Here is a 144,179-nt window from a genome sequence, read left to right on the forward strand (position 1 = left end):
CCCATATAGGTGATGCCGGCTGTCCCCTGAAGTGGTGGCTCCTCACACCTGTACGGAACCCACAGAACAGGCATGAAGAAGAATACAATCGTGCCCATACCCGTACCCGCCTTGTCATTGAGCAGACTTTTGGACTTCTGAAGTCACGGTTTAGGTGCATAAGCAGGTCTGGTGGCGCACTCCTATATGGCCATGAGAAGGTGGCAAAGATCACCACGGCATGTGTCATGCTGCACAATATGTGTATGAGACGGAATCTGCCACTGCCCCCTGAGGTTGAAATGGAGGCACCTGATGAGGATGATGATGGGGATGAGGATGGAGGTGAAGGGGATGCAGGTCATGCAAGAGGGGATGGCCAGGAGGGACGCGCTGTGAGACAGCATTTGATCAACCAATTGTTCTGAGTTACATGTAGTCATACTGTCACCTGTATATGGCTGGTGGGGCACTGGTGTCGGTTTGTTAGCTCACAATGGACCTTGGCGTCAATAAATTGATCATACACAATGAAGGAGTCCAGGCCTGTGTTTTGCTCAAACAACTGTGTATTAATGAACAGAAACAGAAAAATGTGCAAATCCCCATCCATCCCGCCACCCTTACAACTGTCCCATCACACCCTTCCCCCCACCCCCCACAACTGTCCCTCATAAGTCTTCAACAATGCATGTGTTCTGGCATGCACCGAGGACAATGGACGTTCACGCCCTATTGTTCATTACCGGGGCCAGCATTTGGGGGCTGGCTGGAGGTGCGCCTGGTGGTGCGTGAAGACCGTCTCAGTGGACTCGTCTGCCGTGAACTGCAGGTTGAAGAGGTGGCAGACTGTCCTTGTGTAAATTGGCGCTCCATTGCATCTGCGATGCGGGTCAGCACCTCCCGGACGCGTGTTAGCTCGCCACACAGCCTGTCCGTGCAGGTCCACCTACTGTAAACAATTTCCAGGGACCATGAACATGGGCCTACTAGCACTTGTAACTGAGCGTTCAGAAACGGACTGACTCTGCTCCACCTTTGGGGAACATGCTCTGAATCAGGCAAGGAATCTGGCAAGTAAAGTTTCTGCAAGTGACAAATAGGGGTTTCCGCCTGTCATCAATACTTTAACTGCACAACAGATCAGGAACACTCTAAGCCTGCTGCATATAACAATGCCAGTCAGACATAGTACTATTATTTATTTTATTTATTGTGCATTTATTAGGCACTTATACAACAAGGGAATTGTGTTTCAAAGCGCGCACATGGCAAAAGGAAGGGAACATGGGATTGAAAAACAATATATAACCTGTAGGATAAAGGCAAATAGAGAGTGGTGTGAGGAGTGGTTAACCGTGATGTCTCACTGCTGGAGAAAGTCTGATTTCCATTGCTGCTTTGGAGGAGGAGTCCTGCTTTGTGCCTGCATGGATATTTGTATTTAACTTCACTTGCTCCGTGGAGTGTGGCTCAGAGAGTGATGCGAGGAGTGTGTTACTGTGGTGTGTCACTGCTAGAGAAATTCTGCCCTCCATTGCTGCTGCTTTGGAGGAGGAGCCCTGCTGTGTGCCTGCCCGGATTGTCGTATTTAACTTGATATGATGCGCGCAGTGCAGTGCAGACAGTGGTGTGAAGAGTGGTTAACCGTGGTGTCTCACTGGGGACAAAGTCTGCTTTCCATTGCTGCTGCTTTGGAAGAGGAGCCCTACTATGTGACTGTCTGGATCTTTGTATTTAACTTCACTTCCCATGTGGAGCACAGCATGGAGAGTGGTGCGAGGAGTGGTTAACCGTGGTTGACCGAGGCTGACTGTGCTTGACTTTGCCTCAACTAGCAACCGGAAGATCGGGTGAGTACTTTACCCTAACTGCCTCATTTCTGACTGTTGAATCACACTCTGCCATGAAGCCGACACTTGCACAGCTCGGTTGTATGCGCAGGGAATCGTGGACCCATCCCCCCACTGGTAACACCAAAGCAGCATATGTAGTGAAACCAACTTTAAACACCCCCCAGAAAATAAAATGATTGACTATTATGGGATGCAAGCCCCCATCATGTTCGAGGACATTAGTTTGCCTGTGCTAGCCACATCAATACCAAGTGACATGGAAATGCGTCCTACATTTACGGAGGAAGACCAGGCATTGTCTCCAAGTATCAACAACAATCATTCCCTCTTTAACTTATGCCTTGGAAACTCATTGGGACAAGCAAAGGGAACTCTCAATTCCTCTGCAAACCTTAATAACACTACTGAAGTCCCACTTTAAAATTTCCTTCTGAAAGGAATTTTACCTTTCCTCACCTTACCCCAGAGACTCAATGTTACCCGGGCTTTTTTCTCTCTAGGCTTGACTATTGCAATTTCCTCATCCTTAATCTACATTTGTCCACTCTGCGACCCCTCTGGCTAATCCAGAATAGAGCAGCAAGACGTATCCTTGGCCTCCAACCCAGGGACTGCATCTCTCCTGCCCTACAGAGTCTTCACTGGCTCCCGCTTGCAGCATGGATTCACTTCAAATCCCCCTGCATCATCCACTAGTCTGTCTGGGGCCAGTGACCACTCTACCTGCAACTCTTTCTGACTAAATATTCCCCCTCTAGACACCTGCATTCCTCTGCACCAACTCCTTGTGTGTAAAGCGGTTTGCAGATGGTCAATTGCTTTCCTCAGCGGGCTACCTTATTTGGAACAGCCTCCCCGTCTATCTTTGCCTTGAGCAGGACCTCCTTAAGTTCTGGAAAAGCCTCAAGACCTTCCTCTTTACCTCTTCCTTCCCTTTCCCTTGCAAAGAAGTGTGATCAGTGTGCAGGGTCCTTATTCATCCTCGGGGCCCTGACCTCCCACGTCTTATCATCCCAGCTGCTGTCTATCCTCTGCACTTGCCTCGGCTCATTCTCCACCACTGGAGGTTGCACTTACCTTTCCTCATAGCACTTCACCTGCTGCTCGCCATGAGCACCACAGCACCTATCCCATACCCCTCTTCCCTCTCCACTTGCACGTTCTGAACACTCACAAGGCATAGTAGGTTTGTCTCCCCCTCCCCGTTGTCTCTTCTTATGTTGTTGTATTTAACTGTTAAACATTGTTGTAATTACTTTATCACCCCCTTTCGCCTCCCTGTTGCCCTGTGGGTGCTTTGAAACAGTATTTGCTGTTACCCCGGATTTGGATCAATTGCTATCATATTCCAGCTTGGATGGTCCCTTATTCAGTGATAGTGATGACAAATCTGATGAAGAAACCACTGTGTCTGAGAGCTCAACTCCACAGAGTAATTCCAGGGAGGCAAACCCTCCCCGCCTCACACTGAATGCGAGATTGGCCTCTATTTGGGCACTTATTGAACTTTGCCCAACTATGGCAGCAGAGCAACAGGAGCTTAAACATATCATGGGAGAGTTGTGAATGCCATCATACATACCCATGAGGAAAATAATAAATTGACAGAGAATTCACAGAGGGGCTTGTCCCCTACTCAGTCCACAATTAAATAAATGCTGGTCCTCTTGATATATTGCCGACTATCGATCTTATAATGCACCCGTTGGCTATGGACCAGATTGACGAAGAATCCAGAGCTGCCATTGGTGTTAGCCTAACTGCCTCCCATAACATGTCACTTGCAATTGCTAACGATATGGAAATAATGATGGCGCATAACCAACACACAAACCCAACGACTGCAGGCCACAAAACACTGCGAAAGGGTGGACACTGCATGTCGCTGGGAAAATGCTACAATCTAACAGGAAACCAACTGAAGTCTTCGCCCCCACACCCACCAGTTGTGGCTACCAACCTGCCTGAGCAATCATCTATTCCTGGCACAGTACCATCGTGTTTCACCATTGTTTGGGTTTTGAGCGTGACAACGGGGCTGACCATGACCACATGTACTCAAGAGGATGGCACATCTAGAGAGGTCAATTTACACAGCTCTCTAGATAGATAGTTGCAAAATAATGGCCCTGAAAAAATGTCAACATTGGCGCCACAACATAATGTGACAAATGGGTCTGCTAAATGCGTTGCGTTTGACCCCTGCTCCATGGTTAACCCAAGTAACGGAGCAACAACACTTGATGCCAATGTGTTTATTGGGCAACATGGCCACATAACCTGGTGGGAAAATTCATGTGTGCCAAACACTACTGTAAAAGCATGCAAGACGGCACCTATGAATAGCATGAACAATATGAATACTTACATTGGGCCTCATTACACGGTAGGCGGTAGGGATTTAACGTTACCGGTAACGTAATACCGGTAACGTTAAATCCCCATGCCAATCACGACCTGGCTCACCGCTATTAGCGGCACCGCAAAGTACGGTGCCACTAATAGCGGGCAGGCCGCGTGCGCGCGACCCTCCATCCCGTAAATAACGCCATGCCGCTAATAGCACACCATCACAAGGCGAGCGGACATGGTAATAGCGGCATGGTAAAGGCCCCCAAACCCCTTACCGCCATGATGGTAATACCGGCATCGCGAACCATCCGTTAATAGAACTGAGCATTGTTCCCACCTGCCACAGGTGGACACAATCAGCACAGGTGGAGGCAATGGACACTGTGGCAGCTCAAAAGGAGCACACCACAACCCTTCCCACACCCCTTCCCACACCAAGATGGTTCCAATACTGGCAGCATTACATGGCCTAGAGGACCTCATTGCAGTGCTGCTGCTACAACAACAGGCTGCACAAAGGAGACGCAGGAGGAGGAGGAGGGCCAGACAGGCACAGCAAGCACCACCACGCCACCTATTCATACCACAGAGGCAGCCACCAATTCCCAGGATCAGAGCCAGTCCATTCAACCTAACACCTGAGCAGATACACACCCTGTACCGTCTGGACCGGGACACCATCACCAGCATCGTGGACATGATACACAACGACATTGTGAGCCTCATAGACATCAGACTGCCATCCCCCCCTCTACTGAAGGTAGTGTCAGTGCTCCACTTCCTGGCCACAGGAACCTACCAGCATACAGTGGGGCAGATGCATGGCATCTCCCAACCAGTATTCTCACGCACACTGAACCAGGTACTCGATGCCCTCCTGAAGCATGCACCCGAACACATATCCATGCCACGGACTGCCCAGGAGATTGCAAACACCAAAGTTGGCTTCTATACACTGGCAGGCATTCCAAGTTGCATTGGGGCCATCGACTGTACCCATGTGGAATTGGTTGTACCACATCACAATGAATTAGTGTACCGAAACAGGAAGCAGTTCCACTCAATCAATGTCCAAATGGTATTTGACGCAAACAATATAATCACACATTGCTGTGCCAGATTTCCCGGATCTACCCATGATTCCATGGTCCTGCGGAACTCAACTTTCCCCCTCTACATGGAACGACAAATGGCACAACGTTCGTGGCTACTTGGTGAGTAGCAGGGCAAGCACATAGCAGTGTGATTGGGGGGGTAGAGAGATCCTCCAACTGGGTGTGGCCTGTAGTCCGTTGCACAAATGCACATACAGATGTACGCTAATGGGCATCTGTGAGGGCAGCAACGTACTTGGAATGAACGGACATGCAAGTATATGGCACACGACACAGCTGCCAATCCAAACCCATTGACATTAAAGATCAATCCTCATCCACATTGCACGACACTCCACGCCATGGAATGCACATATGTCATCCATGACATCAACATAGTCATGCAGCATTCCTACAGCACAACATCAACAATGCATTGTGCCCTTGGATGCATGCATTGGGACCCCCCCTAGCCATGGCAATGCACCACGAACACATGGCACCACTGAGGCGTTGCCTCTCAGCATGGCAAGATCAATGTCGGAAGCACTGCACACCACTAGTGTGGTACCAAATCTGCCTGGCCACAGGGACACCAATTACCTGGCCTCACCCAGGACATGGGAATTACTGTAGGAGGCATCAATGGGGCATGTCTACTTGCATGCTTGCGCTCACCTTTGCACAAAGCAGTCACACAGACCATATTCATTGATGCAGTTGAATGTGCACATGATTCTCAATGATAGGTCAAAGTATGTGACATGAACAGGCCACACATGTGCCAAAAAGTAACCCCCATATAGGTGATGCCGGCTGTCCCCTGAAGTGGTGGCTCCTCACACCTGTACGGAACCCACAGAACAGGCATGAAGAAGAATACAATCGTGCCCATACCCGTACCCGCCTTGTCATTGAGCAGACTTTTGGACTTCTGAAGTCACGGTTTAGGTGCATAAGCAGGTCTGGTGGCGCACTCCTATATGGCCATGAGAAGGTGGCAAAGATCACCACGGCATGTGTCATGCTGCACAATATGTGTATGAGACGGAATCTGCCACTGCCCCCTGAGGTTGAAATGGAGGCACCTGATGAGGATGATGATGGGGATGAGGATGGAGGTGAAGGGGATGCAGGTCATGCAAGAGGGGATGGCCAGGAGGGACGCGCTGTGAGACAGCATTTGATCAACCAATTGTTCTGAGTTACATGTAGTCATACTGTCACCTGTATATGGCTGGTGGGGCACTGGTGTCGGTTTGTTAGCTCACAATGGACCTTGGCGTCAATAAATTGATCATACACAATGAAGGAGTCCAGGCCTGTGTTTTGCTCAAACAACTGTGTATTAATGAACAGAAACAGAAAAATGTGCAACTCCCCATCCATCCCGCCACCCTTACAACTGTCCCATCACACCCTTCCCCCCACCCCCCACAACTGTCCCTCATAAGTCTTCAACAATTCATTTGTTCTGGCATGCACCGAGGACAATGGACGTTCACGCCCTATTGTTCATTACCGGGGCCAGCATTTGGGGGCTGGCTGGAGGTGCGCCTGGTGGTGCGTGAAGACCGTCTCAGTGGACTCGTCTGCCGTGAACTGCAGGTTGAAGAGGTGGCAGACTGTCCTTGTGTAAATTGGCGCTCCATTGCATCTGCGATGCGGGTCAGCACCTCCCGGACGCGTGTTAGCTCGCCACACAGCCTGTCCGTGCAGGACTCCATCCCCTCCCTGGAGTGCCTGGATGTCTCAGCGAGGTCAGCCCTGAGACGGGCAACCTCCTCCACATGTTGACCGACAAGCACTGTTAGAGCCTGCTGGTGCTGGATGACGGTGGCCAGGTCAAGGGCGGCCTGTGGTGGTGTGTCTGCTGCACATCCGGATTCCTGCCGGTCTGCAGATGCCGCCTCTGGGGGGCTACTGAAGGCCTCTAATGGCTCGTCAGCAGTGATGTGTGAGCCAGGTGCCAGTTGTGGGGGCGGGGGATTGCTCTGGGGATACAGGAGGGGTTGGGGTGTGCATGGGCAGATCTAGATACGTGGGCTCATCCACGTCGGACAATGGGCCAATTGCTGCAGCCTCCCCTGCCGAACTGGCTGCAGCTGAGGGTGGACCCTCGGTGGCGGGGATTTGGGGGGGGAGTGGACCTCTGGAGCCGGGGCAGTAGGGTGTTGCTTGGCACTGGCAGTGGCGCGCAGGTCTTGTTGTGGAGGCTGCAATCGGGGCCTTGGCCCTTTTCCCCTGGATGTCATTGGGGCATCCTCGCAGGGCTGTGGCCTTCGCTTCTTTTGCACAGGGGGTGCCTGGGTAGCTCCCTCGCTGTCTGAATGCGACCCTGTCGGGGACAAGAAGGGGGATGTCATTGGTTATGGTCGCATTTACTCAATGCAGGCTACATTATGATTACATTTGGGCCCATTTCAAAATCATTGTGGAGGATGCAGGTGAGGTGTCATTTCAGTGCCTCATCCATGCAGTGTTGTGTGTGGCACTTGGCACTGTTGATGTATGCATGTGTGGGTGCTGGGCCAAACATGCAGTGATCCCGGGCTGACATTTCTGGGGACCTGTACATTCACATTGCATGCTTGCATCAGTGCACTTACCTCCATCAGATGTGTCTTGCACGCCGTGCTCCATCCTTCCGACACCCTCAATGCATTCTACCCCGATGAGGTTTGCACAAGTCTCTTCCCACTCCTTCAACTTGATGGGAGACCCTGATCCTCCAGCAGTGGCAGTTTTGTGATTCTCGGACAGGATCATCCTGCCCCGGAGTCTCAGGTCGTCCCATCTTTTTCGGCAGTCGCGTACGGTGCGCGTGCTGCTGCCAACGGCACTCACTCTGGTTGACACTTCCTCCCAGATGGCCTTCTTCTTTAGGAGGGTCTCCCTCCGCATGTCATTAGCAAAGACCACTCCTGCATTGTCTGCTAATGTCTGAGTTAGCATGACTAACTCCTCAGTGGAGAACTTCTCCTTTCGCTGCCTGTCTGTGGATTTCTTCAGTGCCTTGGGCATGGTAAGGGTGTGACGATGGTTTCCAGGCAGCAGGGTAACACGTACAGGTCCAGGGGGCAGAGGATGGCAATGGATTGTGTGCCGCGCTCTTTCCCGTTCCTGTGCGATGACGCTATTTCCGGTTCCGCTTTTTAGCGGTCACCGCTAATAGCGGTCACCGCTAATAGCGGACACCGATATTTGCATGCTGCGCGAGGGCGGAGGTGCTATCTGCACCTTCGGGGAGGCCGGTAAGGGTCTTTTTGGTCACTTTAGTGGCATGGCGGTAGGGTCATTAACGGCATGGCGCAATGCTCGTGTCCGCGTACTCGTTATGTTACGCTATTAGCGGCCTCTTGCGAGGGCGGACACGTTAATTGCGCCATGCCGCTAATTTACGATTTTTAGCGCACAACGTGTACTGAGGCCCATTGACTCCCAATCGATAGCAGGCTACAAAGGATTGAACATCTGTCCTGTCAGCAATATGACTCACGACATTGAGAGGTCAGTAATTGATTCCGATACACATCATCAGACAGAAGTACCACCTAGGAGGCTCCAAAGGAACCGAAAAGACTACGCTGACTTACTTTAGAGCAAATGGATAAAACTGGAAGAAACAAAATCCCAGAACGTCCTGTCCATTTATGAACCGTGGCTTTATCATAAACTTCTTTCAGAACATCCCCACCCTCAGAAACATCCAAAGTGAAGACATTGCACACGTGGAACTTCCGAAAAAAGTAGACATCCCCAGCAACTGGGCTGTAATGGAACTTGCCTCACTGGCTGTGACAACCTTGCTGAGCACTTACCACTCAGCTCTGAGAAAAATGGGCTTCCAGCTAACGGTATGCCTAAAGCAATCAATATAGGCAGACAAAGAGGAAGTGGCACCAGAATCTCTTACTGGTGCCCCATCACCAAAACCCCAGGGTCCTCATGCCAATGAAAGGTATAGTTTATTGGCTACCTTGTCTACTTAACACCCAACGCCACCATATATAGGCCCTCATTACAACACTGGCGCTAAACCATGGCGCTATTAGCACCATGGTTGGTGCCGGTGTTGCAACGAGTCCGACATGATGAAATGGGGAAATACCGCCCCATTCCAAGGTTGGCGGGGCGGTATTTCCCCATTTCCCAATGGCCCTTCCCCATTCCCATTTTTGCCCCATAGGGCTCAATGGGAATGGGGAAGGCAGTAATTACGGTACCACAAATTGCGGTACCGTAATTACCCACGAGGTCCCTTTGCGGGTCCCTACTTTAACGGCTGGTCAAGACCAGCCGTTAAGGTCGGGTCCCGCGAAGCGACCTCGTAGTAAGGCGCTAAGGGGTTAACGGCGCCATAGCCTTTTACGGCGCCGTTAACCCCTTAGTGCCAGGGTCGTAATGACCCCCATAGTGTTGTTAACAAATGGATCCCTGATATGCTCTTGTGACCTGCCACACATACGTGTGGCAACTGGAGATTGTATAATACTCGTAGATTCAATTCCTTCCTGTCCAACCCAGCTGGCTTTTCATTGTTGCTGACTAGTGATGTATTTTCTGTTGCAGGAAACTTGGGTGTTTAGACAATTTTGTCATTGACGAATATAGTATCTAATGTAAACCTGTTATAGGTGGCCTTAGAGGGGGCCCGAAGAGAGGTCTGGTCATTGGTGCTAAATCTATCTATACATTAACCCCTTTTATTACAGGCATTGACTCTCCCTACCTACTACCGGCCATCTTTCAGGCTTCAGATTGTGAGACTTTTAAAATACTCATCATGATGTCTATGATCCACTGGGGGCTGAAGCTACACAATCCCTGAGGAGGAAAGTGGATACCATCCTATAACAGTGGTTTGAACTGTATCCCACTAGACATGTTATGTTTGCTGGGGATTTTAATTAGACCATTGAGTTTGAATTACACAATGAGGAACAGATAGATCATGAAATACGCATGGTTATACAGAATAAACCGTGCCCCCTAACCAGACATAAACCATCAGGTTGCATCGACTGTTTGAAACTCCACAACCTAATTTGTCTTAACACTAAGGGGGGAGGTGCTGCACCATTACAAACAACCTGGTCAAATGTTAAATTGCACTTTGATTGGATTACTTATTTATAAATCATGGACGTTGGTATATCTGTAGTGAAATCTCCTACGTCTCTAAAACACTCGGCGATCACAAGCTCTTGAGTTGGACATACAGCACTGGAGCAAGATGCCAGCCCAGAGGGATGTGTAAATGCTCGAGAATCCATGTAAATAGTCAAGACAATAGACTCACATGTTCCAATGTAAACATGCTGACATTAGATGCATATGCGCTACTGGGGCATGAATGGATGGTGAATTTGCTGGGATATTACAACTAGGATATAAATAAAGCCATGGCACTGCTCTTAGCTTCACAAAAATTATGATGCAGGACAACCTCCAGGAATTGCTCAGCACGGGGTCCATTTGATATGGCTATCCATGATAGAAAAAAACAACATCTTTATTTGATTTTTCTTTCATTGTTTTTTATAACTCTCCTAATACCGTACCTGAGTTTGGTTTCTAAGCGCGGATCTGGGATTCAAACTTCTGTTGCTCTGCATGGTCTTGATTCTAAGACCAGTGCGTTGCCCCTGTGCTCTTATCATAAAGATCGGGCGGCTATAAAAAGAACCATTGATATGGCTCTTGCAGAGGGGAAAGCCGCGACCACTCTGCTGACCACCAAATATAAAAATTGGGTACCCCCCCACAAGAACTCCCTGCTGAGCGCCAACTGGAATGTTATGTTCAAGCTCCTACACACCAATGATAGCGGGGCATTTTAGGCACACTACTGAGAACGTATGTCTGGACCCACAGCTAAAGAACTAAACCCAATTCCTGAATCAGCACAGCTGACCTACATTACAACCCTCTACTATGATGACAAAGTGCAGAGTGGGCAGCAGGTTAAGCCTTTGGATGTCAAACTAAAATTGTATTTTGATACATTGGACATTAGGGGAATTACCATGCAACTGCATTCTTCAAGGGCTCCGGGCCCCGACGCAGTCCCCAACATCATATATAAATTGAATCCAGATTATTGGTCTCAGGTTTTGGAGTGCTGGTTCAGAAGCATTATACATACTGTCTCACTACCAAGCAGCTGGACTAAATCTGTATCGATCCCTGTCCATAGGAATGGTGATCCCCAAAACCCAAACAACTTCAGGCTACTGGCCATGCTGGATTCTTTCTCTAAGATTTTTGCTTCTTTGCTTCTGAGGAGTCTGAATACTTGGGCTGAATCAACCGGCCGACTAAATAAATTCCAAACTGCTTTAGAAAGTCCCTTAGCACAGTACTTTTGTTCTACAATACCTTGCTGCATAAATATCTGTTAGCAAAAGGAAACTGCACCTGTGCTATCTGGACTTTTCTAAGGCATTTGATTCAATCTCTCTGCCTCTGCTCTGAAAAGAACGGTATGGTGGAGCACGGACCTCTCTCTCTTGTGGTTCATCATAGCTTCATACCAGTACACTAGGGTTACCATTTGCCAAAATGAGGAGGGTGACATCTCATCCTGGCTCAAAGCAAATGTCAGGCTCAAGCAGTGGTGTGTATTGGCCCCCTGCTATATAATTTATATGTCTCTGATTTAGATGAAACTCTGAGAGAGATCTGTAACTTTCCACCTGGGATCGGCACTATGCCCTCCCCATGGCTGATGTAGTCCGAAGACACAGTCCTTATGTACTGTACTGTGATTGGACTCCAGCGTTCAACTGACACCCTCCATTGCTACGCCATCACCAATGAACTTGTCATCAGTGCCACTAAAACTAAGATAATAATATATCGGCAAAGAAATAGCAGAAAAAGCCTGTTTTTCTGGAAACTTGGAGATCCTAAACTGGAGGTGGTTGAGAAATATATATACTTGGGCTTTACTATATATACAGTCCCAACACAAATGACCTACAAGGAAAACATCCAGTGGACAATCATAAGAAAATGGTCAGCTATTAGAGGCTATGTTGCTGTACATGGCGGGAACAACATCAAAGGATTGCTGGCTGTAAATACCTCCAGCATAATTCTTGAACTGACCTATGGTTTGGAATTGCTCCTGGAACAGCACGTCGGATGGCTGGACAAACTGGAAGCGAAGATCCTCAGAACAATCTTAAGGGTCCCCAGCTCAGTCTCAATGGAGGCCCTACATTTAGAATTGGGATTGCAGTCATTAAGAGCTAGCTGGTGTGTGAAACGCTGCAGATTGCATTTTAACCTTGCTACTGCCCTTAACTACGGTCAAACACTTGCAGGACTTTTCTACAAAAGGTTTCAAACTTCCTGTTCCAACTCATTCCTGTTGGTGCTAAAGACAAAAGCACATGAGCATTTTAGTAACAGCAACTTAGAGGTGGACACCAGCTCGGCCATGACTGTCAGCATGATCGTCCCTGATGTGCCTAACAAGCTGAGAACGAAATCACAAGTTTGGGATAAAGCATGTACCATCGCTCACCTTAGTGGGCTAAAAAAGATATGCAGAATATAGCAGACAGGGCTTTCTGCATAATTAACCCTCTACTTATGTAACTAAGACTTGTAGTAGAGACCTCATTCATGAGTTATCTGCGTTTTAACATAGTACCAACATATGAATATAGGGACATAAAGAAAGGTCCCCTTTGATAAGGTGCTGCAGATTATGTAAGACAGCGATTGAGACAACCAGACATTTACTGACATAGTACCCCAACCAAACTGAGCAATACCATAAGGCCTACCATGCTTTAGTACAGCAAACAGACCATGTACAGGGAGAGCAATTTTGGGGTACACTGATTAGGGCCACCTCACTGGTGATCGGCAGTGCTGCATACCATGTATGGAAGGAGCTATTAACAAAATACGGGCGAGGCAATGATTATTTTCCCTGACTAAGTTTCCCATGGAAATTAGGAAACAGGACAGGGCCTCTTCTTTGTGCTCTTCACTACTTCCTTTTCTCCTTCGTTTCTAAGATATTATAAACGTGTATTAATTTAAGAACTCTGTTTTTTGCAGTGTTATGTGTTTTAACTGTTTTTATTGCATGCACATTTTTTATTAAGGGTATTTGTGCTTAAGGTTGTAATGCACAATAAAAAATAAAATAAATAAATAAAGACAATCCTCCTATGCCTTGTGAGTATTCAGAACATGCAAGTGCAGAGAGAGAAGAAGGGGAAGAGGGAGTGGGGGAAGGTGCTGGAGTGTCCGTTCTCATGGGTGATCAGCAGATGTAAGTGCCAAGTAAAGTAATTGCTATGGAACTTTGAGGTGCAAAAAGCGGGTAAGTGCAGGTCTACAATGGCGTAGGCCAGTGGGTGCTAAGGCAAGTGTTGTGTGTAAGCAGAAGCTGAGGTGACACATAAGGGCCCTGGTCACCAATCAAAGCGACTGTGAGGTTAGCAGAGGAGGGAAGAAGGGAAGGAGGACATTAAAAAGAATGTCTTGAAGAACTTCTGGAATTTGAGGAGGACCAGCTCAAGATGAAGAGGATGGGGGAGGTTGTTTTACAAGAGGGAGCCATCAGAAGAAAGAGTTGGTTCCATAGGAACATTGAGGTCTAGGGGGAGACTATTTAGTAATAGCAAGTTTCAGATAGCGTGGTCCCCAGCCCCAGACAGCCTTGTAGATGATGCAGAGGGATTTTAATTTAAACTGTGCAGCAACCGGGAGCCAGTGAAGAGTTTTTAGGGCAGGAGAGATGCCGTCCCTGGGTTTGAGGCCAAGGAGAAGTCTTGCTACCCTATTCTGGATAAACTGGAGGGGTCGTAGAGCTGAAGAGGGTAGATTCAATAGAGGGCTGTTCCAATAGTCAAGCCTGGAGAGAACCAGAGCTCTGGTAACATTTAGCTTCAGGGGGAAAGTGAGAAAAGGGCGAATTCCTTTTTAGAAGGAAGAATTGAAAGTTGGACTTCTTGGCAATGTACCGGATGTGAGGGAGGAAGGATAGAGAGGAGTCGAAGATGACTCCAAGGTTTCTGGCTTCAGACGAAGGAGAATGGAGAGCCCATAGCGGATTACCAGAGTGAGGGGAAGAAGAGGGAACAGGGGTCCCTATAGGAAGGATCTCAGTATTGCTGGCAATGAGTCAGAGATCATTGGAAGTGCACCAGGAGTGGATGGCAGACAGGCCTCTGCGATGATGAAAGAAGCAAGAGAGTCAGCAGGAAGTTTGAGGAAGAGTTGAGTTTTGTCTGTGAAGTACTGGAAATTGGGTGAGAAGGGGGAAATGATGTGTGCCAATGGAGCAAGGTAATTGTTAAAGAGCCAGCGGGAAATGTTGGAGCCCTGGAGGACCCCACAAGTGGAGAAGGAGGTGGGTGAGGAGAAGGTGCCTAGAATAACCTGGGACTGACAATCAGTTAGGAAAGAGGTTAGCCATTCCAGTGCCTGCTCTGAGATACCCAGGATATCATGGAATCATTTTATGAGGATAGAGTGGTTGACCCTGTCACAGACAGATGAGAGATCAAGTAGAATGAGGACAGCTGGAGATTTGGAATCAAGGAACACAAGCAGTTCTTTACGGTTGTTCAGAAGAGCAGTTTCTGTGCCTCTGGATGCTCGGAATCCAGATTGATGGTCGTGGAGACCGCCAATATGTTCAGTGTGTGAGGTAAGTTGGAGAGGCCAGCTTCTCCAGGACTTTCCCAAGGAAGAGGGTGATAGAAATAGGGTGGTAGTTAGCTGGTCAAGTTGAATCTGCTAATTGTTACAGAAGGTTACTAACATCATAGCTTGATCTGCTACACGAGTACCCGTCTTCATACCTAGGATGTACTTGTATGAATGATAGAAAAGAACTGAAGAAAATGTACACTGTGAAGGTGTCATCCTATAATCAATCCACAGACCCAACAAGACACAGGGATGACCATAGCAACTGTTGCTGACCCTTGGGTCCAGTGTTCAACAGTCAGTGAATCTAGTTTATATTCATAAGTCTGATAAAACAGAACTGGGGGTAACTGCACAAAGACGTTATCCAATTAAAACAATGGCGGACTCAATGAGATACAGGGAGGACCATTTAACTGCAATTTCGCTTAACCCAATAAAGAAGGCAAATCTGTGACACAGGCCACTCAGAACTCCAGGACGGTTGGAGGTGATGTCCCCGGGCTTGGACATCCATTTACCATGTGGGTGTACCATTCCCACGTACAGCAGCAGCTACAGGCAGCCCTGGCAGGGTCCCCTTCCCTCCCCCGAGGGAAATTCTGTGACGCAACCCAGCCAGCGCTCCAGGATGGTTGGGGTGATGTCCCTGGCCTTGGGTGGCTCTCTCTCATGTGGTTTGACCATCCCCAAGCCCAGTAGCGGGTCCAGGGAGAGTCAGCAGGGTCCCCCCCCTTTCCCAGAGGGAGAAGCTGTAACGCAAACCAGCCAGAGCTCCTGGGTTGTAGAGGGTCATATCCCTGTACTTGGGCGGTTGACTCCCATGTGGGTTGAACGTCCCCAAACCCAGTGTTGGTTCCAGGGAGGTCCAGGATATTCCTCATCCTTTCCTGGAGGGAGAAACTGTAACGCAGGCCAGCCAGAGCTCCAGGAAACTCTGGGGTAATGTCCCTGGCCTTGGGCACCCGTCTCCATTGTGGGTTTTTTCTAGGTCTTGTGGTTAATAAATTCTGGGGCGATTCACGCAAGTCAGACATCTGTGGATTCCCACGGGTGTCTTCTTTTACAGAAATGCATGGGGTTCCCTGTTTTCCTTGGTGGCTGCGACACCCCAGGCCCAAATCTGTAGGTTGGCTCCCTAAACCGTTTGGGGTATAGCAGTGGTCTAGCCTTTTCCCTTTGCACCCAGGTAGGTGCACCCACACATGTGAGGTACTGTCTTTGTTGGAACACCTGTGGGAACGCAGGAAGTTAGGACATGTGTTGTTGGCAGTGTGTTTCGGTGGGTGGGCAGAGGGAAATGTCTGAAATTTGAGGTTTTTCACCAAATTTCGGAATTCGCCAGGGATTGTGGGTAATACATTCTGGGGCGATTCATGCAAGTCAGACCTCTGTGGATTCCCATGGGTGTCTTCTTTTTGGAAATGCATGGGGTTCCCTGTTTTGCTTGGTGGCTTCGACACCCTAGGCCCAAATCTCTAGGTTGTCCACATGAGCAAAATCCTGCAAAATCTGCTCTGTCGAAAGACTTGAGGTTACCAGTGGTTTAGCCTTTTCCCTTTGCGCTCGGGTAGTTGCACCCACTCACGTGAGGTACCGTTGTCATCGGGACACCTGTGGGAATGCGGGAAGGTAGGACATTTGTTGTGTTTGCTTGGGTTTCATAACCTTTCAACACATTTGCACTGCACTTTGTCACACAACCCTTTCATTTCCCAAATGTGACCTATATTTAGTCGCTACTTTAGGCACTATACACTTTTGTAACCTGCACGTGTCACCTACCCTTCCAAAGGTCTGCCTGTGCTCTTTCAGAAAATGTATGCTTTCCCTTCCTCACCACATTTGTTTTCCTTATTTACACATGCTAAGTACATCTGTTTAGGCCGTAAGAATAAGAATCCTGTGTACCATGGCACAGGTTTTGGGTTGTGGTATTGCTTGTTTTGTGAAACATTACAAAAAATGTGTGATTTCCTACCTGGAAGAGTTGGGGGAATGTAGCGGAGCATTGCTTTTCTCAAAATTCACACAAGCCATTACCTTACGGGGCCAACCATGTCCACCACATACCTTTTTTTTCTGTCATTTTCCCAATTGTCCCCCAAACTATGAAGTTTTTCGTTGCATAGTTGCTGCCTGACCTGCTCAAATCACCCCTTCCTGAACTTGGAATTTTCTCTACTTTTCAGAAATGTATGTCTTTCTGTCTTCCCATTCAGCTTTCCTACCCTTCTCTTCCATTTCGTCCACGCATTCCATATTGGGAAAAAACGGCCAAACTCTCCTACTTCTCACAAAACGGCTTGTGACCATATCAAAATATGTTTTGCTGGTATCCACTCAACCTGTTCTTGAAAGCCTCGAAAATGGCTGAATTCAGCACAGCAAACCATTTGTTCCTATCTTTTACGAGGAAAAAAAACCGCAGGCTTCTAAGTACATCATTTTATTGGCATTTTCTGAAAAACACATTTCCCCCCTTTTTGGTTATTTTCTCTTACCCCCCTACAGCAAACTAGAATTGGTTGGTGGCATTAGGACCGCCTACATGTGGGGAAAAAAGGGGCCAAAAGTTATAAGGGATTGAATGGCGACATACCAAAATCACCAGAAAAGGCCTTGGCACTGGGGGGAAAAACCCTTGGCAGTTAAGGGGTTCAAAAGATTCCTGTGGCCCAAGAACGTTGACTTCTGCACTCCTGCTAAAATATCTATAAAGAGTGTTCGGGGCAAGTCACAGTCCAAATGCACACTTGCATTTATTTAGTCAGAAATCTAGCGTCCTTCTTCGTTGTCATCGATCGAGTCTGCACTTGCTGAAGTGGTTCTTGTCTGGCTTCTGAATCAACAGATGGGAATGTATTGTTCTCACCAACATATGACTTCACGTTGCCCAAATGAATCCAGGCACGCCTTTCTTGAACTTTTACTGCTGAGGGAGTGATATTTTAATGATAAATGGTCCACTATAACAGGACTCGTGCAACTTCCTTGTGAAGTTGCGTACTAAAACGGGGTCTCCAATAAATTGCATTGGAACAGATAGTTTCACACATCCAGTTGCTGAATGGTCTTCATCTGTGTCCTGAGACGGACACCCTTTACACCTGTGTTGATCTGAAATGACAGATACTAGCGGTCATGCTTGTTAAAAATGCACATAGCTAATTTCCTAACAAATCTGCATTCGTCTGGTCATCACTTTTTCCTCCTTGAAGGAGGTTACAGGGGAATTATCATTTGCCATATCATTACTAACTCATGGGGTGTGAAGTAGTGGTCTGACCCAGGCTGATTCCTTAAAGCATATAATGCAAGGGGCAGGCAATACAGCCATCCCCTCTTCAGTGTCAATTTGAGTTTAGCAATTCTTTCTTTGCAAAGACTGTTGAGTCTCTCACATGCCTCGTTCGCTTGCGGGTGGTAAGCGGAAGAAAACTTGTGTTTTCTACTAAGCAGTAAGCTGATCTGTTTGTACAGTTCATTAACAAAATGGGGCCTATTGTCAAATCTCAGCACCTCACATAGTTCCCATCTAGGAGAGACTTCTTGTACTAAAAGCTTCACAGCGCAAGTGGCATCAGGGTGTGTACATGGACCAGCTTCAATCCATATAAAAAAGGGGCACACCACCACTATAATATACCTATATTCACTACATACTTGCAGCATATCGACATAATCGATATGTAAATGCTGAAAAGGACTGTTTGATCGAGGAAATACTCCTCTGACGGTTTGCAGTGTGTGCCAAGTGGTAAACTTTTGACATACGATACAATTTACTACATAAAAGGTAACGTGTTCTTACAGGTTCGGTAGGAACCAGTCCTCCATAATGGCTGCAGCGAGGCTTTCCCTAGTTACATGCGCAGGGTAGTGCAGCTGTTCAAGCGCTACCCTTAATAAGGCTACATAGATCACAGGTTTAAAAGTGCTTTCCTGTCACCACAATGCTTCAGAGTGGGATAAAGAACACCCCCTCCGTTTCCACAATTCTTGCTCTTCCTGAGGAGCACTGCCTTGAACTTCCATCAACTGCGTTCTGGATCCTTCATTTACAATCATAAATACTTCACATCTGGAGTATCAAAACTAGATATATCTGGAGAATATGCAACCCTTTTGGCCTCTTTGTCTGTGGCTTTGTTCCCACGTGAAATAAAATCAGTTCTCTTAGTATGTGTTACGCTCAACTGATATCCCCGGGGGCGTCTGGAGGCTCTGAGATCTGGAACCCTGGATGCGCAGTTGCCCAGTGCTGAATAATGAATCTGCAATTACAGAAGGGGGATTTGTTATAACTGTCTGAAATGGGTGAATCTCCCACCTCCCTCTGACCGACTCCCTTCCCACTGGGTTCTTTTCTCACCTTAGTTATTTGTAGGGTGAGCTATCCGTCTTGCGTTTCTGGTGCAGGGGCGCTTGACGTTTGTTGGTGAGCTGCCCGAGTTGCTTCACTGGTGCAGTATGCCTTCCTTGGGCCCAGGCCTGCTGTGACCCCGAATCTGCTGGTAGGCAGAAAGGTTTGTTAATTGTAAGTCTTTGTTCTGTTTATGGTGGGAATTTGTTAATGTCTTTATCTCCTTCTTTTCAAGTGCAAAGGTCTTGATGCTGGCGTGCCGGATGGAGAGGCACGTTTTCTAGGTAAGAGAAAGCGTGAAGCGCTGCGCCTTTAATGTCTTTTAAAGCTAACCTGTGTTTTCTTCTTCTTCTCCTCACATGCTACTGTGGTGCTGCGAGTGGATGAGAGTGCAATGAAAAATAGGCCCCCGGAATCTGTTAAGGTAAGTACAGCGCTGTGCGGTTGTTTAATATTGAAAGCGAACCTGAATATGTCTCTTTTCCTTTGCAGATGTTGCTCTGGTGCTCCGGATGGAAGCGTAGCATAGCACGATGGAATTCAGGTAAGACAGATGGAATTCGATGTTTTGGAAGCGTGCATTCTAATGTTGTTTTTCCCTCTCTAGTTATTGCAGGTTGCAATGTTCGAACAGCAGCTATGGTAGTGGTTTGCTGGAAGTCCTTAAGGCAGTACTCACAGGTGAGTGATGTTTCTTCTTCTCTCGGTTTCCACAGATTGCAGCCCAGTTGAGATGCTGAGTGCTGGATGGTGTTTTCTTAGGTAAGACAGAATAATCTTGTTCTTGTTCTTGCAGGATTACAGGAAGATGCTGAAGACCAGGAGCTGGACACAGTAAGCGTCACGCTGCTGGGTGCAGAATAACACAAAACGTGTTCTACAGTCAGGGTGTGTTTTATATAGCCCAAGTAAAGTAGTACCAGGAAAAGTAGTTCCAGGCCTGCCACACCCAAAACACTAGACCGCATGGCTTGGTTCTTAGAACTAGACTGTGTGGGGGCTTCCATGTTGGGTTTAAAGGCCCATGTACATAAATGGGACCTAGTTTGAACAGCCCTTCCTTCCTACATGCGAGCCTGGTGCCAAAGGCGCCAGGACTGGCTCCAGGAGCCCTTTTGCAGTGGTTTTAAGGCCCTTAGGGTTCTGGTGGGAGCCTTCTTGTGGCACAACTTGTGCCGCCTCACAGTGGTCATGACAGTACTCCCCCCAAGGCCCCTCTCATAGCATCCTTCCTGTCGGGTCTGGGTTTGGTGGGGTTATCCAGGTGAAACCTCTTAATCAGGCGTGGTGCGTGAATATGTTCACTTGGTTCCCAAGTTCTGTCTTGAGACCCGTACCCTTGCCAGTCCACTAAATAGTATAGCTTAGATCTGGTACGTTTCGAATCCAGGATGTTTTTAACTTCAAATTCAGGCTCTCCATCAACTAGCACAGGTTTTGGTGGTGTTAAGACTCAGGTTCCTGGTTGTACAGGTTTTACAAGTGACACATGGAACACCAGATGACTTTGCATGCTTGGTGGTAAGGCTAACTTGACGGCCAACAGATTTATCACTGATTCGATGGTATAGGGTCCTAGATATCTTGGACAAAAGGTCCGGGTACCTTTTATGGGCACATGTTTTGATGCCAACCAGACTTCATCTCCAACTTGGCAATCCGGAGCTTTCTTTCAATGCCGGTCCGAGAATTATTTTTGTCTGTCTTTCGCTTGCAGTAAATGTTCATTTACCCTTTTGAACTTTTGAAGGCTTGGGTTATGCTTGTGTCTAGAGTCTTTACCACTGGCATTTCCAAGGTCATGGGGGAATGTAGTTCAGAGGTACGTGGATGTCTTCCGTATATTGAGTAGAATGGGCTTTGTCCCGTGCTGGTGTGTATGGAGTTATTGTATGCATATTCCGCTATCCATAACAATTCTTTCCAATTCTCTTCCACTTGATGCAGCATGCAACATAGATCCTAGTCTAATGTCTGGTTTGTTCTTTCTGTTTGTCCATCCGTTTGGGGATGATGGCTAGTGGATAATCGAACATCGATTTGTGCCATGGTACAGCATTTCCTCCAGAAGTTGGATACAAATTGGCTTCCACGATCTGAGATTGGAACTGAGGGGAAACCATGCAGTTTTATAATCTGTTCAAGAAATGCTTTTGCCAGACCGGTAGCATTAGGAAGTCCTCTGAATGGAATGAAATGTGCCATTTTAGAGAACAGGTCTACACCACCAGAATGGTATTAAAACCTTGACAGGGAGATAAGTCCGTAATAAAATCAAGAGAAAGAGTATGCCAGGGAGCCGGTGGAATATCCAGTGGTTGTAGGAGGCCAGCTGATTTCTGTTTTTGTGATTTATTCTGTGCACATATCCCACAGGATACAACAAATCGAGCAATGTCCTTACGCCAGGTTGGCCACCAATAATTCCGTTTAACCTTGGCTAGAGTCTTAGCAATTCCAGAATGGCCTACGATCAGGGAATCGTGAAAACCAGACATGACCAATTCTTGCAGATCTTTACTTGGTAGATATAGTCATTCCCTGAAGTAGGGTAATCCATCCAGTACCGTGTGATGTTCATTTTGGGAATTCCATTTCTGCAAGATCTCGGGGTTCATTATGGTTCGAATCTTATCTTGAAGTTCACTCAGAGTCAATGTGGTGGTGAGTCCCAGTAGTTTATCACTTGGGATGTTGGCAACAGGGTCCAGAGTACTGTTCGTTTTCTCTTCAACACCCATACGAGACAAGGCATCGGCCTTCCCATTCCGAACTCCCGGTCTGTATGTTATTACGTAGTCGTATTCTGCAAAGAATAGAGCCCACTGCAACTGTCGTGATGATTGGGCTTTTGCTGACTTTATGTATTGAAGGTTTCGCTGATCTGTGATTACTGTGATGGTATGTCTGGCACCTAATAGCTACTGCCAGTAGGCTTTGAAGGCTGATTTTATTGCCAACAATTATTTTTCTGTAATTGCATAGTTAAGTTCTGGTGGTGAGAATTTACGTGACCAAAAGGCCACGGGTGTAATTGGCCTGTCTCTGGATCTCTTTGAGAGAGAACTGCTCCCATAGCTACGCTGGAAGCATCAGTTTCCACTACATAGGGGAGATCTGGGCGAGGATGTCGTAAAATTGGCGTGGAGGTGAATCTTTTCTTGAGTTCTTGAAAGGCCTGTTCCGCCTCTTCAGTCCATTGGAATTTTTTGTTGTTTTTTCTCAGTAATGATGTGATTGGGTGGACTATCCACGAGAAATCTGGAATAAATCAGCGAAAAAAATGTGCAAAGCCGAGCATGCTGTGGGTTCCTTTAAGTGAAGAAGGTGATGGCCAATAAAGGATGGCGTCTACTTTGTGTAAATCCATCTTGACTCCCTTTGGCGAGAGGACAAAGCCGAGGAACTCAACTTCGGTGACATGGAAGGAGCATTTCTCGAATTTAGCATACAGTTTGTGCTGGCAAAGTTTTGCAAGGATTGAGCGAACATGTTCCACATGATCTCTTTCAGAGGGGAAGTACACCAGAATGTCCTCAATATAGACCTGGGCACAGACATCGATTAATTCCCGTAATACATCATTCATGGAGTATTGGAACGCTGTGGGAGCGTTGCACAGCCTGAAAGGCATTACCTGATATTCGTACAGGCCATACTTGTTGCGGAACGCAGTTTTCCATTCATCCCCTTTCTTAACACGTACAAGGTGGTATGCTCCTCTGAAGTCTAGTTTGGTGTAGATTCGGGCATCCTTGACTTGGTCCAACAGTTTCGGGATAAGGGACAAAGGGTACGTTTTTTTACTGTGATTTGATTAAGTGCGCCATAATCGATGCAAGTCCTCAAATCACCTTCCTTCTTGGGTACGAAGAATAAGGGAGAGTCTGCCGGTGAATTCACGGGCGGATAAACCCATTAGCCAGGTATTGATCCAGAAAGGACTTCAGGTATCAGGTCGATCTGACAATCATAGGGCCTATGTGGCGGTAATGTGTTAGTCTGTTCCTTCTGAAAAACATCTTGATAATCCTGATATTCTTTTGGTAAGGTGTCCATTGGTTCCGTGATCTCTGATGCTATTCTTTGAATAGATTTCAGGTTTGGCTGTGGTATAGATTTTGGGTAGCAAGCGTGGGTGCATTCGTCGGAAAAGGTCAGTCTCTTTGCACACCAGTCTATATGGGGATTGTGAGTTACTAACCATGGCATCACTAAGAGCAACCGGAACTGAGGAGATTTGATGAGGTCAAACGTGATTGCTTCTTGATGTCCATCCTGACACAGAAGGGATAATTCTGTTGTGCTTTGGGTTACTGGTCCCGAAGCAATTTCTGTACCGTCAACAATAGTTACCTTTTCAGTTGTTGGTTTTGTGCATAAGGGAAGTCCCATTTCTGTTGCCAGATCTCGATCTATGTAATTACCAACTGCTGCGCTGTCTATATATGCCTCTATGGCATGCATCCATGACGGTCGTTGGTGATTGATCAAGGTTATGGTAGGGCAAAATGTGAGGTCTGTGACTCATTGTTCTCGCTCGACAAGCAGACCTCTATGCTTGCCGGGTCTGGTAGTTTTCCGATTCCTTTCCATCATCTTCTTTCTCTTAGCGCCTACCACCTTCCTTGGAGGTTTCACTCGGCATTCTTTGAGGTAGTGTTAGGGAGAATTCCCTGTTTAGGCTGAATTTCCTAACCTAGTGAGTCCCCCAGCAGCTTTGCTGGATTTCTGGAGTTTGTTTTTTTCATCCTGCCAAGTGTGAGACTCTTTTTCTCCCACTCTTGGACATGAAGGTGTGTAATTCCTTTGAATGTTAATGTGTTCTATGGGCTATGGGGTCTTTTACTCCATAGGGTCTCATATGTTTTTCTATGTGTGTTACACCGCACCCTAAGTGCCGTAACACTGGGACGTCCTAGCGGGCCTCCGTCATAGAATCCATACCCGGGGACTGACTACTGTCTCCCCGGGCATGTAAAGTCACCATTGGCTTTACTAGACCTAAATTTACTAACAGAACTAGTACAAACCATCCTATTGTGGACGTACTAGTAGGGGTAATTCGATTACTCTTGGATCTGTTATTCGAGGGGGCACTGTCCCGTCCCCCCTCGTCGAGTTTTGGCTGGTGGCAGTGGAAACTACTTGTTATGTTCGACCCCGAATATAACCCTATGGGATTCTTCCCATTGTTAGAGATTGATACTGTTTCTCATTAATCTCTAACATACCTCCGGTCTACTTATCTTAAATAAGTCTATCGGATGGTATTTTCTGCCAGAACTCGGCTTTTTAAAATGGCGTTTGTGTTCGTCTCTGTGACTCCTAAACCAAAGGTCGAGCCCTTTGTTCCACTTTTGGCGGGCTTCTGTACAGAGACCCTCCAAAGTGGTGCCATTCTGTCTGGGTTACCACAGGGGTGTGGGAGGGGGTTTAGTGCCGTGACAACTCCGGTCGCACTCTGGTGTGATTGGCCCAAGTGGTGAGCCTCCCCGCTCACCACTTAGCATGTGTTGATTGACAGCTAGGCTGAATGAATGGGGGTTTTCTGCATAAAAGCAGGGCTTTTGGGACTGGATCTTCAGAAGTCGCCACAGGACCTAAGAATCCGACGAGGGTAAAGCTGAGCCGACCTGCAACAACGACACCTCCGGTGGAGCCCTGCTGAACCGACTCACCACTTCCCGACGACAGAGGAGATCTCCCTGCCGGAGAGTCTCTTCCCCTGACTGGTGGGAACAACCAGTCCCCTTTGCTTTTTCTTCGCCTCAGGACGCAGTGGTCGAATTGCCCGTGCGGAGCACCTCGGCAACCGGATAGCCACTAACCCTGTACCGCGACCAAAAGGTGGTGCCTTGTGACGGAGCACTCCGCGGCTGGTCTCCTCCCTGGTGGTGCACCGGACTTCACTTTTTCTTCGACGACGAGATCTTCTCTACTCTTGGCAAAGACCTGACGTGCATCCACCACCAGGAACAACTGCCCCCGCCGGAGCTGTCTCTCCACAATCAAGGTACTGTGTCCGCCTGGCCTCCCTTGTGCCGGATAGAGTGAGGTGTCTTAATCCTCGCCTCTCCATAAGGTCGCCTCCAAGCTTTCTCTAGCGTGTTGTTCTGAACTGGTTCAATCTGCCGATAACAATTTGCTACAAGGACTCAAACACATTTCCACTAAGATACTTTTGGGACATATCGACCCTCCCCTATTCGAGTGGGCCTGGCCTCTGAACTTTATGATCTACTGTGGTTCTTGTCTTCTTTCCTTGCATTTTTTTCCGTGAAGCATTGAACTGTGTTGATTTCGTAACCTACTTATTTTTCTCTTCCGTCCTAACGAATACTAGAGTGCCATCTAGGTTGAGGCATACACCTCTGTCTGCAAATAAGTGATGCTGGTATAACCTAGACTTGTCGAACTATTGTTAGGGGGATTGAATTGCTTTCTTCGTAGAGTAATTGTAATTGAATTGTTTGCCGTAATAGTGCCAGAGTGTGGCATCCATAGATGTGTCGTCATAAATAAATGCCTTTATATCTTTACACTGAAGCCTTGTATGTGTTTGCTTGTCTTACTGTGAAAAATTGCCCTATGTTGTATACTCCACATACTGCCTAACTCTTCTTGAGGGAAGTCTGACTGCTCAGCCACAGCTACCAAGTGAATCTGTGTGGTACAGACTGCTACCAAGTGGGTTTACTGCCAAACACCTGTAGTCCTAAATCTTTTGCAGTGGTCCCAGAGGGAACTGCACAGGTTTCCGCCTAACACTGGTGTACAGCGGTGGGATTTGTATCAAGTATACAGTTTAGAGTGCTTTTCGACACTTTAGGATAACTAACCACAAATCTTAGCACTAAAAAGCAACTTTCAAAAAACATGTCTACTATGGAAACTTACAGTCAAGAATCCTTGTCAGGTAAAAATACTTAGAGTTTGCGAGCTCTCTATAGGCAAGAAAATCTTTCTGTAAGAGGCAAGAAATTAGAACTAATAGAGAGATTGCTGGCGAACCAAAGTCTGGGTACTGGTTCAAAGGAACCAATTTCTCCAGCAAATGTAGATAACAGTGATGGTGTTGATCTAAATCGTAATTCTGATGATAGCGATGAAGAGGCTGAAGAGGAAGGAGAGGCTAACAAAACTGTCTCCCCTGCTCCTCTACCCGCCTTACCAGCTGTTCCTACGGGGCCCATACCAGGTCCCACAAGTAACCCTGCTTATTTTGAACTCGAAAAAATGAAGCTCGAATTAGAATACAAACCGTTCTTGGCTCAATCTGAACGAAACCAAGAGCTCGAGTTCAGACGGATGAATGCCCAGGCTGAGCAGAAGCAAGCTGAGTTAAGACTCAGGGAAATAGAACTTAATCACGAGTTAGAGATGAAAAAGTTGTCTATAGAAAATGCTTCTCTCTCCTCTGGTTCCTCTAGGAGCTCCAGTCCCAGAAGACCCCGGATGCCGAAGGAATTAGTGGGTATGTATGAACCGAGATTGGATGTGTTGGATTGGTTAAAACTGTTTGAGTACAATCATGGGCTCCAGGACATCACCGGGAACGATTTACTTCCCTGGTTGTTCTCTAGGCTCCCTCCTGTTGCGACTGATGTGGTAATGGAATTGGGGGAGGCGGATAAATCGGATTACGAAAGTGTGAAACTAGCTTTAATAGCTAGATTCGGGAAGACCCCTTCCCAGTATCTTAAGAGGTTTAGAACCCTCAAAAAGCATGATGGTACCCCTTGGGCTACCTGGGAGAGTGAAGGGTTGAAAAACTTAGAGGGATGGATTAAGGGTTACAAAGTGAACTGTTATGAGGGTATGAAGAATCTTTTTATGTTGGAGTCTATTTATGATGCCTGTTCTCCTGAGCTCAGACAGCACTTGGCTGATTCGAAGGAATTAGATTCCCGGACGCTAGCTCGGGCTGCTGACTTGTGGGTTGCCAACAGGGCTACTCATAAGGATTCTCGGGCAACTCAGAAAAAGGATGAGGGAAAACAGCCTAAAAAAGACTCAAAGGAGAATTCTAATAACTCAAATTCCAAAGAGGGCCCCAAACCAAACCAGAAGGGTAAGCCACAAGGAAAACCGCAGCAGAATAGTGTTTCTTCTGGTGTAAAACCGGAGGGAGGCCAGAACAAGCCACCATTCCAGAAAGCATTCGATAAATGCTTTGTTTGTGGCTCGACTGACCACGTGAAAGGAGATCCCAGGTGTAAGGGTAAACCTTCGGGGGTCCAGCTTGTCTCCTTAGCCTTCGCTCCAGAGGAGGAAGTCCAAATGGCAAGTGGAAACTTTCTACTGCTAGCTGACGAACCCATTGGAGTCTCAGCCAGCGTTTCTTTAGTATCTCTGGGGTTGTGGGAACAGCAGAATTTAGATGTCTATAATTCTATCCCCGATAATACTAAAGAGTATTATAAGGACAGTGTCCAAGTGAATGGTCAGGAGACCCCTGCCATTAGGGACACTGGGGCCAGCATAACTGTGGTGGATAAATCGTTCTTTCAGGCTGAGGATGTTGCTAAGGCACCCAAACGCCTCACCAAGTTAGCTGGAGGGCCTGTGCAGATGCTTCCCCAATTACCAGTTCTCATCCAGTGTAACGACATGACTGTGAAGATACCTGTCAGCATACAGAGTGAGGTACCAGGACGCGTACTGTTGGGTAATGATTTGAAAACTCTCGGAGTTGTATTGCATACTCCCAGACCTCCTAGTAAATGGTTACAGGAGCTAACCAGACCCGCAAGAGAGAGGACCATGCGCGGTACTCTCCAGGAGATGATGAAGAAAGAAATCACTCCTGCTCCACTGGAATTATCGGCCGCTGTCTCAAAGTAAACAGAAGCGAAAGGGAAACCTAAGACTTCTGCCCCGAAACCAGCAGCCGGCATTTCAGTGCAGCCAACACGGACTTCCCCGCGGTTGTCCAAAAGTTACACCCGTAACTCCACCTCCAACTGATGCTGAGAGGGAGGTACAACCCTGTGTGGTAGAATTAGACTCTGAGGAAGAGCTAATGGAAGGCCAGGAACTCATTGGAGATCTGGATCCTGTTGTCCATCCTGAGCTGCAGTCTTTACTGGCAGAAGGTGGACCTAGCAGGGCAGACTTCAGTAAGGGACAGAGAGAATGTCCAACTCTGGAAGGTCTTCGCCACCAGGCAGAAGCTCAGGTTGAAGGGCAAGAGCCTGGGAAATACAGGTTGCACTGGGAAGATGGCCTCTTCTACAGTGAACCGACCGAGTCTGCACCTGGAGACTACAAACGACTTGTAGTACCCCAAGAGAACAGACCACAGTTCTTGCAGTTAGCCCACGAGATTCCTTTGGCTGGTCACTTGAGTTTCAAGAAGACTAAGGAAAGGCTCTCTCTCTACTTCTATTGGCCGAAGATGGGGGCCGAAGTGGAAAAACACTGCAGGAGCTGCCACACCTGCCAGACCTCTGGTAAGGTTAGCTCCAAGAATGTGGCACCTTTAGTGCCTCTCCCCGTTGTGGGAGTCCTATTTGAGAGAGTAGAGATTGACATTGTTGGTCCCCTTGATCCTCCAACCTCCTCAGGCAACAGGTTTATACTTGTTGTAGTAGACCATGCTACTAGGTATCCTGAGGCAATTCCTATGAGGACTGTTACAGCTCCGGCTGTGGCTAAGGCCCTCCTTGGTATTTTTATTAGGGTCGGGTTTCCTAAGGAAGTAATATCTGACAGGGGGTCACACTTTATGTCCCACTACATGAAAGCCATGTGGAAAACCTGTCGAGTTACTTACAAGTTCTCAACAGCTTACCACCCACAAACCAATGGGTTTGTAGAACGGTTCAACCGAACCATGAAGAGCATGATAGGTGCTTTAGAAGAACCCCTTAAGCGTAAGTGGGACCTTCTACTGCCATGCCTTCTCTTTGCTTATAGAGAAGTCCCTCAGGAGGGAGTAGGTTACTCTCCCTTCGAGCTTCTCTATGGTCATCCCGTCAGAGGTCCATTGTCCCTGGTTAAGGAGGGGTTGGAGAGTGCTCCTTCCCCCAAGCCAGTCAGAGTGACTGACTACGTGATAGGTCTCCGGAGGAGAATGTCGCACATGATGACGGAAGCAAGCGATAACTTGAAAGCTGGACAAGCATTGGTCAAGCATTGGCACGATCAAAAGGCTAACATGGTTGAGTTCGCTCAAGACCAGCTCGTTCTCTTTATGATCCCAACAAGGCAGAGGGCCTTGCAAGACAAGTGGATGGGACTCGTCAGAGTTGTGGGTAAACTCGGGGAGGTCAACTATCTGGTGGACTTGGGCAATCCCAAGGAGGCTCTGACAGTCTTTCACACCAACCGACTCAAGGCGTATGTCACAAGACCTGATGTAGGAGCGCTGCTTCTAGCATCATCCGAGGAAGAAGAAGAGAGTGAAGCTCTTCCGGATCTCCTCAGAGGCTTACCTTTGGAAGAACAAATTGAAGGAGTAAATCTCTCCTCCAATCTGACACCCGAGCAACAAGAAGAGTGTAAATCTATGTTGAATCAGTTTGCCTCTCTGTTCTCGCTTTCGCCAGGCTTCACCCCTTGGGGCCAGCACAACATACTCACTGGTGACTGTCTGCCGGTCAAAAGCAGAGGATACAGAATGTCAGAAAACGTACGAACCGACATCAAAGGTGAGGTCAGCAAGATGCTCAATCTCGGGGTAATAGAGCCCTCTACTAGTCCATGGTCTAGCCCAGTTGTGTTAGTACCAAAGGCTGGATCTAAAGAGCTTAGATTCTGCGTGGATTATAGAGCTCTTAATGCAGTCACCAAGACTGATGCCCACCCTTTGCCAAGAACAGATGAGTTGGTGGATAAACTTGGCGCCGCCAAGTTCCTCAGCACATTTGACTTGACGTTAGGCTATTGGCAAATAGCCCTGACAGACCATGCCAAGGAGAAAACTGCATTTTCTACCCCCGTTGGCTTATACCAGTTTAAGGTAATGCCTTTCGGATTGAAGAATGCACCTGCTACGTTTCAACGGATGGTAAACCAGGTTCTGAATGGGATGGAGGACTTCTGCATGGCATACTTGGATGACATTGCAGTGTTCAGCAATTCCTGGGAAGAACATGTATCCCACCTGAGAGATGTTTTGCAGGCTCTTGGACGAGCCAATCTGACCATAAAGGTGAGTAAATGCCAAATTGGACAGAGTAAGGTAGTCTATCTTGGACATGAGGTAGGAGGTGGAGAAATAAGGCCTTTGCTCAGTAAGATTGAAGCTGTGCAAAATTGGACAACACCTACTACTCAAACCCAAGTGAGAGCCTTCCTAGGCCTCACTGGGTACTAGAGGAATTTCATAGAGAACTATGGGACCATAGCTTCTCCACTGAATGTCATCTCCTCGCCCAAAATCCCTAAAAAGGTTAGATGGAACGAGGAGTGCAATCAGGCTTTTGAAAACCTGAAAAAGGCTCTTTGCCAAGCCCCAGTACTCAGAGCTCCTGATTACCGCCAACACTTCATTGTGCAGACAGATGCGTCAAATGTAGGAATAGGTGCCGTACTCAGTCAACTGGATGGGAAAGGTAGGGAGCACCCCGTTTGCTTCATCAGCCGCAAGCTGAAGGATCCTGAAACAAGGTGGGCAACAATCGAAAGAGAGTGCTTTGCTATCGTGTGGGCTATGAAGAAGTTTAGGCCGTACTTGTATGGTTCTACTTTTGTCATTCAGACTGACCACCAACCCTTGAGATGGTTAATGCAAATGAAAGGGGAAAACCCAAAACTATTGAGATGGTCGATCTGCCTGCAAGGGTTTGATTTCACCATTGAGCACAGGTCAGGGTGTCACCACCAAAATGCTGATGGTCTCTCTAGGATGTATGTCATCGACTAGAGGTATGAGATTCATCCAGGAGTGTATTAAATCCTCCTGTCCCTTAGTCTGGGGGGGCTGAGTGTTAGGGAGAATTCTCTGTTTAGGCTGAATTTCCTAACCTAGTGAGTCCCCCAGCAGCTTTGCTGGATTTCTGGAGTTTGTTTTTTTCATCCTGCCAAGAGTGAGACTCTTTTTCTCCCACTCTTGGACATGAAGGTGTGTAATTCCTTTGAATGTTAATGTGTTCTATGGGCTATGGGGTCTTTTACTCCGTAGGGTCTCATATGTTTTTCTATGTGTGTTACACCGCACCCTACGTGCCGTAACACTGGGGCGTCCTAGCGGGCCTCCGTCATAGACTCCATACCCGGGGACTGACTACTGTCTCTCCGGGCATGTAAAGTCACCATTGGCTTTACTAGACCTAAATTTACTAACAGAACTAGTACAAACCATCCTATTGTGGACGTACTAGTAGGGGTAATTCGATTACTCCTGGATCTGTTATTCGAGGGGGCACTGTCCCGTCCCCCCTCGTCGAGTTTTGGCTGGTGGCAGTGGAAACTACTTGTTATGTTCGACCCCGAATATAACCCTATGGGATTCTTCCCATTGTTAGAGATTGATACTGTTTCTCATTAATCTCTAACATACCTCCGGTCTACTTATCTTAAATAAGTCTATCGGATGGTATTTTCTGCCAGAACTCGGCTTTTTAAAATGGCGTTTGTGTTCGTCTCTGTGACTCCTAAACCAAAGGTCGAGCCCTTTGTTCCACTTTTGGCGGGCTTCTGTACAGAGACCCTCCAAAGTGGTGCAATTCTGTCTGGGTTACCACAGGGGTGTGGGAGGGGGTTTAGGCACCCTGGACCGAGTTGCTGTGACAACTCCGGTCGCACTCTGGTGTGATTGGCCCAAGTGGTGAGCCTCCCCGCTCACCACTTAGCATGTGTTGATTGACAGCTAGGCTGAATGAATGGGGGTTTTCTGCATAAAAGCAGGGCTTTTGGGGCTGGATCTTCAGAAGTCGCCACAGGACCTAAGAATCCGACGAGGGTAAAGCTGAGCCGACCTGCAACAATGACACCTCTGGTGGAGCCCTGCTGAACCGACTCACCACTTCCCGACGACAGAGGAGATCTCCCTGCCAGAGAGTCTCTTACCCTGACTGGTGGGAACTACCAGTCCCCTTTGCTTTTTCTTCGCCTCAGGACGCAGTGGTCGAATTGCCCGTGCAGAGCACCTCGGCAACCGGATAGCCACTAAACCTGTACCGCGACCAAAAGGTGGTGCCTTGTGACGGAGCACTCCGCGGCTGGTCTCCTCCCTGGTGGTGCACCGGACTTCACTTTTTCTTCGACGACGAGATCTTCTCTACTCTTGGCAAAGACCCGACGTGCATCCACCACCAGGAACAACTGCCCCCGCCGGAGCTGTCTCTCCACAATCAAGGTACTGTGTCCGCCTGGCCTCCCTTGTGCCAGATAGAGTGAGGTGTCTTAATCCTCGCCTCTCCATAAGGTCGCCTCCAAGCTTTCTCTAGCGTGTTGTTCTGAACTGGTTCAATCTGCCGATAACAATTTGCTACAAGGACTCAAACACATTTCCACTAAGATACTTTTGGGACATATCGACCCTCCCCTATTCGAGTGGGCCTGGCCTCTGAACTTTATGATCTACCGTGGTTCTTGTCTTCTTTCCTTGCATTTTTTTCCGTGAAGCATTGAACTGTGTTGATTTCGTAACCTACTTATTTTTCTCTTCCGTCCTAACGAATACTAGAGTGCCATCTAGGTTGAGGCATACACCTCTGTCTGCAAATAAGTGATGCTGGTATAACCTAGACTTGTCGAACTATTGTTAGGGGGATTGAATTGCTTTCTTCGTAGAGTAATTGTAATTGAATTGTTTGCCGTAATAGTGCCAGAGTGTTTTCCATAGATGTGTCGTCATAAATAAATGCCTTTATATCTTTACACTGAAGCCTTGTATGTGTTTGCTTGTCTTACTGTGAAAAATTGCCCTATGTTGTATACTCCACATACTGCCTAACTCTTCTTGAGGGAAGTCTGACTGCTCAGCCACAGCTACCAAGTGAATCTGTGTGGTACAGACTGCTACCAAGTGGGTTTACTGCCAAACACCTGTAGTCCTAAATCTTTTGCAGTGGTCCCAGAGGGAACTGCACAGGTTTCCGCCTAACACTGGTGTACAGCGGTGGGATTTGTATCAAGTATACAGTTTAGAGTGCTTTTCGACACTTTAGGATAACTAACCACAAATCTTAGCACTAAAAAGCAACTTTCAAAAAACATGTCTACTATGGAAACTTACAGTCAAGAATCCTTGTCAGGTAAAAATACTTAGAGTTTGCGAGCTCTCTGTAGGCAAGAAAATCTTTCTGTAAGAGGCAAGAAATTAGAACTAATAGAGAGATTGCTGGCGAACCAAAGTCTGGGTACTGGTTCAAAGGAACCAATTTCTCCAGCAAATGTAGATAACAGTGATGGTGTTGATCTAAATCGTAATTCTGATGATAGCGATGAAGAGGCTGAAGAGGAAGGAGAGGCTAACAAAACTGTCTCCCCTGCTCCTCTACCCGCCTTACCAGCTGTTCCTACGGGGCCCATACCAGGTCCCACAAGTAACCCTGCTTATTTTGAACTCGAAAAAATGAAGCTCGAATTAGAATACAAACCGTTCTTGGCTCAATCTGAACGAAACCAAGAGCTCGAGTTCAGACGGATGAATGCCCAGGCTGAGCAGAAGCAAGCTGAGTTAAGACTCAGGGAAATAGAACTTAATCACGAGTTAGAGATGAAAAAGTTGTCTATAGAAAATGCTTCTCTCTCCTCTGGTTCCTCTAGGAGCTCCAGTCCCAGAAGACCCCGGATGCCGAAGGAATTAGTGGGTATGTATGAACCGAGATTGGATGTGTTGGATTGGTTAAAACTGTTTGAGTACAATCATGGGCTCCAGGACATCACCGGGAACGATTTACTTCCCTGGTTGTTCTCTAGGCTCCCTCCTGTTGCGACTGATGTGGTAATGGAATTGGGGGAGGCGGATAAATCGGATTACGAAAGTGTGAAACTAGCTTTAATAGCTAGATTCGGGAAGACCCCTTCCCAGTATCTTAAGAGGTTTAGAACCCTCAAAAAGCATGATGGTACCCCTTGGGCTACCTGGGTGAGTGAAGGGTTGAAAAACTTAGAGGGATGGATTAAGGGTTACAAAGTGAACTGTTATGAGGGTATGAAGAATCTTTTTATGTTGGAGTCTATTTATGATGCCTGTTCTCCTGAGCTCAGACAGCACTTGGCTGATTCGAAGGAATTAGATTCCCGGACGCTAGCTCGGGCTGCTGACTTGTGGGTTGCCAACAGGGCTACTCATAAGGATTCTCGGGCAACTCAGAAAAAGGATGAGGGAAAACAGCCTAAAAAAGACTCAAAGGAGAATTCTAATAACTCAAATTCCAAAGAGGGCCCCAAACCAAACCAGAAGGGTAAGCCACAAGGAAAACCGCAGCAGAATAGTGTTTCTTCTGGTGTAAAACCGGAGGGAGGCCAGAACAAGCCACCATTCCAGAAAGCATTCGATAAATGCTTTGTTTGTGGCTCGACTGACCACGTGAAAGGAGATCCCAGGTGTAAGGGTAAACCTTCGGGGGTCCAGCTTGTCTCCTTAGCCTTCGCTCCAGAGGAGGAAGTCCAAATGGCAAGTGGAAACTTTCTACTGCTAGCTGACGAACCCATTGGAGTCTCAGCCAGCGTTTCTTTAGTATCTCTGGGGTTGTGGGAACAGCAGAATTTAGATGTCTATAATTCTATCCCCGATAATACTAAAGAGTATTATAAGGACAGTGTCCAAGTGAATGGTCAGGAGACCCCTGCCATTAGGGACACTGGGGCCAGCATAACTGTGGTGGATAAATCGTTCTTTCAGGCTGAGGATGTTGCTAAGGCACCCAAACGCCTCACCAAGTTAGCTGGAGGGCCTGTGCAGATGCTTCCCCAATTACCAGTTCTCATCCAGTGTAACGACATGACTGTGAAGATACCTGTCAGCATACAGAGTGAGGTACCAGGACGCGTACTGTTGGGTAATGATTTGAAAACTCTCGGAGTTGTATTGCATACTCCCAGACCTCCTAGTAAATGGTTACAGGAGCTAACCAGACCCGCAAGAGAGAGGACCATGCGCGGCACTCTCCAGGAGATGATGAAGAAAGAAATCACTCCTGCTCCACTGGAATTATCGGCCGCTGTCTCAAAGTAAACAGAAGCGAAAGGGAAACCTAAGACTTCTGCCCCGAAACCAGCAGCCGGCATTTCAGTGCAGCCAACACGGACTTCCCCGCGGTTGTCCAAAAGTTACACCCGTAACTCCACCTCCAACTGATGCTGAGAGGGAGGTACAACCCTGTGTGGTAGAATTAGACTCTGAGGAAGAGCTAATGGAAGGCCAGGAACTCATTGGAGATCTGGATCCTGTTGTCCATCCTGAGCTGCAGTCTTTACTGGCAGAAGGTGGACCTAGCAGGGCAGACTTCAGTAAGGGACAGAGAGAATGTCCAACTCTGGAAGGTCTTCGCCACCAGGCAGAAGCTCAGGTTGAAGGGCAAGAGCCTGGGAAATACAGGTTGCACTGGGAAGATGGCCTCTTCTACAGTGAACCGACCGAGTCTGCACCTGGAGACTACAAACGACTTGTAGTACCCCAAGAGAACAGACCACAGTTCTTGCAGTTAGCCCACGAGATTCCTTTGGCTGGTCACTTGAGTTTCAAGAAGACTAAGGAAAGGCTCTCTCTCTACTTCTATTGGCCGAAGATGGGGGCCGAAGTGGAAAAACACTGCAGGAGCTGCCACACCTGCCAGACCTCTGGTAAGGTTGGCTCCAAGAATGTGGCACCTTTAGTGCCTCTCCCCGTTGTGGGAGTCCTATTTGAGAGAGTAGAGATTGACATTGTTGGTCCCCTTGATCCTCCAACCTCCTCAGGCAACAGGTTTATACTTGTTGTAGTAGACCATGCTACTAGGTATCCTGAGGCAATTCCTATGAGGACTGTTACAGCTCCGGCTGTGGCTAAGGCCCTCCTTGGTATTTTTATTAGGGTCGGGTTTCCTAAGGAAGTAATCTCTGACAGGGGGTCACACTTTATGTCTCACTACATGAAAGCCATGTGGAAAACCTGTCGAGTTACTTACAAGTTCTCAACAGCTTACCACCCACAAACCAATGGGTTTGTAGAACGGTTCAACCGAACCATGAAGAGCATGATAGGTGCTTTAGAAGAACCCCTTAAGCGTAAGTGGGACCTTCTACTGCCATGTCTTCTCTTTGCTTATAGAGAAGTCCCTCAGGAGGGAGTAGGTTACTCTCCCTTCGAGCTTCTCTATGGTCATCCCGTCAGAGGTCCATTGGCCCTGGTTAAGGAGGGGTTGGAGAGTGCTCCTTCCCCCAAGCCAGTCAGAGTGACTGACTACGTGATAGGTCTCCGGAGGAGAATGTCGCACATGATGACGGAAGCAAGCGATAACTTGAAAGCTGGACAAGCATTGGTCAAGCACTGGCACGATCAAAAGGCTAACATGGTTGAGTTCGCTCAAGACCAGCTCGTTCTCGTTATGATCCCAACAAGGCAGAGGGCCTTGCAAGACAAGTGGATGGGACCCGTCAGAGTTGTGGGTAAACTCGGGGAGGTCAACTATCTGGTGGACTTGGGCAATCCCAAGGAGGCTCTGACAGTCTTTCACACCAACCGACTCAAGGCGTATGTCACAAGACCTGATGTAGGAGCGCTGCTTCTAGCATCATCCGAGGAAGAAGAAGAGAGTGAAGCTCTTCCGGATCTCCTCAGAGGCTTACCTTTGGAAGAACAAATTGAAGGAGTAAATCTCTCCTCCAATCTGACACCCGAGCAACAAGAAGAGTGTAAATCTATGTTGAATCAGTTTGCCTCTCTGTTCTCGCTTTCGCCAGGCTTCACCCCTTGGGGCCAGCACAACATACTCACTGGTGACTGTCTGCCGGTCAAAAGCAGAGGATACAGAATGTCAGAAAACGTACGAACCGACATCAAAGGTGAGGTCAGCAAGATGCTCAATCTCGGGGTAATAGAGCCCTCTACTAGTCCATGGTCTAGCCCAGTTGTGTTAGTACCAAAGGCTGGATCTAAAGAGCTTAGATTCTGCGTGGATTATAGAGCTCTTAATGCAGTCACCAAGACTGATGCCCACCCTTTGCCAAGAACAGATGAGTTGGTGGATAAACTTGGCGCCGCCAAGTTCCTCAGCACATTTGACTTGACGTTAGGCTATTGGCAAATAGCCCTGACAGACCATGCCAAGGAGAAAACTGCATTTTCTACCCCCGTTGGCTTATACCAGTTTAAGGTAATGCCTTTCGGATTGAAGAATGCACCTGCTACGTTTCAACGGATGGTAAACCAGGTTCTGAATGGGATGGAGGACTTCTGCATGGCATACTTGGATGACATTGCAGTGTTCAGCAATTCCTGGGAAGAACATGTAACCCACCTGAGAGATGTTTTGCAGGCTCTTGGACGAGCCAATCTGACCATAAAGGTGAGTAAATGCCAAATTGGACAGAGTAAGGTAGTCTATCTTGGACATGAGGTAGGAGGTGGAGAAATAAGGCCTTTGCTCAGTAAGATTGAAGCTGTGCAAAATTGGACAACACCTACTACTCAAACCCAAGTGAGAGCCTTCCTAGGCCTCACTGGGTACTAGAGGAATTTCATAGAGAACTATGGGACCATAGCTTCTCCACTGAATGTCATCTCCTCGCCCAAAATCCCTAAAAAGGTTAGATGGAACGAGGAGTGCAATCAGGCTTTTGAAAACCTGAAAAAGGCTCTTTGCCAAGCCCCAGTACTCAGAGCTCCTGATTACCGCCAACACTTCATTGTGCAGACAGATGCGTCAAATGTAGGAATAGGTGCCGTACTCAGTCAACTGGATGGGAAAGGTAGGGAGCACCCCGTTTGCTTCATCAGCCGCAAGCTGAAGGATCCTGAAACAAGGTGGGCAACAATCGAAAGAGAGTGCTTTGCTATCGTGTGGGCTATGAAGAAGTTTAGGCCGTACTTGTATGGTTCTACTTTTGTCATTCAGACTGACCACCAACCCTTGAGATGGTTAATGCAAATGAAAGGGGAAAACCCAAAACTATTGAGATGGTCGATCTGCCTGCAAGGGTTTGATTTCACCATTGAGCACAGGTCAGGGTGTCACCACCAAAATGCTGATGGTCTCTCTAGGATGTATGTCATCGACTAGAGGTATGAGATTCATCCAGGAGTGTATTAAATCCTCCTGTCCCTTAGTCTGGGGGGGCCGAGTGTTAGGGAGAATTCTCTGTTTAGGCTGAATTTCCTAACCTAGTGAGTCCCCCAGCAGCTTTGCTGGATTTCTGGAGTTTGTTTTTTTCATCCTGCCAAGAGTGAGACTCTTTTTCTCCCACTCTTGGACATGAAGGTGTGTAATTCCTTTGAATGTTAATGTGTTCTATGGGCTATGGGGTCTTTTACTCCGTAGGGTCTCATATGTTTTTCTATGTGTGTTACACCGCACCCTACGTGCCGTAACACTGGGGCGTCCTAGCGGGCCTCCGTCATAGACTCCATACCCGGGGACTGACTACTGTCTCTCCAGGCATGTAAAGTCACCATTGGCTTTACTAGACCTAAATTTACTAACAGAACTAGTACAAACCATCCTATTGTGGACGTACTAGTAGGGGTAATTCGATTACTCCTGGATCTGTTATTCGAGGGGGCACTGTCCCGTCCCCCCTCGTCGAGTTTTGGCTGGTGGCAGTGGAAACTACTTGTTATGTTCGACCCCGAATATAACCCTATGGGATTCTTCCCATTGTTAGAGATTGATACTGTTTCTCATTAATCTCTAACATACCTCCGGTCTACTTATCTTAAATAAGTCTATCGGATGGTATTTTCTGCCAGAACTCGGCTTTTTAAAATGGCGTTTGTGTTCGTCTCTGTGACTCCTAAACCAAAGGTCGAGCCCTTTGTTCCACTTTTGGCGGGCTTCTGTACAGAGACCCCCCAAAGTGGTGCCATTCTGTCTGGGTTACCACAGGGGTGTGGGAGGGGGTTTAGGCACCCTGGACCGAGTTGCTGTGACAACTCCGGTCGCACTCTGGTGTGATTGGCCCAAGTGGTGAGCCTCCCCGCTCACCACTTAGCATGTGTTGATTGACAGCTAGGCTGAATGAATGGGGGTTTTCTGCATAAAAGCAGGGCTTTTGGGACTGGATCTTCAGAAGTCGCCACAGGACCTAAGAATCCGACGAGGGTAAAGCTGAGCCGACCTGCAACAATGACACCTCTGGTGGAGCCCTGCTGAACCGACTCACCACTTCCCGACGACAGAGGAGATCTCCCTGCCAGAGAGTCTCTTACCCTGACTGGTGGGAACTACCAGTCCCCTTTGCTTTTTCTTCGCCTCAGGACGCAGTGGTCGAATTGCCTGTGCAGAGCACCTCGGCAACCGGATAGCCACTAACCCTGTACCGCGACCAAAAGGTGGTGCCTTGTGACGGAGCACTCCGCGGCTGGTCTCCTCCCTGGTGGTGCACCGGACTTCACTTTTTCTTCGACGACGAGATCTTCTCTACTCTTGGCAAAGACCCGACGTGCATCCACCACCAGGAACAACTGCCCCCGCCGGAGCTGTCTCTCCACAATCAAGGTACTGTGTCCGCCTGGCCTCCCTTGTGCCAGATAGAGTGAGGTGTCTTAATCCTTGCCTCTCCATAGGGTCGCCTCCAAGCCTTCTCTAGTGTGTTGTTCTGAACTGGTTCAATCTGCCAATAACAATTTGCTACAAGGACTCAAACACATTTCCACTAAGATACTTTTGGGACATATCGCCCCTCCCCTCTTCGAGTGGGCCTGGCCTCTGAACTTTATGATCTACCGTGGTTCTTGACTTCTTGCCTTGCATTTTTTTCCGTGAAGCATTGAACTGTGTTGATTTCGTAACCTACTTATTTTTCTCTTCCGTCCTAACGAATACTAGAGTGCCATCTAGGTTGAGGCATACACCTCTGTCTGCAAATAAGTGATGCTGGTATGACCTAGACTTGTCGAACTATTGTTAGGGGGATTGAATTGCTTTCTTCGTAGAGTAATTGTAATTGAATTGTTTGCCGTAATAGTGCCAGAGTGTTTTCCATAGATGTGTCGTCATAAATACATGTCTTTATATCTTTACACTGAAGCCTTGTATGTGTTTGCTTGTCTTACTGTGAAAAAATGCCCTATGTTGTATACTCCACATACTGCCTAACTCTTCTTGAGGGAAGTCTGACTGCTCAGCCACAGCTACCAAGTGAATCTGTGTGGTACAGACTGCTACCAAGTGGGTTTACTGCCAAACACCTGTAGTCCTAAATCTTTTGCAGTGGTCCCAGAGGGAACTGCACAGGTTTCCGCCTAACAGGTAGTGACCCGATTTACCGCAGTATAGGCATAACTGTAGCTGTCTCCTCTTGTCTCTTTTACCCTTGGTTAAAGAGGGTCGGACTCTTGCAATCTGCATGAGTTCTATGGTATTTTCTGATGGACGTTGAACATTATCTTTTGAATGTACGTACATAGCATGATTTCTGAGTCTACTTCGGTCTGTTCTTCGATCCTGTAATCTGTGGTCCAACTGAACTACCAGGTTGATAAACTCTGCACAGTCTTTAGGTGGGTCTGCCACTTGAGCAAGGAAATCCTTCACGTCTCCTCGTAGGCCCCGATGAAAGAACGTGGTTCTTTTATCTTCTGGCCACCCCGCTTCTACAACCAGTCTATTAAAGGTGACAATATAAGTCCACAAATCTTGATTCCCTTGGCGGAGGGACAGGAGTTTGTTATTAAGAGCTTGTCCATGCAAGTGTTGAGCAAATAGCTTTTCCATCTCCTGTTGAAAACCCCTGAAGTTCTGCAGTAAAGGGTCATCCCGGCTCACTAAAGGTATCAACCAGTCTGCGCAACTTCCACTCAAATATGACAACACGAAGGCCACCCTCGCCTGGTAGTTTGGGAAAGAACCAGGCCTACAAAGAAATTGGAGGCGGCACTGGTTCATGAATGTTGCGTACCTTCTGGGGTCTCCATTAAACTGTTCTGGTGGTGCCAGGGGTACTGCTCCCGGCAATGTTATCTGTACTGGATTGACTAATGATGGTGTAGCAATGGATGGGGCGAATCCGGGCAATGAAGCCTGCCCCACCTGTGTTTGTAGTAGCTGTTTGCTTAGTTCATCAGTAAGGTCTTTTGTGACTATTAACTCTCGTCTTAAGGCATTGGTTTCCTGCCGGGCTGCCTGTACCTCGGTGCCTAATTGTCCCAAATGCTGTACCTAACTGATCAGTTTCAGATGTCTCCATGACGCCCAGGTAGATAAGGTTTTGGCGGCTTCGTGTTCTGTTACGCTCACCTGATATCCCCGGGGGCGTCTGGAGACTCTGAGATCTGGAACCCTGGATGCGTAGTTGCCCAGTGCTGAGTAATGAATCTGCAATTACAGAAGGGAGGATTTGTGATAACAACTGTCTCTAATGGGTGCATCTCCCACCTCCCTCTGACCGATTCCCTTCCCACTGGGTTCTTTTCTCACCTTAGTTAATTGTAGGGTGAGCTATCCGTCCTGCGTTTCTTGTGCAGGGGCGCTTGACATTTGTTGGCGAGCTGCCCGAGTTGTTTCACTGGTGCAGTATGCCTTCCTTGGGCCCAGGCCTGCTGTGACCCAGAATCTGCTGGTAGGCAGATAGGTTTGTTAATTGTAAGTCTTTGTTCTGTTTATGGTGGGAATTCATTAATGTCTTTATCTCCTTCTTATCAGGTGCAAAGGTCTTGATGCTGGTGTGCCGGATGGAGAGGCGCGTTTTCTATGTAAGAGAAAGTGCGAAGCGCGACATCTTTATTGTGTTTTAAAGCTAACCTGTGTTTTCTTCTGCTAATCACAGGCCGTTGTGGTGCTGCGAGTGGATCAGAGCGCGATGAAAAACAGGCCCCCGGAATCCGTTAAGGTAAGTACATCGCTGTACGGTTGTTTAATATTGAGAGCAAACCTGAATATGTCTCTTTTCCTTTGCAGATGTTCGTCTGTGACATCAGTCATTCTATACCTTTCCCCAATGGCAATTACCGTTCTCGATGGCCTGCCATTATCATCGGTTCCTTCGAGCATGGCCCATGCCCCTCACACTATGGCTGCCTGCAACTCTAGGGGAATAGTCTGTCCCCCCTCTTCGTCCATAGGTGGCTGTGGCCTGAACAAGAACTCATCAGGTATCCTCATAATGTTGCCCACCAAGCAGGGTAGCCATGTCAATAAAATGCATACCCATAAAGAAAGACTTCTGGCTCTAATGGGATTCCTTGCAGAGCCATTTGCCCTGTAATGCCATTATAACTTGCCCATGTTTAAATAATATATCCTTGGAGTTGAACACACTATGCCTTCATCAGTAAAGGAATTGTAATATTTAACTTTGTCATTATATCCCGGCCCAGAATATTAACCAGTGTCTACCTTGAGAACAATAATGGAACAGACATGTCACATTCTCCTATCGAGACTGATAATTCATCAGTAAAATGAACCATACTTGTCGCTCCAGAGAAGCCCTGAGAATTCATGGCATTTCCCGATAACGGATATTTTCCTTCTCGTATACATGTGCGAGTTTCCCCAGTATCTACTAAAAAAGGAAAAGATGTACCTCCTATGGTGACATCACCCCTTGGTTCCTCTTGAGGGAGCGGTGTCACTGATAGTACTGAACACATCTAGTCACCATGTGAGCTGTCCTATTGCGGGTAAATGCTTGTTCCTGTACCTGTAAAAGGACTTACTCCCACGACAATTACACTCCTTTCTCTAGATGTCAACAACTGTCCCGTATTTGCACTCTGCTGTATCTACATGGGTGTTTGCTGTGACTGGCCTTGTGGCGGAATCCATGGTGCTTGCTGTGGTTGCAAAGCCTGTTGCGTTTGTTGCGCTTGTGCGTGATACACTGTCTGAACTTGGGCAAACCCATCCCTATTTTGTGAACTATATGCTAGAGAATAAGCTGACCCCCCTCTTGAGAATTGCCCATTCTGTGCATACCTGTGGCTCCCACATATTTGTGAGATGTGCCCTGTCATGCTACATGTCCAACATATAGGAGGGGCTCATTACACCAGCCCCCCTTCATTAAAACCTTCTTGCACATTTCGATTATCATTTTGCACATTCTGAAACCCACCTTGGTTACTTTGAAACCCACCCTGATTATTCAGGAAACCACCTCTTCCTCTGATACCCTTTCCTCTGCCTTGCAGCATAAACCCATTCCCTCCTTGATCTGGTTGGCATTGACTATTTGCCTGTGATGTGCCCACTGCTTGCTGCATTTCCAGCCCTTCTCCGCTTGTCAGTACCGCCCCTTCTATGGCATACTTTGACAATTCTTTCTCGACTAACTAAGCTTCTGCGATTTTTCTAGAATCTTCCTTGCTCTTATTTTTCTCTTGCAACAATCGTCAGTGATGCCTGATAGTCAACTGTATCTCTGCCCATGGCTTCGCTGCCATTCCCACTAGTTTCTTGACCTGTCTCCGTACCTGCTCTGGCAATCCCTGACACAAAATGTGTTAAAATACTGGCATTGATTCCCCCCTGCTCCCTCGTTTCCAATGTCCACAATTCCTGAATACTTTCAATGTAAGCAAGCAGATCATCATCTTTCATTTTACCTGCCATAATTGCACCCATATCTGATGTATCAGGATACTGTACCCTGAGTGCTCTCCAAACGTCTGCCCTGCAATTATTAAATGATGCTCCATTGTGAACCGTGTTCTGTGCTGTGACATTTGAGTAACCTGCTCTCGTCCAAATGTAATCAGCCCTTTCCCCAAAAATAGCTGCTAGGAGACCCTTAATGTCCCCTCTGGCTAGAGTGTTTCCTCTTGTCATTTCTTTTAGCTCATAAATACATTTTCCCGCACCCGCCGTTACACTAGGGAGTTTACATCTTAAATTATTCTTGTCCATTTGGGGCCAGGGGATATACTGTGGTCTGGCCCCTCCTTTCTTCAATAAGGGAAACTGCGTGAACCGAATTCCGCAATCGGATCCCATTGTCTGCCTATCCATAGTGGAGACAATGGTTCCTGATGGCCTTTTACCTGGTAATGACCTCAGCCTGTTCACATGTGGTGAAGATTCCCCCCTCTCATTACATGATCGTCCTTTAGGTCACTCTGGTTATGCCATGGGATTTGGCATCCTATCTTTAGGTTGCTCTATATCCGACCATCTCACTTCTTTGTCTCTCTGCAAACATCCCTTGGGGCTGCATGCACTTTCCTCCACATGGAAGGTTTCTCTGTCTTCGTCTGACATATCTAGTCCCCAACTAGTATGGCTTTCATCTTTTTCATCCCTATTTAAAGTCAGCCCGTCTTAAAACAAGGCTCTATGCCCGAGACTGAACAGGCTTCCTTCTTTGCCTTGTGAGTGGGCAAATATAGATCAATCTCCTTTTCCTCTGCTTTCCTATTCACCTTTTGTCCTCATCTCCTGATAAGCTTTATTAATCCTATCTCTGATGCTTCCTATTTTGAAATTCTCATCTAGGTTTATCCTAGATGGTCCTGACATTGCTCCTTGCGATGGGAGAAACTCCTCCATGCCGCCCCGTGATATTATTGGACTCAGATATATCAGCTCTTTCTCAATGCGATAAATATCGGGTGCCCTCTGTCTCCTTCTTTGTCCAATTCCCTTTGTTTCTTTGCTTCCCATCTAACCCTTTCCTCTTCTTGTCTTTTTTCTTCCCTTCTTTCGTTTGCTCTATGCACTTCCTCTTCCCTCCACCTTTGCATTCTTTTATCCCGTAATCTCTTTCTTCTTTTCTAGCCTGTCTCGCTCTTCGATTACTCTCTGCCTGTTGTCATACTTCCTTTGCTCCTCTGCTATTCTTCCTTTCTTATCTGTTCCTCCTGATGAATCTGTTCTCGTCTTTGTCTACTCTTTTTTTTCTGCTCATCTTCTTTCAATCATTTCTCTTGTTCCTTGTCTTTTCTATCCTGTTTGTCTTGATCTTCCCCTAGCCTTACTTTCTCAATACTTTTCCCATCCAGCTGGAGCAATATCTGTCCACCCATCCATTTGTTCTGTGTGAGCGTAACCTCGTCAGCTCTATCCTTTTCTCCGTTCCATCTCTTAATCTCCCATTCTATATCTAGGGTCACATTTGGTTGTTCACTTTTCTCCTCTTTCTCTTGTAAGACCTTAAAGGTCTTTAGCCTTTTCTAAGCTATCATCACTGCTCTAAGCAGGCGGTGCATGTATCGGATTACTATATCCTGTTGCTGCCTTTAATTCCCTTAATGGATACAATCCTTCACCTTTTGTACTATCGTCATTTACTTCAGGTGAGGTAAGGGGAGCAGAAGGCTCAACATCTTTCTCCCTACACTGATTAAGGATCCAGTCCTCAGAAGGTGGATCTTCTCGTTCCTTCTGGTACATTTTCCAGAGCTCAAAACTAGCTAGCCTTTTCTCCAATTTCTTCCCCATGTATGCAGTGTGCAAGTATGTGGTCATGTGTTGTAAAACAGCTTTTGTCAGCGATCCCCCTTGCGGCCATTGCATGAACATTTTATCTGATGTACCCTTAACGCATTCTGCACTATACTGTTTGAGCTTGGGTGCGTGTTTTGGCAATTTCTTGCAAAGATGCATCAGTGGAGTAACATCCCCCATTGCGTCAAGTCTCAATTGACTGTCGATACTTACCATTGATTCACACAAAATACGTTTCAGAAATGTAACAAATATGAGCGGGCACCACTCTCACCGCTCAAAGCCTCTACTTTTCAGTTTACTCCAATCTACCTGTTCAGTTGGCGCCGAAAATGACTAAAGATATAGATAACAACTTTTTCCTATTTAACCTCACAATTTTACTTTTGTCGTTCCTCAACACCTTTATTTAACTTCAAAATAAACAAACAAACACACTAGTCGACTTTTACATATATCTTGTCATGACACTCCTTTTCTCTCAGCCACTAAAATACTCAGACTGGAGTTTGAATCCTTTCCTCTCATAGATATGTCTATATGCCGCCTAATTACCCCTTGGGTTTAGAATTCACTCCTTCTAAAAGCTCATTGAGCTTAGGGCTCTGGGCTTCTTCTGATGCTCCTTGTCATATATCTCTGACACTCCTCGTCATATATTAACCAACCCCCGTTACCTTATAATTTTACCACAATCTGCATTCCCTTAGTTTGCCAGCCATCTCATTCTACTCACCATTTGCCTTTTTAGCTCCTGACCCTCGGAATCGTCTCCTCCTCCATCCAGCCAATGTCGCCTTCGGGCCCCTCAGCGGCTGTGGAAACCTGGAGCGATTTTGTGAAAAAGGGACTGTCCCACCTGTGTCGTCTTTTTCTTGCAAGAGTTTGATATCGCCCGCTCTCCACAGGAAGCCTCGCGATCGTTTAGCTGTAAGGCGGAGGACGCCTAATGTTCCGAACTTCTAAAAGCCTACTGTGTCGATGGGTCTTTAACCATCGTCTCCTTCTACCAAGTGAACCCGGAGGTCCTTTAAGACAAGGTAACAGTATCTGAGATGGGTGGGGATGCAGATCTTCCTCATGCATCAATAATCAGACCGACTCAGGACATTTGGCAAAATCACAACTGTTTTATTTGCAAGTTAAAACAGGGAGTACAATGGGCATCAACGGACACCGTACAGCATTCTCACTCAAGAGTTCCTCCAAACATTTCATGAAAAAACACAACTTTGTACTGAAAGTTCCTCATGAGTGATGTCATAGTACGTGGCAAAATAAGAAAACCTACTAGGGGATGTGATAGGCTTAAAGGGAACATCTAAATATACTTTCTATAAGGGTGGGGATTGTGATTGGGTCTCTAAGGTCAGGTGGACAACTAAACCCATCCCAAGTTCAAGTCATCTTCCGTGTTATGAAAATACGCTGTGTTCTATTGGCTTCTCAATCTATAGGGCTCCTTGTTACGTGGCTCTCTACAATTAGTTGGCATGCGTGTACCCTTCTGGAATATTCCACTCGCTAGCAGCATGCAAGCTGGTACCCCAGGTGCTGGGGGGTTGGCCTGGTAATGCCTCCCCACCCAGTTAGCCCAACAGCCATCATCACTCCTGTGGTCTGCCATTCAATTAGTGCATTTGAACTCAGCCTTGCGAAGGCTCATTGTGCCTGAGAATAAAAGGGTGTAGCTTGCCCCAAAGTCTATTTTCATCTGACCATGTGACTAGAGACCACGTTTTGAGCTCCTTCATTGTATTTAATGTGTTTAGATGAAGAAAACCTGTCACTTCTAGTGTTTTTCCATTACACCTTAAACAGGAGCTCAGCTCGCTGCTCACGTTTATTATATCTTCTCAAGCAGGTAACCAGGCTCTTGGTGGCCCCTGACACTTGACACTGGGCCAGGCAAGCCTGCTCAAATCTTCCTTCACCGTTAACCATTGTATTCTGCTGCATCAGACTTTCAGCCCTTCATTCACGAGGTCGCAGTTTGCTAAAATGCGTTGCGGAACATCCAGATTCTATACACACTTATATATGTTGGCCGCACCACCTGCAGTCTATTCACTACGTAGCCAGCCTCATGATTACTTAGTCTACTTACGTTACTGCATCTATACATTTGTAAAATGGCTTTGCATTTTCTTCAGTGCTTTTTCGCACATACAATCGTCATTCAGCACATAAAACGTTGCTCAACTCTTTACTTCGCCATCAGATTCTACACAGTCTATATTCTTTGTTCATTGGCATTTATTCTGGGTGTGTCATCTCTGCTTAATGTGACGTCACCAGTCTTTTTTCTCATTCATCTTCATACTTCTCACAGAACTTCCTTCCTACATATAGGGTTTTCTCAATGGATACTTTGTTTCAAGGACTCTTTGAATATAGGTACCATTATTGGGGTTGTGCATGTCGCAATTCCCGGATGCCAACAAATAGGCAGAATGGGGGTGGGACTTCCGGTAGAGGTACTTGGCTCCTCCTCTACAGAAGTCAATCCAATGGCTCCCTGTCAGATGCACAATTGATTTCTAGACCCTTTGTCTTGTCTTCAAATTCCTGCATGCACTAGCTCCAAATGATCTAGAAAAAAGTTCAACAGTACAGAAGTGTCTGCTCTCTACAGTCAGCTGATTTAAATCTGCTGAAAAGATTAAAACAGGAATATAAACGTGAATGCATCAAATGTAACAAAAGGGAAAATTCCAAAATCTTATTTCAAAGTGAGAGGTTAATGTATGTTCTATGTGGTTCCTCCGCAATTATGGGATTCTCTCCCTGTCAATCTGCAATATCTTAATGCTCTTAAAATGTTTTTTTTTTCTGTTTAGACAGGCCCTGTTTTTATCCCCTCGTACTAGTGATGAGTGTTCCTGTGCCTTGTCAATAGTTAAGTCGGCATATGAGTACCCTACAGTTGAGTGGTACTGTTTATCAACTAAATTTGTGGTTATAGTCACCCTAGTAGCTGTCAGAAGGGTAGACCATTAGTAGGTAAAACCATTAATAGGTGACCTCTGAAAATTGTGAATTATTAACATTCTGAAGTGCTACCAACCATAGTGTTGCTATACACTGGGTATATGATGTTGTTTATGACAAATTGTATTTTGTAGATCTGTATGGCCATGTTGCCACGAGCATCGAAGTGTACATGGTACACCATGGCAGATGTTTTTTTTTGTTTTTTTAGACTAATTTTGAACATTTATAATGGTTTTGTATTGTATGTTTTAGAAAAAGTGAACTAGGTTTCACACGTTTTTTAATGTGATGTTTGTTTTATTGATGGTATTAAACATTGTGTGTTTTTTTTAATAAATTATATTTTGACATTGTAAAAAAACCTAAGACTCAGAACCTATTTGGTCCATGGACCGGGATTTGTCAGAAAGGACTTAGCTTACAGAGGAGAAAGACGATTGGCCCTCTTTTGTCTTTTATTGTCTGGAAGGCTTCAGTGGAGCTAGGACCAGGCGTTGTTAAAGTGCTCCTCTAGTCTCCCTTGGTTAGTTGTTGTAAGTTTTAATGCTTCATCACACATCACTGGTAGTTGTATTGTTAAGTGGGTGCCTCATGTCCGGGATCTCTCCTGTTTTTTAACCTCTGTGCCTCCAGCCCATATCAGTTTGTCATCATTTAATTTTCATACCTTCTCCTTGACAGCCCCCAGAAATCTTCCACTCTTAACCTACCCTGCTCACTTCCAATTCCTTTCTACATCCTCAAACTTATCTCATTCAACCTCCTTCCTCCTTTCCATGTCTTTCTGCACAAGTAAATGTGTGCCAGCCTTCTTCTACCTGACAGTTAGAAAGTGTTCTACCTGTCTTACTCTATCCTCTGACTTTTCCAGATGTTAATCCTCTTTCGCACTGTCTCTGTTCTCTATCTCTCTCCTCCTTTCACATCAATACACTTCTCCAAACCCTCTTCGTGTCCTGTTGTCCCTACTTTTTCCCCCACCCCCATTCTGTTTCACTGCTTTCCTCCCATCCTCAACCCCATTAGATATTATTGGTTTCATGCCATACTCTGCCCCTTTCTCTCCCTTTTATCCATCGTCCACTGTGGATCTCACCATTCTTTGTTCCTCCTTCTCTCCTCTCCACCTCTTACTCTCCAAGTCTTTCCAATCTCCTCATCACAGGTTCTTTCCTCCTCCTTCCACTATTGCTCCTCTGCTCTTCCTCCACTTCTGATCACACTTTCTCTCTCACACTTTCCCTTCTTCCTGCTCCTGAACACCACCTCTTTCTTCCACAAGCACTGTCACTTATCGTACACTTCTGAGCATATCTGTACCAGTGCCTATTTTCCCTGGGTCTCATGAACACGCACTCTTCACTGCAGCTCAGTGAATTGGTTCTCCAAGTTCAAATACATCCCACAGCAGCCCCCGGTTGGTCTTTGTGACTGTGTGCAGGGCAGTGAACCAAATACTCATAAGCACCATCTGCCACCATGTTTGCGAGATGTCTGCTGCTCCCATTACTTTTTCGCCATACAGCCAAAGCCAATGTGTTCTTCAATGTTCTTCAATGTTTCCTCTATGCTCACAGTCACTCCAAGTTCGCGGTCCCTCACGGGGAAGTGGGTAATTGTCCTTTCAGTATTTTACAACTCAAACTATTGTTGAATGTTTGCTTATCAAGGGCACCCCATATTCTTTTGGCGTATTCAAGTCCTGTTGCCATTGTATGCAGTTTCTGGTTCTGGCCTGTACTTGACATGCAGTTCCTCGAGCCAAGTCTATAAAGTAGAGCTGTTAATTGACAAATGGCACTTTTCCTAGCTGAATGACACTGTTCAATCTGTGTCAGATGACATGCATGCCTTTTAGGGACAAGTGGGTCATGGGGCTGGTTTGGGCATTGGGGTTTTGGAGAGTGGGACGCCAAGATGGGGTTGCAGAGGTTCATGGACAGCCCTACCAAAGGACCAGAAAGATTTTTGGTAGCCAGGGTAACCTAATTTCCTTGTAGAGGTTATGGGGCTCATGATGGTAAGAAGTTCATGGAGGTGTCTTTCACCTCTCTCACTCCCAGGCAATATGTGTATTCTTTTCAACCCCATCATGGGGGGTTTATTCTGCTGGGCTATTGGTCAGCATGGTGTGACTATTCATCCCCATGAGGTCTCCATGCCTTGCAGCGTCCAATCTTCCCCTGTCGCTGGAACTTTTCACAGTCTAGATTGTACAAAGAATTGGTGGATCCTGAAAAATCCGGATATTTGTGGAAATCATTGCTGAGGGCGGCAAATAAAACTGAATGCCAAAGACGATAGTCTTTACAAATATACATACATTAAACATAGATGGACCATTAAGTGTTACGTATAATGTATTGGCAGCCATGGCTCAGACGTGCCATTGCCATAAGTGAGCTCAAAGTCAGTTCGTTGCTGTGTGCACTACTTCAAATGGTGGTTATTATGCATATGGGTGGTATTACTAATTTATGAAGTGTAACATACTGTATGCGAAACGTGGCACCATGGCACTGAAGAAGGAGCAAGACTGTAGGCTATTAGAACATGACTGACTGTGACGTCTTCTATGACGCAGATGGAAATGAGGCAACATTGCGTGAAAAGTAAGAAGAAAACGGCACACTGAGGTAATTTGTCGAGAATCACATGAAATGTTCTAGGTGCTAGGCGGCCACTTAGCTCGTATGCCCTGGCCTCCCGGAAATGTCTGGTAGCTTTCCTTGTAGGGGCAACAGCTGACAGCAGGAAACACTTGCTTTAACTCTCACTACTGGCTGCTGTTTTTGTCTGAACTTTTTTTTCTTTTGTGATATTTGCCCCACCCCCGAAATCCATACGAAACCTTTCCTGGCCCAACTCTGTAGCTTTAACTATTTAGATTCGATTGTCTCATACTCCTTTGGTGAAGTTGTCATTATCTGTATTGCGGGCCTTGTTTTACTTTATTTTTGTTTCAGCAGTTGAGGAAAGACGTCAACAATTGAAACCTTGCCCCCAAAGCTCTCACTCTGGCTTGGTATTCCACGACTACGTATGAATGGGTTATTTGGGGTGCACGAGAGCAAGCAGAGAAGCCCCTCACCATGCTGTAGTGTTTTAGCATCAGGACAGGGTTTACCTGTACCCTTTTGCCATTGTAAAGGTCAGTGTTGCTGGGAATCAAGCTTGTGTTTTCTAGTCCCAGAGATCACAATGTGGGCAGCAGATCAGAGGGTCTCTGTGCTACCTCACAGGCCCCGAGAGCACAAATGTGTATGTACGTGTTATGGGAAATCAAATGATACAAGGCAAAAGAAACACAAGCCAAGTGCACAAATGTATTAAAATGTCCACACATCAAAAAGGTGATGAACTGTGAAAACGCGAAAGCAACGTAACCTCTTCTTTATAGAGCATGCTCTTAAGTTAGATTCTGAAAAAAACTGTGAAGTTCAGCTTGGCATATTTACAGCTGACTTATGTCACAGTATGAATCTGTTCGAGCAGATTCTCACCTTTGAGAACCGAGCAACATCGGAGTGGGAGGAGTGGGCAGGAAAGAGGCAAATGTAGTCACAAGGGACCATCAGGATGGCACAGCATAAGGCCATGTTCAGTTTTGGTGACTTTGCCACTCCTTCACCAGATTCTGGTAATGGGTAACATCTAAGAGCACATGGTAAAACCGTTTTACTATCATGTCTGGTAATTTAATCAAGAGCTCATATGATAACTTGCATCTGTTTCGTGGAGGTGTCTGCACTTGGCAATCCCTTACTGTGTTGTGTAAGTAAACCTCCATTGGTGGCCAGAGAAGGCTGAAGCTTTCAGTTCCCTCGGATACTTCACTGAAGCTTTCCCTGACTGGTCTGGTATTCTTTTCAGAACTGACCAACATTTAACACAACCCTATAACCAGGGCTGGAATGCCCCACTGGGACTTTCCCCAATTTGCCTCGGGCATAGGACTTCTTTGGCATAGCAGAAGGATACAAAATTAGAAAACTGAACAAGTACAATCACGTCACAAACTTCCAGTTAGCCTGGGTGGTTTGCATTGAATTGGCTGCCCAGGCACACTGCACATTTCTTTTCTTCCACCAGGGATGGCCTGACGCTGACCAGGCTCATGTCTACACATGATAAGGGACACCAGTCGGGTAACCACATGCGCCCTGCCTGCTGGCTGCAGCCGGTGGTGTGTGCTCTCAGTCGAGTCTGTGCACACATAGTGCAAATGCAATGATGAGTGGCGTTCAGGTGAGATTAGAATTGACGGAGCTTGGTGGCGGTTCGGGAACGGGGCGTGAAAAAATGCATTTATCATACATCGATTATCGACATATTATAAATGAATTTTTTTCAACACTATTCACATTCACACGTTGGAAGAATTGGGAAATAGATTGCTTGGTTGTTCCAGTGGGTGGGGGTTGGTGTACAGTATACTGTTTGTTGTTGGCTTGGCTGGCTGGGCTGGAGGGAGAAGCCAGGCTGCCCAGGCAGCTCCGAGCTGCTCGCTCAGGCTCAGACTGGCTGCGGTCACAATGAGGACGGTCCTGCGATGGGCTACTGCCCGCCCCTCAGTGCTGGCGCTACATGTGTAATAAAAATGTCTTAACCAGGTCTGCCTTCAGCCACTCGATTCACAAGCACTATTCTTGTCCTTCACGGAAGTCCTGTTAAAGACAAGCATTGGCATAACCAACAGTTTAAGCTTGTGGATCAATATTAGGCATTCACCAGGCAGTGCTACTATTTGCCCAGGTACTCTCACCATTTTGCAGCTACTACCATCAATGGAAAGTTAATACCACTACGGTAGTGTCCGGCAACTGCCTTTCCCATGCCTACACAAAAGCCAAAACTGTTGGGCTTGCCAATGCTAGTTGAATAATGCCTTTTATCTGTGCGCCTTCCCCAGCACGGGAATAGGATGAAATGGATATAGATGCATGTTGCCTGGGCACCGTCAATACAGGATGAATTTGTTTTTCTCATCTGCAAAATGGGTAAAGTGCCAGGTCCCTCTATCATCCAAGATCTACTTTGAGAGATCATGAACTTATTTAAAACATGACTTTTTAATCCATAAATGTTTAAAACATGCTGTAAATGCACTCTTTTTTACTATTTTTAATTCAAAATGTCCTTGGGGGGATACTCCCACCACCCTCATGGAAGGGTTGGGTTCACGCGCTGTGCTCGCTCGTTCAGCGAAATATGGGGCCACTCTGAAAACATCTTCCAGTGCAACTTTTGGTTCCCCATCCGGCTCTGCCCATAACTAACACTGTAACAGTACATGTGTTTTCGTTGTTTTCTACCATCGTAATCTGGCATTATTAAACATTATTTATTTTAAAACAATTGTTGCGAAAGATTGAAAGAACCGATTCACATTCAGATGTTGCGGTAACAGTACATGGCACAGGGTAATACACTAAAATAAAAGTAGTTATACAAATAAAAAACTGTTCCAAGATACTTGTCAGTACAAACTACTGTTTGTGGCTACTTTATGTTGTGCTACAGGATGTTGTGCTCTCTGCTGGTGTAGGAGAATTCTTTCTTGTGGGGTTAATGTCGATTAGAAAGCATTTATTTGGCAGAGGTAATGTACAGGTCAACGTCTGCTCCAATCCTATCTACGCTATGTGATTGGCTCGTGCTTTGTCTTCTGTATTGGTAAGACACGCGACGTTATCTTAAAGGCGCACACTGCTATTTCAGGAAAGTAACAGATGATTGCGTTCTTATCTGCTTTAGATTAAAATGCAGTAACGTATTGATTTGTTTAAACCATAATAACTGTGGGAAGTGATTACATATGTCATTTAATGAGTGTTTAAGCATTTCCTTCTCATCTGAAGCACCAATCCTTGGCTTCCATAATGAGATAGAGGAGACAAACTATGTAATTTAGCCATATGGTAATTTCTTTTGTAACTCTGCATTATACAGAGAAGCTTGAGGGTTGGAGACAACACTGCACAAGTTTCAGCGGGCTCGGGAGATTACTCATGCAGCAATGAGACAGAATGGCGACTGAGCTATTGAAACAGAGGACTGCACAGGGCGCGGCCATTGTGTGAAGTGTGCTTCTTTGCACGTGGAAACAGCAATGAAATGGGTTGCTCGTTCTGCGTTCTACTTGCAGGTTCTATTGGCTTCAGAACGAGTGTTTAGCCTCGGGAGGATAGCACATGGGCAACGTGCTCGCCGTAGACGGAAGCAAGACGACACAGAGAAACACAGGTTCAATCCCCAGGTCTGCGCTTAGAAACCTCTGGGTATTAAGCGCGTTATAAATATCCTATCATATCCGTCCTAAATTAAGGAGACTTTCTGTATATGAACAGTGTTAGACAGGTTTTGCAAGATGGCATGCCATTCTGCAACAAGCATTGGCAAAACATGTTTGATTGTCACGTGTGAGGTGCAGCTTCAAAAGCCCAAATGATGCCATCATGATATGATATGATAGGTTATTTATAATGCATTTAATACCCATTGGACCTTGGGATCGAACCTGTGGTGCGCCGTGTCATTGCGCCCTGTCATCTTGCTTCCAAGGCAAGCACGTTGCCCCTGAGCTATCCGCCTGAGACTCATATTACCTGCAGAGTCTCCAAATGTGCGAGATACCCTCAAAGTGGCTAAGGTCAAAGACATACAAAAGCCACCCAAAATGTGTTGGCATAAAGTCTCTTCATCTATAAAGTCCACGCTATAGATGCATTCTTTAAAGGGCAGAGTCCGTAGTGTGATTAAAGCAGGGCATTTCATTACCAGGTGTTTCACATTTCTTTTTAATTTCCACATAATCGACAATAAAACATGTAATTTTGAAGCAAATTACAACTAGTTCACTTTACCCGTAGGTAACAAATTAAACCTGAATCTCATCAAATCTGCTCAAATACAATTATTTGCAAATCTCCGAACATAGGGTACAAGCACCCCCAGTTTTATATCATCATTCCTTAGTTGGGCGTAATGCACCTAAGTGCGAGTTGTATCACACGTTTCAATCCAGTCCTTAGGATAGATGGCTAATTTAACACTACAGGGATTCTGTAGCATCCTTCACTCGAAATATCAGCTTTTACCATCACATTTCGACAGAGCGTGGAAAAATTGGACATGGAATTCACACTGGAGAACTTGATGAAGTGTCCAGGTCTAAAGACAAAGAATTCTTGGGTGGATCTAAAATGTTACTATAAAACAACAAACAGTTCCAAATAATTCTAGCCCTCAATGATGTAAGGCCAAGCTCAAATCTGATCCCAGAAGCTGGTACACAATCAGGGAGGTTTAATACTTTACATCAGCTCATCACCTCAAGACTATCCATTTTTTCCATAACCCACGGTTACAAGATCTCAATGCCGTAAGTTAGTGTCGGGACAACCTTTCTTACATAGAATGTTATCATAGGTCATACTGAAAACCTTCCATATTTCGCATTTATTCTACACATCTGGCCCACCATGGCAATGGCCTTATGAGGTAAAATCCCCTAATGTGTATCTTATTAGGTTTGAAAGTAATAGGAAACTGTAAATAAGTAAGGGTATCTATCATTTCCATTTTCACATTAATTAAAAACCACGCAGATCCTGATGATTTCTTACTAACACGTAATTGTAAAATGTTGTTTTTTAATGGATTCCTCTTGAGGCAATTAACCCTGCTCTACATGTTAAATGCTTGATTCATCTGTGAAACCCTAGCTTTGTGAGATCAAAAAGTAAAAAGTCATCGGTATACCACAGTTATGAGAGTTTAAAATCATCAATTTTCATTAGCAGCTGGGAAGCTCCCAGAGCTATATTCACAATGGTATGCTCACATTCAGAACACTTTCATTAAGTGTCAGGCACTTCTCTTCCCCCTTCCCACTCACCTTAGCACCCATGTAGTTTCCTACATGGGTGCTAATGGTGTTTTGTTTTCACCTTAAAAAAGAAACATACCTTTCTTGCACGGCACCGGGCCCGCAATGTTGTTTTCATGTTGATGACGTTACAGTCATCAAAATGAAAATGAACTGTGGCTTTCAGTAGCACTCTGTGGACTGGTCGAGGGCCGCGCAAAGGTACGTTTCTTTTTTTAAAATTATTTAATTTAAAAAATGTTCTTTAGAACCCATCTAGAAAACTACGTGGGTGCTAATAGCAATAGTGGTGGGCCGACCCTTTCTGGAACGGTAGTGCTGCCCTCGTTAAGGTACCCTCGCTGCGCTCGGTCCTTTAACTTGGGCAGCAGCCATTACCTACAGGGTTGGCCCACCGTCTCGGGGCATAGTGCCAGGCGATCAGATGGCTAGGAATGCGTGCTTGAACTGCTGGTACAAGCCTGCGTCCAAGCCGCCTAACGGCCGGCTCCCCCACCACCATCTTCCCCCCATCCTCAGTCGCCTTTTTATTTGATATTTTTCTCACCTCAACTCCCTACTTACCTTATTTCGGCAATGGCGAGTGCCCCGCCCCATCTGGTCCTACCCTTTGCCTCCCTCAGGACACCATGGAAAGGGAAGAGGGGCTCTGTACAGAGCCCCACCTTCCCTTTCGTTCCTGGACATCTTGGAAAAGGATTTTCTTTCCCATTGGGGAACGCAGCGCATGTCCTGTTGTAGGATAGTAATGAAAATCCTTTTTTTTAGCACCCCGGTTTACCACTTTGGCAACCCGGGGTGCTAACGGCCTTCATCCCCTGTTCCAGGGGCTGGAACGGGGATAACGCCCCGGAGCTCTCATAATCCAGGCTCAGGGCCTCGTTATTGGGCTGCCGGACTGTAATACCCCGTTCCAGCCCCTGGCACGGGGGATGAACGATACAGTGAAATACAAGCAGCTTAAACTAAATATTTGTTAATGTTGGAGACATATAAGGAAGACAGACAGGGTGCCATGATGCAACCCTGCCACAAACTAGAGCTGGTAGGAATCTTTCTCAAAAGATGGCCAAGATGATTAAGTCTCACTTGAACGTTGGAGTCTCTATAGAGATAGATTATGATATTCAATAATACAGCAGGGCGTCCAAGACGATTTCGACCATCCACACTGTGTGTGTACGCTCACCTGGGCTTTTTTGAAATATTATTAGATTATAGATCATAGATCATATGAAAGATTATAGATCATCCTCTAGAAAATGTGCTAATTTGCACACATTTTAAATGCTCACCGCACAACGAACACATAGATCTGTGTGCTCTGTGTGGACACAGCCTACAGGTGCAGTCCCCCTGTCAAATTTAGTTGGAATGTGACACCCAGGAGTAAATCAACGCATCTCAAAAGGGGGAGGGCAAAGTTTTCCTCCTGCCATGATGAGCCTAATTAAATAACAAAGACTCTGTTGATCCACCCTATCCTTTGTTGGCCGTGCTTTTGGCAGTGACACATACTGATGCAAGTTAATTTAAGCAGGCACATGAGAGGCCTGGTCCCAAGGCTAACAAAAGACAGGAAGCCCCAAGAACCTTTATATGCACTGTGTCAACCTGAAGCCAGCTCCCACCCCTCACTATCAAGGGCAGTGAAGTGTCATGTCTGGTACATGTGTTTACAGTCCGCAACTCCACAGGGGGACCCCATTCAGAGGGCAAGAGTGTTAAGGATTTCAATTAGGCAATACAGCCGGGTCTCACCTAGCATGTAATGCACAGATGACATACTTATTCATTGTGTCTATAGGTTCAATATTATGAGTGATATACCACTCATATCACACCGGTCTCAAAATACCCCCCAGGTAAAAGTGGACCAGGAATCAGGCTGTTTGGTAAAGGTCAATATTTATTTATTTATTTAAATCAAACACAAATTTTAATATATATATATATGGGGCAGCAATCACCAATGTGGTGACAAAACAATTCAGAAAGTAAGTAAAGCAATTGAATTCACTTATAGTAATACAGAATAGAAAACACAGGAAAATAACAGTTTTGGTTTGTGAGAAGAAAGGGCTTAGGTTAAAGTTTCCCCCTGTCAAGTTCTTAATTCACAAATGAGAAATTCTACACAAATGTAAGTAAGCAGCAGGTATTTAGGAATGAATAACATGGTATAGGGTTTCAATGCAGTCTTCCCTCTGCAAACAAGAGAGAAAAGCATTTTGCGAAGTTTTACACATTTGAAAATGACAGTTGAAAATGGCTTAGAAAAACAATACAAAGTGTGCAAAAATCCTTAAATTGATAGAAATGCTTATGAGAGCAACACTAAACAGGTCCTAACAAACATGAGCTACAAGATGAGCAACAGAACACACTTTAAACCAGAATGGAAGTTAAGAAACACTTCGAATGGCAAAAGACATGTGTAAAACATTTGCAAAAATGCTAATTCGCGCCTAATTTTCACTATGCGATTTTTAATAAAAACGGGTCAAATACATTGTTTCACACAATTTTTAGTTGTGGGTGTAGCTACGGGTCTTAGGTTTAACTGAGAGTTGAAATTTAGGGGCCGATTCATGGAACAAACGTGCGCCGAAAATCTTCGCGCAAGCAGGCGCAAGCAGGCGCAAGCGGAAAAAAACAGGCGCACGCGCACGCGCACGCGTGCGATTCATGGAAGTCCCTTCGCATGTTTACCTCGGGATGTGCGCCAAACCCGTGCATGGCGCACACGTCACTGCAACATCCCGAAAGACGTGCGCGACGCGCACTGTGAAAACGCACAACCTCTGCGCATACACTAGAAAGTGGGCGGAACACGGGGCGTAACGCGCGGAATGGGGAACAACTCGCGAAAACAAGGGCGTAACTGGGGATGTACTGCAGGGAAGCAGACGGAACGCCCACACGCACCCGAACCACACGTATTCATGGAATCGAATAGAGCAAAGCCACGCACAGCGAAAGACACGCACAAGCCGAAACACGTCCGCCACACGAAGGCAGGCGGTAGCGTCCCTGCGCATTACAAAAGTGGCAACATACAGCAATCGTGCGAGCGGGGCACGTGTATTTCGGGGTTGCGCGGGAAGTCACACACGCGATTGAGCGGGGTACGTGTATTCTGGGGTTTCGCGGGAAGTCACACACGCGATCTGGCCTGGGGGAGCGGGCTACGTGTATATCGGGGGTTCGCGTGAAGTTATGCACGCGATCAGGCCTGGAGGAGCGGGCTACGTGTATTTCAGGGGTTCGCGTGAACTTTTTCACGCGATCGGGCCTGGGGGTGCGGGGCATGTGTATTTCAGGGGTTCGCGTGAACTTTTTCACGCGATCGGGCCTGGGGGAGCGAGGCACGTGTATTTCAGGGGTTCGCGTGAACTTTTTCACGCGATCGGGCCTGGGGGAGCGGGCTACGTGTATTTCAGGGGTTCGCATGAAGTTTTTCACGCGATCGGGCCTGGGGGAGCGGGCTACGTGTATTTCAGGGGTTTGCGTAAATTTTTTCACGCGATCGGGCCTGGGGGAGCGGGCTACGTGTATTTCAGGGGTTTGCGTGAACTTTTTCACGCGATCGGGCCTGGGGGAGCGGGCTACGTGTATTTCAGGGGTTCGCGTGAAGTTTCTCACGCGATCGGGCCTGGGGGAGCGGGCTACGTGTATTTCAGGGGTTCGCCTGAACTTTTTCACGTGATCGGGCCTGGGGGAGCGGGGTACCACTCACCGTCTGCCTTGCGTGTAGAAGAACGCGTAGCCAACACCCGCTGTGAAGTAATAGCGTGTGAACCCCAACGGATGGAAAACACACGCACCGCACGAAAAGCACGTACAGAACATAAAGGCACGCGGGATCTCCAAGCCCTGCCAGGGCAACGCCCGTGCGCAAAACGTCACAGACGCGCTTACGCTGTAAGGGCCTTTGGTCCAATGAAATCGCGTACGCGTGCTGACGCGCTTACGCGCTAAGGGCCTTTCCTCGATTTTCACGCTGACGTGCAGGATTTTCACGTGCCAAATCACTCCGTATCAAGCTGGCCACGCGAAAACACACGGAAGACCACGCTCCTGCCCAGAAGGCCGAATTACTGCCCCCCAGTGCCCCGAGCAGCCTCCCACGTGCCATCTGCTGCTGCCTGCCTGCCTGCCTGCTGCCACCGTGCCCTGCCATTTGGTGCCTGCACATCAGCCATCTGCAGGTGTCCAGTTGCTGTGTCCACCCCTGCTGGAACAGAAGACTCCCGACTCGGATCACATCGCTCCACAGCTTAGCCCCAGGACCCAGTTGCCCACCCACTCCTGCCCCTGGGGTTGCCATGTCGGGCACATCCACATCTGGCACCAGTGGCAACCCCCGGCCAGAGGGGCAGAGGGGCACCAGCTTCACTGCCACCGAAGTTGGTGTCCTGGTGGAGCAAGTCCTGGGGCAGTATGATGCCCTCTTCGGATCGTCCTGCGCCAACAAGGAAGGACGGGAGAGGATCTGGGCCGACTGTGTGGTTGCCATCAACGTGGAGGGGGTGGCAACCCGCACCATCCAGAAGGTCAAGAAGCGCTGGGAAGACTTGAGGTCCAGGACCCTCATAAAGGCCCGGCGCCTCGTGGAGGGGGGCCGGGGCCGCATGAGTTCCATCCAGATGAGGGTCCTGGAACGCATACACCCAGCGCTCCACGCCCAGGTCCTTGAGAGGGAGACCCGTCTGGAGTTGAGCGGTAAGTGGCCAAGCATTGCTGTGTGAGACAGGGCATGTTGCAGTGTGCTGGTTGTCTGATACTTGCCTGTATGTGTGACATAGGCCATGTACGCATGTATGTGTGCAGGGACATCATGGTAATGCATGTGCGATCAGCAATGTGTGAACCGCACGGTCGTTGCATGTGTTTAAATGCGACATGGGGAGCCCTATGCAGATTGTACACATGAGAGCATGGCAGTCTCTGTTCCTGGACATGGGTGGGGGTGAGGGATGGGTGCTGATGCCAGGTACATATATGGTATCCATGTCTGTGTGCCTGACCTGCGTGTCTGTGACTTGTGAATGCCATGGATGCATGACACATGTCTGTGACAATGTACAGATCCACTGATGCAGCCTAGTCATCCTTGTATCCACTGTGATTGGGGTGTACGGGGCCAGATGGATGTGACTGAGGTGAAGTGTGTGCATGTGATAGGCATGACCCATGATGCATGTGAGTAGCATTACATTGTATGTTTCGAGAGTCCATTGGACATGTATGGAAATGTCCATGGCATGCACCATGACTGTCACTGTGTGTGTTTTGCCTGGACTGACACATGTGTTGTCGGGGGACATGATGGAAGTGTACTTTGACAGTGGCACTCATCTGCTATTTCTTCCTGTCTAGGGGACCATTGTACAGTACCCTGATGCTTGTGTTCTATGTCTCCCTCTACGCAGCGGCTAGTGAAGAAGAGGGCGGAGACGGCGCTGTGGAGCAAGGCAGCGGGGATGCCCCCACGGCTGCAGCGGAAGGGGTGGGTGAGCCCCCACAGGGGCCTGCTATGGCGGAAGACGGTGAGGAGCCATCCAGGTTGGTGGTTTCCACAGAGGAGGAGGAGGCCGCCACTGAGGCGCACATGGGGCCTGGTGGGGGCATCCCTGCTGGTGCAAGTGGTGCAGTCCAGGGGCAGGGGCAGGAGGCAGCAAAGGTCACCGTGGAGGGGCCTGTGCATGTCGCTGTCCCTGACCCTGTGGGTGCACCCACAGGGTCAGGGACAGCGACATGCACAGCAGGGATGCCCCGTCCCAGGCCCGTCCGCAGGTAGAGGGGATGTCCATGTCATCTGACTCCCCACCACCTGCGGACGAGGGGACCCCTGGCCGTATGGAGAAGGTCCTGATTGGGGTCGCGATGCGCACGGCTGTGATTCGTGATGCCGTGCGTGCTTCCCAGGAGGAGCACGCACGTCATCACGAAGAGCACCGTGCCGATGTGGCCCAATTGGGATCGTCCATGTTCGGGGGTTTCCTGCATGTGTCGGCCAATCTGGCGGCCCTCTCCTCCTCTGTGGAGACTATACGCCAGTCGTTCTCCTTGCCGTCTTCCGGCCCAGATGCCACCAGGGCCCCCTGTGGACCTGCCCTGACCAATGCAGCCAGCTCGGTGGGGATCCCATCCCTGCCACAGTCGGGAGTCAGAGGTCCAGCAGGGGTGGACACACCGGCAACTGGACCCCAGCAGATGGAGGATGTGACGGCATCATCGGGCAGGGCACGTGCACGACGGCGTCGGTGGTTTCCATCAGCCTGGATGCCGTCGTGCTGGCACAGGCAGTTGCGTCGGAGGCAGCAGCAGGCTCAACGTGGGAGGCATCATGGCTCGGGGCCATCAACATAAGGGGTGCAGGCATCGGCCGGAGGGCAGGAGAACCCTGGAATGGGAGTGGCTTCCGTGTGGGAGCGTTTGTGCCAGCAGATAGGTGCGGAGCGGCAGCGGGCAGAGGAGGAACGGCTCACAATGGTCAGGGCGGAGGACCCCATGCGGAGGGCGCTGAGGCGGGCTGAGTGCCTCGAGGGTCTTCGCAGGGAGTTGGAGCTGGACACTGCATTATCCCTGTGGGACCTCGGGGCCAGGGAACATGCCCGCCTCCAAGCCATTGAACGGGAGTTCGATGATGCCCTGGCCCATGACAACAACCAGTGAGCCGTCGGACTAGCCCGCTGCCTTTGTATATAGTTATATAGTTAGTGGTAGGTTTCCTTTAAATTGTTATTTTTTTATTTGGTTGCGATTGGACAATGCGCCACTTTTTTGTATATAGTTCAGTTTTTAGTTAGTTGACATAGTTAGGTTTCGTTTGGTTGGGCTCATGGACCCGGGATTGTCTTGTAAATAGTTCTTCTATGGATTTTTTGATTTTTTGGATTTTTTTCATGGACATTCATCTTCTTTTTGTTGTTTTGCTTTGTGGTTTTTCTCATTTCATTTCCATTCTAGTTGATTTACAATACATTTTTATTTTCATCCTTCAATTTGTCGTATCATCTCATTACTTTCATGCATGTCATGTTGGGTGTTTTAACATTCACTTGCAGCCATTGTGTGTGACAGACATGTGTTCATTTGCATTATTTACATTGGGTGTGTAACATGTAATTGCCTTTGATATGTGGGTGGATGTGATAGTTGGTTGGGCCTTTTGGCAGGGGAGGATGGCCATTACGGACATGATTGGGGATTGTTGGGACCCAGGTGCAGGGGGGCATGGATGGGACATGGGCGAGGGCCTGGTGGAGGGTGCCCCGCAATGCTGGGGATGTGGGGGTGCAAGGGGACATGAGTTGGACATGGGTGGGGGCCTGCTGGCAGGTGCCCCACAGTGCTGGGGGGTGGGGGTGCAAGGGGAAATGAGTTGGACATGGTTGGGGGCCTGCTGGCAGGTGCCCCACAGTGCTGGGGGGTGGGGGTGGTGGGGGACATGAGTTGGACATGGGTGGGGGCCTGCTGGCAGGTGCCCCACAGTGCTGGGGGGTGGGGGTGGTGGGGGACATGAGTTGGACATGGGTGGGGGCCTGCTGGCAGGTGCCCCACAGTGCTGGGGGGTGGGGGTGGTGGGGGACATGAGTTGGACATGGGTGGGGGCCTGCTGGCAGGTGCCCCACAGTGCTGGGGGGTGGGGGTGCAAGGGGACATGAGTTGGTGTTCATTAGTTCAAGGAGACATGTGCCTTTGCTGGGGGGCATGCCCATGTTGTGTGGGCTGCCTGCGGGACATGACCAGGGATGCAGGGTAGTCCCCTGTGGTGTGGGCTGCCTGCAGGGGCCGTGGAGCGTGTACAGGGAACACCTGGGAGAACCCACACTGTCAAATCACATGTAGGACTCCCCGGCACCCCTGAAATACACGTACCCTGCTGAAATCGTGTGTAAAACTTTCCGCGCACCCCTGGTATACACGCGCCCAGGCCAATCGCGTGTGGAACTTCCCACGCACCCCTGAAATACACGCGCCCAGGCCATTCGCGTGTGGAACTTCCCGCGCACCCCTGAAATACACGTACCCTGCTGATATCGCGTGTGGAACTTCACGCGCACCCCGAAATACACGTACCTTGCTGATATCGCGTGTGGAACTTCACGCGCACCCCGAAATACACGTACCCTTATGGAATCGCGTGTGGAACTTCCCGCGCACCCCTGAAATACACGCGCCCAGGCCATTCGCGTGTGGAACTTCCCGCGCACCCCTGAAATACACGTACCCTGCTGATATCGCGTGTGGAACTTCACGCGCACCCCGAAATACACGTACCCTGCTGATATCGCGTGTGGAACTTCACGCGCACCCCGAAATACACGTACCCTGCTGATATCGCGTGTGGAACTTCACGCGCACCCCGAAATACACGTACCCTGCTGATATCGCGTGTGGAACTTCACGCGCACCCCGAAATACACGTACCCTGATGGAATCGCGTGTGGAACTTCCCGCGCACCCCTGAAATACACGCGCCCAGGCCAATCGCGTGTGGAACTTCCCGCGCACCCCTGAAATACACGCGCCCAGGCCAATCGCGTGTGGAACTTCCCGCGCACCCCTGGTATACACGCGCCCAGGCCAATCACGTGTGGAACTTCCCGCGCACCCCAGAAATACACGCGCCCAGGCCAATCGCGTGTGGAACTTCCGGCGCACCCCTGAAATACACGCGCACAGGCCAATCGCGTGTGGAACTTCCCGCGCACCCCTGAAATACACGCGCCCAGGCCATTCGCGTGTGGAACTTCCCGCGCACCCCTGAAATACACGTACCCTGCTGATATCGCGTGTGGAACTTCACGCGCACCCCGAAATACACGTACCCTGCTGATATCGCGTGTGGAACTTCACGCGCACCCCGAAATACACGTACCCTGCTGATATCGCGTGTGGAACTTCACGCGCACCCCGAAATACACGTACCCTGATGGAATCACGTGTGGAACTTCCCGCGCACCCCTGAAATACACGCGTCCAGGTCAATCGCGTGTGGAACTTCCCGCGCACCCCTGAAATACAGGCGCCCAGGCCAATCGCGTGTGGAACTTCCCGCGCACCCCTGAAATACACGCGCCCAGGCCAATCGCGTGTGGAACTTCCCGCGCACCCCTGGTATACACGCGCCCAGGCCAATCGCGTGTGGAACTTCCCTCGCACCCCTGAAATACACGCGCCCAGGCCAATCGCGTGTGGAACTTCCCGCGCACCCCTGAAATACACGCGCCCAGGCCAATCGCGTGTGGAACTTCCCGCGCACCCCTGGTATACACGCGCCCAGGCCAATCGCGTGTGGAACTTCCCGCACACCCCTGAAATACACGCGCCCAGGCCAATCGCGTGTGGAACTTCCCGCGCACCCCTGAAATACACGCGCCCAGGCCAATCGCGTGTGGAACTTCCCGCGCACCCCTGAAATACACGCGCCCAGGCTATTCGCGTGTGGAACTTCCCGCGCACCCCTGAAATACACGCGCCCAGGCCAATCGCGTGTGGAACTTCCCGCACACCCCTGGTATACACGCGCCCAGGCCAATCGCGTGTGGAACTTCCCGCGCACCCCTGAAATACACGTGCCCAGGCCAATCGCGTGTGGAACTTCCCGCGCACCCCTGAAATACACGCGCCCAGGCCGATCGCGTGTGGAACTTCCCGCGCACCCCTGAAATACACGCGCCCAGGCCATTCGCGTGTGGAACTTCCCACGCACCCCTGAAATACACGTACCCTGCTGATATCGCGTGTGGAACTTCACGCGCACCCCGAAATACACGTACCCTGCTGATATCGCGTGTGGAACTTCACGCGCACTCCGAAATACACGTACCCTGATGGAATCGCGTGTGGAACTTCCGGCGCACCCCTGAAATACACGCGCCCAGGCCAATCGCGTGTGGAACTTAACGCGCACCCCGAAATACACGTACCCTGCTGATGTCGCATGAGGTACTTCCTGCGCACCCCAGTGATACACGTAGCCCGCTTGCTGTGCTGTTACAGGGTTAGCGCAGCCCTTTGCGCTGGATTGGGTATGTTGATGGCTTTTCCCTGCGTGGGAGGCGTTCTTGGGGGCGTAACTGGCGCTGCTGCAGGGTCGCTGCGCCACTGTGCGCCACGGCTGGTTTTGGTGGCTGGAATCCATGAATACGCTGTGCGCGGAAATGGATTTCAGCGCACGCGGCTGGCGCAGGGATTCGCACACGCACACTGTGCGCCCGCCGCGTGCGCCACTTGTGCGCTGAATTCTATGAATTACCCCCTTAGTCTCTAGCTATAAAATTGAAGGTTTATGAAAAAAATAGAACAGAGAAAAGCAGAAATTTGTTTTTTTTAAATGACAGATTGGTCTCATTTAAACTATATTAATGACTAACAGAAAGAGAATGCCACCCGTGAATCTCCAGAGTTACGCACGGCCACTTGTAACTCTTCACGTGGTGGATACTACGTTTTCTGTATGGGAATTATTTTATTTAATCCAAATCACTAATGGCTTATGGTCTAATGAAACAAATGAGAAAAAAATCAGCGCAAACACTAGGGATTACAACAGGGTTGCAAGAATCGGTCTGACAATATTAGAGGTTCTTGAGTTAAGTATGGGATAGGTTGAGAGATGGTTTTGGACAAGGCACATATAAGATGGGTCACTAGGATTCCTATTGATACTTACAGTCCACTGTAAAATAAGCACCTCTGGCGGAATTGGATCAGCTGGGCGGTTCTGGTCAATTGAACTGGTACATCAGCGGTATGGCGAGTTCAGCAGGCAAGCAGGAATGGTAGCAAGCCAAACTGGATCAGCATTATTTTCCTGAATCTCTTTTTTGGTATGGTTTCAGGATTTGGGCCTAGCTAAAAAGAGTTCAGCAAATGCTGGGCCTTGGTTGGTAAAGAAATCTGGAACAGGAACAAGATGAAGAGTTCTGGAACAGGATGAAGAAGTCAGGAGCAGGGCGTCAGGCGGAAATCAGGATGTAGTCTGGAATCAGTGTGTCTGTGTGTGGTGAAGTTCCTATATTTATCATGCCAATTGACGCCACAATGATTTGGACCACAATTTAACGTTTGCACAAATACACATTTCTATAATTATGCCCTCTAATAAAATCGGACACATTACATATTTTGTAAATTATCCTGACATCTAACTCCCATCTCAGTGAGAGCTGTCTTAGTTGTTCTGTGGAATTTCGTCAATTTTAATCATAATGGTGTGGCCTAACAATTCCTAATTCAGTACATATCTGGGCAATTACCCCTAACACACGGGTATACCATATTATATTTGCATTATATTTGCAGCATCAATAGTTTTGCCACCATTATACTTTTTGTGTAACTTTGGTCCTTATGTAGTACAGGGTTCACTCACGTCTTCACAGAAAGAGCATACAGATAGATTTACAACTACCAATTTGTAGATTTGTCATCCTTCATGTTGCAAAGTTAAAGGTTTTTAAAACTTAATCACAAATAGGCTTTTTAAACAACAAATATCTTTTAGCTGTTTTTCTTCTCTCCTTTCAACAGCTGTCACATTCCTTTGATAAGAGTGGGGGTCAAGAGGGAAGTTTCCTGCCCTTCCCCTAAATGGATCAGTGCTTAGCCTGCCATTGTCCTTGCTGGGCCAGAGACAAAAGTCTGATGAGTTCATTGTTCTCAATATGTGAGAAATTCCAGCATCAATTAAGCCTTCCTGCTAACAGGGGAGTGTCAACCTGAAGTGTCATCTTTCCCAGGCTGGGCACTGTCAAGTCAGAATTAATTATTTCATTAACTCCAGACTTGGTTTTGACTTCAAGATTCACCTAAATCTTTCATTTAAAACATATAAAAATGAACACAGTTCATAGGGGATTTTGGCATTTAAAGAATTAGATATTTCACCAAAACATGCTTTTAAACAGGCAAATTTGCATTTCTTCATCGAAAAAACACTGAACTAAACTGAATCGTTTACATCAGAGTTTCCTCTGCACAGCTGAAATAGTTACATGTTTTGCTATTTTTAGCTGCATTTTTCCTGTGGAACTGAAATAAATGTTGCTGAGCTGCCTTTTTCATGAGATACATTTCTTAGCTGCTGTCAGTCAATGAGGCCCGGCTTCTCTGGCCACACTGGATGATCTGTACCCCTTTTAATTTCAATGATTCACTGAAAATGAACGGATCTAGAGCCAAAACAGAACTTTGAAAGTTGCAAAGTTGCATTTTAAAAGGCGTTTTCATTTTTAGCCCAATTCTGTGGCCTGGCTTCATGTTGAGTGCAACAGCACCCACTGGCATTCTCATGTAGTGAGAATTCTGTTTTCACCCCCACTTTGACTGTGTGTGGCAGGGGTGTGAAGCCTTCTGTGATTGGGACCCACGCGCAGTTTTGCAGATTTTTGCGTGCACAGGGGTTAGCGCCTCCATTTTTGGCTGTTTTTTCCCCATTTGTAAAGGGGTGCAGAGGGGCACATCGGCATGAGTACAAATTATCCACATAAGCACCCCCCCGACTTCAGCTTGACTTCCAGTCATGGGGAAGTAGGGCACGTGGGATTTTTCTTTTTGTCCATGTGAAGAAATCCAGTCAGCGAATGATGCGACACGCTCTCCTCGCCGGCTCTGGTTGGAATGGGAAGATACTCCCATCTTCTCTCATGCTTTCTTCTCCAGTGTGGAGCGACACTGCGGATCTCTTGGGTTTTTCCTCCCGGGTCCCCGAGGAGGTACTCCTTGGTGATAAGGTGTACTTGGTGCAATGCTAGAAAACAGAACATAACCCGGTTATGAACATTTTCCCACTACTGTTCCCAGGGGGATTTCAGCAGTGTGATAGAAACATGCATTTAATGACAATTTACAATATTCCCCGCATGTATTGAATAACAATCAAACTATTTTCTAGGTGTCCGGATTTTCCCCTTTTGGGATTCTGGTAGGCTCTTCCATTTGCCACAAAGTGTGCCTGTAATGGCAACTCTTTCGCTGGTTTATGTGGACCCACTTGTCTTCCCCTTCTGTCAAATTTCCCTTGGGGATGCGGATTCTGTAGGCGACTGGTGAGATTGTGTCCACAATTTCAAAAGATCCCCGCCAGCTGAGCAAAAATATGCGCTCCTTGGTTTGGTTCCTTTGGAAATTGTACAAGTAGACGCTGTCTCCTACTTGATATTCCTTTTTGGTTGTCTTAAGGTCATAGTGTGTCTTCATACTGTCTGCAGATCTTTGTAGATTATGCTGAGCATATGCAAAAGCATGTTGAAGGTGTTTTCTCAGATTCTCAACATACTCATGAGTTGTGGAGGCATTTATCAATGTCTGCACTTGGGTTCTGTAGAGCAGATGCTGGGGTAGCACCATCCTTCGTCCAGTCATCAGCTCAAAACAATACATTTTAGTTGCAGAAGAAGGGGAAGATCTGATGGCCATCAGGACAAGGGGTAATTGAATCTCCCAACTTGGCCCAGAATCTGCCACAAATTTGTTTAATATGCTCACAATGGTTTTATTGTACCTCCAACTCCACCACTATAGGACAGCGGTATGCAATGTGTAATTTCCTTTTTACCCCAAGTATCTCCCACCTCTTTGTCAACACTTTACTGGTGAAGTGACTACCCCAGTCTGACTCAATCCTTTGGGGTAGTCCAAAACGCAAGAAGATGTGATTGATTGATCATCAGGGCAGCTGCTGTTTCTGCCTTGCATTTTGGGGCCAGGAGACATTCCACCCATTTAGTAAACAAGCATGTCATGGTTAACACATACTTGCAAATCACGGGCCTGATGAAATCGACTTGCAAATCTGACCAAGGCAGTGTCATCCCCCTCTTTTGGAGGGGAGTATGTGTGTGAGTGACGTTGGCTGAAATTGTGCACACACAAGACACCCCTTCAAGTATTGGTCGAGGTCCTGCCCCATGTGTGGCCAGTATGCAACCTCTTGCAAGATGTCTAATGTCAAATGAAACCCCTGATGACCGGCTGTGGCTGCATTATGGGCGTGACTTAGCATCAGGCTTCGGAATGAGTCAGGGACCACCCACTGGTCACAGCAAGATATGGATCTCCTCACCAACAAACCGTCTTGAATTCAGAACATTTCATCCTCACTCTGAGGTCCTCTTTCCCAATCCAATCCGTATCCATCAGGGGAAAGTTCTCAGGGTCCTCAATGTGTTGATAAAACTTATCAATGATTGGATCCCCTTCTTGAGCCACGATTACATCAGCATCTGGGTTCTCCTAAATCCACTGGGCAGTTGAGAGTTCATTGCAAGCATTTGTCTGGTACCTAGTGATAGCAGTGACCTGGATTTCCCCCAACAGGGACTTGATCTCAAGAACATCCCCTTTGATGGCTCCGGTTTTGGCCAGCTGATCAGCTAAGTCATTTCCATTTTTGTCTGGTCCCTCTACTTTAGAATGACCCTTGATCTTTTTCCAGTAGATGGTCATCCCGCTAGAGGTGACCAGCTCATCAATATTTTGTATTAGCTTTCCATGCTTTAGTGGTTTGTTGTTAGCACATAGCATGCCTCTGGTTTCCCAATTAACCAGGTGCTCCATGAACCTGTTCCGGACATAATCTGAATCTGTGATTATGACCAGTTTGTGGAGTTGATGTTGGACAGCAGTCAGGATGGCTTGATGCAATGCCATCAGCTCTGCCACCTGACTACTACGGGGACTGATTTTGTACCCAGCGGAGGGTTCCGGGGCATCATTCATCCAGGCATTCCCCACTTCGGCCACTAGTTCCTTTTCCCTGTTGTTGTCAACATGGTATGAACACCCATCTACATAGACAGTGGGCATTCCCTCACACTTGTCTTCTTCATAGACTATGTGTAGGGAATTGAGGTATGCCTCCATGTTGTCCTGGATTTTAAGATTTTTGTCATCAAGCCAGTTTTCTCTGGCACAATCTTGCAAGTCAGCCAGACCTTGCTCCACGGGCCTCTTCTTGTTTTCACAATATCTGACCATCACAGGAAAGCCTTGCATTGACAGAATACAGGAAGTAATTAGGGAATTACTTACATTTCCGGCCAAGATTCAGTCACTTTGATGATATTGCAAAGGCTGGTGTGGAGTCTCCACTATGATGTGCTCCCCCTGGATTAACGGGTGTTAATTCTTCAATGCCCACACCGCTGCCAGGAGTGCCTTCTCACAATCGTAGAATTTTTCCTCCACAGAGGATAAAATCTTGCTTGTTTAGGAGATGACTTTATTGACCTTGTCAAGCTTCTGGTATAATGCTGCAGTCAAGCATGTATTTGAGAACCCTGTCTCCAATAAGAACTCCTTGTTTTTGACAGGGTAAGCTAGGCAAGGCACTTGTGGTAGGCTTCTTTTGAGTTGTCTTACTGCCTCGACTTGTTCTGGACCCTACTCCCACTTGACCCCACCCTTCAACAGATGGATCAGGGGGTCTTGTGATCTCTGCGTAATCCTCAATTAACTTTCTACTGTAATTTGTCAGCCCCAGGAGGCTCCTTAGCTCACACAGAGTGGTGGGGTCTTTTAGTTTCAGGAGTGCCCTCACTTTCTTTTCCTGTGGACAGAAACCCTTATAAGTTATCTCGTGCCCCAAGATATTTACACAGGTTCTGCACCACTGTGCCTTTTGGAAAGATAGATTTGCTCCGGCAACCCTCAACTGTGTCATAACATAACGGATCACTGCTGTGTGTTCCTCGACAGTTGAGCTTTGGATCAGCACATCATTTACATAGGCCAGATTACCCCATTCACCCAAGTCGGGCATGGCCTTATGCAAGAACATATTAAAATCATTGCCAGAGTTGATGTATCCAAAGGGAGTCCGGGTCCAAATGTACTGCTGCCCCCAGAAGGTAAAGGCCAGCTTGTATTGGTCCTTCCTACTGACAGGTATGGTCTAGTACCCATTGGTCAGGTCAATGGCAGTGTATACCTTTGACCCCTGGATCTGGGCCAGGCCTTGGTCAATGTAGGGAAGAGTCCATCGGGACATGTGGACCCATTTGTTCAGCTCCCTTAGGTCAGCAGAGTCTCCACTGGCCGTTCGGTTTTAAAATCCCCAGCACCGGATTATTAAAGGTGCTGTGGACTGGACGAATTATCCCACGGGACTCAAGGTTTTTAATTATTTCTGTGAGGGACTCCATGGATGTGAGAGGCAAGCGGTATTGCTTCACAAACACTGGAGTTATGTCGGGGTCCGTGGGAATTGTTCTGGTATGGATTTCAGTGCGACCACAGTCATATGAGTACACTGCAAAGAGATCTTGAAAATCTAAGAAAAATTGTTTCAACTTTTGCTTTTGCTCCAGCGTCTCATAGGCATCAGCTAGGTTGACTCTCTCTTCAACCATCTGCCTGAAGCCCGGGAAGACTTCTGGTTTGGCTGTCTTAGCGGCCTCCTCCAGCTGTGTGGAGATGTTAAAGTATTGACCTGGACTGAGGGTTCCAGGCAGGGAAGGCAGTCCTTGTAGACCTGGAAGATCACCTCATCCTTCCTGAAGTCACAGGTCACCTCTTCCTTACCATAAGGGCAGGAAGAGTACACTGGGAAATTCCCCCCATGCCGGGTGAAGATCCTGTCTGGTGTCGTGTCATTGACGCTATCACTGTCGAAACAGTCATTGGGGATTGGTCCTATCAGTTCATTACCTAAATCGATGGAAAAAAGTCGGTCATCTACTGCCATTTCCAATAATGGTGCCTGCGCTGTGATACTCCTAAAGTTGCTGTTATCCACCACTATTGTAATGGTGTTGTGTTCTGTATTGACTATTGGTTTTGGGTTTAACCCTAACCCTTGCTATTGGCGATGGGCATTGTAGTGAAGATATGTGTCAGGATTTTGCAGTTTCTGTCCTCTTTAAATTTTTACTTTAAGTGGGAATAATCGAGTCCGTTCTGGGATGGTGACTTCCTCTCCAATTTGAACTTGCACTGCATACGGCAGAAATTGAGCTGACCAAAATGCTTTCTCTGGATCATCAAAGTCCATGGGATTACCTGCTCATCGGGACCAGGCTTTGAAGTTTATCAGGTCCAAACTAAAGGCAAAGCGATTGAGAATTCCACTGCCTAAATAGAATGCAGCAGGGATATCTCACACGACCCAACTAAGCTTTGAGCTGGTTTCTAATAATTTTGGACTATGGAAGTGGGATTTTCTGATTGTTAATTGGTATAGAATTTCAGAGTATTTCCTTCCTGTGTGGAATGCCACTTGACTGGAAAGAAGGTTGATTTTCAGAAATAGAGAGGAATTCCCATCACTAGTTTGTTGTCCTACTGCAGTTACTGTCTTGTCAGGCATTTGGTTGTTTTGAAAATGGAATTCAATATGATCCTGTTTTTGTTCAACCATGTGGCATGTGCCATTTAAACTAACATGGTTGACACTATGTTTTAATTTTATTGGTCGGTTGGTCTGGGTCCAGAGGACCTTGTTTACACAGTCTATTAGGGGAGACAATTAGGGGAGACAATCTAAGCAGGATTTCATTCCCCAGTAAACATGGTGTGCCCCCCGGAGTCAAAACTATGACCGGGTGTTTCACCTTGTGTTGCCCAATTTTAAATTCCAAATCCGCAGACCCCTCGACAGGAATTTCATTCCCATCGAAGTTCTGAAGTTGTCCAGGAAGAGGGGTGAGAGGATCTGGTATGTCTCCCCCTTCCTGAATTCAGCTGATCAAAGGCTCTCTTTGACAGAAGAGTGGCTTGGGATCCAGTGTCCACCAGTGCCAAAAATGTACATTTCCCTTGTACTTGGACCGGGGCATAAAATCTTCCCTCCTTCTCCTCAAGGGGGCAAAGATAATGTGCATTTTGGGCCAGTTGGAGGGTTAGTTTCTTGATTCTTGATTCCGACACAGGGGTAGTTTGGACAGGATTCTGTGTGGGCACTTGGTGACCTGTAAGGCAAACATGGCAGTTGGATATTGGGGGAGTTTTGGGCTCCCATGGTTCTGATTTTGAGCCACCCACCCTTTTTGGAGGCAGTCCCCAGAATAGGTTTGGGCAGGGTGGTTTTCCAAGCAATCATTCTGGGGTTCATTGGTGGGCTATTTTAACTCAGTCCCCACCTTTACCCAGTCTTGATTAGGATGTCTCGCGACCCATTTTCCTTTGGGAGGAGTTCCCCCATTCCTGAAGGAGAAGATCCTTTTCCCAGAGTCATCTGAGAACCCCTCTCCTTCAAATTGGAGGACACTAACCTCCTCCACAAAATGGGTCTTTTTAGATCCTTTATTTCTCCTACCCGCACTCTGTTCCTTAGGTTGCAGACTTTCGGGGGCAGGAGATTTTGGTTCTGGTTCCTGGGTTTCCAGGGGCTTTTCACAAGTGGGGAAGGAAGCTTCCTCTAAGGCTTTACACCCCTCTTTCCCTGTGCCTCCTCCTTTGGAATCAGTGAGTTGTCAGGGTTCTCTCCCTGTCATTGCTCTGGAGTACTAGACCCTTGGTTTGTGGGGTTCTGAGCCGCCATGTTCATCTGAGGGTTCTGCTGAGCCCTCAACATGCGACCCAGATCCTGGCACAAGTTCTGGACCTGGCGCTCCAGTTGGGACACCTGGCCTGGCTGGTAGGGGGGTATCTGGTCCACCCTATGTGGATCACGGGAAGGGTAACTGTCACTTCTCCCATAATATCCTGGGATGAGATAGTTCTGGTAACCCTCCTCCCTTGGCCTCCCCTCTCCTGGATTGGGCTGTCTAGGTTCAGGAAAGTGGGAAAAGAAAAGAGGGTTGTTTTGTGGGCTGAAGTTTTGCGGGTACCGGGGAATGAAGCTCAACCCGGCATTTGGGGGATTACTTCCCCCCTGGACAAAGTTAGGAGGGAAGTTTCCTGGGTTGGTAGCTACCTGGTTGGATCCCCCTCCTTGGGCAGGGGGAGTCTACACATATCCCAGGATGGGTGTGCTGCCCTTGTAACGGGGCTAATATAATCAGGGCGAGTTAGGGGTCCCATTGGTGGGATTACCTACCTGACTACCTGATTGGGATTGGCCCAAGGGCCTTCTGGTTCCTTGATTGGGTAAATTCTGTATAGGTATATTTTTAGGCCCCCCCATCTCCATATCTAAAATGGGGGCAACCTTCACCTCTGCCACCTTAGCAGCAGCAGGGGTGTTGGCTGGTTTGGGGTGTTTGCTGGCATTTTTATTCTCTACAGGTTTCTGCACTTCATAAATACGGGTCGCCTGTTCAATGACTCAGTCCAGTGATCTCTTCTCATGAAAGTCCCTCACCAGCTGGCTAATGATGTATTTGGGGAGTGCATTGAAGAAGGTGTTAATGAACTCCCTAATGTCTGTGCAAAGGCACATTTAAGTTCCTGCACAAATTCTTGTGGGGCCTGATCTTCCCACACTGCAGATTGTAGGCTGTCTTGCGGGCCTCTTGGGGATTTCTGTGGACAGAGAAATGTTTTAAGATGGCCGCCCTGTAGGTAGACCATCTTAGGTGGTTCCGATCCTCCAGCCCTGCAAAGAATCTGCATATTGGATGCAACTCTGACTATCTTTCAGATGAAAAGTATCGATCAGCGGTTCGTATAACTCAAGGTGTTCCCAGACTGAATACTTAGCATTTTTTTGATAGGGAGTTATAACACTCCTAATGGCCTTGATCTTCTTCAGGGGATCTTTCAGTAGAGCCCTCTTAATTTTGTTGGCCTTTTTGGTCTTAGTCACCCAAGTCCACTCATCCTCTGACTCAGAGGCACTAGTACAGGAGGTGGCTATATAATCCTCTAGGCTCTTCCTGATTCTGCGAGCTTGAGAATGGCTTGCAGAATGTGGGGGCCTAGTCTCTTGATGCATGTGGCACTCAGAAGAGTATTCTGACTCTCCCCTGCTCCAAGGATTGGCTGAGTACCCCCCACTCCCACTACCATAGCTGGGAAGAGGTCTTTAGGATGCTCTTTTTGGGCTTGATTTCCTGGTGTTCCCCACCAAATTTTACAAACTGATCCTTTGGTAGGTGGCATTTTTGAGGATCCAATTCCCTGATTCTCCCCTCACATGAGTCTTCCTGATCAGAGAGGCTAGCCCTAACATTTGGGGATCTGTACAGAGACACCCGTCCATCAATTTCTGGGAGGCACTAATCTGTCAGTCCCATGTTGCCAATTCTGCTGAGGTTTACCATCCCCATGGCCCTTGGTTCATATGAGCCAGTGTAGATGAAGATGGCAGAGTCCACGGTAATGAAGGTGTTAGAGTCCCTGATTACAGGGGTCCTGATGTTATGCTCAGGGGTTTCTCTGTCCCGCCATACCTCTTCTCTTTCAGCCCCTATTCCCTGGTGACATGCCAAAATCTGACTCTTTTGCCCCTCTATTAAGGCCTTACTGGTCTCAATGATTTGCTCTTGCATGGCTATCTGTTGGTGGACCCTATCATTCTTTTCACAGAGAGCCTCATTGTCTCTCTGTGCTTCCTGCCTAGTTTGGAAATACTGGCCCAATGTGTGCTGCAGGAGGCTCACCTCCTGAGTTTTAGCATTATTGGTCTCGGTGTTCTTCTCCAGAGCATCCTCCACCCGCCTGGTGTGCTCTAGTTGCTCTCATATTCTGTTTTAACTTCCTTGAGCTCCTGGAGTGCCAGCTTTCTTTCCTCTAGCTTGGTTTTTGATTGACTGACTTCCTGGCCTAAAGCGTCCCTCTCCTGACTTAGGGTGGCCCTCTGTTAAGCCAGGTCGTCCCTTTGGTTTTTAAATGAGTTGGACTTCTGGCGCTCCCCATCAAATTCCTCCTGAGAGTGGATGTCTTTAACAATCAATTGATCATTTTCCTCTTTTAATTTGTCTATCTGGTCCTGTAGGGTAACTATTTGCTCTGCGCAGGCCCTATTAAACTGTAATTGTTGTGCCAGCTTGTGTTGACTCTGTTCTAAAGAGTCAACCCTTTCCTGACGCTCATCTTTCAGTGCCTGACCTTGGGTATCTTGCTCTGCCTTCTCTTGCTGTAGGAGAGCCAGATCTTCATTTAGTTTTGTCAGATACTGCCTAGCTTCTGTCTCTGATTCTTGGCTCTTTAGTAGCCTTTGCTCTGTAGAGTCTAGATGAGTTTGGATTTCATCTAGTGTTTCCACTTACTTATTTGCCAGAACTATGTTTTCTGCATGCTTTTCCTGCATTACTCCTATGTGAAGGTACAGGAAGGCTGTTATTTTGGCAATTTTACACTGCTCCTCTTTCACTTTTGGGGCCATTTACAGTTCACTAAGAGGTTGGTGTAATGGGCCCTTGTCCTGCCATGTATCTAGGTCCATGGCACTGACCTGTTGTTTGATTTTCTGCAGCCAGATCTGCTGATTCTGTTTGGGCCACTCACCCCTGACAAACAGTTTGTGCAGGTGGTGTTCCCTAGCCATATTAATTTCTACTGGGATCGCCATTTTGGAGCTATCAATTTCCTCATGACTTATTTTAGGGTTAATTTAATTTTAAAAATAGGCCTGATTTTGGAGTATTTATTTTGAGAGGTGCTTGTATAGTGTAGCACAGTACACCAACCACCCAAGGTGTCTGTACCCTGAAGGCTAGTATGCTGTGTTAGACTGTCATGGGTGGTAACTCGAATCAGAATCATGGCACGAGACCCCAAAATCTGTTAAGGATTTCAGTTAGGCAATACACCTGGGTCTCGCCTAGCATGTAATGCACAGATGAAATACTAATTTATTGTGTCTATAGGTTCAATATTCTGAGTGATATACCACTCATATCACACCCTTCTTAAAATTCTCCCCAGGTCACAGTGGACCAGGAATCAGTCTGGTTGGTAAAGGTAAATATTTATTTATTTAAAATTCAAATCAAACACACATTTTAATATATATATTATATATATATGGGGCAGCAATCACCAATGTGGTGACAAAACAATTCAGACAGTAATTAAAGCAATTGAATTCACTTGCAGTAATACAGAATAGAAAACACAGGAAAAGAACAGTTTTGGTTTGTGAGAAGATTGCGCTTAGGTTAAAGTTTCCCCCTGCCAAGTTCTTAATCCACAAACCAGCAATTCTATACAAATGTAACTAAGCAGCAGGTATTTAGGTATGAAGAAAAGACATAGTATAGGGTTTGAATGCAGTCTTCCCTCCCCAAACAAGAGAGAAAAGCATTTTGGGAAATTTTACACTTTTGAAAAAGACACGGCCACTTTTAACTCTTCACGTGGTGGATACTATGTTTTCTGTATGGGAATTACTTTATTTAATCCAAATCACTAATGGCTTAAGGTCTAATGAAACAAATGAGAAAAAAATCAGCGCGAACACTAGGGATTACAACAGGGTAACAAGAATGGATCTGACAATATTAGAGGTTCTTAGGTTAAAGATGGGATAGGTTTAGAGATGGGTTTGCACAAGGCAAATATATGATGGGTCACTAGGATTCCTATTGGTACTTACAGTCCACTGTAAATTAAGATTGGAACGCCAGGTTCTGGTCATCACGGGTCAGTCTACAGGCAGCAGGGCACCTCTGGCAGAAGTGGATCAGCTGGGAAGTTCTGGTCAATTGGACTGGTACCTCAGCGGTATGGCGAGTTCAGCAGGCAAGCAGGAATGGTAGCAAGCCAGACTGGATCCGAATTATTTTCCTGAAGTTCTTTTTTGGGATGGTTTCAGGATTTGGGCCTAGTTGAAAAGAGTTCAGCAAATGCTGGGCCTTGGCTTGGTAAAGAAATCTGGAACAAGAACAAGATAAAGAGTTCAGGAACAGGATTAAGAAGTCAGGAGCAGGGTGTCACACGGAAATCAGGATGTAGTCAGGAATGAGTGTGTCTGTGTGTAGTGAAGTTCCTATATTTATCATGCCATGTGCCATCACAATGTTTATGGTAGGGGCAGAATTGCAAACCACACCCCCACAGCTGTGATAGGTCAAAGGCACTTGCCTCTTTCTGGTTGGGAGTCAGAAAGAGCTGTCATATTTTATGATTTGATTTGGGAACTCCCACAATAGTGTGGACCACAATTTAACTTTTTCACAAATACACATTTCTATAATTATGCCCTCTAATGAAATCAGACACATACACTACATATTTGGTAAGTTATCCTGACATCTACCTCCCATCTCAGTGAGAGCTGTCTTTCTTGTTCTGTGGAATTTTGTCAATTTTAATCATAACGGTTTGGCCTAACAATTCCTAATTCAGTACATATCTGGGCAATTACCCCTAGCACACGGGTATACCATATTATATCTGCAGCATCAATAGTTTTGCCACCATTATTCATTTTTTATAACTTTGGTGCCTTATGTAGTACAGGGTTCACTCACGTCTTCACAGAAAGAACATAAAATAGATTTACAACTACCAATTTGTAGATTTGTCCTCCTTCATGTTGCAAAGTTAAAGGTTTTCAAAACATAATCACAAATAAGCTTTTTCAACAACAAATATCTTTTAGCAGTTTTTTTTCTCTCCTTTCAACAGGCAACAGCTGTCACATTCCTTTGATCAGGGTGGGGGTCTAGAGGGAAGTTTCCTGCCCCTCCCCTAAATGGATCAGTGCTTAGTGTGCTATTGTCCTTAGCTGGGCCAGAGACGAAAGTCTGATGAGTTCATTGTTCTCAATATGCGAGAACCTCCAGCATTAATTAAGCCTTCCTGCTAACAGGATAGTGTCAACGTTAAGTGTCATCTTTCCCAGGCTGGGCACTGTCAAGTCAGAATTAATTATTTAATTAACTCCAGACTGGATTTTTACTTCAAGATTCACCTAAATCTTTCATTTAAAACATATAAAAATGAACACAGTTCATAGGGGATTTTGACATTTAAAGAATTAGACCTTTCACCAAAACATGCTTTTAAACAGGCGAATTTGCACTTCTTCATGGAAAAAACATATTTAAACTGAATTCTTTACATCAGAGGTTCCTCTGCACAGCCGAAATTGTTACATGTTTTGCTATTTTTAGCTGCATTTTTCCTATGGAACTGAAATGAATGTTGCTGGACTGCCTTTTTCATGAGATATATTTCTTAGCTGCTGTCAGTCAATGAGACCAGGCTTCTCTGGCCACACTGGATGATCTTTACCCCTTTTAATTTCAATGATTCACTGCAAATGAATGGATCTAGCACCAAAAAAGCACTTTGAAGGTTGCAAAGCTGCATTTTAAAAGGCATTTTCGTTTTTAGCCCAATTATGTGGCGTGACTTCATGTTGAGTGCAACAGCATACACTGTCATTCTCCTGCAGTGAGAATTCTGTTTTCACCCCCACTTTGACTGTTAGTGGAGGGGTGTGCAGCCTTCTGCAATTGGGACCCATGCGCAGTTTTGCAGATTTTTGCATGCACAGGGGTAGCGCCTCCATTTTTGGCTGTTTCTTTCCCCATTTGTAAAGCGGTGCAGAGGGGCACATCAGCATGGGTAAAAATATCCCACAGGAGTATTTGATTGGATGGAAACAGAAAGTCTATTTTTGCCTCAATTTCAACGGAGTCCACTTAATAGTACGTATCTTCATCCCTTTACTGTTGCAAATAACTCTGGTTATGACATTGCACATAACAGAAGATCGTTGGTGGGGACCCACGATTGGTTCATTAAGGTAGGCTACACCAATTACTGGGGCACATTTGGCTTTAAAAGAGGGTTGTGCTTTACACCAAAGAACTAAAGCCAGGAACTTCAAGACCGAAGACCAAAGCAAGATCCCTCCCCTAAACATCTCCCAGAGAACAGAGGGAGATGCTGAATCCTGAGGACCCTCCAGCAGCTCTAGAACCGGTACCGAGTCAGCACACAGCATGACCTGCTAGGCTCTGCAAGCAAGCTTACTAAGTGGGAAGTGCCAGAGAGTCTCTGAACCAAACCAAGGACAAAGCCATTGCCTGCAACACTCTCCTCATCTCTCTATTATTGTTCACTTTTAGGCAATCTACAAATCATAAAACATTTACTATTATGTTTTGCCCCAGCCATTGTTTTTCCTCAACTGCACCCAGAAACAATTACATTTGTGTTTGCACAATATAAATCAAATCAAATCATGATAACTTGCCACAAAGCAATGTTGTCTTGACACCTTCATCCAGTGTGTCCTGAATGGCACCTGTGAGTGACAAGATGGTGTCAGTAAGTCTTTTGGAACATAAATGTTCAACTTTCAGAACATTAGAGGCAGGCGATTGTTTGTATGGTAAACCACTGAACTGTGAATATTAATCTATGCAGCAGTTTCCACGAGAAGTCCCTTCTGCATTCACAGCCATATCACAGATGGTAGGTACTGCACACTGTCCTGTTACACATGAAACAGTGTCTGTGTTTAGAGATAATACACTGTATATGTCATATGAAGGAAATGGGGTAGATGCAGGGTATGTTCCATATTGCATTCATCATAGTTTGCTACCATATCTGCTCCATACATATAATCAGCCTCATTTAGTTTGAGGCAGAGGTGTGGTGGGGGAGCTGAGACTTTCCCTATAATCGCACCATCATGGAATGCATTTCTGTCACCTTCCTTGTTCTCTGCCATACCAATGCTACAACATTTGTGCCTGAATGGATTTTCATGCCATTGCAAATGCTGGAGATCACAGTGGGTTTCACCATCTGCATAAAGCAGATGGACTCCATAAAGATCCATGACCATGCTGCCTGCCATGCTCTAATGGCAGGCAGCATGTACAATTACAATTCAATTCTCAGTTTTAATTCCGATTATTTTATTAAAAGTTGAGGTGGCAATTTGTGCTCCTGTACTTTACAGATTATTTAATGCCATTCTATCCAGAGGGGAGGTTCCACCATCTTGGAGAAGGGCAGTGATTAAATCGATTTACAAAAAGGGCAGTACAGATAATCCAGTGAATGACCACCCAATTTCCCTTCTGGATGGCATTGGCAAATTATTTGCTACGGTAGTGCTGAAACATCTGTAGGAATGGGCGGATGAGGTGGCATAATTCATGATATCCAGGTGGGATTGAGAGAAAACATAGGAACGATTGACCAGTGTTTCCTTTTGTTGCAAAGATTTACTGTCCTAAAGAAGATGTGCTTGTGTGTAGCTTTTGTTCACCTAAAAACAGCATTTGATTTAGTTTGTAGAACTACTCTATGGCAGATATTGTACAAAAGTGATGCCCCGGGTGTTTTGATCAATATAATACGCCAACTTTACTCTTTTAACATGGCTAGCATACGATTTTGGGCTGGTGGTGAAACGACCCGTTCGTTCACCGTCGAAAGAGGGGCCAGACAAGGCTGTACACTGACCCCCTTTCTTTTTAATCTTTATATTAAAGAAGTGATTAAAATACTTCTGACAGAGAAACTAGACCACCCAAAAATTGATGGCGATAAATATCTAGCCCTGTTTAACACTGATGATGCAGTCCTTACAGCGACATCTCCGAAAGGGCTGATAAAAATGTTGTTGGTCTTTGTGAAGAAATGTAAATAGTTGGATCTCACACTGAATGTTGAACAATGCAAAGAGATTGTCTTTCGATCCAAAAGGTGCAAAACGCAGGCCACTAAAGGTTGAACTTGATGGTTCTGTGCTTGAACAAGTAGAATTTTGTGATTACTTGAGGCTGAGATTTGAGGAACAGAGTGGTTGGGCAGCTCAGGTTTCAAAATACTTCACCACCTTAGAAAGATAGGTAGAGCAATTCTAACATGCCTTGTCAAGCAATACCCTCTGCCCTGCATGGCTCTGAACTGTGCGGGTATTGCAATGTTTTGAACTTATGCACCATTGAGCAAAACATTTTGAAGAAATTGTTATTGCTACCTGTTAATGCGCCGTCAGCTTTGGTATTCATGGAGCTGGGATGTGGTCCGGTCGCTTGCCTTATCCGTGCTAGGCCAGCCCTCTTTTGGGCTAGATTATGGAGGCAGCGCGGTCTCGAGAGATACAGGAAAGCAGTACTTAATCTCATAGTCAAGGTGGGGGCAAAAATGTACAGTGGGTCACCCATGTCAAATTGTCCCTTCTGGATTTGGATCTATTAGAGATATGGCTGAAACCAACAAGCACAAGACCCTCCACGTGTGTGCTTATAAAAGGTCCAAACAGAAGGATAAAGAATTTCTGTTGGCGGATGCTGCTGCAAAATTGGGTTCCGGCTAGCTCAAATTTCTGCATATAGTAGGTTATAAACCATATTTGGATCTAATTTTCCCAGCTTTAGAAAGGCTTTGTATCTGCGTTTTAATTTGGGAATTCTCTCGATGGCTGCTGTTACGCAAAAATGGTTACATGTTAACAAGAGCTTTTGCTCACTCTGCAAGGAGGGCAACGAGACAGTCATACATTTTTTGTTATTTTTTAGTGGTTCTGCAGCCCTGAGAGAAATGTATTTGACCCCTCTTTGGAGAGCCGGTAAGATTCGGCAGGCAGCTAGCGGGGCGAGATTCTTGGGTCAGTGTCCGGACATTCCTGTTGTCAAACCAACTGGACATTATATCCACAGTGCTTGGATGTTAAGAGCTGAGTTTGAAACCCAACTGCTAGGTATTAATTGAGATTACTATGATAACGAAAGTGAGGCTGTGAGCTATTGACTCTCCTCCATTGTTTTATCTACTGTTCTGATAACTGACTCATTTAAATCAAGCCTACGTATGCTGTTGCACATTTTTTACCTTTGTTCAAAGATGTATTGTACTGGATTTTATTGACACATTAATTGTGGTGGGACGGTTGCATTGTAGCTAATTTATTGCATCTTTTTAATGAATCAATTGTCCTTTGTCCATGTTATTTATATGTACTTTTATGGTTGATTAACCAAAATAAAGTTGTTGATGATGACAATTACACCTTGCTCGCATCGGGCAGAGTTGAATTACAATTGTGAGCACTGCTTCTGACATGCATAGCAAGCAGCGCTCACAATTTAAATTAAACCCTGCCTGAGATGATCGCTTCTCAGGCAGGGTTCACTCACTTTGCACGGCAGAGTGCAAATTTGCAGGGCAAAAGGCGGCATACACGTGTGTACACTGCCTTTTGCCCTGGCCTTTTTCAATCTGTTGTGCAAATGATGAACATTTGGCAGCGGGAACCTGGCTGAGCCTGAGTGCAATTGTACCAGGTGCACCCTGTCAAATTATGCACAGGAGCAACATGAGCTCCAAAGTGGGAATTAGCTCAAGCAAAATGAATTAAACAAGTAATTCTAAAGCTATCATAAACTAAAGCTTGCAAGATTGCTCAGTGGCGCAACACCTATTACAGCACTTAGAATCAGGATGCCTCTTTTATGTTGCGCTATACAAAGTGTGATACTATAAAATAATACACGAAAAATAACCTATTCAAGTCGACCTTCGAAGATACATTATGATTCCCTTGGTCGCCAGGTAGCGGCACACATTTCTCTGGCCTACTTTGCAGCCTGTTGGGTTCATGAATTTGCTGGAGTGCATGCAGGTAATGCGCTCTGTATAGCTCGTTGCCACGCGTAGCTGAAAATGTGCTCCATCATTAAAGGACTATTCAAAGCAAAAGTTGTGATTTTCCGCATTTTATGTCTTGTAAACGACAGGCCCCTTTATATGCGGCAGCCAAAGTAATCAGTGATTGTTATTCCGTTTCATGTTGCCTGCCCGAAGGTTTGCCTACATTATCCTGTAACTGCACTGGGATTTGTTTCTTTAAAAAAAGAACGGAACAATATGAAATGATGACATTTAGTCTGTAAACACAGCATGCAAAGGTAGATATTCTGCATAACTATGTGGATTTGTTTAGCAAACGCCACAGAATTCCAGGCTTTATCGCTGCCTTTGGATGCGTTTAGTTAGTGGGGCATCATGTGCTCCTTCGTAGATATTTGATGTTTTTTATGTGTCATTACTTATTGCAAAGAACAAATTAGTCATGGCACCGTACTCAACAGAACACGCGACGCTCTCGGAGAACGATGATGGACACAACTGCTGTTTGGATTAATTTGTGATAAAAAAAACAAAGCATTAGGGAGAATGATGACAGCAATAACACGTCTGCTGCCTGCGCGGTCATCATTCACGGAGCTGCACTCTGCTGCCACGGGAAGCCGGGCTCCTTCATCTCTGTCTATAAACTGCGCTCCAACCACATCCCGGCTTGGGTGGGATTAGAAGAAAGACATGGAAAAAGAGCACAGTGTGAGGCTTCTTTTCTAAGAAGCCCGTCGATAATGTTAACTGCCACTTTACCGCTAGGTTTACCAATCCGGGGCATTTTGGTGGATTTGCAACCAGTGGCGTAACACAAAATGTGGGGGCCCCCCTGCGAGCCATGCTGAGGCGGCCCTCCAACTCAGCAACAAATCACTGGTCACGCCACACTCTGGGCCGCCATAAATCATCACGCTTGTGCAATACCCACGAATGTGCTGCTGAAGGTATAGAACGATATAAATATGTGTTTTAATGCACACACCCTCGCTCCAGCCTTGGCCGATTTCTGTAATCACACTTTCACAACTGGCACGTTCCCCTCTCCCCTTAAGCACTCCCTTATGCATCCACTCCTCAAGAAGCTGTCTGCCGATCCTGCCTGCCTGGCAATCTGTAGCCCAATCTCCATCACCCCTTTCCTGGGCAAACTGTTGGAAAAGCTGTCCATCTCCCAGCTTACTCGGAATCTGTTGGTTGTGCTTCATGACCTTCAGTCTGGCTTCAGAGCTGCCAGAGTCACGGAAACTGCTCTCCCGAACACCTGTGAAGATTTGCTCTCTAACCTTAATTCCAGCATTCCTTCTGTCCTCATCCTCCTTGATCTTTCCTCTGCTTGCGACACGGTCAACCCCGCCATCCTGATCAATCTTGATCAATCGACTCCATGAGAACATGGGCATCACGGATGAGGCCCTTGAGTGGCTGCCCTTCTTCCTCTTGGACAGCCCCTCCCAGGTCCAACTTGGTTCCTTTCTCTCTGCTACATCCTCTCACCCTGGTTTTTCAACCTCTACTTGGCCCCTTTGGCCCACCTGATCTCTACCTTCGCCTCTAACTTTCAGTGTTATGCGGATGACACTCCGCTTTCCTTCAGGCTCCCCTCAGGCTCCTCTCCTATCTCGGTCTTTCCTGACTGTCTATCTGCAATTCAGGATTGGTGTGCCTCTAATGATCTCTGCCTTAAAGTCAGTAAGATGGAGATCTTTCTCATTTGGACTCCTGCCCCTGCTTTCCCTCTCTCACTCTGACTGCCCGACTTGGGCCCTCTTCCTTCGACATTCTGTGAGGCAAACAACCTTGGTGTCATCTTTGACTCCACTCTCTCATTCTCTCCTCACATCTCGGACGTCGCCACGAAGTCCCACTACCAGCTGCTCCTCCTCAAAGGTACTCTTCCCTTTCTCACTTTCCCCCAGAAGCTCACTGTCTCCAGAGCCTTGGTTCTCTCTAGACTGGACCACTGCAACAGCCTCTTTCTCAATCTGACTTCCTCTACTCTCCACCCTCTGCAACTAATCCAGAACAGGACTCAAGCCCAGAGAATCGTATCTCTCCAGCCCTGAAATCTCCCCACTGGCTCCCAGTTGCTCCAAGGATCAAGTTCAAGACCCTTTGCATTGTCCACAAGGCTTTCTGGGCCTGGGGCCCATCCTACATCCAACGCTCTCTTCCAAAATATCGTCCTTCTTAAGCCCTTTCCTCTGTTACCTACAACTCTCTAAGGGTTAAACACTTTTCCAGGCAGAGAGTGGGTGGTAGATCTCTCTCCTCTGCAGGCACCTCCCTCTGGAATAGCCTCCCTGCCCCTCTCAAACTTGAGCCGGACCACCTGAAGTTCCGGAAGCAGCTCAAACCTTTCCTCTTCTCCTCTGCTTTCTCTCTCTCCCTCCCCTGCTGGCCTACCTGACCTACTGGTCTGCTGTACCGACTGGTTGCTTGACTACCCTCAGAGTCTCACTGAGTCCAGATTCCTTCTTGACAGTCACCCTTGCACTGCCTCTGGGCCTACCACAAATTTAGGGACTGTAACAGTAACCCTACAGTCCCTTGTTCTCCTTGCACTACCCAGAGCCGTGCTGCACTTACTCAGAGCATTGCTGCCCTGTTTTTTCCTCTCCTCTCCCTTGCACTTCCCCCCTCGCTTTCCCCTTGCACTTCTCATTCTTGCACTTGCACGATCTGAATGACACAAGGCCTAGTAAGATTTCTTGTCTTGTCCTCCCTCTATTTTTCTGCCCTTTTCTTGTTGCGCCTAGAAACACTTGTGTACAGGTGCATTATAAATGACTTATATCATATCATTTGATGACAGACGCCCAGAAAAATATACAAAGCCGGAGTAAGAAGCGGCTAGACTGGCAGCACCCAAATGGCAGTCTAGCCAGGTAATTCACTTAGCAGGACTGCTTTATTAGAAATGCCCAGTTAAATAAATGTCATACCAAACTGAGGAATGACTAGACTGGCTTCACCAAAATGCCTCTCTAGCCACTAACACCACATATCATGCCTGATTAGCCTGGACATGGACAGCCTTTATGATTTGTTGCACAAGCCTGCACCTCCGACACATCCCTTCTCCCTACTCCATCTCCAAACTCAGCTACTGTGCCCAGAATTACCTCCACGTCCCTCTTCCTTGTCCCAGAACTTATGGATGAGGCTCTATGCCTCATAGGTAAGTACTGGGATGAGGAAAAGTGTGACTAGGAGTAATGATGATTACAGGTAGTTAAGTCAGGCATTACCTCCATGTACCTCTACCTCATCCCAGTACTTGTGTATAAGGCACTCTGCCTCTTACACAAGTGCTGTCTCATACACACTGCGACAAGGAAGAATAGGGCTAGGAGTAATGAGTAATTAAGGCATTAAACACAAGTATTGGTGCAACACCATTGAGTTGACTGGGATTCAGCACTCCCTCCCCCTTGCCCCTGAAATGTGGGCTATGATGACTCAACCTGGTCGACATTCACAGCAGTTGCCAGACAGAACAGTACACAGATCTTAAATGTCACCTGGGTTTTGCTGTTAACAAGAGCCCAGCAATTACTAACATAAAGCATTTCACTGTTAGCACCTGCATTCAAATGCCACATTTTTTAGGCAATTGAAATCGTGATGTAGGTGTAATACTTGCATGCCAGCGGAGTGATTGGAAGGGTAGGAAGGCAGCAGGAGACCGCTCATTCTCACAGCAGTCCATAAGTGGGTTCTTTCAAACTTAAAGGAGGGAGTTAACTGCTTGTAACATTGAAGCTGCACTAGAATAGTCTCATTAAAATGCGTAAAGAAATGAGATGCCCCAAACAAATAAGTTTGCCCCTCCCTCACCTCCCATGAAGTTAGCACCTCTCCCAACATTTGAAGGGTTAGCCCCCCGAAATGTAGATTTGTTGAGCCCCTGAACACAAGCACACACACCATTCACCATATACACACCCGCACCCAGCAATCCATATATTTAAGTGTGCATTCTTTCACCATGCATGGACACCCAAGCAGCCACCCATACATTTAAGTGTGCACCCTTTCACCATACAGGCACACCCATGCAGCCACCCATACATTTAAGTATGCACCCTTTCACCATAGAGGTACACACTACCAGGCACCCACCCATATATTTAAGTGTGCACCCTTTCACCATATGCTCACACAGACAGCCACCTATACATTTAAGTGTGCACCCTTTTACCATACAGGCACACCCAGGCAGCCACCCGTACATTAAAGTGTGCACCCTTTCACCATACATTCACACAGGCAGCCACCTATACATTTAATTGTGCAGCATGTGCCCACACACACACACACGTCATGGGGTTGAGGGGAGCCCTAATACTTCCCAAAAAATTGGGCCTCATTACAACTATGCCGGTCCGGAAACAACAGTGCCGGTAATCTTACCGGCACCGTTGTTTCCTGACCGGCATATTACAGCTCTGCGGGCGGGTGCTATCCCGCCCGGCACATTAGACCAGACCTGCCAGGCGGAACGACACCCACCCGCAGAGTTTTCATGGAAGCACCGGCACCATTATAAATGGTGCCGGTGCTTCTGTGGATCCCATTCCCATAGAGTCCAATGGAAATGGGGACTTATCATTTGCCGGCGCCTGACAACCCAGACTGACAGGCTTGTAATCTCCCTGTGTTCCCGGGAAGTCGGGCACCGGTAAATCATTAGGGGTCCGGCGGCAAACTGCCGGTAGCACCGGCACAGTTACCGCCAAACCCGTAATGAGACCCATTGTTTCTTTTTGAAGTCACTCTGACCTCATAAAGAAATTATTTCCGTTAAGGACCGAACCATAACGGCAGTAATTTCTTTGGGAAGGCAGAGTGACTTCAAAAATAAACTATTTATTTTTTAAGTCATAGGGCTCCCCTCACCCTATGACATGGAGGCCTCCAGCCCAGGGTCAGCCATGTCATGGTGGGGCGGAGCCCTCAGACTTCAAAAAGAACATTTCTTTTTGTAGTTACTGCCTTCATAAAGAAATGATTTATGTTACAGAAATCATTTCTTTATGAATGCAGAGTAAATTGAAAAAGAAAAAAAAAAAGTTGGAAAAAAAATATTTTTCTTTTTTTTATCCAGTGGGCCCCCCACACAACATGTGCTGGCGGCCCCCCCCTGCACCGCGGGGGCTGCGGGGTCCCCTGTTACGCCAGTGTTTGCAACATGGATGGAGAGGCTGTAGCGGACCTTGGAGGTCCACTGTCCCTTACCGATCCGCCTTGGAAATCAGATCGTATTACCACCTGCATACCATTTTCTCGCGGGTGGTAATGCAGTAGATTACTATGGAATCCATTGTGTACTACGATTCAGGATGGTGAAAATTGCACAGACTGGGTATTTTTGCACTAAACGAAAGCATGCACTCCATGAAACGTAACCGTTTATTCACAATGACCCCAAGTGCCTGTTTTCAACTGCCACCCTATTCGAAATAGTTTTGATTGATATGTGTACCTTATACAGAGCTCAAAAACAGGTTCAGTGCAGGGTTTGTGCAAGCAACGAGTTGGTGGTAGATCTCTCTCTTCGCCAGGGGCCTCCCTCTGGAACAGCCTCCCCACCTCCCTGCCTCCCTGAAACTTGAGGATAACCACCTTCAGTTCCGGAAGCACCTAAAAACCTTCCTCTTTGCTTCTTCTTGCTCTGCCCCTCTCCCCTGCTGAAGTCCTTGTTGATAATGAAACTGCACGTGTTAACTGGCCACCCATCTGATCTCGGGCCCAAGCCCTGCCAGTTGCACACTTGCGCTGCCGCCCTGGCAACCCCTGCACCTGGGGACTGTTTTCTGTATCCCTACAGACCCCAAACCAGCACTTATGTCTGCACTCACCCTGCACTTGCCACCAGTTGGCTGTTCTTATTTATTTTATGTTATTTTTATTATCCTATGTACTGCACTTCCCCCCTGCACTTTTCTTTTCTCCTTTCCCTTGCACTTGCATGATCTGAATGACACCTGGCCTAGTAAGATCGTTGTCTATCTTCCGTCTGTTCCCCCTCCCTTGCCTCGTCGCGCCTTGAAACAATTGTGTATAGGCGCATTATAAATGTCATATCATATCATATCATATCCTGCTGGTAATACTAAAGCCAGTCCGCGTTGGTCAGCAGTCTAATTTCTGTGGACCATGCACAGTTTTACTGCAGCAGGTGAAATGAGCAACTGTGCATAGAAATCCATGAAGCGAGGACAGCTGCCATGTTTGTCATATCCACCACTAGTGGATTTACAGCACTTTCTGATATAATCCATTAGAACCGTAATCTGTCAGGCAGGGGCATTGCTACATCTGGAAAAGATCCGGGGCTATGTTTATTTTGGGACTGTCTGGACTGGGGCCTAGCTAGCCTTTTTGGTTGCAGCCCCTGAGCTTCTATCCTGGGCTGCAACCAAAAGACACAGGGCTATAGCCCCCTCAGCCCCCATTGCAAAGTCTTTGCTGTCAGGGTTCCTGTGTCTGCCGATGCAGGGTGTGGTGAATCTACTTGTGTATGTTGTTTTACAATTTGAAGGCTAGGACTTTGTATTCTGTACGATGATATTTTATGTATGGTTGTGGTTTTAATTGTGTTCATGGATGCAATATCCGAATAAAATTTGAGAGTCAAGTTGGGCTGAGATGGATACCTTTTGAAGAGAGGTTAGATTAATGTTAGATAGTGGCCGATCTAGGAGGAGGAGTGGGCCTATTCCCAGACACAGTATTGACCATGGAGGGCATAATGTGGATCATAGAGGCACAGACATATATACTATATATTATGCTACTCTTTAAGGTCCCAGAAGACCAATGATGAGCCTACATTTCAATGTTGTGTTCAGGCATTTACAAGCAAAAGTGCAATAAGGTAATTTCCACAAATCATGGACCATGTCAGTGGAGCAGTTATTGCATGTGTATCACACAGGGCCTTCAGCTTTCTGTAGATCAAAGTAATAGACAAGGACAGGTACACTAAGGACATTGCCAGAGAACTGGAACAGAGAAAATTAGGCAGTAATGGAATGTGCATCGTACAACACTCATAGGTGTATTCAGTTTACATATATTTAAAAGTTGTTACAATAAGGGCATTAACCCAAATAGTAACAGAAGACTTGTTGCCATGTTAGCCTCAGAAGAAGTTCAAGACAGAGAGGAGCAGCAAAGGAGGATATGGTTGTCTGAGACTCTTCTAGTGAGGAAGAAAGAGATGTGTGCTTTGATGGCCCGAAGAGACTTCAGGATGGTGATGAAATTACTACTGTCCTGCAAGAGTACAGGGATGAGTAGTGGTGTCTATTGGTACCTAAAGCCCTTCTCCGCCCCCACACTGCTACTGAATGAGCAGCTATTCGAATCAGGAAGGTGGAACAAGCACAACCCGGTGAGAACACCTTCTTCAACTCTTGTGGTAACGTGGGCTAAGGGCAGGCTTCATTCTTCAGGATGGATGTGAGCTAACAAATAAGCAATCCAAACCTAAATAGAATGGTGATTCCAATGTAAAGGAAAGGTCCAATCAAGGTTCTATAGAAATTAGTCTTTAATTGAACTAAAATACTATCACACTAATGAAAAACAAATAAACCATCAATGAAAAGGAAGACACAGAATACACAGACTTTTGCATACAATGGGCATTCTGGGTCTGAAGACATGTTCAAGTTTTCAAGTTTATGAAGTAACGGTTTACTGATAAGCCACCCTCAACACAGGGAGTTCCTTCCCTCCCCACTCAAGTGGTTATTCAACAAACTGTTGAACAGATTATTTTTTAGCCCTATCTCCGACACAATCATGCCCCTTGGATCCCTCTTCTCTGAGATAACAATGAGCCAAGAACCAGGCCAGTTGACGGGAAATATATTGGTATTTATTTAAATTAACAGTTATAGAAATTAGCACAAAAATATCAAACACACCACTCTATCTGTGGAACAACACAATCAACTTCTCTCTGCATAAATAAATCACAAAAGTGAGTGTCTCCTTACAGCTGTCAGATGATAAGTTTCAGTAGTCTTCCTGGTGGTCTGTCTCCTCTCTCTGTCCTCCTGTCTTTCTCAATTTTCTGTCTCCCCGGTTTTTGTGGGTCCTAATGCAGTCCCCCTTATATAGCAGCAATGACATCGCAAATTTTATAATCTTGGGGAAGTACCCTGCAATAATCCTAGCCACTAGGATTGGAACGTTACTCTTCACTCTCCTCCCAACCCAGCTTCCAAGTCAGGATTGGTTTAGGGTTCTGGAGTAACATATGGAAATTGCTATTTATAATTGCCACGTTGTTCTCCTTTCACATTTTTTGCAAAAAATAGTTATGTATCACAACTTCATAATTTTACTAGCAACTGCCATACTAAACATATTTTCTGTTTTAGCTGATCATGGAGAATTAGATAAGCCAACTACAAAATCTGTGCGATGTTGCATATCCATGTGGCACATGTCTGACGTTTCCATAAAACAACACAACAGTTATGAATATGTAAGTGATTAAGTATATGCATAAATTTCATTTTCCACCTGCTCACCAACTCTCACATTGGAAACATGTTCAGATCAGCCAGAAACCTACTTTTACTGGCCATTGCAGTTCCAAGAGTCACAGGTAGATGCATTTTATATCACCAAAATCGCCTAGAAATCACATAAAAAATTGTACAAAAAATGAAATCAATCTGCCTTACCATGTCTGAGAAAAAGGTCTAAATAATAATAGTCCTTTTAAATTAATCGTACATGTTCATGTGGGACAAATGGCAGTTTCTGCCTTCTTCCATATGTTTTCACTGGGTCAGCTTCTGTACAGAGGTTTTTTATGAGTCTTTTTGAAGTTGGTAGTTTGCTCTTTGAAGTTGCAGCCCCTGTTTTCACACATATTAGTCGTGCTCCAGCCAAGGGTGAATTTCCTTGAAGTCCCTGCTTTCAGAGCCAGCAAGTGTGGAAGACACTGGGTTTCAACACCTTCAGCAGGAAATGTTATTGTGAGTGGTCATTAGATGGGAGATGTGACATCCAGGCTGGAAGTGGGAGATTTCCTTTGTGAAGTTTTGACCACAGCCAGAAAGAGGCTTGGCCTGAAATTTTCCATGATGACAAAGTGGTTCTTCAAATGTCACTGGAGTTTTGTAGGTGAAACACAATATATATTGCTTTTGTCAACCCACACATCATGTTTTGTTTTCCTGACCTTTTTTCTTTGAGAAGTCATTTTTTTCCACTTTTACTTTTTTTTAAAGCTGTTTTTATTTGCACACACAGGTCATTTTTGTTTTCAATGTTTAAAAATCCTGTTTTCCATGTAACAGGGATCTTTGATTTCTCCTTCTTTTGTAAATTAACATGCTGCTTGTCCATTAATAATGACAGGTAGGCCAATTTCCACATGGCTCTTTAACTTTGCTTGAAAAACAAAAACAAAAGCCAGGTGGATTTTGTTTCAGTGTTTAAAATCTTGCTATTAATGCGAAAGGGACTTTGTTTCAGGACTTTAAATGAACCCCACAGAAGACATCTTTAAAACACATGCATTTTTGATTTTCCTCTGTTACTTGTTCCCTTACTTTGAGTCGGAGGACGACTCGAAAACTCACCAACAAATTACAAAAGTAGTCAAAAAGGAGTGTACAGCGGTGCAAGAAGTAACACCGTTTTATTCATGGCTCGGCTGCAGCTGGGACAGCAAATTCAAATAGATCACAGAACAGAACTGTGTGAAAAGGTGCTGTCAAAGAAGCACCACTAAAGTTAGAACCTTTATACAATGCAAAGTAACTAGTATTTGTGATAGTGCAACATGAAAACATCTCCCTTCAAAAAGATAATTGGCTTTCACACTTTTAACCTTTAAAGAAAAGCACATTAGATTTAATAGTTGCCTTCACCATCCTTCCCACACCACCCTCAATTACAGCATGTGATGTCACAATACACCCCCATTCCCACAACAAGAAGTTTATTTAATTGAACTATTTGAAATGACCAGCAGAACCGTAATCAAATGCCCTTGTCCCCTCATCCTGGTTAGCATGGGAAGTTCTACCCACCATGTCACTGTCAACTCCTTGAACCACAGGTGCACTGTTACACAAATGTTGCATATTGGGGACACACTAGCCCTTTTCCCACAGAAACTGTACTACATGGCAATTTGAAACCATTATGTTTCTTTTCAGCTCCATTAGAAAATCGTAAATTACAAGTGATTTTAAATGTTCAAATGGTCATGCATTCATTATTCATTGGTGGGACATGTGAATTCTAATCTATGGCCTCGAAAATTAACAACCACTGTGTACTTCTTTCAGCAGTGGCCTGGGATTGCAGACTCTGCACTAAATCACCAGCCACAGCGGCTTTCTCTGCACACAAAAGGCCAATACACGGTTTCTACAAAAGCAAGCTTTGAAGGCCTATTTACCATGTTTCGTCCTAACACCAAGTTTGATTATACTTACCTGTATCCGTGTATTTATGACTTAATTTTATTATGAGTTTTATTACAGAAGCATCAGAATGGGCTCCCGTCCCCATTTACAGTGGTACTCTTGCAGTTTATAAGTGTGTTCCTTCATACCGCGTTGAACTTGCATCTTTATTACATCATTCCCCTCTTTTATTAATTTATTAATAACTAAATTGTTTTGGGCCTCTAATTTTTTTTTTTTGCAACTTCATCTTTATGTATCCAAATTTTTTACAATCTGAACAGGTCTTGCCCAGTTTCCTCTGCGCAATTCAAATCTTTTCCCACCCATACACACCCTGTCATATCCTTAATACGTTTGATCCAAAACTCTTTGTAATTTCCAGCATCAGCAGGCTTTGTAACAACCCATCCATCCATCCACCTATCCAATATGTTTTATGTGCAGTGTGGAGTTTTGAGAAAAGTCAATCTATTCAGTCATTAAACTGTGCATATTCTTTCATTTTGTATGGTAGGTTTAAGATACTTGTGATTAGCTTCTAAGGTGTATAGGTGGCCAGAAAAAGGATGAACACCAAATTATGAAAGAAGTTATGAAATGGTAATATAGATATCATTTTTATAATGTAGAACAAATTATGATATAGTAAAACAAGGTATTCAACAATATGTAGCAGTATCAGTGCTAACAGAAGTTTATATAATAATTTGCAGTTTTAAGTTTTGTAAATAATATGATGTGTATGATATGAAATGTTATTATGAACTTCTCATGTGTGTAGGTGGCCAAACAAAGGACGCACACACATGTTATAGGAAGTATGGAAATGGCATGTATTATGTTATTAGTGTACTTATTGAAATGTGTTAATATGTTTATTCACAACATATTTTATTGTCTACTTATTGTTTATAATATAGGTATGACTATAGTTTTCAGAAATCCATACTCAAAATAATGTTAGTGTTGGCATGTCTTCATTTATTTATTTGTAAAACTGAAGACATAGTTATGTTATATGTCTTGGTTTCCTGGTGAAGGTTGCATATCATTATTTGTAAATTAGTCATCATGTAACAATTAGTAATCTTTGTATAGCATTGTAACATCTGTGCATATTTCAGTGAAATTCATGCATTGGTATATGAACTATGGATGTTGTAGGCAATTCTTTTCTGAATTTGCTGATGCAAAAACTAGTTTGTAATGACTTCAATGTTAAATATTTAAAATAACAGAGCAGAGTTTTTAATTTCTCTGTTGAGAAGTTTTCTTTCTCTATAGCATGGTTAATGAACACAACTTGGTACTGGTTGTGTAGTTGGAATACAATCAGTATTATTTTAGCATCATTATGAGAAAAAAAATATATAAATAATTGTGTATGTATTTTGTTATTTTGCACACCATAGTACCATAGTATAGTACGAGTGCAGTACTATGTGCATGGTATAAATGGCCTTTAACATCAATATTTTTAGAGTGCATATATGAAAGAAAGAGGTAATGACATATAAAGTTATTTGGTAAGAAATTGGATAAATATATATATGTGTAATGTATATGTGCACATACAAAGAATAGTTTATTTTTTGTATAATATTATTTCTAGCCGTAGTTACAGTATTAGCCACTGAATAGCTGGGCTGGTTTTGCGCTGCCAAGGTGAGCTACAACTGGAGTGCTTTTAATCGCGGCTCTGATAACTGCGGAAACAAGCTGCAATTGAGAATTTTGAATACTGAAACTGCATAAAATAAATTACAAAAGATATTGTAATATATTTTTGCAGTCTGTGTTTAATTTTGTCAATTTTTGTAATGTAAAAGGTGGCTCTTAAAAGGGCTGTTTTGGAGGATGGAAAGAAGGTGTGGAATATGAAAGGAAAAAACATAAGGATGAAACATATAACAAAGGGAATTAAAATAAAATCCAACATACATTTTCTTTTTTTTTTTTATTTTTTTCAGAAAAGAAGGGGGAAATAAATTGCCACTTAAAAAAAATACTAAGCACAGTAATCTAATGTTCATGATTAACTTCAGCCATTGCTCAATTGTGGCATCTCCCTTAACTACCCAGTCGCGCATTTTGAACACATGACTTTCATCATGGTTAGATTGGGTTTTGGTAACAGAGGAGTCAGTGTAGTGGATACCATTGATAATGTAGATGCTTTGTTTTCATTTGCCATTGTTGATGCACTAGTGGATGGAGGTTCTGCAGGTGGTGCTGATCTTCGTCTATGCAAGGAATGGCCACCATGTATTTTTCTTTTGTGATGTTCATGGGCTTTACGATATTCATCATCGACATCGTCCCAGTGGACTCTCACCAGATAGCTGATCATTATCGATGTTCCTAGACTTTGAGATGGGATATCAGAAAGCTCACAGTGTCGATTTTTATTGCAGAGGGTGCACAGTACCTGCTCCGCCTCTTTCCTGGAGCGGTGTTCTTTCACTTCAAAGAAGTGCCTACTGTCAGAAGTGTTTTTCATTCATGTGTGCTTCTTCCTTGCTGGTGAAGGATTGTCGCCCAAATGATGACATCATCCTCGCTGCTCCTACTGTCATGGTGTGACCGGGGAGGAAAATATAAAAGAATATAAATGACAACACAAAAAAACAATGCTGCAAAAAATGAAAAAAGTTAGCCACAAAAAAGGAAAAAAAAAGTTAAACAAGAAGGAAAATTGGATTTTGGAAAAACTGGGTAAAAAGGATGAAGAGTTTAAGGGGTAAAGTGCCAAATGTGCTTTGAGTTACACAGAATCCCTTTCACTAGAAAGTACAGAAAGCAATAATTAATGTAAAACAATTTTTTTTGTGGGTGTGGTGATTATTCACGGCTAAAAAACTACCGCACCATCTGATTGGACAGTCTTGTATGTGCGGGTGTCATCAAACAGCATGGGTGTTGCTGCGTCAATGCAGCACAACATATGATGGGATGGTTCGTTGACGCATATAAAAGTCGCATTTAGGCACAGAGCCTCAGCTGCTGCTCTGATTGACTGGCGCATTTTAAGGGAAGACACGTAGCCACATTACAAGGATTCTACGTCCCATTGGCTTATCCGTGCGTGCTGGTTGTGCCAAATGGAATGGGTGTACTCGCGTCCATATGTAGCAATATATGATTGTATCATTTGTTGTTGCATATAACGTGCAGGCGTGGAACTGCAGCACATGATACCATTGGCTGGCGTATTAGGCATAAAGATGCATAGCTGCATCAAAGGATGTATACGTTCTATTGGCTCATTTTGCACGCACAGGTTACTCCCTCTCCCCCAGTCGTTGCTGTATCCTTGGTAGACGCGGCTATAAAACCTTTTTTTTTTAAATAAATATAAATATATCTACATATATGGGCAGTAGTCTTGTAAATATTTATTTTAAAATATATTGACAGTTATTCTAACAATTAATAACCAGCCACTAGCTAAGGCCTTTAGCTGTGCCCACTGTATATTATATACACTAACGAGCAACTAGCCATGGTCTTAAACACAATAGTAGCCAGTGGCCACGGTCTTGGGCTATGCTGATGCTATATTCTAACATATTAATGGGCACTAGCTATGGCATCTAGCCAAGGTTACTGACTGCAGCTTTCAACGTTGCCCACTGTATATTTTAAAACAGTGATGGTCAACTAGGTATGGCTTTTAACCATGCACATTGGTATTTTTGAAACTTATCGACCACTAGCTATGACCTTTGGTACTGGCCAGTCACTCCAGTTTGTGCCAGGCAAGTTATAAATGCCCCATCATATCAGATCATATCATGGTCAAGTCCTCGGCCTAAATTGTTATTATGCTAATCAAGTTTTCATGAGCTAACTTATAAATGATGTTAAGTCTAATTACATTACTGTAATTAGTGTTGTCACCAGTGATGGCATCAGTGATGTGATTTGTAATGGCATCAGTGTTCTCATACAAGATGTAATTAGTGATGTCATCAGAGATGTGATCTGTGATGTCATAATTGTGGTCATACGCTGCACAACAGGGTGCTAAATTAAGGTGGCTTTAGGTGAATTTCCAGGGTTTTGTTGCATTAAGTTCTCAACTTAATGACACTGCAACTAAAGTGTTTTTCTTGAATATATGTATATTCATTGAAAACATTGTGTTAAAGGGACATTATGGTTAAGTAGCGCTACTAAAATCTATGAAATTCAGTGAAAAAACGTTGTTAAAGGGACGTTATGGTTCCAAGTAAAACCGAAAACCCCCTGAAATTCCACAGTTATGGTAAGCTAAGCAACCATAACTCGCGCCACCACTGTGCACTGCTAAGACTAACACCCACGACATCAACTATGACATCACAAATGTCATTGATGACATCACTGATGACATCACATGTGTATTTTTCATTTTTCATGAAATGTGTGTAGAAGGGATACTTATTATAATGTTGAGAAACAACTGTCAAGGATCATTGGAAAAAATATCATGAGCTAATTAGTGCATTAGCAATGCATTGATATAAATAGCATTCTATTATGTAGTTCTATCCAGTATACTAAGCTACTTATGCACAAACATAGGCATTGTGTGCAGCATATATGATGAAGGTACAATATTCATAATGTTGATATGTTGAATAATGAAATAATAACTGTTTTCTTATTAGAATTTTGCGTACTCTGAAATATGTAATAAGTAGCTAATAAAACCCACGTATTACATAATTGCATTATTACAAACAAAACACAAAGAGACAATAACACATCCAAATATGGGTATATACAGGGAAAGTGAAGTAAGCAAAAAAGCAGAAGTAGTAGTGGAAATAATTCATAACCTAACTGCTTATATTTATGTAAATAAATGATTGCCCTGTTTCAAAGCTGCTATTTATCCTATGTACATGTATGACATGATGTGACTGGACCCTAAGGAAAGTAGTGTGAGTACAATGTATACAAATATGAGCATATACAGGGAAAATACATTAATAAGAAAACAATAGAACTATCAGAAAGTGCTGATAACTCTACTGATTATCTTCATGCACAGAAAGAATTGCAGTTTTTCAAGCTTGTGAATTCTCATATGTATATGTTTCATATTATATGACTGGACCCTTAGGGAATTACTGTAAGAACATACTTGAAGGATAAGTCTACAAATATAGTACGTTTACAATTTTTAGTTCATGACTGTTACTGAAGAAAACCATGTGGCCTACATATGTCAGCAAAGGATAAAAGAGGAAGACAGACATGTGATGTCATCAGTGATGTCATCAATGACATGTGTGATGTCATCTTTGATGTCGTGGGTGTTAGTCTTAGCAGTGCACAGTGGTGGCGCGAGTTATGGTTGCTTAGCTTACCATAACTGGCGAATTTCAGGGGTTTTTCAGTTTTACTTGGAACCATAACGTCCCTTTAACAACGTTTTTTCACTGAATTTCATAGGTTTTTAGTAGCACAACTTAACTATAACGTCCCTTTAACAAAGTTTTTTCACTGAATTTCATAGGATTTTAGTTGCGCAACTTAACCATAACGTCCCTTTAACACAGTTTTTTCACTGAATTTCATAGGTTTTTAGTAGCGCAACTTAACAATAATAACTCTGACTTTATGTACATGTAATATGGAACATACTGAACCCCCTCTACTGAATTTGATGTCCGCAAACTCTTTTAATATCCGCGGACATGTTCGGACAACAGCACCACTACCCAAAAAGTCTGGGGGGGTATGTTTAATTGTTATGTCATAACATATGAACATTTTACAAATTCACAAACCAGAACACATACACATTATATTTAGTAATAAATAAGACGTGTAACCCTATATATAACACACTAACCATTCATTTAAATCCAATATTTTCTAAATTGAAATATACCAAAAGAAGAAAGAAAGTCTTCCAACATGATTACCTCACAGAAACTCCACAACCAAGAACAACAGCAGATCTACAGACCACTCAGAACACACCTTACCTGAAATAGTAAGTGTACTGCATTTTACTCATATATTTATAAACCTTCTGTATTAGACACAAAAAATAATGATATTATGTGTTTTTTCTCACAGAAATGTTTAGTACTCTGGAGTGGCTAGAGGAGCATTTCCCACGTGAGGAAATGTCAGAAGATAGTGAATCTAATGGTAGACACTTTACTATATAAACCAATTCATTAATATTATTTTATATACATTTAACATATGCATATTCTTTTGTACAGACCATACAAAAATTGAAAATACTAATGAGAAAGCTGTTTTGGATAAGACTCTTCAGCACATAGAAGAAAAAATGGACCTACTCTTGGCAAATTTTAATAATTTGAAAAACTTTGTGGAGGATCACTTCAAACAAACAACTACATACCATTGTCCCACATGTACCTGTCCCCCCTCACCATATACCAGTCAATTATCCCCAAACCCTCTCCATGAACCAAAATGTTTTGATGAGACTTCCATCCCTCTTCACCTCTAATAAATCCTATTGAAACCCCTAATTCTCCAGGTTTTGCTTCAGTTTCTGCCACACCTTCTCTGTCATAAATGTAACATATATGTACAATAAAGTAAAATTATTATACTGTGTCCTAATTCATTTGTTTTTTTTTTTAAAAAAAAAAGCAATTCAGGTGTCCGTGGACAGCACGGGTGTCCGGAATGTCCGTGAAGAAATGAAAACGGAGGTGTCCTAAGAACACTATATCTGTCCGTACTGTTCGCTAGCCAGTTAAAACTGTTCTAAGAACACACGCGGTGTCCTGAAATGTTCGTCAATGGACAAAATGTGGGTGTCCTGACGACGCTGTCCGTATTGTTCGCTGGCAAGATGAAAGTGTTCTTAGAACATATTATGTGTCCTGGGATGTTCGTAAATAAACAAAATGGGGGTGTCTTGAGGATGCTATGCCTGTCCGTATTGTTCACAGGAAAGTTGAAATTGTTCAGAGAACAGAGGCTGTGTCCCAAAATGTTTGTAAAGAAACAAAATGGGAGTGTCCTGAGGATGCTCTGCCTGTCTGTATTGTTCGCAGGCAAGTTGAAACTGTTCTAAGAACACATCAAGTGTCCGGGAATGTCCGTAAATAAACAAAATGGGGGTGTCCTAAGGACGCTATGTCTGTCCGCATTGTTCGCAGACAAGTTGAAACTGTTCTAAGAACAAACGCCTGTCCGTAACTGTTCGTTTCAATTGTGACACACTTTTAATCACTCCAGGACCCGAACAGTGTCCATAGAACACCAACGCGTATGCGCAAAATAGTTTCAATGCATTTGGTGTCCTGCGGACACCCGCTCCCTTCGCAAAGCTATTATATGACCGCGCCCACGATCAGCATATTTTCTGATTGCTAACATTGTTCGTGTCCCTGAACAATTTAAAACTACATTTTCAAGTAATCTATAATATTTTCCAACAAAAAACTCACCATAGAACAAGTCCCACATAGTAATCCTGAGTTTCTACATACTTTTTGTGACTTTTTGAAATCTTTTTTCTGTTCGATCTGTCCGCGTACAGCGCGCATGTCCACGAACCACGCACAAGCACCCCTATAAAAGACCACGCCCTGGAGCTCATTCTCATTGTGTTTCTGGCTATCCTACAGAGGACAGCAAATTTTCCTGCCAATTTGCAGATTTTCAACGCCAAGCTGATGGCTTCTGTGGCTACACTACTGCTACCTGGTGCTGCATTTGCCTCAGCACCAGCCCCACCCCCTCCACCACCACCTCCCCAAGGGCTTGTAGAGGGGAACAGGAGTGAGGATGTACAGGAGGAAGAAGAGGATGATGAGAATGAGGTAGCGGAAGTCCCTACTACCAGCACTCGGCATGAGTCTTGGGTGTGGCGGTTATTTACCATTCGTGGTAATGGTCCTAAGGCGCATGTGAACCAAGTCACCTGCAATGAGTGCAACATGGTAATCAGTCGTGGGAGGCATGGTTCATACAGCTTTGGGACAACTACCATGAAGCGACACCTAAATTCATTCCACTCGGGGGCCGTTCGCAAAGTTGTAACTTGCGAGGAGCGTAGTAGGTTGAGCGTATGCCTTAAGCTGCCTCACAGGTCATACACAATGCTGAGGACCCTTACCTTTCGAGGGTCACAGTTGTGTGTATGTACTGCGACGCAGTACTGTGCAGGGGGAGAGAATTTGTAGTACTTTTGAAGCTATCTTTTCAGAGCACGAAAAAGTCTGCTCACTACCCAAGTGAAACCCACTCTATATCTTCCTCTCTCAGCTCACCCTTTCTTATTCCCGTGGTTGGTGTCCCCCCTTACTCTTCTTTCCCCTCCTCTCCTAGTGTGTCTTGTATAAAAAAAAACATTTTTTTAAAAAAGGCTCTTTTCAGAGACGCCTTTTACAGTTAAAAAATACAAGTAAAAATAAATGAAGCAGGACTCTGTGTATTTTTTAGAAGTCCGCGGACAGTCCACAGACATCTAAAATTTTGGGGACACATGTTGCATGGCTCCCCAACCCAAAAATCCCTAGATGTAACACCCGATGTCGGCGGACTACTGCCATGTCCGCGGACATATCGTAACATGAACAGACTTCTACCATTTCCTTTTCACTTTCCGTGCCATTCCATCATTGGATATAGCTAAGAAGTCACATGAACATCCACCAATCACATCCAAGACCTCTACATCTTACTGCATCATCATAGATCACCACTTTAAATGCACTGTTAATCTCTCTGAGTACAAGTGTTATATCATTGGAAAGCACCTTCGACAAGAAATACTGTACAAGTCTCCAAGATTTCTACTTGCAGCTGCATGCATATCCATATGCATGAACACAAACTATATGTATGCATATTTTCTATATAGTACATGTACATTTTTTATAGATTCATATAAACAGATTAACTGACTTTTAGCTTGTATAATCTATAAAATGAATTTAGTGTCATTTTTTCCATCTCCTAAAATCAACTGTCACTTCCAAACCTATCTGCTATTTAATTTCTTTTTACACACACATTTTCAAAGCATGTTGAACTAACATATTTAAAGTACAATATGAAGAGTTAAAATAAGAGTTAAAATATTCAAACAAAATTGCATGCACACCGTATGTTCAAAAATCAAACAACAATACTTGTAAAAAAATGTAAACATTTATTTACTTATATTTATAAACTGTGCAAGCAGCGCAAGGCATTGAGGCACTGTTACTTACAAGAGCTTAGTTACAGAAATAGTGGTATTCAGTGGTACATTATGAATTCCACAAGGGATACAAATGATATTTTGGTTGGTACAGTTAGTCATTACAAAACAGTTTATGCATTAAGAACATATGATATGTATTCAACTGGTGTGACACATCTTATGTGAATAACATAGTTTTCATGATTTTGAGGAAGGCGCTGAGGGTCAATGTCAATTAAAAAAATCAATGTCTAAATTAAAAACAATGCTATATACAAACAAAATTCCTTATTTGTTTCCTACAATTGCATTGAAGACCATTCTCCTGAAAAGAAGCAGCTGAATTTGAAGTACAAAGAACAACAAAAAGGTAAGTTGATTACCACCATATTATTTGTACTATTATTGAAACACACAGTAATATTAATTCATGCTAATTCTGTGTCTCGAAATAGAGATTGTGCACCATTCTGTCTACAAATCCCCATTTCTTAAACAGAGATTTACAGGCAGAATAATGCACAATTTCTTAGTTTTCGACACAAATAACCCAACTCAACCCCTAGAATGTTCATATTATAGAAAAAACAACTGTTTTAATTGTATGCCATTAGATTTACTATTTCTACTTCTAGACACCACCAGCTTACTTTCTACTATCATCTGAACCCCAGTTTAGTAGCACATGAATTCAAGAATAGACATCCCAACTAGTTGTAGTTGCCCAATGCACAATCACACACCATTACATACATCTTTATTATCTTACTCACACACTCATGCAAACAGCACACATACATTAAGAACACCCCAACCCATACCTTCTTTAATTTTTTCAACAGACCCTAAAGAATGCCTACCAAAAATCAAATCTGTAGAAAGCAACGCAGAAACAGAGCAAATGAAAATAGGAGTGTCCAAAACAAGCATCCATCTCTAGCAGAATTTGTAAAAAAAAGTTAAAAAAACAGCTAATACAGTCATTTAGCGAACAAAACAAGCTTCAAGTACAGAAATGTTGCCTCCTCTATCAAACTGTTAAAAAAACACAAAACAATTAACAAAAAATCAGCTACCACTACCGATGAAACTGCTCCTATAAATCTTGCTATAAATCTTGATATAGTGCAAACTAAGCATACCAAAAAAAGTATTTTAGCAAAAATGTTCCATCACAGAGTCCTGCAAAATCTTATAACAGGAGAGGAATCAAACTCAACCCTTAAAACCTATCATAAGAAATTAATCTTAGAAGCGTTGATAGACAGTGCAATCCTTCTCAAAAGAAACATATTCATTTTAGTGTTAAACAAAATGAAACCACTAACAAAACTAATGACTACATTACAAAAAAGACTTCTCAATAAACAAAATGTCAACAGAAATAACTTCTTAAGTATCTGTGGAGGTGAATGGAGTCACACTACGAGCACAGAACCATACTTTAATGAAGAAGCATACAAACAAAAACAAACAAATACAATTGCCATACATAGCAGTGTATGAGGTTATGAAAAAGTTAATAATACTATAATGTAACAAGAAATACTACTTACAAAAATATCCCCAGAAAACTTAGAATTACCTTTCCATTTAACTGAATCAGAACGTCCAGTATACAAATGGCCACGCACGTCAATGTGTAACATTCCCAAAGAAACTTTCAAGTCTTTACGCCAATTCCTCAATCAATATGTGAAAGGCAAAGGCAAAATGAAAATTAAACTACTGCAAAATATGGATACCTGTCCAGTGCGCAGGTACACAGGACTACAAGGAGATTCATTGGCCTGCATTTCAGGACCTACTTGCAAAACCACCTTCTATTATATCAAAATGATATCAACACATCATTCAACTATGAGAAATCTAGTTTCTAAACTGTACTATGCTAAAAGTCCTGCTTTAGCACTAGCCAATTTAAATAACATTCTTCTACGTGGTACAGCATAAGACCTATTTGAAGAAATCGACTATATCCAGAAAAAAATATTTTGCATGACAACCTTCTGCTACACACATACAAAAAGAAATACTGAAAGTTAAAGGTACATCTGCTGAAATACCAAACCATGTGTGTGTATGTTGCCGTAGAACTTTCTATAAAAGTAACACAAAAACTGTAGACCTAACATATAAAATAGAAAACAATGAAGATTCTCAATGGTTTGAATTAGCTCGCTACCTTATAGCAGAAAACAAATACGAAATAACTGACCCCTTAATACTTTGCAGTTACTGCACTACAAAACTTGACAACAACCAAACTCCTTCACGTGCTATCACAAATAATTTGGAATTATATCCACTACCAAAACCCCTACAACAACTCAATTTATATGAGAGCATCATAATTCAAACAGTGTACCCCTTTTAAGCAATAATACACCTACAACCAAAACAGCAAAATTACCTCCCTCTGAATTAGTGAAAGGTATTCGTGGAAAAGTAGTGTATTTACCATTAGATCTAAAAGAAAATGTGCACATTCTAGGAGTGCAACTTCCAATGGAGCAATCTTTAATTATCTTAGTAAATGGTGTACCTACCTAAAAATTTGGCAACAACTGATAGATTTACATAAAGTTAGACAAGCTTTGGAATATCTAAAAGACAGTAATGAATACTACAAAGAAATTAATATTGAAGAAAACTTGAAGGATACCACTGAAATAATTCAAGAGACAAAAGAATCTGGTCAATTTGAGCTCCTATATCCTGCTACAATATCCAATACTTTAGACCATCATACAATTCACCCATTGCATTCTAATGACACCGTAGAAGATGCACTAGAAACGTACCAAATGCGTCAAACAAAAGGATCACCAATCAGCATATGGGAAAAAAATATATAAGCACATGCTTTTCCTCTACTTTTTCCTACTGGCAAAGGAGGAAGGTACGATGATAGACCTATTCAAATAACAGCATCAGAATATCGCTCATTACTGATGTATTCTGAAGATCCCAGATTTAGACAAAATGTGGAATACATATTCCACCTACTCTTTGAAAGTGAACTAGCAACTTTATGTTACAGAGTTGCATACACATTAAAATCAGGATCCCACTTTCAAAATATCTCAGCTACACAATTATTACAAAAAGTACAACAAAACGATGAAGTTTTACAATCAAATATTACAAATCTATTAGCAAATATGCGTGGTACTAAAGAATACTGGTTTCAGCGTCACAGAGATGTACGCTCATAAGAAACCTTGGCCCACCCACTTGGTTTGTTACCTTAAGTTGTGCAGAATATGCATGGGAAGATTTACATGATTTCCTATGCATATCAAACAAAAACAAAACAAACATAGATATACTAAAACCTGGAGAACTTTGTTCTCTAGATCCTGCTAATGTTTCAAGATATTTTCACCGTTGCTTCATTGCTATGCTACACTTTATTTGATATAAAACTGCTCCTCCCCTCGGGGAAGTGCAACACTTCTTTTGGAGAAAAGAATTCCAAGCCAGAGGAGCACCACATATCCACATGCTTTTATGGATTAAAGATGCTCCTAAATTTGGTCAAGACAGTGATGCCACTGTTTTACAGTTTACTGAAAAATATGTCCCTTGTGCCATTCCATCAGAAGCAACAAATAGTGATCTTCATGCACAAATTTTACAATTTCAAAGACACAAATCTGGCAAATATTGTCATCACAAATACAAAAACAAAGGGAAATACTACACCAAATACCACTTTGGTTTCCATAGACCGGTTAGAAAAACAGGTCAAGTGAACAACTTCATGTCTTCAGTTAGACATAATGTTAAAGGTAAATCACCTAAAAATACATATTACATAAAACGAACAGAAGAAGAAAAATATATCAATGATTACAATGCAATCATTGCCCATTTATGGAATGCAAACATAGATGTGCAGTACATTGCAGACAATTCCACTGCAGTTGCAAGATATGTTACAGCATACTTAACAAAAGCAGAAAAAACAGAGCTGCAAGACCTCTAAACCTGTCATCAGACAAAACACTGTCTCCGAAATTATACAGCTTGGGCATAAAAACGCTCTCCCATAGAGAATGTGGCTCCTATGAAGCAGCAGATTGTTTAACTGGTACTGCTTTGTATGGAAAATCTGAAAATATAGTATGGCTAAGTCTTGGTCCTGCTTAATCTAGAAAAAGAGTTCTAAAATCATACGAAGATATAGAAACAATAGCCAGACATGATCCCAACAGCCAAGACATTTTAAAACACAATTTGCTGGACACATACTACCCAAACAGAAGTACCAATTTGGAAACCATGTGTCTATACCACATAGCCCACAACTTCACATACAAAAATAATATAAAAGCTGATAAAAAAGTAAATACAGTGTGTCAAATTGTGAAGGCAGCTTAGTAAATCTCACCAACCCAAATGTAATTAATCATATCAAATTGTCATTAAAGACTCCTCAACATAAAGAACTATATCACATGTCCCTGCTACAACTCTTTAAACCATGGAGAAAAGAAGAAGAAATACTAGATAACTATGACTCCTATGAAGATGCTTTCAAAGCAAATTAAAGCACTATAACTGATGTAAACTTTACACAGTACAAAACAATGTTGCACAATGAACAGCAACACGAAGAAGAACTGCAGGCCCAACTAGATAAGGAAACTCCTGACAGTAGTCAACCTTCTGTAACAGGAAGCCAAGAACCACTGGGAGAGCCACTAATTACAAATAAGGCAGAATTAGCTATGACAGAAGTAGAAAACTCCATGTGTCAGTATGAAGATAAAGAAGACTTATTTATACTACAATCAAAACTAAGCAATGAACAACGTAGCATTTTTGAAGAAGTAACAAAAGAAATTGCACATGGTGTACAACATGAAAACAAAGAATGCACCTGCCAAAATTACATACCTATACTACTGTACGTCAGTGGTGGAGCTGGTTCTGGCAAAACATTCTTAATCTAAATCATCAGTTAATTTCTTCAAGAATTGACAAACAACAAACTGTCAGCTGTTGTCACCGTCCCCGCAGGTTTAGCTGCCTACAACATAGGCGGTGTCACTTTACACTGATTACTACTCCTGCCAGTAGAACACCGAAACAAATTAGACTATTACAAACTTTCTACAGAAGCTGCAATGGAACTACGCACAGTATTAAAACAAATGAAAATGCAACTAATAGTTGAAATGAGCATGGTCTCCAACCTAATGTTGGCCTTGATTCACCTCATATTACAAGAAGTACTCAAAACAAACTACGAAGAGCTCCTTGGAGGAAAATACATTATTGTTTTCGGAGATATTCTTTAATTAACACCAGTGTAAGGTGAGCCTATTTTTAAATCCATAGGACACAAACTCTGCCGTAAAACTGTTGGCAGCATTGGAAATGTCAACCTTTGGCAACATTTCCAATACAGAGAATTAACAGAAAATATGCGGCAATCTGCAGACCTTCCATTTGCCAACATCTTAAAAAGTAGTAGAGTTGGTATATTATCTCAAGAAGCACAAACAATATTGAAAACCCGGCACATTCATGCACTTTGTGGCCATAATGGATGTGCTACGGATGTTCGGGAACAATTAGCCCACAAAAATGTAAATTGTATGACCTTAATGCCAACTCTTGCAAGCTGTTTCAAACTCAATGAAAAAATGTTAAAAAAAGAAATGCAACCAATAATTGAAATTAGCGCCACAGGCAAACTAGACATACATGGTATGACACTACCCATGTGTTAACAAGCCACAACGAGACTAAATAGGTTAGAAAATTCAATCTCCAATACAGCTGGATTGGAAAAAATATTAAAATTGTCCTTAAATTGCAGAGTAATGCTTAAACGTAACCTTGACATGGATCAAGGACTAGTTAATGGAGCACTGGGTACAGTTGTTGGCTTTCAAACATTCCCACGTGACAACAAAATTCAGTTTGTCAATATTCTCTTTGACAAACTTTCAAAAGTGAAAAGGATAGGACGCTCAACAGCTCTATTCCTTCTCTTCAAAGACATGTATGTACGAAGAGAACAATTTTCTCTAACTCTTGCATACACAGTCACCATTCATAAATCACAAGGTCTTACCCTAGACAAAGCTTTGATAGACATTGGTAACACAGTCTTTAAAGAAGGCATGAGCTATGTAGCACTATCACGCTTACGTACACTTGACGGTTTATTTCAAATCAACTTTGATGCAAGTAAAGTAAACGCTGATATTCCTTGCATTTCAGAATACAATAGACTTTGTTCACTATAGACCCCCCATCTAAAAACATATCCTATTCCACAAAAAGTAAAATGTTCTAAAAGAAAACTAAATCAAACAGAAATGCAGCAGGATGTCACTGCAAATCCTCCAAAGAGATTAAAAGAAAATAATTCTTCATCAAGTACCACAATCAAAAAAGAACCTATTAGGGAAAGTAAACCAGGTACTTCTTCAAAAAAGGAAGACAAACTCCAAAAAAAGCACTCAGATACAGAACTACCTGGGCCTTTTAAACTTTCAAATGTAAATGGTGTAAATTGCTATGGAAATTTAGCAATGAATATTCTATTTCAATTACCACCAATAGTTGACAACATTTACTTACACAGTACACAACAATTTTGTTTGCAAATGCTAGTACTTCATAGAAACGCAACAAACAATCCTGACAACACGTATGGTGTTTATGGAATAAGACAACAATTGGACTCACAGGAAGATCCACAAGAATTTCTAATGTACTTACTACAAGTACTGGAAAACAAAAACATACCTATAAATGAAATCTTCCAGATTTCATACATGTGGAAACATACATGCACTCTGTGCAACAAACAATGTGACACAAGAACAAATCCCCAATGAGCACTTTGTGTATGTATCAATACCTAATTGTGAATCCGTTCCAATTCAGCAACTTGTACAAAACGCAAACCATGGTAGATTATGTACTGCCTGCAATTCAGATAATCGCTCCACCTTACTAATACAAACACATATTAAATACATAATACTAATGTTTCTACGTTACAATGCAAATGGTACCAAAAACAACTGCAAGCTGACTGGATTCACACATGGTCAAGTATCACTTGGTAAAACAACCTTTACAACAATAGGTATAATCTACCACACAGGAGCCACAACCAATGCAGGTCACTATACTGCATATATAAAAAAGAATTGTGGATGGTTCGAATGTAATGATATTACCATTACTCTAAAGCAGAGATTACCTGCAAATCTTAAGAACGCTTATTTAATCTTCTTAAAACCAAAATGTATTAACTAAACTGTACTTAAACATGAACTAAACTTTTATTAGAAAACTATAAACTGTTACAATATGCCAAAAGCCATATAACTGCCCCAAGATTCTACAACAACTAAACAGATAAATGAATACCACTAAATTATAACAAAAAATAGACAATTAGAATATGCCAAATCGTATCTAACTACCCCAAAATCTTACAATATCTGAACAGATAAATCAATACCACTTCATTATAATTTCTTAAAACCAAAATGTATTAACTAAACTGTACTTAAACATTAACTAAACTTCTATTAGAAAACTATAAACTGTTACAATATACCAACAGCTATATAACTGCCCCAAGATTCTACAACTAAACAGATAAATGAATACCACTAAATTATATAAAAAAATAAACAGTTAGAATACGCCAGCTGGTATCTAACTACCCCAAGATTTTCAATAACCAAACAGATAAATCAAAACCACTACATTATAACAAAAAATAGACAGTTAGAATACGCCAAATGGTATCTAACTAACACAACATTTTACAATATCCAAATAGATAAATCAATACAACTTCATTATAACAAAAAATAGACTGTTAGAATATGTCAACAGGTATCTAACTGCTCCAAAAATCTGCAACAAGCCAATATATAGAGCATTAGACAGAAACAAGTGAACACTGAAAACAAACAAACAAACAAACAAATAAACTGAAGCATAACAAAAAAAGGTTATTTATCTAATCCAACATGGATTTCTTTTTCTCCCATAGCCCCAATGATTTTAGCAACAAACACAGAAACTGAGCGAATTGCACAGTACACTGGTTTGTAATCTACTAAATATGAGGGTAAAAAAAATGTTGATTATTTGATTATTCAATGTTATATATTGTTACAAAATACCAACACTCTTTTCTTTTATCACAGAAATAAACAAGAAATACATGTACTACAGTGACTAAACTAAGTATATTATATTAAGTACAACCATCACAGCAAATCACACCCATAGTGACTTATAACTTTGATGCCTATAAATGTGATCTTGTCCATGCACCCAATACTATAGACCCTGCCCACAACCACCACAGCATATCACAACCATAGTGGCTTATAAATGTTCTGCTTATAAATTTGTTCATGGATCCAAAAGTTATGAGCCACTATGGGTGTGATATGCCCTGACCACAACCACTGCAGCATATCACACCCATAGTGTCTTTTAACTTTTGGATCCTAGAACAAATTTATAAGGCCATGCTCCCAAGACTCTATGCCCTGGCCACAACCACCACAGCGTATCACACACATAGAGTCAAACATTTTAACTATGCCATATGGACACTTTTAATGTCCGCGGACATCATGAGTGTTCTTAGAACAGTTTCAACTTTGCTGCCTATAAATTTGATCTTGTCCATGCACCCAAGACTATAGGCCCTGCCCACAACCACCACAGCATATCACATCCATAGTGGCTTATAACTTTGTTGCTTATAAATTGGTTCTTGGATCCCAAAGTTATAAACCACTATGAGTGTGATATGCTGCGGTAGTTGTGGCCAGGGCATAGAGTCTTGGGTGCATGGCCATATATATATTACACAGCCACATTAGTGGCTGTGTAGTTATGGTTAAGTTGCTGTTTCCATAGGAAGAGCCCTTTTTGGGTGGCTTATAACTTCGCTCTCCATGGACGAATCCTCACCAAACTTTGCAAAAAAAAGTATATGGGTCATTTTGAATGTTTTTGCAAAGTTTGGTCCAGGGGGGCAATGTTATAGCGGGGTCCCAAAACTTCTATTTTTTCCCACAGACTGAATGGGGAAAAAACTTTGCTCACCCCTACAGGCCAAACCGCTGGACAGATTTTCACCAAATTTGGACCAGGAGCAGCGGCTTGGTCCCGAAAGCTTGCTTTTGCAAATTTGGTGAAAATCCGTCCAGTAGTTTTTTTTTAAATGACCAAAAAGTAGGTCACAAAAAATTAGTGATATCTATGTTCGGTCCGCGGAAACACACTTCCCTGTTCGCTCCGCGGACAGTGTCCTGATTGGCCAACCGGCTTGCATCATGTCCGCAGACATGCAACGTGTTCGCTGATTGGACGGTGAAAAGCGTGAAGTGTGTCAGATTTTCGGGAACGCCCGCCATCTTGGATTCGCGGACGTCCACGGACAGCACAGTGAAACTTGGTGGAAAAATACTATTTAGTAGAGTGTGTTGGTGTGTAAAGCTGTTTGGGGAGGGTGGGGGAGTAAGAGATGGATTAAATGTTGTATTTATTTAGGTGGTAGACCCCCCTGCTGTGTTCACTTTGTCCGCAAACAACGCGGATATTCTGAAATGTTCTAAATAAATGAAATGGGGGTGTTCTGAGGACACTACGCCTGTACGTATTGTTCGCAAGCTAGTTCAAATTGTTCTAAGAACACATGAAGTGTCCTGGGATGTTTATAAATAAACCAAATGGGGGTGTTCTGTGGACACTACGCCTGTACGTATTGTTCACAAGCAAGTTGAAACTGTTCTAAGAACACTTGCAGTGTCCTGAAATGTTCAAAAATAAACAAAATGGGTGTGTCCTGAGGACGGTATGCCTGTCCGTTTTGTTCGCAGGCAAGTTAAAACTGTTCTAATAACACATGCAGTGTCCTGAAATGTTTGTCAATGGACGAAATGGGGGTGTCCTGAGGACGATGTCCATATTGTTCACTGGAACGATGAAAGTGTTCTTAGAACACATCATGTGTCCTGGGATGTTCGTAAATAAACAAAATGGGGGTGTCCTGAGGACGCTATGCCTGTCCGCAGTGTTCGTAGGCAAGTTGAAACTGTTCTAAGAACACACATCATGTCCGCGGAAATTGAAAGTGCCAATATGGCATAGTTAAAATGTTTAAATCTATAGGTGTGATATGCTGCAGTGGTTGTGTCCAGGGCATAGAGTCTTGGGAGCATGGTTATATGACCATGCATCCAAGACTCTATGCCCTTGCCACAACCACTGCAGCATATTACACCCATAGTGGCTTATAACTTTGGGATCCAAGAACAAATTTATAAGCAACAAAGTTATAAGCCACTATGGGTGTGATATGCTGTGGTGGTTGTCGGCAGGGCCTATAGTCTTGGGTGCAAGGACAAGACCAAATTTATAAGCACCAAAGTAATAAGTCATTATGGGTGTGATTTGCTCTGACGGTTGTACTTTTTATAATATACTTACTGTTTGGTTTAGTAACTGTGATAAAAGAAAAGATCATGTTAGTATTGGTATTTTGTAACGACTTATAAAATTGAATAATCAACTTTTTTTGTACCCTCATTTTTGTAGATTACAAACCAGTGTGCTGTGCAATTTGCTCAGAGTCTGCGTATGTTGCTAAAATAATTGGGTCTGTGGGAGAAAAAAAAATCCATGTTGGATTAAAAAAAAACTTTTTTTGTTATGCTACAGTCTATTGGTTTGTTTGTTTTCAATGTTCACCTGTTGTTTCTGGCTAATGCTCTATATATTGGCTTGTTGCAGATTTTTGGAGCAGTTAGATATCTGTTGACATATTCTAACACTCTATTTTTTGTCATAATGAAGTGGTATTGATTTATCTGTTTGGATATTGCAAAAATTTGGGGCACTTAGATACCAGTTGGCGTATTCTAATTATCTATTTTTAGATATCATTTAGTAGTATTCATTCATCTGTTTAGTTGTTGTAGAATCGAGGGGCAGTTATATAGCTGTTGGCATATTGTAACAGTTTATAGTTTTTTAATAGAAGTTTAGTTACTGTTTAAGTACAGTTTAGTTAATACATTTTAAATAAGCGTTTGTAAGATTTGCAGGTTATCTCTGCTTTAGAGTAATGGTAATATCATTACATTCGAACCATCCATATTTTATTTTTTTATATATGCAGTATAGTGACCTGCATTGGTTGTGGCTCCTGTGTGGTAGAGTATACCTATTGTTGTGAAGGTTTTCTTACCAAGAGAAACTTGACCATGTGTGAATCCAGTCAGCTTGCAGTTGTTTTTGGTACCATCGGCATTGTAATGTAGAAGCATTAGTACTACGTATTTACTATGTTTTGTATTAGTAAGGTGGAGCGATTATCAGAATTGCAGGTAGTACATAATCTGCAATGGTTTGCATTTTGTACAAGTTGCTGAAATGGACCGGATTCACAATTAGCTATTGATACATACACAAAGCGCTCATTGGGGATTTGTTCTTGTGTCACATTGTTGCAGAGAGTGCATGTATGTTTCCACCTGTATGAAATCTGGAAGATTTAATTTATAGGTATGTTTTGGTTTTCCAGTACTTGTAGTAAGTACATTAAATATTCTTGTGGATCTTCACCATTCCAGCACAGTAGTCCAATTGTTGTCTTATTCCATAAACACTATACGTGTTGTCAGGATTGTTTGTTGCGTTTCTATGAAGTACTAACATTTGCAAACACAATTGGTCTGTACTGTGTAAGTAAATGTTGTAAACTATTGGTGGTAATTGCAATAGAATATTCATTGCTACATTTGCATAGCAACTTCGACCAATTAAATTTGAAAGTATAAATGGACCATGTAGTTCTGTATCTGAGTGCTTTTTTTGGAGTTTGTCTTCCTTCTTTGAAGAAGTACCTGGTTTACTTTCCCTAATAGGTTCTTTTTTTGATTGTGGTACTTGATGAAGTATTAGTTTCTTTTAATCTCTTTGGAAGATTTGCAGTGACATCCTGTTGCATTTCAGTTTGATTTAGTTTTCTTTTAGAACATTTTACTTTTTGTGGAATAGGATATGTTTTTAGATGGGGAGTGTATAGTGAACAAAGTCTTTTGTATTCTGAAATGCAGGGAACATCAGCGTTTACTTTACTTGCATCAAAATTAATTAGAAATAGACTGCCAAGTGTACGTAAGCGTGATAGTGCTACGTAGCTCATGCCTTCTTTAAAGACTGTGTTACCAATGTCTATCAATGCGTTGTCTAGGGTAAGACCTTGTGATTTATGAATGGTGACTGCGTATGCAAGAGTTATAGAAAATTGTTCCCTGCGTACATACATGTGTTTGAAGAGAAGGAATCGAGCTGTTGAGCGTTCTATCATTTTCACTTCTGAAAGTTTGTCAAAGAGAATATTGACAAACTGAATGTTGTTGTCATGTGGGTATGTTTGAAAGCCAACAACTGTACCCAGTGCTCCATTATCTAGTCCTTGATCCACCTCAAAGTTACATTTAAGCATTACTCTGCAATTTAAGGATAGTTTTAATATTTTTTCCAATCCAGCTGTGTTAGAGATTGAATTTTCAAAACTATTTAGTCTTGTTGTGATTTGTTCACACATGGGTAGTGTCATACCATGTATGTCTAGATTGTCTGTGGTGCTAATTTCAATTATTGGTTGCATTTCTTTTTTTAACATTGTTTCATTGAATGTGAAACAGCTTGGAAGAGTGGGTATTAAGGCCATACAATTGACATTTTTGTGGGCTAATTGTTCCATAACATCCTTAGCACATGCATTATCGCCATAAAGTGCATGAATGTGCTGGGTTTTCAATATTGCTTGTGCTTCTTGAGATAATATACCAACTCTAATACTTTTTAAGATGTTGCCATAAGTGAGATTTGCAGATTGCCGCATGTTTTCTGTTAATTCTCTGTATTGGAAATGTTGCCAAAGGTTGACATTTCCAATGCTGCCAACAGTTTACGGCAGAGTTCGTGTCCTAAGGTTTTTAAAATAGGCTCACCTTTCAATGGTGTCAATTGAAGAAGATCTCCGAAAACAATAATGTGTTTTCCTCCAAATAGCTCTTCGTAGTTTGTTTTGAGTACTTCTTGTAATCTGAGGTGAATCAAAGTCAGAATTAGGTTGGAGACATGCTGACTTCATCTATTAGTAGAATTTTCATTTGTTTTAATACTCTGCGTAGTTCCATTGCAGCTTCTGTAGAAAGTTTGTAATGGTCTAATTTGTTTTGGTGTTCTACTGGCAGGAGTAGTAATTGGTGTAAAGTGACACTGCCTATGTTGTAGTCAGCTAAACCTGTGGGGGCAGTGACAACAGCTGACAGTTTGTTGTTTGTCAATTTTTGAAGGAATTTACTGATGATTTTGATTAAGAATGTTTTGCCAGACCCAGCTTCAACACTGGCGTACAGTAGTATAGGTTTGTAATTTTGGCAGGTGCATTCTTTGTTTTCATGTTGTACACCATGTGCAATTTCTTTTGTTACTTCTTCAAAAATGCTACGTTGCTCATTGTTTAGTTTTGATTGTAGTATAGTTAAGTCTTCTTTATCTTCATACTGACACATGGTGTTTTCTACTTCTATCATAGCTAATTCTGCTTCATTTGTAATTAGTGGCTCTCCCAGTGGTTCTTGGCTTCCTGTTACAGAAGGTTGACTAATGTCAGGAGTGTCCTTATCTAGTTGGGCCTGGAGTTCTTCATGTTGCTGTTCATTGTGCAACACTGTTTTGTGCTGTGTAAAGTTTACATCAGTTATAGTGCTTTCATTTGCTTTGAAAGCGTCTTCATAGGAGTCATAGTTATCTAGTATTTCTTCTCCTTTTCTCCATGGTTTAAAGAGTTGTAGAAGGACATGTAATATAGTTATTTATGTTGAGGAGTCTTTAATGACAATTTGATATGATTAATTAAATTTGGTTTGGTGAGTTTTACTAAGCTGCCTTCACAATTTGTCCCTCTGTATTTACCTTTTTTTTCATCAGGATTTACATTATTTTTGTATGTGAAGTTTTGGGCTATGTGGTAGACACATGGTTTCCAAAGTGGTACTTCTGTTTGGGTAGTATGTGTCCAGTAAATTGTTTTTTAAAATGTCTTGGCTGTTGGGATCATGCTTGGCTATTGTTTCTATATCTTCATATGATATTAGAACTCTTTTTCCAGATTTAGCAGGACCAAGTCTTAGCCATATTATATTTTCAGATTTTCCATAAAAAGCAGTACCGTTTAAATGATTGGCTGCTTCATAGGAGCCACATTCTCCATGAGAGAGCATTGTTATGCCCAAGCTGTACAATTTCTGATATAGTGTTTTGTCCGATGACAGGTCATTCCAGAGGTCTTGGAGCTCTGTTTTTTCTGCTTTGGTTAAGAAGGCTGTAACATATCGTGCAACTGCCGTGGAATTGTCTGCAATGTACAGCACATCTATGTTTGCATTCCATAAGAGGGCAATGATTGCATTGTAATCATTGATATATTTTGCTTCTTCTGTTCTTTTTATGTAACATGTGTTCTTAAGTGATTTACCTTTAACACTATATCTAACTGAACACGTGAAGTTGTTCACTTCACCTGTTTCTGTAACTGGTCTAGGGAAACCAAAGTGGCTTTTGGTGTAGTATTTCCCTTTGTTTTTGTATTTGCGACAACAATATTTGCCACATTTGTGTCTTTGAAATTGTACAATTTGTGCATGAAGATCACTATTTGTTGTTTCTGATGGAATTTCACAAGTAACATATTTTTTGATAACTGTAAAACAGTTGCATCACTGTCCTGACCAAATTTAGGAGCATCTTTAATCCATAAAAGCATGTGGATATGTGGTGCTCCTCTGGCTTGGTAGTCTTTTCTCCAAAAGAAGTGTTGCACTTCTCCGAGGGGAGGAACATTTTTATTACAAATAAAATGTAGCATAGCAATGAAACGATGATGGAAATATCTTGAAACATTAACAGGATGTAGAGAGCAAAGTTCTCCAGGTGTTAGTATATTTATTATTGTTTTGTATTTGTTTGATATGCGTAGGAAATCATGTAAGTCTTCCCATGCATATTCTGCACAACTTAAGGTAACAAACCAAGTGGGTGGGCCAAGGTTTCTTATACCACGTACATCTCCATGATGTCGGAACCAGTACTCTTTCGTACGACGCATGTTTGCTAACAGATTTGTAATGCTTGATTGTAAAACCTCATCTTTTTCTTGCACTTTTTGTATTAGTTGCGTAGCTGACATATTTTGAAAGTGGGTTCCTGATTTTGATGTGTGTGCAACTCCGTAACATAGAGTAGCTAGTTCACTTTCAAAGAGTAGGTGGAATATGTATTCCACATTTTGTCTAAATCTGGGATCTTCAGAATATATTCGTAACAAGCAGTATTCTGATGCTGTTATCTGAGTAGGTCTATCATCGTACCGTCCTCCTTTACCAATAGGAAAGAGTAGAGGAAAAGTACATGCTTCTATACTTTTTTCACATATGCTGATTGGTGATCCTATGTTTTGTCATATTTGGTACGTTTCTAGTGCATCATCTATGGCGTCATTAGAGGGTAATGGATCAATGGTCTAAAATATTGGATACTGTAGCAGGATATAGAAGTTCAAATTGACCAGTTTTTGGTGACTCTTGAATTATTTCAGTTGTTTCCCTTAAGATTTCTTCAATATTTATTTCTTTGTAGTATTCATTATTGTCTTTAAGATATTGCAAGGCTTGTCTAACTTTATGTAAGTCTATGAGTTGTTGCCACATTTCTTTGTCTTTTGTAGGTACACCATTTACTAAGACAATTAAAGATTGCTCTATTGGACGCTGCACTCCCAGGGTGTGCACATTTTCTTTCAGATCTAATGGTAAATAAACTGCTTTGCCCCAAATGCCTTTCACCAATTCAGAGGGAGGTAATATTGCTGTTTTTGGTTGAAGGCATATTATTGCTCGGAATGGGTGCACTGTTTGAATTATGATGCTCTCATATAAATTGAGTTGTTCCAGGGGTTTTGGTAGTGGGCAAAATTCCAAGTTATTTGTGATAGCACGTGGACGAGTTTGGCTGTTGTCAAGTTTTGTAGTGCAGCAACTGCAAAGTATTAAAGAGTCAGTTATTTCGTATTTGTTTTCTGCTATAAGGTAGAGAGCTAATTCAAACCATTTGGAATCTTCATTGTCTTCTATTTTGTATGTTACGTTACTTTTATAAAAACTTCTGCAGCAACACACACACACATATGGTTTGGTACTTCAGCGGATGTACTTTTAAATTTTAGTATTTCTTTTTTGTATGTGTGTAGTAGAAGTTTGCCATGTGTAGAATTGTTGCTAGTCTGTTGTAAAGCTATTGCATTTTGTAAGTGGCTTTCACTTCCAAAATATTTTCTCCGGATAAGGTCGATTTCTTCGAGTAGGTCTTTGGCTGTACCATGTAGAAGATTGTTATTTAAATTGGCTAGTGCTAAAGCAGGACTTTTAGCATACTACAGTTTATAAACTAGATTTCATATAGTTGAATGATGTGTTGATATAATTTTGATCTGGTAGGTGCTTTTGCAAATAGGTCCTGAAATGCAGGCTAATGAATGTCCTTGTAGTCCTGTCTAGTGCACTGGACAGGTATCCATACTTTGCAGCAGTTTTATTTTGATTTTGTCATTGCCTTTCACATACTGATTGAGGAACTGGCGTAAAGATTTGAAAGATTTTTTGGGAATGTTACACATTGACATGCATGGCCATTTCTATACTGGACATTCTGGTTTAGTCGAATGGAGAGATAATTATGAGTTTTCTGGGGATATTTTTGGTTCCATTATGGCATTACTAAGTTTTTCATAACCTCGTCCACTGCTATTTATGGCAACTGTGTTTGTTTGGTTTTGTTTGTATGCTTCTTCATTAAAATATGTTTCTGTGCTCTTGGTGTGACTCCATTCACCTACATAGATATTTAAGAAGTTATTTTTGTTGACTTTCCGTTTATCGAGAAGTCTTTTTTGTAATTTAGTAGTTAGTTTTGTTAGTGCTTTCATTCTGTTTAACACTAAAATGAAAAACTTTCTTTTGAGAAGGATTGCACTGTCTATCAAAGTTTCTAAGATTAATTTTCCACCGTAGGTTGGAGGGTTGTGCATGATTTGTCTCCTGTTTTTTTAAGATTCCAAAGGACTCTGTGGCGGAACATTATTGCTAAAATATTATTTTGGTATGGTTACTTGCTAGTATATCAAGATTTATAGGAGCAGTTTTAGCAGTTGTGGTAGCCGCATTCTTGTAAATAATTTTCTGTTTCGTTTTACATTTTGATAGAGGAGGCAAAGTTTCTGTACTGGAAGCTTGTTCTGTTTCGCTAAATGACTGTATTAGCTGTTTTGTTTGAACTTTTTGTACAAACTCTGGTAGAGATGGATGCTTGTTTTGGACACTTTTATTTTCATTTGCTATCTTTCTGCATTGCTTTCTATGGAGTTGCTTTTTGGTAGGCATTCTTTGGGGTCTGTTGAAAAAAAAAGAAGGCATGGGTTGGGCCATTCTGTAATGTATGTGTGCTGTGTGCATGAGTGTCTGAGTATGATGGGAAAGATGTATGTGGTGGTGTGTGATTGTGCATTGGGCAGCTACAATTAGTTGGGAAGGCTATTCTTCTATTTGTGTGTTACTAAATTGCGGTTCAGATGAGAGTAGAAAGTAAGCTAGTGGTGAGGCGAAGCATTAATAGTAAACCTAATGGTATAACATTAAAGCAGTTCTTTGTTTTGTAATACTAACATTCTAGGGGTTGAGTATGTAATTTGTGTTTCAAAACAACAGGGATTTGTGTGCCATTTGCCTGCTAATCCCTGTTTAATAAATGGGGATTTGTGGGCAGAATGGTTGAGAAATCTCCATTTTTTTGGTGTGCAAATTACATGAATGAACCACACAGTGTGTTTGAGGAACAGTAAGAATATTAAGGTAGTATTGTACTTACTTTTTTGTGTGGAATGAGCAGGTTTCTTTGGATATATTATTTGTAGTTCAGATGCTGCTGATTTTCAGGAGAGTGGTCTTCACTGCAATTGTAAAAGAAAGACGTTTTTTTAGCACTGATGTTAATTTAGACGTTGATTTTTATGTTTTTGTAGTAGTATTCGTGTTTGATATCTGAACATAGTGTATGCATGCATTTCATTTGACTATGTTTAGTCTTTATATTTTATTTACAATATGTTAGTTCAACATGCTTTGCAAATGAGTAGAATTTTAAGTCTATGAAATTCACTTGGTTTTTTAAAGCTGTGTTGTAGATAGCAGACAGGTTTGGAAGTGACAGTTGATTATAGTAGATGGGAAAATTTTCAATAAGTTCATTTTATAGGCAGACATGCCAACAATCGGGAGCCCATGAGAGGGAGATTTCACCACAGCAATCGGGAACATTTATTTTTCCCATAGGATTGCATTGGGATTAGCATTAATTTAGGCGGGAGACAGTGAAAAATAGTGCAATTTTTCAATGAAAAATCGGGAGTCTGTCGCCTAAATCGGGATGGTTGGCATGTATGTATAGGTTATGCAGGTTTAGTGGCATTTCTCTGTTTATATGGATTCATAAGAGTTGTACATGTACTGGAATAAAACATGCATACCTGTAGTTTGTATTCCTGCATGTGGATATGCAGGTAGCTGTAACTAGTAATCTTGGAGACTTGTAGAGTAGTTTTTGTAGTAGGTGCTTTCCAATGATATGAGACTTGTACTCAGAGTGATCAACAGTATATTTGAAGTGCGGAACTCTGATGATGGAGTTAGATGTAAAGGTCTTGGATGTGATTGGTGGATGGTTGTGTGAATGCTTAGCTGTATCCAATGAGGGAATGGCACCGAGAGTGATGTGGAAAGGGTAGAAGGGCTAGCTAAGAGTTACGTGCCTCGCGGACACTGCGGCTGTCTGCGGATAGGGTGTGCCACATCTGGGGTTTTCCAGCAAATCCAGCATGGAAAGGGGACTGTAGTGATCAGCCAATCAGATGTTGAGGTTGTGGATTTGTGTTGAAAGAGACTGTGTGCAGTGAAGATGGCAGAGGTGGAGGAAGTCAGGGTGTTGGTGCTCGGACATATGTTTGTGCATGCTTTGCAGCAGTATGCTCAATGCAGGCATGTGGCAAACAATTTCGATGTTAAAGGAGTGGAGGTGGTGTGGAGCGCTGTGCATGATTGCAATGTACAGCGAATTGTAAAAGTTTGTGAAGATATGGGCAGGATGAACAGTCTCCATCTGGTAGTTTTGAACTATGGTGCTTTCCATTTGGGCTACGTCAGTGCCCCTACTTTGTTGGCAGATTTTCAACAGTTGGTTCAAGCAGTAATAAACATCCTTCCAAATGCCAAATTAATTTTTTATGGATTACTACTTAGGGCAATATGGGACAATAGTTCTGTTTTTTGTCCTCAGCAAAACATTGGAAGGTGTGCAATCAACCGAGGCATGTGTGCTTTCATGCTTAGAGCTGGTATGTTTTTCTGTAATAATGAGAATATTGATTCCAGTAATGCTGTTTATTTTAAAGAAGATGGCATTTCGTTATCTTTTTTGGGAAATGCCTGTTACGCTCACCTGGCTCCCAAAGGGGCGTCGGTCAGATCCGGATGGCTGCGGTCTCCACCAACGTGATGCGTAGTGCAGAGATGACTGACTGGACTGGCCCTCCTAATCTTGTCTTCTTGACCCGTAAAAGTATTCTCCTGCAAGTGGAGAGATGGATTTAGCCACCCGGGGATTCAAGTGATGGCACCCCCCCACAGTCCTCCCCACTAATCTCCTCCAAAGTGCCCTCTCAGCAATCTCACCTTATACTCTTGAAAGATGAGCTCTCCATCCTGCATGGATTGCAGGGGTGCGTTGATGCCGGTTACTTCACTGGTTTGAAGGAGTGGGAGAGTTCCAGAGAGTATTGACTCTGAGGTTCCTGGCGAGGACCAGTAAGTATCAAGCTCATAGAGTTCAATATGTCCGATGTTCACTCTTGTACCCCCCTTCTATCCTTGTCTTGCAGCTGAGTTCGTGAGAATATGCTCTCGTGGTAGCTGGTGATGCTCAGGTAAGAGTCTGTATTACCCGACACTGTCTGGTAAATGTTGCACGTGTTTAACGTGTTGTTTTCTCTCTCTTTGCAGGTGCGGCACATGAAGATGTGGCGAGTTATAGAACAATGCCTCCGGTGGTAAATCAGGTAAGTCTATGGTGATAAGAGTTATATTTATTGGTTTTCTCGGCTCACCTTGTTGTTTTCTTTTGTCCCCCAGGTTCCGGAGTTCGGCAAAGAAATGATGGAGGCAGTTCCGAATCGAAAGATGCTGCGAGAACTGGTGAGTATGGCGCGGCGCTGCAGCTGGAGATGCAACGCATACTGAAATGATGTTCTTTCCAGGTCCGGAGGCGAGATGGATCCGGAATCAGGTGAGGAATTCGAAAATAGTTTGTTTTCTAACCTTGTCCTTTTCTTTCCCCTTTGTTTTAGGAGCTCCAGATTCGAGGCGGGCATGGCAGAAGACTGGGTGGTGACTGCAGGCACGGGGAGCGTTACGCTGCTGGATGCAGAATAACGCAAAGCGTGTGCTGCTGTTCGGGCGAGATTTAAATAGCCTCCAAAGTAGTTCCATGTAAGAAGTTTCCCAGAACCACGCCCGAGTAAAAAATAGTCCATGTGATAAAATAGTCCCATCCAGGCCTCACGTTGGCTTGGACTCACTTGCAGCATGGTCTGCATCAGGTAAGTAAAGTCTATGAGCCTGGCGCCTATGGACTGAACCCAAACAGCCCCCAGTCGGGCCTGTTGTGGTTTTAATAAGTATCTGGATGCCTGCTCCCGGAGCTTATGGGCTTGGCCCTGATGCTCGGGGGTAGACATCATGACAGCACCCCCCGCCCCCCAAGGCTCCTCCTAAAGTTTTTTTTCCCCTTGGTCCTGGTTTGTCTGGGAAGTCCCGATGGAATCTCTTCACCAACCGAGGTGCATGAACGTGGTCACTAGGCTCCTTTCTTGTGGTCCGTAGCCCTTCCAATCGATTAAATAAAAAAGTTTTGATTCAACCATCTTGGAGTCCAGGATATTTTTTACCTCGAATTTAGGTTCTCAATCTATCAAGATGGGATCGGGTGGTTTGGTTAATCTTGTTCGTGGTTGAACTGGTTTTAAAAGTGAAACATGGAAGACAGGATGAATTCGCATATTAGAGGGAAATTCCAATTTGACGGCCACCGGGTTGATAATGACCTTGATGGTGTAAGGCCCCAAAAATCTAGGGTTAAAAGTCTGAGTTCCCTTCAGAGGCATGTGTTTTGTAGCCAGCCAAAACTTGATGCCCAATCTGGTATTGTGGAGTTTCACTTCTATGTTGATCATTTTTCTTATATTTCTCTTTTGCTTGTTTCAAATTTTCTGTTGCCTCCTTAAAGGCTTGCGTAATAGTAGAGTGCAAATCACTAACTGCGGGTATTTCTAAGTGCTGAGGCGAATCTAGTTCTGAGGTTCGAGGGTGATGTCCATATATGGTATAAAAGGGGCTTTGTTCGGTTCGTGAATGTACAGAGTTATTGTATGCATACTCGGAAATCCATAAAATATCTTTCCAATTACTTTCGGTCTGGTGTAGCATGGAATGTAGGTACTGTTCAAGGGTCTGGTTGGTGCTCTCCGTCTGACCATCGGTCAGGGGATGGTGACTGGTCGATTTGCGCCAATTGATAACATTTCTTCCAAAAATGTGAAATGAATTGACTACCTCGGTCAGAGACCAATACGGAAGGAAATCCGTGTATTCGAACAATGTTTTCGAGGAATTCCTTGGCCAGAATTGAAGCAGAAGGTAATCCCTTTAAAGGAATAAAGTGGGCCATCTTGGAAAAAAGATCCACAATAACTAGAATGGTGTTAAATCCATTACATGGAGGTAGATCTGTAATAAAGTCTAAAGATAAGGTGTGCCATGGTGTCGGTGGAATATCCAAAGGTTGTAAAAGGCCAGCTGGTTTTTTCTTCTGACTTTTGTTTTGGGCGTAAATGCCACAAGACATCAGAACTGACTTTACGTCTTTTCGCCAGGTGGGCCACCAGAATTGTCTCTTAATTTTAGCTTCAGTTTTTGCGATACCTGGGTGCCCTTCCATCAGGGTGTCATGATAATTGGAGAGGACTAGTTCTTGTAGTTCCTTGTGTGGTAGAAATAATCGCCCTTGATAATAAGGTAGGTCATTGATTACTGAGTAGTCCAGGCCTTTCTTTACCCAGTCCTGCAGGGCTGTTGGATCGAAGAGTTGTTGGATTTTTACATGAATATCTTCTAGTGTCTGTAGAGTAGTTATGCCAAGAATTCTTTGTTCTGAAATTATAGGCACCGGTTTCGGGTTCGCATATGCTTCTCCCAATCCCTATTCGGGATAAGGCACCTGCCTTGCCATTTTTACAGCCTGGTCGATAAGTGATCACGAAATCGAACTCGGCAAAGAACAATGCCCATCGAAGTTGGCGTGAAGATTGGGCATTGGCAGTTTTTAAATACTGCAAGTTCCGGTGATCGGTGATTACAGTAATGGTATATCTGGCACCGAGAAGATAATGCCGCCAAGCCTTGAAGGCAGATTTGATGGCTAATAACTCTTTATCGGTAACCGCATAGTTTAAATCGGGTGCCGAGAACTTTCTGGACCAAAATGCTACTGGGTGAAGTTGACCGGTTTCAGGACCCTTCTGGGACAGGACAGCTCCCATTGCTAAACTGGATGCATCAGTTTCAACTATGTATGGAAGTTCAGGGCGGGGATGCTTTAAGACAGGTGCAGACGTGAATTTCGCTTTCAGCTCTTGGAAGGCCTTTTCAGCCTCTTCGTTCGACAAGAAGCGTTCGTTTTTCGCAAAAGTGCTGTGATGGGCCGTACAACATGTGAGAAATCCGGAATGAATCTGCGGTAGAAATTAGCAAATCCAAGCATGCTTTGTACCCCTTTAACTGAACTGGGTGAAGGCCACTAGAAAATTGCGTCCACTTTTCGAGAGTCCATTCGGACTCCTTTTGGAGTCAGGATAAATCCAAGGAATTCAACTTCCGTAGTATGAAAAACACATTTTTCCAATTTTGTATATAACTTGTGCTGGTGTAGTTTCTCAAGGACAGCACGCACGTGCTTAACATGGTCTGATTCTGAGGAGGAGTACACTAGAATATCGTCTATGTATACGACAACACAGACGTCAATGAGTTCACGAAGGACATCGTTCATAAAATACTGGAAGGCTGCTGGTGCATTGCACAACCCGAAGGGCATCACCTGATATTCGAATAATCCTTACTTGGTGCGAAAGGCAGTCTTCCATTCGTCGCCTTTCTTTACACATACCAGATGATATGCCCCTCGGAGATCCAATTTAGTGTAGATGGAAGCATCCTTTACTTGGTCTAGTAATTCGGGGATCAAAGGCAATGGGTATCGTTTCTTCACCGTAATCTGATTTAATGCGTGGTAGTTTATGCATGTTCTGAGGTCACCTTCCTTTTTAGGCACGAAGAACAAAGCTGAGGATGCATGGGACTTGGATGGACGAATAAAACCATTAGCAAGGTATTGGTCCAATTATTGTCGTAGGTGAAGGTTTTCGGGTTCCGTAAGGGCGTAGATCCTGCTGCATGGAGGTTGTGCACCGGGTATGAGGTTGATTTGACAATCGTATTATCTGTGAGGTGGTAAGGTGTTTGCCTGCTCTTTTTGAAAAACATCCTGGAATTCTTGATATTCCTGAGGTAACTGCACGACTGGATTAGCAACTGTGGCCAGGCCTTTGTTCAAGGTTTTTTCCAGGTAACAGGTGTGTGCACAATCCGGGAAGGTTATTCTCTTCTCTCGCCAATCAATACTAGGATGATGTGTTTCCAACCAAGGTATCCCCAGTATTATTTGGAACTGCGGGACTTTGATTAAATCATACACAATAGTCTCTCAATGCCCATCTTGACCCAACAGTGTCCTCTCTGTGGTGGAATGAGTTACAGGTCCAGAGGCAATTTCAGTTCCATCAACTGTGGTGATGACATCCGAAAAGGTTTTTTTGCAGAAAGGTAGATTTATCCTACAAGCCAACTCGTGGTCCATATAGTTTCCTACGGCCCCGCTATCAATGTATGCCCTTACTGCGTGCATACGTGATGGCTGCCTTGGATCAATAAGGACCATTGGTATGATTAGGTGCGAGGTCTTAGTGTCCTTCTTCAAGCTCGGCAAGCGGACCTCTACGCTTGTCGGGTGTCGGCGTTTCCCGAATAAGGTTCTGTTTGATTTCTATCAGCGACTCCGACTATTTTCTTGGATGGTTTTATAGGGCAATCCCGTAGAAAATGTCCTGAGGCCCCACAGTATAGACACAATTGCATCTGCTGTCTCCTTTCTCTATCCTTTTGAGTTAAGGGTCCCTTAACCCCCCCGATCTGCATAGGTTCTGCTGCATCTGTTCCTTTGGGGGTGACATTGGGTTTAACCAATACCCGATTCTCGAACTTAGCTTGGACAGCCTTTCTATTCTGAAGCCGATGGTCTAACTGGACCACTAAGTCTATATATTCTGCGCAATCCTGAGGTGGGTTCACAACTTGGGTCAAAACATCTTTAAGTTCTCCCCGAAGTCCACGATGAAATAGTGTAATTCGTTTTACCTCTGGCCATCCGGTTTCCACCACCAATCTATTAAAGGTTGCGATATAGGTTAACAGATCCTGGTTACCTTGTCGTAGGGATAAAAGTTTGTTATCCAGGGCCTGTCCCTGGGAATGTCTAGCGAATAGTCTTTCCATGCTTATTTGAAAACCCTGAAAGTCCCAAAGAAGAGGGTCATCCTGATTGACTAGTGCGATCGACCAATCAGCTGCACTGCCACTCAAGTATGATAATACAAAAGCTACTTTGGCTTGGTCATTTGGAAAAGCTCCAGGTCTGCATAAAAAGTGCAAGCGACATTGGTTCATAAACACTGCAAACCTTTTTGGGTCCCCAGCAAAGCATTCAGGTGGAGCTAAAGGAATAGCCCCTGGTATAACCACTTGCACCGGATTGCTTGATGAAACAGAAGTTGGATTCCCCCCGAGTCCTGGTAAAGGTGTTTGCCCTGCTTAGTTTTGCAGCAGCTGCCTAGCCAGATCATCAGTGTGCTCCTTCGATACAATCAGTTCTCTCCTGAGGGCATTAGTCTCTTGGCGAGCAGAGTGCACTTCCGCCCTAAATTCCCCCAATAATTGGGCCAGTTGGTCGGTTTCTGAGGTTTCCATAACGCCCGGGTGGGGATTTATAGAGAGGCTTCGCGTTCTGTTACGCTCACCTGTCTCCCACAGGGGCGTCTGTCGGATCCGGACGGCTGCGGTCTCCACCAACGTAATGCGTAGTGCAGAGATGACTGACTGGACTGGCCCTCCTAATCTTGTCTGCTTGACTCAATAAAAGTATTCTCCTGCAAGTGGAGAGATGGATTTAGCCACCCGGGGATTCAAGTGATGGCACCCCCCCACAGTCCTCCCCACTAATCTCCTCCGAAGTGCCCTCTCAGCAATCTCACCTTATACTCTTGAAAGAAGAGCTCTCCATCCTGCATGGATTGCAGGGGCGCGTTGATGCCAGTTACTTCACTGGTTTGAAGGCGTGGGAGAGTTCCAGAGAGTATTGACTCTGAGGTTCCTGGCAAGGACCAATATGTATCAAGTTCATAGAGTTCAATATGTTTGATATTCACTCTTCATCCCCCCTTCTTTCCTTGTCTTGCAGCTGAGTTCGTGAGAAGATGCTCTTGTGGTAGCTGGTGACGCTCAGGTAAGAGTCTGTATTACCGACGCTGTCCGGTAAATGTTGCACGTGTTTAACGTGTTGTTTTCTCTCTCTTTGCAGGTGCGGCACATGAAGATGTGGCGAGTTATAGAATAATGCCTCCGGTGGTAAATCAGGTAAGTCTATGGTGATAAGAGTTATATTTATTGGTTTTCTCGGCTCACCTTGTTGTTTTCTTTTGTCCCCCAGGTTCCGGAGTTCGGCGAAGAAATGATGGAGGCAGTGCCGAATCGAAAGATGCTGTGAGGACTGGTGAGTATGGCGCAGCGCTGCAGCTGGAGATGCGACGCATACTGAAATGATGTTCTTTCCAGGTCCGGAGGCGAGATGGATCCGGAATCAGGTGAGGAATGCGAAAATAGTTAGTTTTCTAACCTTGTCCTTTTCTTTCCTCTTTGTTTTAGGAGCTCCAGATTTGAGGCGGGCATGACAGAAGATTGGGTGCTGACTGCAGGCATGGTGAACGTTACGCTGCTGGATGCAGAATAACGCGAAGCGTGTGCTGCTGTTCGGGCGTGGTTTAAATAGCCTCCAAAGTAGTTCCAGGTAAGAAGTTCCCCAGAACCACGCCCGAGTAAAAAATAGTCCTTGTAATAAAATAGTCCCATCCAGGCCTCACGTTGGCTTGCACTCACTTGCAGCATGGTGTGCATCAGGTAAGTAAAGTCTATGAACCTGGTGCCTATGGCGCCAGGACTGATTTCTATGATGAGCCTGGAGCCTAAGGCACCAGGACTGAACCCAAACAGCCCCAGCCGGGGGTGTTGGGGTTTTAATAAGTATCTGGATGCCTGCTCCCGGAGAAGATGGGCTTGGTCCTGATGCCCGCGGGTAAGCATCATGACAATGCCATGCTGTTTTGGAATGTAAGGGTTGCTTTGGAGAAGGTTATGTGAAGATTTTAGTAGTAAATTAAGAAGAAAAAACCCACCAAAAAATACAAAATAACAACTGTCTGTCAAGCATCTGCAAAAAATCTAAAGACAACCTCAAAGTGGAAATGGGGCACACTATTTATTTTACATTCACCACGCTCAGGTTTAGATATGTCCCATGGTTTTGGGGTGGAGAGGCATGCAAATGAGAATGAGCAGAGCTAGGGATTGATCAGTAAAATGTACTGGGTGTGTTGTGTAAGGAGAGAGTTTGTCAGAATGTCTTTTTCTTGAAAGAAGAACAGATAGCTATGGCTGTGTGTTTCCAAAAACGGATTATCTGGATTTTGGGAGACTCATGGATACATTGGTTGGAGGTGTATGCAGAGCGCTGTGGAGTAGCTGCAGATTTTGGATTCCCTGATGTGGAAGTGCACTGGCATGGAGTGCGTGGAATGAGGTGGCTGGACTTGGTACCTCTCTGTGCGACTTTAGAGACAGAGCATCATCCAGACATAATTATAATTCATTTTTGGAGAGAACAGTTTAGGACATGTGTCTGGAATTTCTTTGCAATTTGCAATGAAAGAAGGACTTGGGAACTTCATGGAAATGTTTCCAAATTCCCAAGTAATTTTTTCTTGTATTGCGCAATGGCAATTGTGGCTGCGTTCTTCTTCATTTGGTCCACAAATGAAGAAAGCGAGGCGCAATGTCAATAAGGCTGTTTGTGCCTTTCTGAGAGATGTTGGCTTGCCCTCATGTCCTCTTTTGTAAATGAAAATATTATGTTTCATAGTACATACATTTTTTGCAGAGATGTAGTCCATCTTACTCATGCTGGCAATCAGATTTTTCTGAGAAATGTACAAAATGCATTGCAACTTTTTTTGGAATTAGAGTCATCTATTTTGCAGTAGTAGATGTTGACGATTTCAAGTTTTTCAAACACACAAAACCACCACCAAAAGGCTCTTTTCAGAGCCACCACTTCCTCCCAGAGAAAAGTGCATTAGTTTTGCTAGGGCAGCACCCTAATACTTTATATGTCCTAGGACTGTCCGCGGACTTCCAAAAATGCATAGGATCCTTCACTGTTTATTTGCCACTTCTATTTTTAAACTGTGAAAGGCGGCTCTGAAAAGAGCCTTTTTTTAAAATGTTTGTTCTTTTATATTTTTTGGGTTTTTTACACACGACACACTAGGAGAGGACGGGAAAAGAGGGTAATGAAGGGACACCAACCACGGGGATAAGAAAGGACAGGTGGAGAGAGGAAGATGTTGGGTGGGCCTTACTTAGGTAGGTAGCAGGTCTTCTGGTGCTCCGTGGCCGTAGTCTCAAAAGCACTTCGAAGACTCTCCCTCTGCAGAGTGCTGCGTCACAGTACATACACAATATTGTGACCCTTGGAAGGATCAACAGCATTGTGAATGGCCTGTGAGGCAGATGGAGGGATGCGCTCTCCAGCAGGAGTGTCTCTTGTGGTCAGAGGAGCGGAAATGGAGGATGTGGTAGAGGAACTCAACCTACTACGTTGATCACAAGGTACAACTTTGTGAATGGCCCCACTGTGGAACGACATTAGGTGTCGCTTCATGGATGTTGTACCACAGCTGTACGAACCATGTCTCCCATGGCGCAGCACCATTTTGCACTGTTTGCAAGTGACCTTGTTCGCACGTGCTTTTGGTATGTTACCATGAATGGTAAACAACCGCCACACCCAAGACTCCCGGCGAGTGCTGGTAGTAGGGAGTTCCTCTACCTCATCCTCTTCATCCTCTTCATCCTCGTTCTCTACATCCTCACGCCTGATCCCCTCTGCAGACCCTTAGGGAGGTGGTGGTGGTGGAGGGTTTGGGGGTGCTGCTGAGGCAGTTATAGCAACAGCAGCCATGGATTCCATCAGGGTTGATGAGATAATCTCAGCAAGAGCAGCAAAGACAGCAAAAGTCAATCTGCAATAGCCAGAAGTACAATGAAGATCAGCTCTGGGGTGTGGCCTTTTATAGGGGTGGAGGGGTACACTTTGTGGACAGATCGAACACCCAAAAAGGTTAAATAAATTCCAAAAAGTATGTGGAAAGCCAGTTTCATTGTCTACAAATATGTGCAATAGTGAATTGTTACTGTAAAATAATTTGGATTGTCTGAAAAAGTTCTGTTAAAATGTTGGGGAACCAGACAGTGTCTGAAAATTAGGACACATGCTCAGTGTGGGTGCGGTCATTTGATGATGTCGAGAACACGTCCGCGAAGGGAATGGGTGTCCGCAGGACACCAAATGCAGGGGAACGGTTGTGCGCATGCGCGCGGGTGTTCTACGGACAGTGTTCGGATCCTCAAACAAATTAAAAGTGCAACACAAGTGAGACGGACAGTTACGGACAGGCGTGATGTTCGCAGGACTTATGGGTGTGCATGTGCGTAGATGTTCTGCAAACTATACGGACAGGTATAGTGTCCTTAGGCACCTTCATTTTGTTAGACTACGGACATCCCGGACACCGTGTGTGTTCTTACGACAGTTTTAACTTGGCTGCGGGTGATACAGACAGGTATAGTGTCCTTAGGATACCTCCATTTTGTTCACTTACAGACATTCTGGACACCGGGTGTGTTCTAAGAACAGTTTCATCTTGGTTGCGAACAGTACGGACAGATATAGTGTCTTTAGGACACCCCCATTATGTTCATTTACGGACATTCTGGACCCCGAGTGTGTTCTAAGAACAGTTCCATCTTTGCTTGCGAATGGTAGGGACATGCATAGTGTCCTTAGGACACCCCCATTTTATTCATTTACAGACATCTTGAACACCGAGTGTGTTCTAAGAACAGTTCCATCTTTGCTTGCGAATGGTACGGACAGGTATAGTGTCCTTAGGACATCCCCATTTTGTTCATTACGGACATTCCAGATAGGAGCGCTGCCCGCAGACATTTTAATTGCTTTTTTTAAAAAATAAGACACAAAGGATTTAATTAAAAGACACATAATATTTTTTTATTATATACAGATACACAATTTATGAAAGAGAGGGAGAAGCAGAAACTGATACAAATACAGGGGAATTAGGGGTTTGGAGAGGATGGATGGGAGTGGATGAAGGGATGGAAGTCTCATCAAAACGTTTTTCTTAGTGTTGAGGGTTTGGGGATAGTTGACTGGACATGGAAAGGGGGAACAGGTACATGTGGGACAATGGTATTTCATTTTTTCTTTTATGTGGTCCTCCACAAAATGTTTCAAAAGATTGAAATTTTCCATGAGCATGTCCGTTTTTTGTTCCATGCGCTGCAGAGTATTTTCCAATGTGTCTTTTGGTGTATTATTAAATAAAATATATATATGTTAAGAACACATAAAATAATGATTATTAATTTGCTTATATAGAGAAGTGTCTGCCATTAGTATCACTGTCTCCAGACATTTATTCAGGTAGACAAATGTTCCTCAAGCCATTCCAAAGTACTGCCCATTTCTGTTTAAAAAGCACAGATATATTAATTTTAGTGTTCCTCATACAAAAAGTTTAGAAATATATAAGAAAAATGAGGTTTGTGCTAAATTGTATTCTTACTGTTGTGTAGGTCTACAGTTGCTACTAGTTGTGCAGTTTCTGTGAGGTAATTATGTTGGAGGCATATCTTTTTTGTTTTAGTATATTCCATTTTACTACATATGGTACTTAAATGGATGGTTGATGTGTTATATATATAGGTTTCACTTCTTATTTATTATTACATATAATGTGTGCATGTGCTGCTTTTTGAACTTGTGCAGTGTTTATATGGCATGATAGAACAATTTAAGATACCCCCTTGAGTGTTTGGGTAGTGTTGATGCTGTCCGCGTCCATTCGTAGACATACGCACAGTCCGTGAACATCAAAATTATTAGCAGGGGGTTCAGTATGTTCTATGTTACATGTATATAAAGTAAGGGATTCCTAGTAAACACCTTTCGAAATTCACACTATGAATATGTATATTCAGTAAAAAAACTTTGTTAAAGTGAGGTTATGGTTAAGTTGCGCTACTAAAAACCTATGAAATTCAGTAAAAAAAACGTTGTTAAATGGATGCTATGGTTAAGTTGCGCTACTAAAAACCTATGAAATTCAGTATAAAAAAGTTGTTAAAGGGACGTTATGGTTCCAAGTAAACCCGAAAAACCCCTGAAATTCACCAGTTATGGTAAGCTAAGCAACCGTAACTCACGCCACCACCGTGTTCTGCTAAGAGTAACACCGAGGACATCAAAGATGACATCACAAATGTCATTGATGATATCACTGATGACATCACATGTACATTTACTTTTCATAAAAAGTCTGTACAAGGGATTCTTATTATAATGTTGACAAACAAGTGTCACGTTGAATGCATGCTATTTTCTGAGAATGATTGCTGTTGCGTGCATCGTAAATTAAAACAATTTTCCAGGAAAAAGAGAAATACTAGAACAGTTACAATGACAATCCAGACTAATCACTCTCTCGGGATCAAGTATTCAATAAAGCATGCAGTTTGTAACTCCAGCCTGCTTCCGGTGCTCATAGGTTGTGTTTTCTGATCTAACTTCATCAGGAAGTGAAAGAGTTAAATGCTTGGTAGGACTTTACAGCAGTGAACCATGCCGCATTGCCACTTGGGTATTAAGCAACCTCCTGAGGAAGTGTTTCATACAGTGCAGGATAACCAAGTGGTGGAGCATGTAGAGGATTTGGGGACATACTCTGAGTGTTATGCTAACTATGAAAGGCAGAGCCATGCACACAGGCGTTGCTAGAGGTGTGTTGGGGGCTGATGGCGTTACAGCCCCTGGTCTTTTGGTTGTAGCCCCGGAGAGAAGCTCAGGGGCTACAACCGAAAGGCTTGCTATACCCAAGCCCCGACAGTCACAACATTAGCGTAGCCCTGGAACTTTTCCAGACTTAGCAACACCTCTGGCCATGCATATTTGGAGTGGGTATTCACATCTGGGCGTCAGTGCAGCAGTGCACATTAGGGTTTAACACCACAATAGCCATTCACAATCTTGAACGGGAACCTGAGCAACAGCATTGCATCATCACGTACCAATCTATTGACAACTTTTCTGATTGTATGCAAATGTGTCTGACCTTGTGAAAGGTCAGCGACTCTTTCAGTAAATAACAGACGGGGTGTATTTCTACAAAAATGGGTGCCTTGATGCACTTGCCTCACAAAAAATGTGTTTGTTCGATTTTTGCACTGCAGATGCATTGCAGCTCCCTGCATCTTCTTGTGCTACTCTCAGTTGGAATGTTGGCACATGAAACTGACTGAGAGCATGTAGTGTTTCTATACCACATTGTTTCTTGCCTCAGAGTTCGGACCTCAGTCCTTAAACAGTGCTCAAAATGAATTTACTGAGCACTGTGGGAAGAGGTTCTTCTCTCTGGGTACTAAAGCCAGGATGTGGGTAATGATTCCTTGTTGACTCAGTCTTTGTTCAAACCTACTTCTGTAGCATGAGGATTGAAGAGTGAGTGCCCTGTTGCGCAAATAGTATTGGCATATGATACACATTGCTGTCCGGACACTTCCACAATTTCATACAAAGGGAATTACAACTTTAGGTTTGAAACTATGACATAATTTAGCACATAGGTGCTCAATGTAAGAACCTCCTAATAGGTTGGACTATGAATCTTACTATCCTTCAGAAATTCTGCAATGCCCACGCGCCGAGAACTTTTCTGCGTGAGCCTGGACGCAGAAGTTCTTCTGTTTGCCCTGTGTATTCATGGAATTGTTTGCTCAAAGTAAACTTATATGCAAGCCACTGCCCGAATGCCTCTGACAAGCCCCCATGCAAATCAAAAACAGCCAGAAACAGTCACCTTTGCGTGCTGCCTGTACACAAATAGATGCACTCTCAAAACAGTGTGTGGGGTCCCCCGCAAGTGCACCTGCATCTCGGAGACCCTGTGCACCCAACAACATGCATTCAATTTATCATAACTCAGGTAAAACTCTGCATGCAAACCCCCGTAAACCATTCCTGCACCCCGCTACAATGTGTATGAGCACCTCTAATTTGGATGGGAACCCCAGCTGTATGCACACACTCCTAAATCCGACACCTGATCTCACCCCTTGCTGGCATTTACTGAAGGGGCACTGTTGTTTGTTGCCAGGCAACCGCTCCTAACATCAAGAGGCCATGCCCACCTGCTTCGCTCTCACTCACTCACTCACTCGCCATGACTTGGAATACCCGCCTTCGGGCGGAGCTGCGGCAAAGTGAGGCAAAGTGTGATATAGCTGTCTGCAGCTGTCCGTGGCGTTTCTGTGGCTAAGGACCTCGTAGGCATGCTGCACCCCACCTGCCTGCTCCTTGCAGAACCATTCCGGATACCACTTTCTGCAGTCTGGACTACCACCAAGGTACTGTTCATCATTTTCATTACTGTTTCCATACCTAACCATTGGCCTCCCAATATCTCTCAAACAGACTGTTGCTCTACTGATTCATGTATACATCCTAATCTTATTTATCCACAACTTGTTGACTCTTCCAGTGCTATCGACCTTGGCCAATGGAATGCATCAGCATCTGATCTTGCTAATTTCTTCTCTTATAAAGTTCACTCCCTACGTCAGGGCATTCTATCGTCACCTTCTTATAACTCTTCCCCCTTTTCCTCCAATACTGTGTCTAACTTTGCTCCTGTATCGGACTCTGAGGTGGCTCTCCTCTTGGCCAAAGTACACCACACTACTGCCCCCACTGACCCCGTCCCTTCTTTACTTATTCCTAAAATCTACCCACTTTTGGTACCTTTCCTCGCCTCTTTCTTTACTATCTGTCTCACCACCTCTACTTTTACTTCTGCTTTTAAACATGCAATTATCATTCCTATCCTAAAGAAACCTACAGGGAACCCCCTTCTTGTTTCTAACTTTCCTCTCATATCCCTCTTACCTTTTCCGACTAAGCTTCTTGAGCGTCTTGTTTATTCACAAATTTCAACATTTGTGTCTGGTCTATCTCTTCTTCCACCGACTCAGTCTGGCTTTTGTCGAAGCCATCCACTGAAACAGCCCTGACCTGCGTGCTTAACTCTCTTCTCACTGCTTGTTATTCCAAACACTCTTCTTGATCTGTCTGCTGCTTTTGACACTGTGGATCACTCTTTGCTTCTGGATTCTCTCTCCTCATTTGGTCTTCGTGGGTCTGTTCTATCATGGTTTTCAACTTACCTATATAACCGTACTTTTGCTATCTCCTGGGGTGGCAACACCTCTCCATCCTTTTCTCTCGATCATGGTGTTCCTCAAGGGTCAGTTCTTGGTCGTTTTCTATTTTCCTTATATACTTCTTTTCTTGCCCCCATTATTTCATCCTTTGGAGTATCACACCACTTCTATACTGATGATACTCAGCTCTTTCTATCCTTCTCATCCGTCACTCCTGACATTCATCACACTCTCTCATCCTGCCGCTCTACCATCAAATTCTGGATGACCTCTCATTTCCTCACTTTAAATGCCAGAAACACTGAAGTCTTATTCTTTCCCGCCAACACCCTCATGTCACAATCTCTCCCCTCTTCTATTTCTTTTTCTCCCTCTAGTCTCTCCATTTCTCTCACTGTCCGCAATCTTGGTCTTTATTTCGATTCTAATCTTTCCTTTGCCCATCATATCTCCCTTACATCCTGTGCCTGTCGATTTCATCTATACAATATTCGCAAAGTCTGCCCTTTTCTTATGTTTCACACCACAAAACTTCTTACCTCTTCACTAGTCTTCTCCTGACCATTCTATTGTTCTGTCCTGTTCTTTGGTCTTCCCAGCTCACACCTTGCTCCTCTTAAATCAAACTATCATTCTTCTGTTCGCTCACTCTGTCTTCTTTCTTATCGGGACTCAGCTTCATCTTCTCTTGCCTCTTTCTCTCGGCTGGTTGTCTTTCTACTGTCAGCTTAAATATAACTTTCTTTGTCTAGTTTTTAAATCTCTTTACGGACTTGCCCCTGACTACCTTGCATCTCTCCTTTCATTTTATTCTCCTTCTCGCTCCCTCCGCTCTGCTGGTCTTTTTTGACTTAATGTTTCCGGCCACCCTTGTGCTCAATCCCGCTTTCGATCTTTTCAGCTCCTAGCCTCTCTCCACTGGAACATGCTTCCTCTGTTTCTTCGCTCTATTACTTCCTATCCTCTGTTCCGTTCCTCTCTAAAAGCTCACCAGCTTCAGTCCTCTGATTGAATGATACTGGCTGTATATGAACGCTGATTGGCATTTCTGATTTTATATACTGTTGATCGTCCTATGGAAAGCGCTTTGGACAAAGGCCTTATATAAAGCACAATAAAAGTATAAATACAAAAATACACCTCTGCGTAGTGATTCCTACGTGCAAGTGTCTGTACGCCTACCTTCTGTGGTGGATAGTATAAGGGCTTTGAGTGGCCATTTCCCTTACGGGAGGTTGAGCATCAGGTCCCCGAATACACATTGTTCTGCACAAGAGTGGGCGTGCAATGCACTGCCTGTGGGCTGTCACTTGTAACCCCCACCTTTTCACATTTTGTTCCCAATTTTTGGTGTCCCACCCCCTTTCCTGCTCACTGTGCAAGCGAGGCCCACGCTCTGCATGGTGACTCATGCAAGGCACTTGGATGCTCGCAGGTGCATCTCGGGCAGCCGCGAAATCCATGCAAGACTAAGGAAAATCTCACGACGAACGGGATTAGACACGCAGTTTGGCATGCAAGTTCCCTTTTTTCTGCGCAAATAATTCCATGAATAGGGCCATCTGTCTTCAAAAGAAGAAAGAGAAACAACAATGCAATTTACAGGGGCGATTACTTTCAACAAGACTCTTCTTCTCTGGGAGGACATTTTGTTTGCTTCAACATCCTACTTTAACATAGCTCCTTTCCCTCTTTAATTCCATTCTGCAGTTAGTCTGAGTAATTGTCTGTTAATTGCCAGCAGATGCCTCCAAGGCATACATAGCAACGTCATTCGTCATTCGGGGTTCGCTCAGTGTTTGCGGGATAGAAACACCTAAAAAATCATGCCATGGTGTGGCGAAGAATCATTAGACCGATTTACAGTTAATAAGATCCCGCCTCTTGCCAGGATTGCAAGGAATGGGGCTTTGGAGTACCAGGGAGGGGCGTGTGCTCGATAAACACTCATTCACCTGGCTGTAATCTACCGAACTGTGCCGTGGGATTTTTAGTTCTGATTTCACCGCAAGCTAAACGACTCCACATTCAGAAAGATGCTACAGAATTCTTTGGCACTCGAGTGATCATTTGATGCAGAATAACGACAATGGGCCTTGCGAGCGGGGGAGGATGCTATTAAACTTCGTCTGGGATCTCTCCCAGCGTAGGCAGGCGCCTCGTCTGAATGCGTTGCTCCCGCAGCATGCCCGCCTGATAAAAATGTGACGGACAATAATAATATGCACTATTTGGAACGCCGACAGACGGCGCATGCTAACTAGCTTCCACGTATTGATTAATATCAAGAGCCTCATATGTATTCAATAGTTACTTTGTTTACTCCCGTCGTTGTCATGGGAATGCGATTTTCCCATTCAATAGCTCACTAAAGTAATGGCGCAAGCTGCTGGGAAATGCACCAGCCACTTGCGCGGCCGTTTATCATGAGAGCCGCGCGGAGCAGACTGCCAGTGACTACAGAGCAGTGCATTCATGACCACGGCTCCCAGGCGGCTGACGATGCACGTCTGGCGTCTGCCCCGTGAGAGATAGCCATTGCGGTGCTTCATGCTAATGGATCTCAGCCCATGTCGTGTGCAATCTCAGCTTTCCGTGATTTCCGGCATGTTGTCCATCTAGAAATGTGAAGCCAAATGTTATGCTAAAACTAATGCATCCAGTGCGATATTACAGAAAGTTTGCACCAGTGTAAATACAACAAGCACTAGGGGAAAAATTGCCCAATTGCAAAGAACGTTTTCTTTGAAAACATATTTCCAGCACGCCACTCTTTGACCTATTCCGAGCACTCGCGTGAAGTGCAAAAAAGCATTAAAAGAATACGTTTTGCACGTGGGTCATTTTTGCCATGGTGCTAATTGCACTGGTCAAATGCAAGCCTTCTGTAATATGGCCGTGACAAGGTAAGCCCTCCTTTCCTTTAAGCATCCCTACTGCCCCACTCATCCAACCATCGTCCCTATCCAAGAGGCTCTACTTATGGAGCATCTGATGTTCACAGACAATATCAATGAGGGTTCAAACCGGTGTCTTTGGCATCATGTTGGATGTGCTTCCATTCCACCATGGTGGGACACCTATGTTAAGAGAGAGCCCATATACAGTTGCCTCATTGGAAATGAAATATGGGGGCATTCTCGCTTTGAGAACAAGGAGGAAAACCAGGTGGTTATTTTCAGTTAAATTACGCGGTTCAATGAAGGAGACGTCCCTCCTCCCAGTAATTTGGTAAACATGATTTTTTTAATCATAGTTTCGGTAGGAGCCAATGCCATGTGAAACATATGTTTAAGCAATGAAACCATAAGGTACTCCTTACTTTACAATACGGCTAATCTCGTTGATGATCGTTCTAGTAAGTTTCCATTGTCATGGTTTTCATCTCTTGCCTATCCATTTATCACTGAAAAAAAACAAACTGTGACGAAAGGAATCGTTGAATCATTAAGAACCACTTGGAATGTTTTCCAGAAGCATCAATAATTCATAACTAATGATACCTAATTCCTTAGCCTCTGTGCTAATACAAAAGGAGGAACCGCATATACAAATTACTCTTGGTCCAATTATGCTGGAGGATGAGCTTTCACTAAAAAACTTTAACACTACATTTGAGTGACTTAGTTAAGGCTCTGTACGGGTTGCCTTCTTTACATCAACACGTGGGCCTTTACTGCAGCCCAAATCCCATGCTCCTTTAATTACCCTCTTTCTTAGATCAATTTTCACACTGTATCAGTGCAAGGTGCTGGCTGGAGTGACTCTCCTCTAAACGCTCAAGAAACATATGTGTGTGCCCTGTAAGGGGCCTACATAGACTTCTAAGATCGAAACAAGACTTGACCCACTTCTGTAAATCGAGATTGTGGTAACATGGTAGGCTAGGGGTTAAATGGGACCAGTTCACATTGAGCAAAGGACTTCTTCTGACAGTGGTCGTGATTGGACAGATTTAGATGCTGATCCCTGGGACAAAAAAACGCTGGGTAAGCAAGAAGGACAGGCTATGGCAAATCCCATACCCAAAAAAACAAAAAACTGAAGAGTCCAGAGAGGGTGACACAACCTGTTTTTATTAACAACGCACATAAAACAGGGACAGTAGTGAATATCAAGAATATGTCTGTGCTCACAACAGGCGCCACGTCTAACAATGGATTAAAAGTGAGAGTGAGAGTGACATCACACTTGATATATTTTGATATATAATTGATGTTTTATACTGAAAATGGGACATGATTTTTAAGGGGAATCAACTACATATACATCCGGTAGGGGTTAGTACATTCAGTGGCTACTATCAATCTGATGACTATGCCTGAGACCACCTATAAAAAGATACAGGTGAAAACATGACATTTCTGTCCAATACTACTGGCTACTGCAAATTAGTGTGGGGTCACACTGGTGAGTCAGGATTGGTCAGTAGTGTCTTTCTCAGCCTTGGCAATTTGGCCAGTTGTCAGCACATGTGGAACAATAGAGGCTGGTGCGATTGACACCAAGTTGCTACTTTTCACAATTTAGGTACCTCTCATGGTGCGCGTTCCTGCAACTCTATTAATTGATGGGTAAAGAATTGAACCCTTCCTTCATGACCATGTTGTGTTTGTGTGTACTTATTTGGCGGTGTGTCAAATTCAGATATTGCCAGAAAATAAGGTGCTGTTTTGGCCTCTGTGTTGGCGTCTTCGGTACCGTGGGAGATTATGTCTCCCCCTTCATGTGGGTGGCACGTTTCAACATGGCAATGGCCGATGGGAGCTGCAGTGCATCTTTGAGTCTGTCCAATAATAGCATGTGCTGAACTGGCATTCCGTCAGTGCACAGGAAGCCCCACCTTTTCTGACTTGACAGTCCTGTGTGTACTGTTGATGTCACATAAATGGAGTCCTAGTAAACTTTGACTTCCTCATTCTCATACCTCGCACTCGCAACTAATTCAAAATCGCCGTTCAGTTTCCATTATATCACTGCAGTCCCAGTGTCTCTCTCATTAGAATTCTGGTCAATTGTCGATGACCCGGCAATGAAGAGTAGTCCCCCCCTGCGAGGGCATTTTCTCTGACATGGGGTATATTGTCATGGTTGTCTGTGTACCTAGTGCACTCATGCACATAGTCTCCTTCCTCCACAAACTCTGCTATGAATGTCAGTGTTCTAACTACTCTGCATCTGACTATTTTAACTGCTGGTTTTGAAATGGTCACTTCGTACCCAGATGCCCTCTGTGTGGTCAGTATGCTTTTGGGTTTCTCGAGAATGGAGAACAGGGTATGCTCCACATATAATGTTACTCCACAGCCCATTGTAATATTAGCTGACTTCTCATTTGCAAACGCTGCTGCAGCCAATGATTGTTCACAAGGATAATGTCCTCTCATCACTGGGTCTACAAATCCAGTGTAATAGA

The sequence above is a fragment of the Ambystoma mexicanum genome, chromosome 1p, assembly GCF_040938575.1.
Source record: "Ambystoma mexicanum isolate Mex_15411 chromosome 1p, UKY_AmexF1_1, whole genome shotgun sequence".
In the NCBI taxonomy this organism is placed as follows: domain Eukaryota; kingdom Metazoa; phylum Chordata; class Amphibia; order Caudata; family Ambystomatidae; genus Ambystoma; species Ambystoma mexicanum.